Raw genomic sequence first — 144,179 nt, 5'->3', positions numbered from 1 at the left:
CTTCTGAGATATTAGAAAAATCATTTAACTTGTCTGCCCCAGACTTCATTTGCAAAATGAGGATAATATTGTTTTACACACCAGATGTTTGTTGCTTGAGCAAAAGTACTAACTTATGCACCAGAAGGACAGGAGTTCAAATAGTTTATTTGCAGGGTCTGACACCTTCATTCAAAATCATTCTTTGCATGTCTGAATGAGACAGACATTCAGTAGAGAAAATGTGGTAAATATTGAAGCCACATAATTAAAAAACATCATAAAACATGTGTGTTTAGGGGTGAGATTCAGGTATCACAGGTGGTGTTAATTCTGTCTTCCCTTGGCTTTAAAATATTGTTTTCTTAATCTAATAAGTTTGTGTGTGTATGGTACATGAGGATGCTATTTTTTTAGGGTTTTAGGTATTATTATTTAGGTTTATATGGGTGTTTGACCCCAAAAACATTTCAAAGATTCTTGTGAACTTTCACCTCCCAAACTAGAGGAGCATTTCACAAGTTTGTACATCTATTTTAAAAATTACTTGCTGTACATAGCAGCCCTGTATCTAGCTTTCAGAGTGTTGCTGTTCCTGGAGTGCTCTCCAGTTTGCTGTTTGTAGATCACTAGAACTTTTGGTAGATCATGGAGCTATCAAAGGGAAAACTTTTGTTGCCTTTTCATCAACCTCTGCTTTCTGTGTCAGCAGCAAGGTAAGGGAGACAGAAAACACACAAGATAATATGTGTGAAAGAAGTAAAAAGGATCAAATAGGTGAGACTAGGAGGTAAAAAAGATTATCTAGGGAAGTGGTATACAAGGTGCAAGTCAAAATTCATGCACTTCGTGGGGAAATGAGAGGGGAAGGCGTTTGATAATACAATGAAAGAAGATCAAGATTGCTGGAGGGAATCCTGAAGAAAAATGGGGTGTTTGTGAAGAGACAAAGCATCCATTTCTCTTTCCACAGAACACAATTTTGGAGACAGCCTCCCTTTCCATTTCCGTCTCTCCCCAAAGACAAGTTACTGACACATGAGTAATCAACTTATACCTACGGAGTACCATGACTGTCTCTGTGATTACTTTTAGCCCACAGCTGGAGATAAAGCATATTATCCTAAATCCTTGATGAAATAAATTTACATGATGGTGCTTCACTTCATCTTGTTGATGGGCTAAGAGCATGTTCCCACCTCATTAATGAAGCTCAGCTGACCTGGGACAACTGACTCAATTGTGATCATTCAGCCCTGGCCCAAAATGCCCTATGAAACCCCAAGTGAGACAAGCAGGATACTAACCATGACCAGTACAGGATGCAGTAATCACCTGGCCAGTCCTCCTCAGTGAGGGACTTGGTGCCAAAATCCTTCAGAAAAAAATGCCTCCTCTTCTTTATGGGGGAGCTCAGCATGACTGCAGCTTACCTACACTCTGTGTCCCCTGCCTTGGAGCAGACAGGTGATGGATCAGTGTAAACACCTACACCTGCCAGACAAACATACAGACCAGGATCCAGACCTCCCTGCAGTGAGGTTCAGGCCTGGAAGTAAGCGTGAGGACAAATCAGCCGCTGAAATATGTGCGATTTGGCAGGTCTGCTGATGGAGATAGTCTGACCCACATCCTGCTTGATTTTGAAGGTATTGCCTTCAATTGCACCTGAATCAAGTGTTGCAACAGATAATCCCACAGGTCTGGTACTGAGTGTTTTAAGAAAAGAAAATAAAATGTAAGGTTGAAACTAATCACCTTTTTCTTGAAGATGAAGCATTTTTATGTTTCTGATGGCTATCACTCAGGTATCACAGCAGTTAGATGGGTAGAAAGAAAGCTTTAAGTTACAAATAAAGCTATATTGTCCCTTTATGTCACTTCCAAGTTACAATTTTCACCCACTTGAATGCTTCCTCTAGAAGGAAAATGAAATTGAAGTCCTGCAAGTGAATATGCAGTGTTCCACACTTTATTTCTTTTCATGTTAGCATTTGCACAGCAGCCCTAACACTGTGATGGCATAGTGACCTGCCACTCAGTGAAGAAATTCAGCAGGAGATGTTTACTGGTAAAAGATGGTTCAAACTACAAAGAGTTTCCTGACAGCAGGCTGCACATTAGAGTTAATCCGAATTTACTTATGTTGATTTTGATTCTAATCAGAGATAGGCTGGCAGACATCGTGTACATACCTTGAAAAAATCCCCTGCTGCCCTTCCAGTGCTTGTGGATTATGACGGTCTTCTAAATGCCAAAAGAAGCATGTCACATTTTTAGTATGAGATTAAAACAGTCTAGATTTATTTTTATATCTCTTCCCTTTGTTGAAAATCTCATATTTGAGCTTTCTGAATAGATGTGCAAGGCAACTGTCACTCTTTATCTATAAATGCATTTCTGGGAAGTTGAGCTTGAGCTGGATAACAATAAAACAACAGTCATAAACCTGCAAATTACGTGCGATAAAATGCCCTTGTAGCTGATTAATAATTGCTGTGTTCACTACCAGAATCCATTGAGATGTTGTAGGCATGAACATTGCAATATAGTTTTGAGATTCATTTTAACATTCACTCTGAGAAACAGTATGCTGTTCACTTACATGCCTGAACCCACAGCAGCATCGCCCTACTAGTTACTTTCTGTTATTCATCACCAACAGTAAAGTGTATTCTGCTTACACTAAATTGTACAGGAAAACCACCAGTGACGTACATACTTTGGCTGGAAATTATTACACAGATGGTGGATAAGCCTGTGGCTGTATCTTACAAGACACCAACTTTGCTGACTTTGAGTTTTCCCAACAGGAATGCCTAGAAGATATAGATACAACTTTTACTCTTACTCTTCAAGGTAATAAGAAAGGGGTTTGTTCAATTGGTGAAAGCCAGTATCCTTAGGAATCCTTCTGTCACAATAGTATAGATTTTTATTAGTCTTAGTGCTAACTTGATATAGTGTAGGTATGACTGATCTGTTCATCTACTGCTAATGCAAGAGAATGAGTTGGGGCAAGTTTGAGATAAGTTCTTGGTACTCCATTTTCCATTTAGGCCAGGCGGTGTTGGGAGCATGCCAAGGACACAGTCTGAGGGCCTGGCAAGGAGACACTTATTCTTACTCACAGAGCAGCAACCCTTTTTGTACCAGACACATCGTTAAATTCAGTAGGAGCTCTGGTAGTGATGCTCTGTAGCCTGTCCCTGACATATTTCTTTGTGACTGCATTGACCTTGGTGGCAAAGGATTAGCATAAGAGAAGGAAGAATCACAAAAACATTTTTTCAGGAAAAAAAGGAAGCCCAGTAGTCTGAGAGAGGCTGTATTTCCCTCCTTACTGGTGAGAAAAAAGTCCGACATAGCACCTTTCCTCATGGGCTCTTCTATCACTTGGAGAAGGAAGTTATGATCAACACATTCCAGGAATTCCCTGGATTGTGTATGCCCTGTTGTGTGTCCCTCCTACAGATGTTGGGGTAGCTGAAGTCCCCTCTGAGGACCAGGACTCATGAACATTAAGCTGCTTCTATCTGTCTATAGAGGGCCTCATCCACTTAGTCTTCCTGGTTGGGTGCCCTGTAGCAGACCCCCACTATAATGTCATCTGTGTCTGCCCTCCCTTTAGTCCTAACCCATAAACTTAAAATATTCTTTAATCCCATCTTGCCTCTCCAGGACTCTGAGTTTCTCTAGCTTCTTCATTTTTCATTCCTGATAAAAAGTGCATAGGAATCTACCCAATAGGAAATTACACACCTTCTTGCATACAGCCCCTAAGCATTTTGAACCAGTTTTCAGTACTACGTTTGGGATGCTTAAAGTGATGGGTTTGCAGTGAGTATGGGAGTATCAATGATGGCACCTTAAGCATCCAGCTACATTCCTCAGCATCCCAGTGGAAACTCATAGCCTCAGTCTTTGGAGTTAAAATCAAAAGTAAGTGTTTAGTTTAAATAGTTAGAAAGACAGCCCACCCTGCAACCACTGGTTTCTTCCATGGGTTGTTGACACTCCAGTTTTTCACACTTCTTTGTTTTATTTTCCATAAAGTCTTTGCAGCAGTAGTTTACGGACAGAGCTCTGCCAAGGAGTAGCAATGACTGTAGCTGGGGCTGGCCCCTGCTCAGATTAGACCAAGAAAGGGAAGTATCTAGCTATGTTCTGGCCCATAAATAATACACGTGAGGAAATTGTGTTCTTCTCATGAACAGTCTTTGAGGAAATAAGGATTAAATTTGTTAAGTAAATTATTCACTGCAAATTAGTCACTCAGCTCCACTTGCTATTCTGAGATTTCTGCAATACCTTAGGGAGCTAGATCATACAGGGAGAGGTATGGCCATAAAAGCAGAGGCTGAAGGCATGGTTCCATTCTTGTACAAAATACAAGTCTTACTTTAAATTAAAATAAACTAGTACGCTATGGGATTGCTTAACATTAGGGAAAGCAACATAGAGCCCTAAGGTACCTCTGAGACTCTGGTTAAACTTGGACCAGGTTTATCTGGTGGGCAGTGCAAAACAAGTTGCTAATAAACAAAAAGTCTCATTTCATTTCCTTTTTGACAGGTGGCCAGTATGTTAAACCCTTTGATCTACTTTTCACTCTACATTTTAGTTTTATCAGAATGATCAAGTGTTGAAAGAATAAGTTTAAGCTTGCAGTTTAGACTGGAAGTGGTCTTTCCTTTCAAGGCAAGGCAATTGGATGGGGCCACTGAGGTGATATGACACTGTCACAGCACTTGATATTGTGTGGGAGGAAGGCACATAAAACAGCTGAATATCCAGGAACATTCATCATGGTCCATTTCTTAGAACTCAATGATGATAATGATAAGCTATAATGTATGTTGCCTTTTATAAATATATTGACAGTGGGAATAATTCTCATGGGGTTGTCTTAATTATTTTTAAGTGGATAGCCTGTTTCCCCATAGGATTTCCAGAAAGATGAGTGAAATTGCCTGAATATTTCAGGATGGAGGATTCAATCCAAGTCCCATAAAATTCACCTGAAAAATTTATATTGATTTCACTGGGGTTTGGATCAGGTTCAAAGACCAGCATGGAAATGTAATAAGTTACCTGCAGTTGTGTCCAACAGAAAACTAAGTATGAGAATTTTTAGTTTAATTTTACATAGATATTCATTTCCCTTTGAAAAATTAAAGGACATAAGCACCGATCTTATTATTAATTTTTATTTCAAAAGTGCCCACTTTGGTATGTATTGGTTAACTAAATTAAGTGAACTTAGCATTATATATATTTGATTTTCTTCATTTTGTTACTTTTTAAAACTAGTGTGGGTCAGCCTTCCAAGGGCAAGAACATAATCAGGTCAGCTTTCAAGCTGCTATAATTTTTCTGATATGTGGATGAGGAAAGGAAATAGATATGGGTGGGTACTATATCTCTTCAAATGGCCTCTTTCTTCCTGTTTAACAATAAATATTCTACAGAAAGGAAGCTCATATATTACTCTTCAGATGAGTTCCCATTTTATTAATAACGAAGATTTTAACAGTGGCCTGAGACAGGAAATCACAGTCTAATGATCAGCACAGTCTGATTTAATCCTCACATTTGGATCAGATTAAAAATAAAAACAATATACTGCAATGTGCTTCTGGGTCAATAAATAATCAGGTTTAATTACTGTAAGACATATATACAGCTTTTATAACAAAATACGGCCCTACTGAATTACTAAGGTTGATTAAATGTCCATGGTAAAACCTCCTTATCATTAGAAACTTAAATAGAATTTTCAGGTGTTGTTATAAGATACAGGAAAGAAACACATCACTCAGAGTTTGTCAATATTATTATTATTAATTAAATACTGATTAGTAATAATAATTATTCTTATGAACACTGATTGATATGTTATTAATAACAATAATAAATTCAACTCTGTTCCAAATTAGTGTAGTTCAGATTAAAATGTGAAGTGAAGCATCTTGGTTAATGGATTGAGGTTCAACACATACTCCACTGCAATCTAATAACCTAGAGAACAATCTTGCATTATATTTGGCAGAATCTCAGCACCTTAACTCCAGTTTCTCCTCCCCTTTTTACCCACTGGGTTCTTAGAAAGTCTGGAAAGGAAACTATCATCATATCATTAGCATACAATAATTATTTTTTCATCCTTCTGCCTCAGTCCATTCAGTTGCCCACCCATCACAACTCAAGAAGGCCTCTAAAACTTTTCTCAGATGTGTAAATAGAAGTCCAAATAGCAACCTGAATTAATCAGCTGATCAGCCTCTTATCCCTCCCTGGTCTATTCACATGAGAGAGGAAGAAGGGAACAATTCAGCCAAGAGACTACCTACCTATCTAGCACTGTCTCATCATGCATGCTTCAAAAAGTTAGAAGCGTTTATGGAACACAAGTCTAAGAAATAAGACCTGTGCACTTCCCATCAGCTTTCAGCCATCATTTCCTTTGGCTTTCAGTTTAGATGGTTTCTTGTTTTTTCTTTCCTTGAAATTTGAGTTCAACCAGATTTCATATTAAAAGGATGACATAGAGAAAGGAAAGTATGTGCATGGTGTTTGGATTCACAGAGACTTCTGAATTTTCGTTCAGTGCAACAGACCTCCACAGTGACCTGCTTCTTTTAAAATAGCTTGTATCCATGTGAAACTTATGAGTGAAAATTGATTATAATATATTTGCTTTAAAAAAAATCATAATTTTGAAAAAATACTATCAAAATTTTGAAAAAAAAGAAGAATTTTCCAAAGTTTTTTCTTTACACTTACTTTTGAACTTTTTTCTTGCAACTCATTTATAAATAGATTTATTTTTTTCGTTTGTAGTAATGTTAAATTAAGATTTAATTGAAGAACTGTGGGTTGTCCAAAAGTTTGGAGGCTGAAACTGAGAATTTGTCTTCAACTTTCAGCAAAGAGTTGGGAATTTTTCATGGTTTTGGGTTTTGTGGCCTATGATTGACAACAAATAAGTTTCATTTTGGATACTCAGAACTTCAGTTTGTTTGACTTTGATAAATAATATCAAGCAAAATAAGCAGAAATTAAAAACTGTCTTAACACCTCTGCTTTCCTTTAGCCTCTGGGTTATTTTTAAAGGGTATATAAGGGACTATTAATTTGTCATATTCCTCTGTGTCTTTGTTGTGAGCCTTCTGTTAGACTTGCTACTTCTCCTTGTGACTTTGTCACCAAATCAAGGATAATGGAGGACTGAAAAGTTCAGGGAGTCCAAATTCTGTGATGAATGGCAAAAAATGATAGCACCATGTAAAAGAAAAAAGATGGTTTTAGAAAACTTCTCTTCTCTACCAAATGGTGACATTCAATCTCCTTGCTTCTATTGCATTAATGTAGAGCTAAGAGAGAAAGGAAGATGTCAGGGACCAGATAGACCATGTGCCACAGCACAGATCTGCTGGGGTGTAATAGCCCTTGGTCCTCTGAACCACAGTACTCCTTCAGATTCAAGTCCCAGCACAAGTAGAAGTGAAGAGTGCGGTTAGTGGCACAAGGCTGAGTGAGAAAACATGAGATGGGAAAAGAGGCTGATTTTCTTGAGATGGTCCAAAGCCTCATTTAGGCCTGATGGTGACACAGAAGGAGATAAGTTTTAGAGCATTTCCCACCCTGAACTCTATCCTTATTTGCAACTCATCTCCTCAGCGCACCTCTCTCTTTCCTTCCCCGTCACTTCCTCCCCTTCTTCCTCTCTCCCTCCTCAGCCGAAGATTTCAGCACGCTCACCCGTGCTGCAGAGCAGCTGCGTGAAGTCACATCCTGGTAGAACAAGGAACGGCGTAAGTGGTGTACGCTTGTGCAGTACGCTTTGTTGCACTTAGTTTGGTCAGAAGCCAGGAGCAGTTGCACATCAGCTGGATAAGCCTAAATCAAAAATGTTGAAGAGAAAACCATCTAACGTGTCTGATAAGGAGAAAAGTCAAAAGCCAAAGGTAAGAATATTGAATTTTTATTGACAATTAATAATAGCAGGAATTGTAAACAATTTTTAAAGGGAGGATTTCCTTTTAAATCCTAGCTTCAGGATTTCCTGATGTGCAAGTGCCCCCATGGCATAATCTCAGAAACGTATTTGTGTATATTTACTTTATAGAAGTAGTGATCTAATTCAAAGAATCGTCATTGTGAAGCTGCTATAGCTGTGCTGAATGGTCCTTGTTCTGGACTTCGTCTGTTGTTGTATGTCTGCATCAGTCTTTTCACAGAGAGGCTCATAAAAATCCCCTCTCTCTCTTTCACCTATGATAAACGGATGATGTCCTGCAAAAGAGTGTGAGAGTCAGTAAAGAATTAGAAAAGCTATTAAATTTGTTCCTTATTTCAATAAATTTACTTCTGCATCATCATGATCAGAGGAGGAGGGGGTACTTGGCGATCTGTGTTTGGCATTTTCACTTTTCTGGGAATTATTATACTTTCAGCCTGAAATAAACACTCTGAATCAATTGCTAATATGCTACACTGGACACTTTCCACAATCTGGAGTTGCAAGAAAGAGAGAGTTTTGCAAGATGCATAAGAATGTGTCCTATACTAGAAATTTCAGTCCCTGGAGTGGGTGCAGTGACCTTTGCAAGTGTATTGTAAGCCTGAAGAGAAACAGCTACTGCTAGACCTGAGCACTTCATTTTGCACTTCTACTTCAAATTACCAGTGCTCAAAATTTAAATAAGTGATTAGAAAAGCCTTTTAGTGTATCAGTGGTCTCAGTAACTCACTCTCTCCTAGTTTACAGACCTATCTTCTCATTGTTTGGGAATACAACTCACTTCGTAATTTCTGAGTCCTACATATTGTTGCAGACACTATTTCAGCAGGAATGTCTTCTGGTTTTATCCAGAATTGGCTTTTGTGTATTGCACTTGTAGTTTTAGACTATGACTCATTAACAATTAAATTTCATGTTTTTTCCATGGATTTCAAAGAATAGAAATCTTAGCGTGTTTCGAAACATGCCCTGTGGAAGCAACGCAAATACTTACGTTGCTTAATACAGAATTGTGTAACGTAGGGTGCAGGTCCTTACCTCCCCACAGAAGTTACAGGATTTCCCAAGCGTCTTCCCTAGATCACTTCCTGGCTGCCCCTGCTCTGCACAGGCAACATCTGGTACCTCCGCACACTCGCAGGGCAGGATGCCCTTGTCGCTGTGGAGGTCCTGGGCTACCTCACCTTGCCTTTAGGTGGCTTAGATGTCCCAGTGTCTCCAATGCATCTATACGGGGCTGGCACAAGACCTACGTGAGAGCCATAAGGTCTGGAGTGTTAAGTGAAAATCAGGTTTGTTTGCTGCAAAGAGGACACCAAAAAGATCTTTTTAGGTAACTGACTCTTACCCATAGCGACCAGTTGTCTTTAACACAATTGAATGAGCTTCTGTGCATTAACTCAAGTGTTTCAGCAGGATTTTCTTCTTAATCCTCTTGCTTTTATTACTTTCTGATGTGAAGCATATCAGCATCAAGTTATGCCTTTTGATAAAGATGAAGGAATGCCATACAGGCTGATGTTAAAACCCTTCTCAAGGCAACTCGTTCTACCTGTATAAAGCTTCTAGTAGTGATGGGCAAGTCAATGGCCAATGCAGGGCTAACACGTATTTTCAGTATCTAACTGTCAGTCTCTGCGTGCAATGCATTTACTTTACTTCATTGATTACTGTGGTGCTTAAGGGAGTTCTGCAGATCCATTATGTGCTACATAGACAAAAAATTGAATCTTTCAACTCTCAGTGTCTGCTATTAAAGGGTTGATGCTTGCCCATTGTAATGAAGAAGTAAAGTTGCAAGTTTGTTTCTTTACAGAGCAGGACTTCCGCAGCATTGCGGTCATGCTAACAACTTCTTGGTATATCTGGCAGCTCTTGCATATGCATCAATATGCATATAACTACCATATGCTTTGTACATAAACTAAATAAATAAACATTCATCGCTAGGCAGAAAAAATCTACACCTGGTGTCATCCCAGAGAATACAGGGAGAGAAGTGTGAGAGAAATGTTTTCAAAAGAGGTACTGGAAGGATTCTGATCCTTTGCTAATGTTTTTCATTATAGCTGCACGTACTGCCGTGGAACTGTACATTTATACCTTGTACATCAGCTGAGGATCCTGGTAGTTGAAATAAAAAAGTCCTAAAGCTTAAAAACACCCTCCTTAAAATTGTTGAAATTCAACTAACTGAAGGGCTAAGCTCTCTATTTCAAGCTTGTCTAACCTTGTCTGTTTGTCTATCTGGGACCTTAAATAACTTTCTATCATGACAGAGCCTGTGCACCCCCCATCAGGACAGCCGCCAAGAGGCAGTTCGCTCTCCGCACTTCTTTCAGTCTTCACCTATCCCCCTTTCTTTTCTGACAGATGAGACACAGCTTCATTTATACAGCGTAGCTGTGCTGTGCTGCAGTTGTTTTTGTGGGCAGGTGAGGTCAAACAAACCAAGTCTTGCACCGAGCCCTGAGGTTTGTGGTCGTGCTGATGGCCAGAGTCAGCCCAGCTGCAGGAGCTCACTGCACGGAGCACATGTGACACCTGCATTGCTGGGGTTTTCCTTGCAGACAGGAAAGTACTACAGCAAGTGGCGGGAAGGATGCTTGTACTAGATGTGCTTCAGTTTGTGCAGTCTGTCCCATCACCCCTTAGAGACCTGGCAAGGAGGAGAACAGCTGATTTAGAGGATGGAACAACGACCTCTTAAATCACCTGGATTTTCCCCTCTTTGGCCCTTATGACATTACAAGTGCCAGTGTGTGTGGGGAGTGGCATGAAGCAGGTTTAGAAAATGGTAAGAAAAAGCATTCTAAGAAATTATACAGGATCTAGTCTTCTCTTTTACGTATGCTTCAGGAAGCACCATATCCTGGCACTATACAAATGAAACACCATTGAAGCACTTCACAGCTGCCTTGCATTCCACTTCGCACTGTTTTGCACATTTGACCAGGTGCAAATGACAATGGAAGGTGCAAATAATCTGTAAAACATTCCTGTATTGTCTTGGCCACTTCACAGGATGTAATGTACTTCTAGAGCCTATTTCTTTTTTGTCTCTTTCTCTCAAATTCCTACGGACATAGTAAACTTGAGAACTGCCTGATGATTCTTGGCTTTACTTCAAGCTGAAACAAAGATGACTTTGTGTCATTTTTTCTGGCTTGACTGAAGAAAGTCTTGTGTCATAATTCTACATGACAGTTGATCTATGTTTATGCTAAAGGTTTGAGACGTTTTTGTTTTCTTATTATGCTTCCAAATATACTCGGTGCTTGAAACTCAACTTACTTCTGGTGTGTAAGACAATGCAGGGTCAATGGCTGTGCATTTTGTTTAGGCAAAAATATGTTCAAGCTCCTGATTAAATCAATATTCACTTACTTAGGTGATAAACAATTTCTTGTTTTCAGGTTTATGAGAAAATAGTGGCAAATCCAGTGGAAAGAAATATTTTAATGTGCAACTTTGTTCCCTAGTACTATTTCATACCAATAATTTTGCTTTTTATAAGCTTTAAATGAAACCCTGCCTCCATGGAAATCAATGCACATTTTTGCCATAGACTTGAGGCCAGGTTTTCCACTTTTTATATACTCTTCACAAAAGGCCTGATTCTGACCTTGGAAATGCTTAAACGGATAAATTAGCTGTGATCCCATCGAGTTCAATGAGATTTGTCATTGAGTAAAGTTTATTGCTTGCCTAAGTGTTTGGAGCCTGAAGTGCGGATAGATGTAGAAGCAAGTTTTTTTGGTACTGGTTTTTTTTTTAGACAGTGGTTCCTGGGAACACTTATTAAAGAAAATAGAAAGTATGTACAGCAAACCCAAAGACCAAAAATAATTTAAGACTTTATTAGATCTTCTGTAGGACAAGATCTGCAGTGAAGAGATGCTCAGTATAAATGAATATTAACTATGATTTATCCTTGAGTTGGGAAAGCTGAGGGATTTAATTTTATTTCAAAAGTAAAGACTGGTAGAGTTCTGAAAATAGCAAGTTTTATATTCTTTTCTTTCCTCCTGAAATTTAGAGCACATAATAAATGAGCCACTGCTAATGTCACAGATGCTAATTTTCACAACCGTGACTGAAGTGATGTTCGCTTCCATTTGCATTTCATTCTAACAATGATGAGAGGTGATGAGTTGATGATAAGCTGTTTTCACCGTGCTGCCCGCTGTGCAAATTTATGCTTATAGGCAAAGATGACACATAGTTCTGTCATTAAAGGTCTTTACTGCATTGCCTCTTGAAGAAAGACTGTTTGTCAAAATCCATTTGAACTCTGTTAAATAAGAAGAAATGCATGACAACATCTGGGCTGTAATTTTAAGAACCTAGTTCATAGTGAAAAAAATACCTGTGTGCCTTTATCAGGGAGGGTTCAGAGAAAGAAAAAATAATACTTGTAATAACCATGTATGTGCAGAAGGGATAAAAAGGATTGCAGGTGACACTTCAGAAGGTGTTTCCTGTCTCCCTCGGGCTTAACAAAAAAAAAGAACAGAACAAGGTTAGAGTTAATCTCGTTTTATTTTTTGTGTATGAGTGGAAAGCCTTAAAAATCATATTGCTGCTCCTCTTACATCTGGTATATTTTCTTCATTTGTATTACCATCTTCTTGATCATCAGCCAATTTTGTTTTCCAAGAGCAGTTTCAGAAAGTTGTTTGCATCTTAACGTATATGTTAGCATATCTCTTCTCATAAGGTCTTGAAATTTGAAGAATTTTCTTTTCTCACGAGAAAGTAAGACTCCAGGGTCTTTGTGGAGAAAGAACAGGAGGCTGATTAGGATGACCAAACTTCAGATGTTGATGCTCAGATCAACATACAGGGTCACTGAGGGTTCATACAACTCTTGAATAGCTCATGTGCCAAAGGAAAAAAAAATGAAATCTGTGGACTGGTCCAGTCCTGGCCTTTTTGTGTGTTCCCTTGTCTACATCACCTTTTAAATTTTCACCAACTTTACTCAAAATTTGGGTAATTTCTTATTTCTTCTCTGTCCTGGTTTTCCTTCACTAGACAGGCTCAAGTTCTTAATAGCAGAATATTTTAAAACAAGTAAGAGAAAATTTCCCAAAGAGAATATTCTCCACATTTGTATTCATTTTGCTTAGAGTCATAAATCCAGTTTGGTTCTTTGTTTTCCTAAGCAAACAAGAGCATTCAAGATGTCTGTACCACCTTCTCCAGCCATTTTTAGAAACCAGGCTATTAACCACATAGTTTGTAATTGTACTCTCTGATAAGTACAGTAGTACAACTATGAAGGTGACATATATCAGCATTAGTTGCCTTCTAATATTTTAATTAGCTTTACAGAATGGTTGACATGCTTCAATATTGTGTTTCTAGGAAACACAGAATATCCCAAATGAAACATTGGCCAGCATATCTGTCATTTCTGGAAAAAAGCAGTAACTATGTATGGGCAGGACAGGTAGAGGATGTGGCCTACAGTTTTCTGTAGGTTTCAACACTCTTCTAGTAATTTGTGTCATAGCACAAATCCAGACTGAAGTTATTATAAAGCCATCAATGGCCAGTTGGTATAAGCAATTTGTGGGTGGCTACAAACACTTCAGCCAGAAGAATCAACCCTGTGGGCAGAAACCTCTGGCAATACCCACTCCAGAGAAGGCAAAAAACCCCTCTTCTGGGCCTCAGAAATCACATTATCCCTTAACCTTTATCTTCTGAAAACTTGCAACAGAGACAGCAGATTTACTTCAGTTGCTAGAAACAGATACACTCTCTTCCACAAATTAGCAATGGCAGTGTTTTTGCTAGACATTTTGCTGCTTGGCACCATGCTCCAGATTATATATGTTCTGAATGTTTAGCAAGACGTATGTCCTTTAAACCACCCTAATGGAAAAGTTTGTTTTATATATCAGATGAGGGTCTATTGTACGTGTGTTGATATTCCATGGGAAGATGAATGACGACCTATTTTTTTCCCAAGTGAAATCTCTCCTGTATATCTTCTCGATCATACCTTTCTAGCTTCTTGTATCTTATTCCACTTACAGTGCGCCAAAGAGCATGTTGTGGTGGATGCACTCGATCTCTCCTTGCCCAACAGAACCCTAAATTACACCCCTTTAACAATAGTTCTTACTTTTTCTCCTCTGCCCAGACTTGAGGCTGAAATTCCAGCGTAAGGAAAAGTTTGGAGAATTTTAACTGCTTCAGGGAAGCTCCTTCTTTGACTATTCATACTACATACTGTACTGCTACTTTTTTCTCCACACCTCTTTTTTTTGTTCCATGGATACACAGAAATCTGGATAACAGCTTCACCTGTACACAATCTTCAGGCTGCTTAGTTGCCAGTCGTAACACCTACTGCCATCTTTCTGCTAAGCTGAATGTCAGCAGCAAAGGGTCTGTCATCTCTAACTATCACCCAGCACAAGCTTTGATGTCTTCTTCTCTTTTGTAATCTTCACAAGAACAACCAAGCAACCTCACACTCCTGTCCCTGATTTCCATGGGATGCTGAATGGTTACTTCCTGGAGAACCATAGCAAATTGTAAGTTCCTTGACTTGGTCATGCTGACCTCATTCAGAAGGCATGGTACATTTGCGGTTCTTTTGGGTATGTAGAAAGGCAAGTGAGATGTGACGCTACTGGAATACTTGAGTACTTGGCTTTAGGCTTTACTGTCATGGCTTCTTCAGAGAGAGGAGAAGCACTGAAAGAGTGCTGTTCAACCGGAAAACATCGAAAAGCTATGATGCAGTTTCATGTCTTCTCTCTACTGTTATGTTTGAGATAGAGATGGAGCTTTGTCACTGACAGCCTGCAGCCGTGAGATAAAGAAATCAGCCTCACTTAGCAACAGCACAGCCAAAAGCAGATGTGTGAAGAGGAGATGACAAAGTGGCTGAGACAGCTGAACGAGCTCACGCAGGTTGACTCTCTGCTGCAAAGTAGGTGCTGAGCTTTACCACTCATGAATTGCTTTCACTCAGCACAGCTGTTCTGTTTTTATTTTATACTTCTGTCTATCTGCCTTCTTTTTAAAAATCAGATGTTAGATCAAAAAACTACTTAACAGAGCTGGAAAAGGGTCATAGTTTACTGACAGATTAGTAGCTCGGAGCCTGTGTAGAGGGTCCATGAAATGACTGATGATGGTAGAGTAGTCATTCAATTCTAGTTACAAGTACTTGACAAGGCTCTTCTATTGTTGTCTACTGGGGTGTTTCCATAATTTTCTTCCTGTCTCTATAACGGAGCTTACATTTGCTTGATTGAGGTCTCTTGATAATTGTGGTAAAATGTTTGAAAATTATGTGTTTGGGATTTTAGTTAGTATCTGAAGGAATGGGAAGAGACAACACATTCCTACCCATTCATGAAAGCTTAAAAATGTCTAGCTGGCACGATCCCCTTTGCAGCAATAGGCCAGATTTCAGTAAGATTTGGAGTATGGCCTTGAATTTGGGATTCACAAAATCACAGAATGTTAGGGATTGGAAGGGACCTCGAAAGATCATCTAGTCCAGTCTCCCTGATGGAACAGGAACACCCAGACGAGGTTACAAAGGAATGTGTGCAGGCAGATTTTAAATATCTGCAGAGCAGGAGATTCCACAACTCCCCTGGGCAGCCTGTTCCAGTCGTCTGTCACCCTCACTGAGAAGAAGTTTCTTCTCAAATTTAAGTGGAACTTCTTGTGTTCCATTTTGCACCCATTAGCCCTTGTCTTACCATTGGTTGTCACTGAGAAGAGCCTGGCTCCATCCTCATGACACTCACCCTTTACATATTAATAAACATTAATGAGGTCACCCCTTGGTCTCCTCCAAACTATAGAGCCCCAGCTCCCTCAGCCTTTCCTCATAAGGGAGATGCTCCATTTCCTTAATCATCTTTGTTGCCCTGCACTGGACTCTCTCCAGCAGTTCCCTGTCCTTCTTGAACTGAGGGGCCCAGAACTGGACACAATATTCCAGATGTAATAACCTCAAAGAACACCTCAAAGTCCTTGCTTATGTTTGTGCCTCGGTAGCATCATCTCAACTATGTGTGGTTTTCACAGAAGTTGCAAGAGCAGAGGGGGAGTGAGAAACTCAGTCTCAATTTCATCATGTGTCAGAATGAAAGCACACTTCAAGCATGTGGTGCATTTGTTTTTCATGAGATGAAACTGTAGTTTTCCACTGAGCTGTGATCGCAATAACCCCACTGCCACAGAGAAAATCAGACAGAGAGAGGGGAGTTGATGTGCCCATACTAGACTAGTACCATTTGCTGTACCCAGTACCCCCAGTGAGCTGTTGATATTGGTATAAGAGTGACTCGAGTCAGGATGCTATCTTGTGTTCAGACAACTAGGTTGTTTTGGTTTTTTTATGTTTTTTTTGTTTGCTTGTTTGGTTTTTAGTTGGTTGGATGGGATGTTTGTTTGTTTGGTTTGCTTTATTTTTGTTTTTCCTGGAATTGCAGTTATAGAACTTCTGCTACAAAGATAAAATGCCTAATTTAACACATCATAACTTCTGCACTAAGTATCTTCAGCAGTGCTAAATCACAAGGAAAGCCTGAGCTGGAAACCTTCTTTCAGGTCCCACACTGGTCCAGAACCAAAAGCTTACTGAATTAATTTTCAGTTCAGATTTCCAAGGAGCATATTTTAGATTCCCAGGTATATGTTGTGCAAGCATGTCCCTTTTTGCAGTTGCAAAACTACAGAAAAGTGGCACATGTGCTTTCTTCAACTAGACAATGAGGATAACTTTGGCCCATGGATGGCAATAAGCCAACATTGGAATTCAGCCTTGTGATAAGGGAGAATAGATGAAGGGGAAAAAAACGGTGACATTGGTCTTCATTTTAAAGGAGTCAAAATTTATCCCACTGTAATGAGTACAGTCTTTTATTTATTTATTATTTCCCAGAAAAAAATTATGTCAATAAATAGACATATAGATTTGATGAAACAGTAAAATTCACATTGGCTGATGATAGATACTGAACTGAATTTTGCTTCTCTATTGTAGTGCATCTCCATTAAGGCAATTTCAGCTAATCTCACTATGGATTCATTAATCAAGTGTAGTCAGGATGTCTGAAGGGAGATAATGAGGAGAAGAAAATTGGCCTATTGTTTGGATCTTATTCTTCAGCTAGTTAGTTTGTATATCATGTTCTGTAATATTTGTATCCCGATAAATAAGTTCTAGTCGCAATCAATTATCATAACAGATGACTAACACATCTTTATTTATTTACAAGTTCAATTTTTTTCCATAAATAGATCAATTAACTTTGTGTTCTCTTTACTTTGCATGCCTATACAGATTTCCACCCTGCAGTATCAGTTAACAGTGAAATGGAAACAAGGCAGACTCATGACATTTTAAAATTTGCTCCCTTTTAGCCAAAGCTGCAAGCATCCATGGAGACAAAATCTCTAATCCTACATGTTTTTCTCTAAGCACAAGCATCCTAAATGCATACTGCAGTATCAGCAGTCTCTTAGTGCCTTCCAAAATTTCTCCTCCAAAAAGTCTAAGAAAAGATTTGTTCATTTTTTACTCATTTAGGATTACATACTGTATATCTGCCCCACATAAAGCTGTCATTATATTACTTAAACAAAAAAAAAAAAAAGTTGAGGTTCCAAGAGCCCAGTGGGGTTGGAGACTGCTGAAGATGGGAATGTTTATAAGCTCTGTGATATTAACTGCAGCACTCAACCTCAGGTGACATAAAGCATGCAAAAAAGAACTTTCTGTCAGTTTTATTATTTCTAAAAAGGTTCCCCTTGAAAGAGAAGAGTGACCTTGCTCTGCTGAGCTGACATATGCCGCTGAATTAATGGCTGAGCTTTGCTGTAGGGAGGCTTGCAGAAACATTACAACTCCAATGGCTGAGTTTGCTGTGAACATTAATCAGAGGAACCAACATGATGTATCAAACACTCATTTAAAAGTAATAAAAACTAACTCTCTTTATCCCCTCTCCCCCAAGTTTCTTAGAATTAGCTTGTTATTGGTTATTACCTGTTGTCAAGGATAAGACTCCAGGACAGCGGTAAAACTTGTATAAAGGTTTCCTGAAGTTTGCTTACTCTTCAAAAACCCAAATGAGCTTTTGGGATGGTCAGACCTAACCATGACTTAGAGGTTATTTTTTTTTTTAATCTTGTTTCCTTCTAGAAGGTCACTTGAAGGAACACCTTCCACAGAATATGTGCCTCTCCCTGGCAAGGAATGCAGAAGCTGCCTTTTATTCTTGGTGACTCCCTAGGAGCAGGACCAGGTCCCACAACATGCATGAACAAAGTGCAAGATATGCAAGGAGGCTCTGTCTGCCACCAAAATAACCCCTGTAGAGGACCTTGTAAGGCTGTGTTACAACGGTTGAGTTGCAGAGGCTCTGACCAAAACACTGTCACACCAGGCAGGAGTACTTTCTGTCTATCTCCTGCTGCTCCGCAACGGGGCTGGCAGGCAAGCGTGCTGCAGCTGGCAGCTGTCGTTGCTTCTCAAGCTTGCCAAAAGGAACAGCAAAGCCCTCAGACATGCTGTGTCTCCCTGCACTGTTCTGCATGCCGTCTATGTATAGCCCGACGAGGTGGTAGGATCCTTATCAGTACTTCTACTCCGGTGTGGGAGCATTCATGGTAGTGGCATGTGGGAGATTCCCACTTCCTCTGGGGGAGGATGCTGGCTGCCCACTCCCTGTGTGCTGGGCAGGCACGGGGCTCCCTTTAAACTGAGCCCTTGTGGGCTGCATGCTGCTCGTCTCCTCTTTGGGCACAGGTATTTTCTTCTTTGTTTAAAGCCCATTCTGCAAAAACACCTGTGAGTAATTTCACTCCCATGAGAAATCCAGCTGAACCCTGCAAAGTCAGGACTTGGATAACACACAGCATTGTGCTGTATAAGTAAACTGGGTAAGGACTTTAACTGAAGCAAGGTGATTCACTTTTAAAATATGAACTTGTCTGTGCACTCATCTAGTTCAGAAAAGATGAAGTTTCAGGAGAAGAAAGATGTTGGTATTTAAGGGCTTAAAGATCAACACCTGCACTGCTTATATTGTATTTAACCAATCTTTACTCAGTGCTCTGCTTTACTGCAGTCACAGATCTGTGATCCGCCTGTGGAAGGAAGATTTCCAGGCTTGTCCCTCAATGTTTCTGCCCATGTGTAAATGAAGGGTAAAAAAGGATAGCGGGGAGGTAGAAATGCACATCATGCCAAGTCCTTAACTGTCATTTTCATAGCTCCTGTGAGTTTGTCACACATCCTTAACCTTCTTTTAAAGTCATTTGCTTTTCATGGTTTTGTGTGCCACTGAAAGTCACTTTTAATTAAATGTCATATAAATAATAAAGTCTTAATTACATAATTATTGCAAATACCTGTGTGCACACTCCCAGAATTGGACAGACTGCCAGGAGAGCACTTGAAGTGACTTTTCTCACTGGGAACTGAGAGTGCTCTGCAGCAACTGGGCAGGAATGAGGGTTCTCAAAATTCAGGGTCAATGTGCATTTAAAGAGGAATCAGATCTGCACCTCATCCCCTCCCCCCATACATTTTGCAACCCCCAGTTGCAAAAAAAACTTTCTTAGTGTTAAGATCAACATTTCTTAAAATGCTTCCTTATTTAGTCCCTCACAAACTCGTTCAATCAACACAGCACATTTTTTTTTTGCCAGACAAAATTGCGTTTTTGCTCAGACTTCCTACGTGGCTTGCCTTTGCCTGAGGAAGACTTATAGACCTTGCAAACCATCTTGCCCTTGTTCGACTTCATGAAGGGTAGCCTCCCCCTTGCTCTCAGCTGCATCGGCACCTGTCCTGCACAAGGTGCCCTCTGAAAGGACTCAAGAACCGAGTTTCTAGTGGAAACTCTGACGTGCAGACTGGGTTATCGGGAACCATGAACTTTGTGTCAGCATCAGTTCAGGCTTGAGAGACAGAGGCTGGTACAAGATAGCAGTACTGATAAAACAGCCACTCAGTGTTTACTCTGAAAGGCAAAGCTTGTTGACCTGGAGGAGTGTTGACTATGATTAAGTCAGTATTTTATACAGTTTTTATTTTCCAGTCATTTTCCATCATTAAAATTAGGGTATATGCTCTGACGCTTCATGGTGGCGATTTTATTCAGACACCACTTTGATCCTCTCTCTCCCCACCTCCATGCAGTTACTGAATATCAGACTATGATTACAACCAGTCTTTTATAGAGTCATTTTTAAGCCAGTTAAAAATGCCATTTCAGTAGATTGCCCTATTTGAGTTTGCAAGAACAAACTGTATCTTTTTTATTGCTTTTGACTGGCAAAGTACAAGGTTTAGGCCATGTTTTGCATGGGCTGTAAGGTTATATTAATGGCTTGATTGGTGGTCATAAGTTCTATATGCATAACTAATGTGTAAATACATAAAAACTCCTGAGGTAAAGTGGTCACAATGTCTTTTATTTTCTTTTACTTTTCTATTACTCTTTGGAGAGCTACTGAATCTTGTATGCAAATTCTCATTCTTTAAACAGAAATGAGGGGATTTTAGTTGTGGTGGGGTTTTTTGATTTTTGAGATTTTTTGTTTGTTTGCTTGCTTGTTTTTCACATAACATCCCCAAAGCTAAAATTTGCTATCTCGCTTTCTGTGAAAGTATAGGACACAGTTTATTTGGTTACCTATGCAAGCAGTAAAATAAGCTAGCAGAGTGGCAATATTCATTTCTACTTTGGTGAGTCTTCATTCCCTTCCCAGAGTAGTCTCCTCCTTCCTGAGGCAGTAGGAGCATCAGAGAGCAGATGAAATGAATCAAATCCTGAGCTCCACTTATCTCTATCGATCACAGCAGCAAGCACAGACTGTCCTCTTGGGAGCTACTGTGGCTTCTTCTGAGCAGAGAGGGAAGAACAAAAGTGTCTGTGGCAGGCGAGGAAATTGGGCAACATGCTGAGCTCTCTTTTTGTTATTCCCAATGACCGCATTTGCCCCTGTACAGCTTGCACAGTCTGGATAGTCTAAGGATGAATTGAGACTAAAAATGAAAATGCATGGAGGAATTTCAAGAGATTTACTTGTGCAAGAGGGTCAGCACAAAGCCATTGCTTCGTGCTGGACTTAAAAGCTATTTTGAATAGAACTTGAAGCAAAACATAATGCGATAGAATTTCTCACAGCAGGGAACCAGATCTCTGAGCAGTGTAAATTGTCCAAAGGAAACTATGAGATGAGTATCACTCATAATAATTATTTAGCAGGATAACTGCTGCCAGTTTTGGCTCAAAGGTTGTCTTTAGACATGGAGAAGCTCTGACTAGTTTATCATAAGAATTACCTTTTTTCTCCTATGATATGCCCAACAAGGGAAGGAAGTTTTATAACAAAAACACACAGACTGTAGAACCTCTTCTTGTTGTTTTTCTATTTGCATACCATACCATTTTCTGGGAAAAATGATAGGCTGTTTACAGAAAAATTAGATCACCAACTGCAGACTGTCCAAATTAAGATAAACAGTAATCACATAGCACTTACACCTTCAAAATTATTATCTAAAGTTATTTGATTTCATGGAATTGAAGATATAGGAAAAGATGGAAGAAGGTTTTAAAATACTGAAAAATATCCTTGATATTTTCTATCATGCTAATTTGGTATAGTGAAGGGGAAGGGATGAAAGTTAATGCATCTATATGTAGAAATTATATGATCGGTCCTTGTGTGGGAAAATAAAAATATTTCTCCCCTGCTCATGTCTCCATTAGATTTTACTGAGCAAATTCTTATTTGCTTAACACATCCATTGGTAGCTCTTGCATGATTCCAGACAGAAAAATCACTTAACTTTATAGGATGCTGAATATTGGTATCAAAAGTCAATAGCATATTTTCTTCTAGTAGCTTTGCATTTACTTTAAAAGCTTCCCTTCACCTGGAAATAAAGCCTGTCCATATCTTCACAAAGTAGGTGTTCCCTGACACTAATGCAGTGACTGACACTACTGAAAGTAATAGCCCTGTTCCCCTTGCAGCCCAGAGCTCCTAAATCTGCTTTTCGTTATCAGTATAATGGGGTTGAATATATTTTTAAAAGGTGGTAGTTATTGATTACTTAATGGAAAAAGTTAGTATGGAGAATTGCTGAAGCAGCCCTATTTAGCGCTCTCCAATGCAACAAGACCATTATCTGGAATAGTGGAAATCATCCTGTAACCCTTATTAATATTTAATAAGGATGAAGCAACATTGAAGTACACTACAAAATAGCCCGAGGCTTCTGCACATGTAGGATATAAGGTTGTTTCAAGGGTCAAAAAAGAGTAACTGATTTCCCTGTGCTCAAGCTGTTCATAGGTAAGACCAACAATAAACAATGTTTTTCCTCTTGTTCCTTTTAAAGTGTTTGCAGCACATCTGCACTTTAATATACAGTTATTCCTACTAGACATCTTGAAGTGATTGAATGCAACAGAAAGGTCAGTGTATGTTTAGAGATTGCTGTGTGAGACTATTTCATACTTTCCCAATATTGCTGTGAATCTCAGCCTCCCTGTTTCTATCCTTCCCACTCCATGCTGCAGGGAACATTTGGCTGGGTTGACGAGCCAGTGAAAGGTGTTAATCCTGTCTAATAGAACCATAATCCTTGGGGCTGTGTTCTTATATCATGCTATTGAGCTAACCCCTTGTCACAGGATATTGTTCATCTACTTAATAGCAAAGTTCTTTATGGGAATTTTAGATAAAATTAAAGTGTACAATCCAAATTGTCCTTTTCAATTTCACTGGGTAAAAACAAACAAATAAACCACAATGTTTAGCCAACAGAGATTTTCTGGGAGATTACAATCAATTACAAGGAGAGCTGTGTAATTTTTTCTTTCTTTTTTGTTTTTTCCTCCCCAGTGAGTAGTAAATGTAATTTTACTTGTCCAAAAATATTCACAAATCTGGGTCAGCTTCTTCAAATAACCTTTGGCTAGAATATTTTTCAGGTTAGATGTGCACAGAAATGCTAGTGAAAAAAATGATGTTATTTCTTTTTTTCTTAAATTGCAGCGGTTGGAACATGGACCCAAAATGTGGGTACACTTTTCCATCTGTTTGTACTCAGGCCTCTCCCACTGCTATGTCAACATAGATTTTTTTTGAAATCATTACTAAATAAGTGTGGGAAAATGGGGAAATGAAACAGCAAGGAGCTTATATTTTCAGTTGTGTTCCAGGAGATGCTGATTTTCTTCTTCTCAAATGGAGACTCTAAGACAAAGTATTTTCATATGGTATCCTGTAGCTTTTCTTTGCCTTACTTTTTTCTCTCCGTAAACTATTTTTAGTTTAAAAGTGACTGTGTATAAGAGATTAAGGGGCTAATATGGGTAGTAACCCTGTGATTAATGAGCACGGACAGAATAAGATCAGGTCGTTCCTGGATGGAGACACTGAGGGGAAGTACGTGTGTGCTCCACATAGCTTGTACCATTTTCACAGAGAATCACAGAATGTCAGGGATTGGAAGGGACCTCAAAAGATCGTCTAGTCCAATCCCCCCGCCGGAGCAGGAACACCTAGATGAGGTTACACAGGAATGTGTTCAGGCAGGTTTCGAATGTCTCCAGAGAAGGAGACTCCACAACCTCCCTGGGCAGCCTGTTCCAGTGCTCTGGCACCCTCACTGAGAAGAAGTTTCTTCTCAAATTTAAGTGGAACCTCCTGTGTTCCAGTTTGAACTCATTACCCCTTGTCTTACCATTGGTTGTCACCGAGAATAGCCTGGCTCCATCCTCGTGACACTCACCCTTTATATATTGGTAAACGTTAATAAGGTCACCCCTCGGTCTCCTCCAAGTTAAAGAGCCCCAGCTCGCTCAGCCTTTCCTCATAAGGGAGATGCTCCACTCCCTTAATCATCTTTGTTGTCCTGCACTGGACTCTCTCCAGCAGTTCCCTGTCCTTCTTGAACTGAGGGGCCCAGAACTGGACACAATATTCCTGGTGTGGTCTCACCAGAGCAGGGTAGAGGGGAAAGAGAACCTCTCTTGTTCTAAATGATGAACTCCTTCCTTAAGATCATGGTTGCAAAGGCTGAACGCCACCTTGCCACCCTGCATGGTGGCATCAGGAGCCTGACACCACTCCTGGTGAGTCTCGCAGAGGACTGACTGCTGCCAGGAAACTAACGCTTCAGGAGACAAAGCAGCAAACAGCAGCTTGGCAGCTGTGAGCAGAACAGATATGGGGGTGTACCAGCATTCAGAAATTCGCCAGCAGCTGAAAATGTCACATAGGTCTTGGCTTAAGCAGGTCTTTGGTTTTGTAGCTTTCCAGAAGACAGCACTCCCACAGTGTTACTAACCCTGCCGCCTAGGTCAGCAACTGGAGGATGGGTGCAGGAAGGGTGGTCTTCCGTGCAGTTCGGGCAGTTCTGTTCCTCTCACCATCACTGAGAAATTTCTCCTTAACTTAACTGGAAGCAGGTTAATGCTGGCATTAAGCATGTCTGCAAGACAAAGGCAGGCAATGTGACTGGCTATTAAACCAGTTCTTTTCTCCTTTTGTTGCTCAAAGGATGGTCTAAGTCAGCTACCTCTGAGGCTACCTCATGAAAGCTCTTTGCTAGGAGAGAAGAAGGGAAAGCCATTATGGTAGAGCAGGGCCAGAAGCTCAGAGGTTCTTTAGAGAGTTGTGGCATTCCCAGATGGACAGTGATGATAGCTGGAGATGCCAGGAGAAAGCATGGAAATTGCATTAGAAACCAAGGGCAAGATAAAAAGATGGCTCCTCTGATTAGAGGAGGGAAGAAAGCAAAGGAGCAAGGAACTGGTTTTGCTGACATCACATGGTCAGGATAAATGGATTAATAAATACAGGAAAACCTGTAACCGAACAGTGAAATCACTTATTAATTTATTCAGGATGTGTTTATTTTGTGGTTTGCTATTTGGTTCACCATTGTTTTCCCCCACAGGGGATTTTGAACACTCAGAAATATACTGAGATGATATAATATAGTATATAACAGTAAACCCTGCTCACAAACTCTGATACTGTGTTGAAAGACTGTCATTTAGTATGAAAGAGTGAAGAACTTCAAAAAAAAGGACTCATTCTGAATTTAGCTTTGAGTATTGGTGAAGACATAAAAACAAGCTCTTTAAGACAAGGTAGACTGGAGAAATGTCTGATTTCTGGTTATTGTTAGAGCCCTACTTAAAGGGACTTCTGACTTGTCATCAGTGCCAATTTTATGCAGTTTGCCACCACTGGCAGTGCAGTGTCAGACAATTCTGCCTGGGCATGTCTGTCAGGTATTTCTGCATGACCTCTCTTGCAAAAATCTCCTTACCATGTCAATTATCCACACACAGAAAGAGTGAAAATTAGAAGGAAGTAAAACCAATCCATTCACAGTCTCTTAATGCACAGCTCAAGTAATGCAGCCTTTCTTATGTTAAGCAAAGCTGTGGCACAGGGGAAAATTGTACCCATGTAGATTTAAAAAATCAGATATTTGAATTGCAGGATTGGGAAGAAAAACACATGGCCTGCTTGATTATTCTGTTACTTGCTCCCTCTGCAATATATGCATTTTAGACAACATGTATTGGTCCTTGCTGGTTTCTGTTGGTAGAGAACCATAGAGTCTCTACAGCTGTGAGAGTAAACTGTGAATTGTCACAGTTTACATCACCATAACCGACTCTATGGCTTGTATAATATTTATGGAAACAGCTTTTTTCCTCATGGACAGAAATCTTACCAAGAAGTAACTCATAGATATCTGTCCATGAGTAATGTGAAACTAATGTAGAAAAACTCATAATTGTATCCACCATCTAATTACTGTTTGAAGCAGTATTGGGGTTTTTTTTGTTCATTTTTCTGCTTCTGGCAGTACAGTCATAAATTTTTTTCCCTGTAGTCACCTCCTAGTTTGTTTCTGGCTGGATGTGGCAGTTCACGGTCCACTGATCTGGGAGGAATTTTTAACACAAACAGGTGACTTGACAGTTGTATTTAAATCTTAATAACAGAACAAAATGCCAGCAGTGAGTCAAGGTTGGTCTTCTCTTTCTTTACAGCGCACGAGCAGCTTTGGAAGCTTTGACCGTTTCAGGCACCACTCGATATCAAAGACAGATGATTCAGCTGAGGTCTGTATAACACAGAGTTCTACTTTCTTCAGTTCACTTTCCCATGACAGTTATGCGAAAACATTAGGAAACTACTGTGTAAATTTTACACTGGTGAGAACTTTGTTAGTGTACCTGGATCTGTCTGGGCAACTGAGTCCTTGCCAAAATGAACAAGAGAATCGCACCTAAATTTTGGTGCTTTGATGGGAAGACTAGAAACAGTTTTTCAAAAAGACAGAAGTACACTTTGGGTTGATGCATACCCAAAGTAACCAGCATGTGTATGCAAACCACAGATGTGTCATTTTTGTTTGCAAGAAGCCGCCATAAATCCCCTCAGTTCTTGTTTGGATTAAGGACAATAAACAATGGGAAACAAAATTTCATTCACAAAAAAATATTTTATTTCTGTCATTCACACATACACTGGTGTGCTGCACACCTCTTTAGGTACATGATTCCTCAGGAAAATTATTATGACTGACTTTTGTCATTCTAACTGCATTGGTGTCCTTAGTGTTTTTCTACTCCTATATTCCACTACACTGAATTTCATTGTTGTGGTGAGCTGTTTCTTACTTTTTAATTTCAAATCAGACATCTGAGTTGGAGACTATAAATGACATTGAAGATGCAGTACAAACTAAAGCAGCAAATAATGGAGGAAGTTTGGGTAAGAAGATGAGAGCCATTTCCCTTACCATGAAGAAGAAGATGGGTAAAAAGTACATCAAGGCACTCTCTGAGGAGATGGTAAATACAGCTTAAGAATCTCGTGTTTGATGATAACATATGCAAAGTAAAAGTGTTATGTGCATTTTTCCTTTTTATGTTTCAACTGTCATCAGTTATGACAATCCATAAAAACATGGTAACACATACTAAATTAAAACAGCTTTTAGTATGTACCTTTTCTTTCATGCGCATGTTAATGTACACACACATGCACATATACAATTACAGCATCACATAGTAAGAACCCAAGATAGACAGGAGTTTAACATCATTGAATTTTGTTTTGTCATCAAGGACCATTTCTATAAGCATCACAAAAAATCTCCTGAAGTGGATACAAGGGAATATCAGACGAGCCCCATCAGCAGTCTGATACTTAACCTGAGCAAAACGCTTCATAAGCAGAATTTATCTTTCAATGCAAGAATTATTTCTGAAGTCCATTTTGCAGAGATCATCCAGCATCCTAGAGCATGACAACTTACACACCTTATCTGCTTTTACCTTACCTAATCTTAGTGAACCTATCTTTTTTAAACTTAAAAACATATGATGTTTCACACACTGCAAACCCTATTTTCTCAGTATCTTGTGTCAGTGAGTTCTGAATTTTAAAACACATAAGGAAAAAGGATGTGTCATACTTAACCATCCTAAAAAATCTAGCTAGTCTGCATCCTATGCCACACTTGCCAATATCAAATAAGTAGGCAAAATAAATAAGAAACTTCGTAAGTAGAAAATAGCATTTCACAGGATACCTTTAGACAGTTTTTGGAGGTCAAAGACAAGGATTCCTATTTCATAAGTTTAGTTTGCAATTTTGCTAAAATTTGGGAGGTTGTAATCCATATGTGATAAGAAAGAAAAATCAGAATTTCAATATTTACCTCTGCACATTTGCAGCAACTGTTCACATGACAGAAATTCAATGAATTATCTGGTTGACCACACATGTAGCATGATCTTCATTCCTGCAGGAGATTCTGACAATCAATACCAGTCCACAGATTCAACTATGGGTTGTGATGCTGACTGGTGTAACAAGTACTGTTCTTGTTGAAAACCAATATAGTCTTTCATTTCAATGCTATGCCTTATAGATACCTGTATGGGTTCCTACTTCATACATGCACTGTAATCTTGATGTCATCAGTCAACTGATGAATAATTAACATTTCCCCAAATATTATGTAACATCCTAAGTACTGCAGGATGTTTTGTATGCATCAGGATTTCACACACATCGGTAACATGATGAAATTGGCTGAAGAAATTTCTTCCTCTGAAAGCTCAACACTATTTCATTTAGCTTTACACCATCCCTAACTTACCTGTGACTGAAATATGGATCTTACTGTTTGAATTCATTAAGTGTACAAGCTGTGATTCCTGAGGTGTGATTTAATGTTATGAACTCAAGGGGCCAATTTCATATGCTGTTAGTTTTTGTGTGAGAAACTTGCATCTGTCAATTCTGAAATGCACTACATTTTGAAGCCAATGTGTAGGTTGGGCAATGTAGTGAGCATGGTGGTAGAACACAGTGATGCCGTACATGTATGCAAGCTGTCTCCTGAGCAGCCTGGATGGAGTGCCAGCCTGCTGCCAGGTGCCCATGGTTTTCAGAAGTTCCAGGCAAAACACATCTGCCTCAGCTAGCACTTCATCACATGCTTTCAGAATTAAACTTTATAGCTCCTGCTCAGAGACAATCAGACAAAAAAAAAATCACCTGATATGGCTATCTGCGAATTTCCCACTACAAGCCTTCATCACTGCTGTGGTATATTGCAGTCTTCTGAGATGGAGAAACAGTTTAGCCACTTGAGCGGGAGTGGAATGAATTGATCACCACTAGCAAGTGGTGGTGCTAAACATCCTTATTATCAGGCATCAAATTCTAAAATGCTTTCTCTCTTAGAGTGGTTCTTAATAAAATGTAATGATGATTTAATCTCCAACAAATATTTAAAAGCAAAATAAATTTTATAAAATACATCTCTTGGTGGTTAACATCTGATTTTTGTGTTAAAGAATGAAGAAGGAAAAGATGACAGTGATCCTGGTGGTGGAACACACACAGAGAAGGTCTCCCTAAAAACCAGTGACTCTATGGAAAGTCTCTATAGTCTGAACAGTGGCCAGAGCTCATCTAGTAAGTACAAGATACTCACACTTCTTATTCAGTCACTGGATCAATATTGTCATTCTTTAAGTCTGAGGTATCAGCGCTGGTGATCAAAAATGTGATAGTAGCAAGCTCTTCAGTCTGGCAGACAAAAGTGTAATTCGATTAAATGGGTGTCAGCTGGGGTAGGGAAACCTCTTTCCAGAAATCTGCCCAGTGTTTTTAAGAGTGGAAATACTAACTGAAGAAAAAACCAAACCAAACCAAACCAAACCAAACCAAACCAAACAAACAAACAAACACACACACAAAATCACCATGGATTGTAGGGGATGTTGCTGGTATATAAGCCATACTTGTTTTGGGTGACTGTGGCTGCTGTGTCGCTGGCACCCACAGGGTTGCAGTCACTGGGTGCAGCCACACAAGCATCCTTTCTCAGGGGGTAGTGCTTGTGAGTCCATCCTTCACCCTGCAGACGTGAGGCACACAAAGTGAGAGATATCTCTGACATGATGGAGGATGGGAGCCTGACCTGGCACCTTCAGGTCTCCATGCAGAGAGGCACAGTCTGTTTCTCTGCAAACCCACCAAAAACCCTCCCCCAATAGGTAGTCTCAGTTGGAGGGCAGATGAATCTCTGAAGAGGAGTTTGCGTCCACTTGTCTCGCCATTGCTCCGTTGTGGACATCTGCTGGGCAGTAGGTCGCAGCTTCCATGATGACGTAGCTGTGCCATCACTGCAGGCATCACCTGAGCCCTAAGTGGGGACCTGAATTGCAGTCCAGACCATTTGTACTTGGTAGTTAATCTGGCCCTGAGATGGAGCTGTGCACTTAAGCAATCACCTCAAACAAAACCATTTTTATGATCATTTTCTATGAAGTGATTTGTGAAAATTGTATATGGGAATTTGCTTCCAACACAGTGCTGCTCTTATCTAAAAACATATTTGGATGGGATATTGCAGAGCTTGCTCAAATTTGCTTGAATTACTCTGCTGATATTTTATTGCTCAACTTGGATAAAATGACAGGCAGAAATGTTGATAAGATTAAAATTTTCCTCTGCAATGCAGGTTCCTTTGATGTTTCAGCTAGCTCTCTAATGAAATAAAATAAGTTCTACAGTACTTGTTTTCATTTCTATGAATAAACAGGGGAAGTTCAGCAGAATTAATTCCCTAAATTGCACTTTTAGAGTACATTTTATTAATCTGCAGAGGTAATATTTCAAAAAGTCTGTAAGTAAAATGTCTAGTCTATTAGTACCATGAACAGAAAAAGATTATTGCAGAGAAGATGTTAATGCAAGATTTGCTACCTATTTTCTTCAGTCTCTTGTCATATGCTTTTTATTGAATGTATTTTTCCTAGAATGTGTCAAAACCACAGAGAGTACACTCTTCCTCTAATTCTGTGCCTTTGAACACTTTACTCTTGACTGCGGTGCAGAATTGCATGTCTGGGCACTTGGTGCAGGAGATCTCTCAACTTGACTCTCTTTAAGGTGGGGTGACCAGCTGCTCAGATGGAACAAGCAACAGGGACAGCCTCCGGTTTGATGACGAAGTCCCTTACACTGGGCCCTTCTGCGGTCGAGCCAAAGTTCACACGGACTTCACACCAAGTCCTTATGACACCGACTCTCTGAAAATCAAAGTAAGACAACCATCAGGATTTCTTTGCCTGTAAGAATGCCAGAGGGGCATTTCTGACATGTGAAGAATATGTTTATGAATGCATTTTTAACTGTTAAGCATGTGTAATTCTCTAAAAGCAAGACCAATCTGGTTTTGCAATGCTTCTATAAGGACTTAGTTCAAACAATGCTGCAAAGCCAACTGCTGCTAAAGGCTTTTTAAGGCATAGACTCCAAGTAGCTACTTCATCATGGTATCTACCTGGATACCACAGCTTTCCTCAGAGTAAAATACATGTTACTTTCCACACCTGGAGTAAGAAAACCTTGAGTGTCATGGGGTGTCATGTTGCCTTTTTCAGTCACAATTAGGTTATATCAAAAGCTCAGTGGCACACATTGTCTTTAATGAAAACAGTTCGCCTTTCCATTATTAAGGTTTTCTTTAAGCATACCTTTGAACTATGAATTTTCACTGGCCCTGACAACATGGCAGGGGTGTTCATGCTGTGTGAGTGAGAAAAAGGAGCTTCAGACATGGGCCCAGCTGAACATTACCAAAAAAGTTCAGCCCTTTTCTTCTCCTTCCATGCACAGATACATTCAATATCATAATCCTTCAGACTACTAATGTCTGTAATATGGACTTCTTTCTTTTCCATCTTTGTAAAAACCTTCATAACCAGATCATATTCACACTTCAGCATCTTTTTTTCTTTTTCATAGCCTCTTCTTTTTGTCAAAATCCTCATCTGTATCTCACTTTGGGCTCCCTCTACTCCTTTCTGGCCTACATTACAGCCATTGCTCTGCCAGTCCTTGCAGTCTTCACCACTTGCCCTCCACTTCCACCCACACCTAGGGCATTTCTTTCAAAACAGTTTAACTGGCCACAAAATGCAAATGTCTGCTGGCTCATATAGGTTACTTTTTTAATCACTGGGGCATTGTATTTTAAAATTATAAACGAATACTTAGGGTTGAAATACCCTAATTTTATCTCACAAAACATCGGTACCTTGAATCTGAATACAAAGTGCGTCTGCAGCTTGGCTTAAAGTTACTGCCGAGTCCTGATCTGCTTCCACATCTGAAATTCCTGAGCCTCCATGAGTGTGTAGAATAATATGCGTGCTTATAGACCTTTAAACAAATGTTTATCTAGTTCCATTTCAGACATGCTCATAGCTCTGAGCTCCATATTCTAACAAAATCAGGTTGCTGGAACAGTCAATTTCACACCTGGGCTTGTACCAAAAGTAGGGTGACTGCTTGACTTGCAGTGTCTTGACCAGATCACAAAAAACACAAAAGCCCTGGAGTTGTTAACAAGTATTTTAAAAAACGGAGTTTGATTTTTAACTTTGTTGCAGAAAGCCAAATGAATTGTGTACCTGGGGATTTGTTAGATAAGTCTCTCAAGACTTTCAGCATTTTTATAAGTTCTGTGATACTTGCCCAGAAGAGAGGACTCAATTCTGAGGTCATGAAAGCAAGTTTTGTAAGTGGTATGACTTACAAGGGAGCCTTTTTACAAGAATTACTCAGAATGACTTTTGCTGAGCTGAGACCTTGGTTCCCACAGTGTGGCTGCAAACACCTTTACCAAAAAGCCCTCTTGAAGTAGCTGTGTTGTCACTCATTTTTGCACTCACACTTGTGAGTGAATGCACAAGTTGGGAGAGCTGAAGGGGTTAGATCTGTCTGCTAAGACACCTCCCAGTAATTTCTCAGTCAATTGTGTTAACAATAGTGGAAAAATTTGTCAGTCCTTTGGGAACAACAGACAGGAAGATATTAATGGAGTTAAATGTTCTTTATTGCCTTTGAAACATATAGCCACGTTTTTTTTTACTGTAAAATAAATGGGTAAGAATCCACCTTTCACATAGCTTAGCTGTCAGTATTTGAAGACCCTTGAGATGCTGGATGATAAGATTATCGTGAAAATGGTTTGGCACATATTTGAAAAATAACTTCAGCAGTTGGCTTTTTGCCAAAGCTATGTCCACTATCCATGGCAAAGGTTGATTGCTGATGCAACCCTACCCCTTTCAGGGACCAAGTAGAGCACAAAAACGGTGAGAGGGGCTGCTTTTGCTCACCTCTCCTTCACAAAGGTTTGGAGATAACGACTAACTCCATTTTCTGTAATTATTTTGTTGTTTTTGTTTGGTTGTTTTGTTGTTGTTGTTGTTTGTTTTTGTTTTTGTTTAATAAAACCAAAGGAGCTAAATCTCAGTAATTTTTAAAAGGTACTTTGCACTGACTAGTTAAGATTCTGTGCTGTCTGTGCTGGTGTTGGTCCATAGAGGAAAAGCTACATATAACAAACCAGATGTGGAAGCAGTGCTGTGCTTTTTTTATTGTTCTAGAAAGGAGACATTATAGATATCATCTGTAAAACCCCCATGGGCATATGGACAGGCATGCTGAACAACAAAGTAGGAAACTTCAAGTTCATTTATGTGGATATTATCTTGGAAGAGGAAGCTGCACCCAGAAAGATAAAGCCGCACAGAGGAAGCAAAAGGACCAAGCCTAAAACACTGCAAGAGCTCCTGGATTGTGTCCACCTGCAGGTCAGCCAATACCTTTCCCAGCTGTATTTGAAACATTTCATTTCTGTGTGCTTGGGTTTGGATGTCATTTACAGGCAGAAGTAGAAAGGAAGGTTTCAGCAGTTTTGTTGTCAACAAAGCAAATCAGCTTCATGTCTGCCTTTTATCTGATGTAAGTGGCTTATAGACCTGCATTTTACCACATCATTTGGTTAGGCTAAGAGACTTCACAGAAAGAGGCATGGAGGTGACTTGTCAGGTCACTGTAACCTGACTGCAATTGTGCACCTGATAGGAGGTGTGTGACTGTGGACACCTCAGGGACAGGACTGCAGTCTGACTCCAGTGCCAACATTTTGAACTTGGGTTTCTAATCTCTCATGACCTTTAGAGAGTAATAGTCTTTTTTGCACTATGCTCATGTTATGCCTCCCTCCCTCTCTGCAGCTCTGGTTCTTGACTGAGTGTCAAAGCATAATTAGGTCATGATTTACAGGTAACATTTTTAATAATGGTTATTGCTTTGGTGCTGATGCAAACAGTCCTTTTCCTGGCATCTGCGTACGTTTCATACTGCGTCAACACACAGCTCAAAGGGCACCATGTGTGAGACCACACGGCTGAGGGCTCCCTCAGTTTGTCACCCTCGCTTATGTTGAAGGGCTCCTTCTGTGCAAAGGCAGAGCACACCCTGCCTCAGAAACCCTCCTGGAGCCAGCACAGGAGGCACTCATGAGGTAGCCCACAAAAGTCCAGATGCTTGGCAGATTAAAGTATTTCGGGCATAGCTCTGCCCTGGTCCAGTTTGCTGCCAGACTCTGTTAGACAACTCAGGCACAGATGTTGGGATGGCCAGGAGGACCTCCAGGCCTCACCGCCTCTGTCCTTTCTTGATTTCCAGCTCTGGTTTACACCAAAGGTGGGTCAATCAGACTAGAGAATGGCGCCCATTTCAACCTGACAAAAGAGAAATTGTGTCTATTCCTTTACTAAACACAGTTCTTTTTCACATGAGAGGATTTGCTTGTTTCTTTTTTGTAGGAATATGCTTCAACCCTCTTGCTAAATGGATATGAAACTCTAGAGGACTTAAAGGATCTACAGGAGAGCCACCTGATAGAATTAAATGTTTCAAACCCAGAAGACAGGGCAAGATTGTTATCAGCAATTGAAAATCTACAGGATTATGACAGTAAGTGTTTAAACTTTGTTAAAAGTCACAAGAAAGTTTTAACTTAAGAAATACATTTAAAGAAATAGTGATTCTCACACTGATCTGTTAATTGATTTTTTTTTTAAATATGAAGTGTTGATTCAGATGGTTTTCTTATTTGTTCAGATAGAAAACCATACATCTCTTCTACATATGCATATGATTACTAGACTAGTAACATGTGGGTGATTTAAAATTTCTTATTTCTAGGTCCTGCACTATAGATTGGTAGCAACTATTGCTTAAGAACAACCCTATTTATGGCTGGGGATCCAACCCCCAGAGAGGTTAAGTGACTTCCCAAAAGTCATAAGGGCTGTGCAAGAACAGAGAATAAAAATTCTGTACTAGTATCTTAACCAAAACACAGCTTATTTCCAATGTCTACAGCAAAGAATTTTCTTTATGTTTTTTTAAACAATATTCTGCAGTAGAATATAGATTTTCCTTCTCTCACTTCATCCCACACTTAAATCCTTGTCCAAATCAGATTAGTTTTTAGGAAGGCTTGGTAAAAAAAGAAAAAAAAAAAAAAGGAACATATATATATATATATGTCCTAGTAGGTGGTTTGCACTCTTTTCTCAAAATGAATTTGACTCAAATTTCTGGTGAGCTTGTGAAAGCTAATCATATGGGGTGTGTATTGATCACCGTGATGTTTTCTTCACTTGTTCCTTTCACTGGGAGTAAAAAAGTTAGGATCATAGCATCATAGAATCACAGAATATCCTGAGTTGGAAGGGACTCACAAGAATTATCGAGTCCAACTCCTTTCACTGCATATGACAACCCCACAGTTCACATCATGTGTCTGAGGACATTGTCCAGTCTCTTCTTGAACACTGTCAGGCTTGGGGCCGTGACACCTCCCTGGGGAGCCTGTTCCAGTGCTCCACCACCCTCTGGGTGAAGAACCTTTTCCTCATGTCCAACCTAAATCTCCCCTGGCACATCTTCCTGCCATTCCCTTGGGTTCTGTCATTGACCACTAAAGAGAAGAGTTCGGCACCTACTTCTCCTCTTCCCCTTGTGAGGAAGCTGTAGCTGCCATGAGGTCTCCCCTCAGTCTCCTCTTCTCCAGACTGAACAAACCAAGTGACTTTAGCTGCTTCTCATATGGCTTCCTCTCCAAACCCTTCACCAACTTGTTCTCATGATATTTTAATGATATTAAATTTAATATTTTTAATATTTAATATTTTAAACCCGACTTCAAATTTTAAGTAATTTATGTCAAATTCATAGAAACTACAACTACAACTAAGTATCTATTTAATTAGACACTTTGCCAAAACAGGAAATGTTTTCCTCTTCATTAATAGTCATGCTTTCTCACCCCTGCGCTTAGCAGCCATCTTATCAAATGTGCACTCACAATTGAGAAGCATCTGAAAGAAAGAAAAGGAGACCTGGAAAAGCAATGTCTTCCTGCGGCATTTTAATATCAATTCTTGCCATTTTTTATCTGGTCAGTAGGTAGGCAGCTTTCCAGTTCTTACTCCAGCACACATACATATGGATGCACATACCTGCATGCGCATATACATAAGCCAGTATTTAAATCTCGCTGGGTTTCTAAGCATGTCTTTGGCTATCTCATCCACTCATCTTTTACTGCAGATGTTCTCTGATCTTCCTTGTGTCTTTGCTGACCTTGTTTATTACTGTACATTTGTGGGTTTTTTGGGACCCCACTTGTACGTGCAGTCTTTCCTGTTCTTAGTCAGATTCCAGGGAAGGGTAAGGTTCTTGCAAACACAATGGAGGCATTAAAAGAGTTTTCCTTGCCCACCAGGTTGGGTAGCTCTTTCTGCTCTATAGCTTTGCGAGATGACAGGCCACAAAAACACTCTTACAGGGCTGCTTGTGTAGAAGTAATGATTGAAAGAGTGAATCCAGGAAAAAAAAAAAAGTTACATTTTCAAATAATTATATTGCAGGAATGTAGCTGTAAATCACTTGAAAATATGTTTTTTTCCCCTAGTTTGCCCTTAAGCTGAGGATACGTATGTCTGTGTATACTTTTTGGTAACTAGACTTGCTGAATTTTCTGCACCTTTTATTGTCTATGATTTTCTATATCAATATTTAGCACAAAGAAAATGAATGAAAGCATTATTAAGAAAAATGAATGAAAGCATTATTAAGAAAAATTAATGAAAGCATTATTAAGAAAATTAATGAAAGCACGAAGCAAATTAATGCTAGATTGTAATTTTGCATTTTTGCAACAGTGTGAAAAACAAAACCGAAGCATAATAGCTTTTAATAGACCACGCGAGTGTCAGACTATTCTGGGGTACTGAGGATATGGTTTACTATTTATATTCCTTGTGTATCAAAAAGTAGAGTAAGCGGCCTTAGACATGTAACCTTTATAGAATATGACAACAAGTTTTTCTTTTTCTGAAGGTGTCTTAGCACTTAATATTCCACATACACCTGTGCAAGCATCAAACCTAACAAGGTCCTTACACGGTCCATACAGTGAATATTAATAAATTTACCTTAATTATCCAAATAGGGTTCTTCATAATTGGCAGCATGGGATTAAATCACTCCTCCAGGCAAAACAGTATCCCTGATGTTATCTGCACAGTAGTCTAATAGTTTAAATTCTTGTCATGGTTCTGGAAAGAGGAGCATCAAATCTTATAAAGTGGCCCATGTTTTCAAAACCAGTGGTGACATTGTAGTCTTAGATCAAGAGATAAAACAAATATTGACTTCACATCCACTATAGATAGGCATACCAAATCCTTCTAGTATTCAAATTCAATAAAATAATATTCCCGGAATTTGTGAATACTCACAAGGCCCAGAAACAAGATGTATTTATATACCATGACAGCTATAAGCATTCATTTAAGTCCAGTTGAGGTGCATAAGACTGGTTCATATTTTAAGGTAAGTCACACATAAACACTTTCTTGGTTTGGGATACTGTCTTGAATTAGGACTGAACCAGAGCCTTGCCTTGTCTGGTTGCCAAAGGTTCATAGCGTTTGTCACGTGACTGGTAGTGACAGGACAGAATTTAACAACCTTCCCTAAAAACGAAGATAATAAAGACTAAAACTGATAAAAACTATCTGTCAAGTTGTTATAGCGAAAGACAGGGAGTTAGAATGATTTGGGGGATAAGCTCAACATGAGTCTTACTTTGTCTGAATTATCTGACCTCTTCGTCCTTCTGTCAATCTGATTGGAAAATTGGGTTGAAAGAACTGGGTGCTACTGTGAAAGTGAATTCTGAATCTGAACTGAACTTTCCTAGGTCAATATTTTTTTTTCCTAAACGGGCATGACTCAGTCCAGCATAAATGATTTTTTAATTAAAATTGATTTTCTTCATTGCTTAGAAGTGAGCAGCATGATTACCCACAACTACAAGGTAATCTGTTTACTGGCCAAGAGTATTCTAGTATAACTTCAGCACTTTTCCAGGTAAAAGTTCATTCTTTTTATAAGCTTTGTGAAAAAAATACTAAGGCCATAGATCATATTTAAAGATCTAAGCCCATTGTTCTCACAGGGTGTGGAAGGCTTCCATGTCTTTGCATTACATTTGTGCTTCCATGAAGCACAAGTTTGATTAAGGAGTGGAGTCTCAGGTGTGGTCCAGAGTTGAATGCAAGGGTATCTGAGTTTTTGTGACTGTTACTATTTAGAAGAGCCAAGTGTGCTGGAATATACCCTCATTTTACTAGATTCTACTATAAATGTAGTAAAACAAGATTTAGTATTTCTTTAATGTGATATCTGATATTATGAAATGTCCAGATGTTTTTACAGGCTTTTAATTTCTTTTTCTTGCCTTGGCTTTTTCTTGACATTTATTGTTTGTTATAGTAAGTGTTTTCTTCATGCCACATACTTGTGACCACATAATTAATGTTGCAGAATAAACAGTTATTGAATTTTCTAACCAAAAGACCTGCAGAAATAGTTTCCACATTATATGCTTCTTAAAGCCATCCAAAATGTAGGATTTCTGGCAGTGAGAATTTTTTTATCTTACATTTTATTTAGACCTGAATGAATTTGAAAAGAAAAGATTTACCCATCTTACACCAAGAATTAAAAATTTTATTTAGCAAATGCTACCACATCATGTTTCTTAATCATATTTTGCTTCCTGGTACTGCACTATCTTCTTTCTGCACTTCCTGGCAGTCCAGGCCCAAATTCACCATCTTCAAGCACTACATGCAGGAATGCTATCCTAGAACTGCAAGGCCTTGTAAGCTCCTCATGACCTTCCCTCCCTTCCCAGGTGTCTTTTTAGATTTTCTAGCAGTTGATTAGATCTATATATTTGGGAAAAAAATATTGGTTTCCATGAATTCATGGCTGGTGAGGAAAAAGAAAAAAAATCTCTTTTTCATAAAGTGTTTCTTAATAGCTTTCCATTCTTCTCCCAGATGGTTTCTAGACAGGAGATGGATGTCTGTGCTTTTGTAGGATGCTATTTTTAAAGCGAAGCAGTTGCTGGATGGTTAATGAACAAAGTAATAAAAGGAGGTTGGAACTTTTTTCTTGACCGTTTCCCAGGACACAGGTTTTTGTGTGCACAAAATAGCCTTGACTCTCTTCTCATTTAGATGGTGCAGGTCAAGATGTTCATTCCTGAAGTCCAGTGGATTAAATTAGTGTGAAGCTATTCTGAGTTAAGGAAGAGTCAGATTTCATCAGATATGTGCATACAATTCATTTTGTAGAAAAAAAAAAAAGGTGCATATGTGCAATTTGGCAGACAATATTTTACACTTATGTCCCAAAACCCACTTCCTTAGCTTATTTTTCTTATTTAAGTGCCAGATTGTACTCTAAATCCCACTGCCAGTACCAGATAATGTTTGTTCGTTATTTATTGTGCTTGGACAGAAAGATAGTACATAGCTGAGGACACAACTCTCAGTTCTAAGTTGCACTCCTTAAGTGAGGACCTAGCACATCAAGAGTACCATTCTACTCTGGGCAGTCCCTTTAAGTGCTTGGGATCATACAATATCATGTCAAGGTCAAATGGTGCTCAAAGACACTTTCCTCTTCTGTACTGTGGTACAAATTATTGATCTGGACATTAGTACTTTCAGATTTCTCAAGGAAGCTCATCCTTGCATGAGTATTAGTATTTTTCACCCTTTTTCAGGCACATGTTTGCTTCCAGATTTTAGAGAAAAAAAGAAGCTTCTCATTTCCTTTTTCACCGTAGAGTCTCATGTTGGTTCAGTATCCCTCCCACAAAAGCTGTGCCACGGACTTCAGTAAGTGCAATTTTTCAGGTTGCATGTCTGTAAATATCCACAAAAGGTTTACTTCTTTGAGTGCCCGAAATATTGCATGTGTGTGCGGAACCACTTCAGGTTTCTCTGCTTCTTTTTCAAGAAATATTGCCATTTGCTGCTTCAAAATGATCCTTTCTGAATTTGACGCTTTGTGAGTTTTCATTTCTTTTTAACACTTAGGTGTTCTAACCAATATGGGCACTACAGGTTGATACATGGCCTTCGTATGTACCTCGGAGGTCCAACGTCAGCCTTGAAGATACACTTTGCTCCACTTAGTTATTATATGGTGCTGCTCTGTCTGTCACCGTTGCACCTTACAGGAAAGTGCACAAGTGACTGCCTAAAGCACGGTGCTCCTAACCCAGTTCGCCTTCTGGGCAAAACCCGTGTAGCAAACTCTCAGAGGGCACACTCATGAAGTATGGCTTGCTGATGGGTGACCTTTTTTTTTCGAAGACAAGCTCCAAGCCTCCTGCCACTCATCTGGTTTAAACCGAGATAACCACACAGGAGCCAGTATGACCTCTGTACATTCTTGAGCTGAATAGCCTTAAACTTAAGCTTAAAGTGTTTTCCTAATCAGGACTTTAAACTCATTAGAAAAAGGAAAAAAGCTGATGAAGGAAAAAGGAGATCTATCCCCGCATGTGCCATGCACATCTATGTCCTTGAATAACAAATATTCATTTCAAAGATCCAAACAGCAAGGAAGATTAGTATGCATCACACATCTATTATTAAGGCTAAATGCCTCACTTTTTTTTCAGAAGTCTGAATACAGTCCTACCGTTTAAAGTAGAATTAGAATATGTGTGTCAAAATGATGCATATCTTGGACTTTCCTGGCCATATAGACAACAGAGACTAAAAGCTATTTATCTTATTTGAAACTGCTTTACTGTAGAAAAGTGATAGGACTTCCATTTGTTAATAAGATGGTTATTTCTGATGATTCTGCAACATCTAAATGACAGTTTAACTTTATTAATTCCTGTTTCCTGTGCACTGTCTCTTTCTTCTGATGTCCGAAAGACTGACAGCAAACTTACCTTTACTAATGTGAAACTTGAACATGTATGTGTTAGAGGAAGGAATTAAGTAGAATTGAATTGAAAAGAAAAAAAAAAGTTGTCTGCTGCATATATTTATAATACTCAACATCCTGTTCAAGTGGTTCTGTAGCTACTGCATAATATTTAAGGTTGCTTTAAAGAGAGATTAAAAAATTTTTTTTAAAGTTTAAAAAATAAATTAAAAAGCCCAAAAAAGTGCCAAAGTTTGCTTTCAGTCTTCTCTTTTTAAATATGAGGGATGTGTTCAACTTCTGCTCAGAAAGAAAAATGGAAAATACAGTATTTTTACTGTCTCAAACACCTGAACATCTTTGTTTTTCGGTTTTTCATGTAAAAAAAAATCTACTGTTAGGGGAAGAGAGAGAAGTTTTACATTACTATATGTTTTCTAACTAGAAATTTCTTATTCTCCTAACTGATCTAAATTCAGATTAAAAAAAAAAAAAAATCTCAATTCCAAGCTTGTCTGTGCCTTTTTCACTGAAATTCACAAGGGAAAGCCATCGCTACAACAGAATTTAGGATCTGTTTTTAACATAGGGACTACTCAGATTATCAGAACTAGTTACAGGGCACTAATATAATGAATGAAAGTGTATTTTCTTTTTAATCCACTAGTTATTTGGTCTTCTTTCCATTGTAAAACAAACAAAGTGGATGGAGGTTCCTCTTTTGACCTTGAAAATGTAAATAGGATTAACACTTTCTAGGTCACTGCTTCCCGGGGCAGCAGATGATGTTCCAGAAGCTGATAAAAGCACCGGCAAGCAGCATTAAGCTGATGAGGGGATTACGGGGAGGGCAGGGGAGCCCTGACCGCAGTAGGGCGGGGGGATTCACCCAGACACTGGCGACCCAGACCTGGGTCATCTTGGTGCCTGTGGGATGGGTACGACGAGCTAATGACACAGTTTAGACAAGGCTTTGCTGGAGCATCTGCTGTTATTTGTGCTAAACTACTTCTGTTGCTACTAATAGCAGCAGTAATACCTTCACTGGTGTAATGCTTTTTGTAATTCCTCCCTGACTTTAATCAGAAATCAATTGGACCTTACATGACCAAATATTTTCCCTGCACAGAGAGATAACATTGGACATGACAAACTGTGCTCTGTAAGGTGAGAAGATCAAACAGTTACAGTTATCAATTAAATCTGATGAAAGTTGTACTCCTTCATGCAAGTGCAATTAATCATTAATTTATTTGGGAACAAGGTGAGATTTCTATTCCTTGGAAAGTGTTTAAAATAATCTTATTTTTTTAAAAAAATACATTAGATTATGCCTATAACCTATTCATGGAAAAATGACTGGGTCATTGTATTCTTTTCCTCAAAATCAGATCAGTTTAATAACTGAATTAGGCAACTGAAATACAGAAAATATTAAACAGAATTAATCAGCTCAAACAAATCTACAAGACTTCCATCAGGACCTAGAAATATTTCTCAATATATCAAAATGTGTTGTGAAATAAGCTCATTGAAATCTCACACAATGAAGACACGTCCTGACTCTCCTGCTGTTCCATTTAAATATTTTCAGAGTGAAACGTTACAGTTTTTAATTTCTAAGTTATTCTTTGTTACACAATACAACACAAGATTGAAAAAAGAAATAATAATCCAAATTGTAGATCTTTCCCATGTTGCCAAAGCTTATCATTTCCAACAACCATAACAAATGTAACTACAAATATTCCTTGTGGAAATTTTATTCTGGGATTTGACCCTGGAGTTAAACTAGATTAAGATTTTGACAAAGGATAAAATCCTTCATGAACTGGAACTTCCATTCTGCCTGTACCTGAGTTGAGACAGCTTAAATCTGACTAAATATTCGAAGCTAACTAATTAACCCTTGAGAAACAAGTCAAGTGAAATAAGGGAACCTTATTATAAGGGAACCTTATTATAAGGGAACCTTAAAGCAAAAAGGCTTCATTTTTTCCAAAGGGCTAAAATCTGGGGTAAAACCATCTGTTTCCCATGAGATTTGTTCCTTATACTTTGGAAAGCAAGCCCCAGTCTGAAGTAAAAATAAAGTTACAGGAGGGTGATAAGGAAAAAGAAAACTATGAAAGATTTTATATCTTATAGCTTGTTTTCTGAAGAAATTTACTGTGAGTAAACATCATGTATTTCACAGCCAGAAAATATGAATATGAACTTTAACCACAAGATATATTACGTTGATGATATACAGGTATATCCTGTCTACAAGACACCAGCTCTTTAGGCTTTTTTTGAGAGTTCTGTCGATACCCTTCCTAAGTTGTAGATTTTTGAGCTTGAATAAATTAGTCATACAGCAGCTAAACAAGGACAAGCTTTTTGCAAGATAATTTGTTTCTACTTAGTGTCGGAACAGTGTTCAAAAACCATACAACAGGAGTTAGTCATTTTAGCTTTCTCTGAGGCCCTTGTGTTTCAAAAAATAACCTTCTGGATATCAAGTTAAAATTAGGAAGTTTCCATCAGCCACCCACTCCCACTGAAAAGTTCAGTGCTTTAGAAAACCTGATTACCACATCTTTACATCGATCACCTCTGAAGACCAGCACATTGTATCTCACTACACAGTGCATAGTGCAGGTGAAATGGTGGAACTTGCATTCAGAAGATGCAAAATCTCTAATGCAACACATTATAAACAAGGTGCAGTAGGCTACATGATTGGTTGCGTGAATAGGCTCTGGAATACATGAGTGTGGGAGGGCAAAAGCTGCCACCTTTCCTGTGGTCATAGCGACCACACATGGTGACTCTTGCACCTGTGGACAGCCTAAAGGACCTCAGTCTAAAAGATGAAGCCAAAGTCTCCAGTATTCATCTCTGAGCAACATACTACAGGATCAAAGACAACCTCGACATCAACTTAGTTGATGTTATACTCTTGTAATCATATTCTGAGTTCTTTGATGCTGAGGTTTCTGTTTCTGATAGAAAAAAGATATTGATCTCATCGTGTGTATATTACCTACTCTGTTTCTACAGTTCTTCAAGATCAGTCATGTTTCTATCTCAAACTCTTCGCAGGATACTTGTTTTGACAATTTTTTTCTTTCTTTCTAGTTGAAAAACAGCAGAAAAGTGAGGGTGACCAGGAAACGCAGAGCTTAAGCCCTCACCGCGGCTTTGACAAATCACTGTTAAATGACTGTCCAAGAGATTCTGGCTGTTACATCTCATCAGAAAATTCAGATAATGGTAAAGAAGAAGGAGACCCAGAAACCCTGTCTGACATGGTGCAGTCAATAACAATCACTGAGTCAAACTGATACAGTCCTGCTGCTTTTCTGCAGATTTTCAGAAAAGACAAGCAGATTTGCAGTGTGATGGCACAGAAGGAGAACACACAATATTTTCAGCACCGAAAATCTACTTCTGTCTGATGTATGGTGCTCTAGACTCTCTAATATGTGGACACACAATAGCTAAATATTAGCTGATAAGAAGAATATCTCATGCTTTTCTTTTCAATGAATCCACAGACATTTCACTGAAAGAGTTTATACACATGTATTTATAAAGATTTGTACAGCAAATGCATTTTCCTTCATAATACTGAATTGTTTTAGCTAGTGGTACATAATATGGATATGTTCATTTCTGGAACTGTCTAAAATGTAAATGTTGTACATATTTATTTTAAAAATATAAAGATTAATCACACTGTCTCTATTTTCCGGTGTGTTTTGTTGAAATTTGTACAGAATGTTTTTTCATTGATATATCATCATAATAAAAAGGTGGATACATTCCCATCCCACTTTGAAAAGCCCCAAGCTAATTCTCATTAATATTAAAGCTGTTTCATATCATTCTTATCCAAAACAGGCTCTAAAGTAGACTAATCTCTCCTACATGTCATCCTGGAGGTACAAAAGAACTGTAATGTGAATCTGAATCAAGCTCTCTATGTTCATTCTATTTTAGAGAGCATAGCCATCTGAATGGCTCATGCACAGGCAATTCCTTTATTGTTATGTTCACACCTGTTCTCATTCTTTCCAAGCATTATACAGAGGATACAAGCTTGGAGCAAGAAGAAAATCAGTATCAATGCAATGCTTTTATGACCACTTTTTGTGAAACTCTTGCCTTTTGTGCGTGGTGTGAAGTTTCTTACTAGAGTATTTGTTTGTATACAGAACTCAGAAGCTAATATGGTTATTGTGCACTATTGTCTTTTATATGAGATTTTATTGTCATTTCCCACTATATTTTGCACTGGAATACACATTTTAACCACCTGTCTTCTTTTAGAGTACTTCATTCAATAATAAACAGAATCATGTGTTTGAGTCCTTTAAAAACTTGATTTTTAATGTGACTATTACATTTCAAAGACTGCTCTTTTCTAAGGCTAACATTGTAAATGGCAACTCCACCAAGCATCTTTATCATGCATAATAATCTGTGTATCAAATCATTAGAGAAACTTTTGGCTCACTGATTAGTCACACAATTTTAATAGTTTAAGGCATTTTGCATTTATGTTAAAAAGTTTCCACATATTGCTGATAGCTTAAAAGAAAAACATCTTCAGAAGAGACGAAACACAGGAAGTTCCACCCCCAAAAGAATATTTTTCGAAGGCTCTATAAACAAATGGAAAGCTTTTATCTTTCCCTGTCCCCTGCCACCAATTAAAATGCTTTCTGTAGTTTTCAGGACCCCTTAAATGGCAACTGCTATCAGACTCCTGATACACAGATCTACTTTGAAGGTTAGTATAAAAATGGCAGTTTTATAAAACTGTATTAACTAGGCTCAAAGATTTGGAATAAATAACCTGTTTAGAAATATAAACAGGAATGGAGATGTTTTTAACTTTTTACACTGGCAACAATCATCATAGTTTAGCAGCAATGACCCTATATTACCAGGCATGGTGAGGATGCAGAATTCCTTGATGGGACAAAGCATGTGAGAGCTTGTATCAAGAAGCTATATTTGTTTCTTAATGCTTTTCTAACCGGTAGTGTGTCATGACACACAGTACTGACTTTACTTAATATGACTTTAATAATTTCTGAAATAATATAGCTGGATTAGCTTCTATCATCTCCTACTAGAGAAGGGCTTGAATTCCTCTAAGAGGGTCTTGTCCTTTGGCTTTTGCAGCAGAGGCATTTAGCCTTCAGGTTGCTGCTATCTAGACATCTGTAAAATTGCTGAACATGTAAAAATGTGTTGAGGTGAGTTTAAATACGATTATCACTGCCAAGAAACAGCTAAGTTAGCTGGGTCAAAGACTAACAACCATAGACAGCAGAGATGTACTGTGATACAAATGTTCTGAGAATGTTTATTTCCATAGATTTGCAAATGAAAATAGCCCTCCCTAACTAGTTACATTGAGAGAGGCAAGGCTTCAAACACAGCAAAATATCCAACAACTGCTATTATTTTACAGGAATCAAACCCTGCGTAAATGGGGCTGATGGCAAGAGGATAAAGGTGTAAGGTTAACTACTTGGTAACTATGGGCATCACTTGTGGTTTAACCACTGCTGTCTCTAATCAGTAAGACTTTGTCCAAAGGGCTTCTTGTTCAGAAAATGTGTCAACTGAAAGCTTGTTCGAGACATTTGTAACCTCCTGAGGAGGCAGAACAGATTAGATCTCAAACTGAGAAACTTCCGTTCTCTCGAGCTATTCTGAGAAAAAGAATGAGGAAATTTCATACCACAAAGAAAAAAAAAAAAAAAGTGTGTTTCCTATAAGAAGCATACCCAACCTTCCTTCATCTCTCAGTGGTCTTGTTAATCACACTGATCATGGACTAAATTGTTTGTAATAGCACAAAGAGTTCTCCAACTAGCTTTAGTAATCTGAATAAAAGATAATTCTAGGAACCACTGGAGACAGTCTGGTGCAGATCTGAACTACTTTTGAGGAATCTTTGAAATGTTCCAGAGACAGGACAGAGAAGCAAGCAGCAGAGATTTCATTCGTCTCTGTCACTTGCTCAATGGTGTCATGTCCCTTCTCATTTTTATTAACCTTTCTCTACAATTAAGGAGGGCTAGATGGTTTGTAAGTCTCTTAGAATCATAAAATCACAGAATAGTTTGAGTCAGAAGGGACCTTCCAAGGTCATCTAGTCCAACCCCACTGCAACGAGCAGGAACATCTTCAATGAGATCAGGTTGCTCAGAGCCACATCCAGCCTGGCCTTGAATGTCTCCAGAGATGGGGCATCCACAGCCTCTGTGGGTTACCTGAGCCAGTGTTTCAGCACCCTCACTGTTAAAAATTTCTTCCTTATGTCTAGTCTCAATCTCCCCTTCTTTATTTTAGTCTCTTATTTGAAGATAACTGAGAGTCCACTGTTCCTTGCAGTTACAAAGTGTAACTAAATGATGCAAAACCAGCCACTAATAGCAGAGGTGAAGCTAAGGAGGCCAGCCCTGCCAATCTTTACTGGTGGGGATTTCCTCTGCCGCAGAGGGCCATGGTGCAGGTGCATCAAACTCCCCCTGGGCTGTGGTGCTGGGCTGGCTGCTGGCACAGCCACTGTCACCTGCCCATGGCACAAAGCCAGTAACTCAGGAAGAATTAGATGGCCCACAGAAAAATTCAGGTGGTAGCAGCACCCTCATTCTCGGAGAAGAACCATCTCTTGTCAAAGTTAAAGTTGCTTTTAGTGGCATTGCCTCATGCTCAGCCCCATATGAGCGCTCTACTGTCAAAGAGGGTAGCAGAGTGCCAGATCACAGCCCTGTGATCCACATGGACCAGCCTGCAGATCACTGGAGTCAGCATCCCACCCTGCTCTTCCGGTGTTGTAACAAAACTTGTAAAAGTCAGTGGGTACAAATGCATCAGTGTAGAGCAGGGGTGTCAAACTCATTTTCACCAGGCGCCACATCAGCCTCGTGGTTGCCTTCAAAGGTAATTTTAGGACTGTATAACTGTATGAATAGTCACATTTATACATTTCTAAAATTACATTCAGGTCTTTGAAGGCAACCGTGAGGCTGATGTGGCCCCGGTGAAAATGACTTTGACACCTGTGGGTAGATGCTAGCAATAAGGAGGGTTTGGCATTCCTTTTGCTGAGGTGTGAATGAGCACATGAAGCATAAGGCAGAACAAGGGCATACCTGTAGAAATTCTGAGAGGCTGGTCTCTGAGGGACTCAGCTAATTACTGGCTGCTAGCTGGACTTTGCAATGTTTGCACACCCCTCTGATCCTAGCAGTTCAGCCAATTTTCCACTCACATGACCAGCCAGTTATCCATCCCATACCTTACCAGTCCCAACACTGAGTGACCAGTCTCTACTGAGATGTGAGGAAGCCTACAGTTTGCTTGGTATGATATAAAAGGGGCCTTTATACCATAGTGCCTGCTCCCAGGTAGTGGCAATTAAAATAATTTCTGGCTTTGTCAGGGGATCTGCATCACACTGGTAGAGCTATTATAAAAAAAAGGCTGGTGCAGCAAGCACAAGACAATATTGAAAGAAAAAAACGATACCTCAGGTACTGTGAATCTGACAGGTCAGTTTCTAGATATCACTAGGTTCACAGGATGTGTACAACCTGCCCCTTTCCCTGGAAATTAGCTGTTCCAACAAGCCAAGGTCAGTACAGTTCTTTCTGCCCACAAATACACACATAGGCACACACACATGAACGCACACATACATGAACGCACACAAATCTGTAGTGTCAACAGTTAAAGGAAGAAATGCCATAGATTCTTTTGGTGCCCTATGTCACAGTAGCAGCTTGATGCCTGCCCTAAGACAGCCTCAATAGCAGTTTTGCAACTGAGTCACATGTCACCGTCGATGGCTGAGCCTTCCTTCACATCAGAGGGAAGCAGTTCCATCATGTCTAGTAACAGCACGGCAAACTCTCTGCCTCTTTTTCACAGCTTGAAGTTGAGGTTTTTAGTTACATTAGCCACTGAAGAGGTTATTTGCGTCACACCCTGATGCTTGTTGGCTGTGTATGCTGTACTACTGCTTTCGTGCAATGACGCTCTTTGGTCAGTTCCAGGAATACCTTACACAGGACCGTATAAGCACCTTCTTTGAGACCACATCTGGAATATTGTGTCCGGTTCTGGGCCCCTCAGTTCAAGAAGGACAGGGAACTGCTGGAAAGAGTCCAACACAGAGCAACAAGTGGAGCATCTCCCTTATGAGGAAAGGCTGAGGGAGCTGGGGCTCTTTAGCTTGGAGAAGAGGAGTCCGAGGGATGACCTTATTAATGTTTACCAATATATAAAGGGTGAGTGTCACAAGGATGGAGCCAGGTGCTTCTCGGTGACAACCAATGGTAAGACAAGGGGTAATGGGTGCAAACTGGAACATAGGAGGTTCCACTTAAGTATGAGAAGAAACTTCTTCACAATGAGGGTGCCAGAGCACTGGAACAGGCTGACAAGGGAGGTTGTGGAGTCTTCTACTCTGGAGACATTCAAAACCCCCCTGGACACATTCCTGTGTAACCTCATCTAGGTGTTCTTTCTCCAGCAAGGGGATTGGACTAGATGAACTTTTGAGGTCACTTCCAATCCAGAACATTCTGTGATCCTGTTATTCTGTGATTCTGTGTGCATGAGGTGCTCACTTGCGTCCCTGATCTTTCATCCATTTTACGCAACAAACAGATTTTAATAAACATAATAAACAGCATTCATGGTAATGAACCTGAATTTCTTAGGAAATACGTATTCTCTAGAAGGAGGAAACAGGTGGGAGGGCATCTATGATAGGCTAGGGGGAGCTGAGATGGTCATCTCATTTTTTGTGGCTACGCAGAATTTGGTCTGACGTGGCCTAGCAATCTCTGCTAGGCATGAGATCTGTCTGCTGACAGTAGAAACACAGAAAATCTGCCTGTGCCAGGAAGTCATGAACAAATGAGGGACAAGAGAGCTGGAGGGCAAGGTGTGCTCCTTAGCAGTTCACATACCTTGGCTGCTTAATTTAAACCTAGCCAGCATCCCAAAATGCGTGTGTTCCCTGGGCAGAGCCCACATGTCCTCACCTCCTAGGGCCCGTTCCCCACACCAAACAACTACATTAATGCCCCCCTACCCACTGGTGCTCTGATGTGGGGCTGTGGCAAACCATGGGCTTTCTCAAATGATGGTCAGAGACCTCATATTTTGCAGTCTGATTCTCCATGGCTTCTGTGTGCTCACAGTGAGTGAGGGTCAGATGCACCCTTCCTGCTGCCCCATTACTTTCCCATTATAGAAGGGGTGCAACTGAGGTTCTCCAGAATGCCTGTGTCCCTTCCTCAGTTATGGTTTCTGGACGTGTTCTCCACATATGGAAGCGCTGTTCTGTTGTGTGCCATATCTCACTCTTTTGGAGTGGAACATTCAAGGTGTAGAAATGTTGTGCAGCTCAGCATTGGGATACAGAGACAGGCCAAGAGGGTGTGGGGCTGTGGAGTAGTTTTGTCAGACTGTGGGCAAGCTGGCTGACACTTTTTCACTACCAGTCGTGTCCATATGGCCAAAGGAGGAAGTGGGAGGATTTCAACCTGAATCATTCCCAAGCCTTAGCTTTCCTGCAGGAGCTGGACTGTGTGCCATGCAGCTGCCCTGAGTGCAAACTGACATACAAGTAGTTACCTGGTGATTTGGGTTCAAGTTTGAATACAGCAGTATACAGCTTCTGCTGCTTCTACTCTTTCAGATTTTGAAACGTCCTCATCTAAGCACTGCTGACCTGCTTTGCTTGGGTGCTCAGTACTCGTGCAGGTCTCAGGCACTGCTCCTGGGGCTGGCTAGCTGAGTGAGAGCTGAAAATCGGGCCCCAGCCTCTTGCCACTTTTCTGTGACACGAAATAAGGCACTTGTAAGTTGTATCTGGGAAACACATTATATTACAAATCTCTCTGAAACGTTCACCATCATATTTGCGAGCAGTCCCTTGCTGGCTATCAAAAAAACATCCAGCAGGGAAAGCACATGTTAAAATACTATTGGAAATAACCTTACACTTCACAGAGTGCAAATGTAAAAGAAATAGAAAGAGAAAGCCACTCATGTGGGGAAAATACACTTCAGAGAAAATCGAATACAGTAAAACTGAGGAACTTGCAAATTTTCAAAGAAATCTCTCTGTGTATTACCTAACTATTTTGCCTCCTAAGTTTGTTCTCATTTCTAACATAAGAGTTGAATGACTAGCATCATTCTTTACACCAGCACATTAAAATAAAATGTAATTTACTGGAAGAGCAGTTATTTCTCTTTAAATACCTTTGTGGTAACAATATACAGTTAATAGTTATTTTATTTCCTTGCCTATCTGTTTAGCTACATGGCTATTTAAAGACAGTGATGAAGTACCAGAAGGAGCTCAATTAGTAGCGTAACTGATAGCTTTGCACCACTCAATTAATGCTATGAACATGCCTACAGGACATCTACCTGTCTTCTCAGTTCTGCTTTATTTTTAGACGAAATGTATTAACAATCTTTGCTCATCCTAACTTTGTTAAGCAAAATATGCTCTGTAACCTAGAAAAGGCTTCCATCTAGGGCTTTGGAAGGGTCGCTTTTTCATTCTGACTTCAGAGTGGAGGAAAAGCCATTGTTAGTGGAAGTGGTTGTGTGACCCATGACTGTGCCAGCTGGGGTTTCCCTTCATTAGAGAAAGAAATGGGAAAACGGGCTGGTTTGGGCTGAATTTGTAGACATATGCAGAACTTAGCTATGGGATCAAAAATACTGTATGTTGTGAAAAGCATGAAGACTGTGGCTTTATAGGCCAGGCCCTACAGGTGGTTAGTGAGGCCTATAAAATTAAAGACAATGTCCGAGTGTCTAGTAGAACAGGACCCGTGTACGAGGGAAGCTATATACACTCTGACTTATGCTTTTAATATAGCAGTGAATATGTGTTTAATACAACAGTGGTCTGCCCTGTGAGGCAAACCAAACACTTATAATTCTTGCATCAACTCAGTCTCCGCAGCACAATAATTTCAGATTTTACTCTGGAAAAAGACCTAAATCTTGCACAACTGGCAGAGAATTTAGATGTTATTTGGCAAAAATAAACAAATCTCTGTGTGATGTGATTCAACAATTTAAGATCCTAGATAACAAGATTAGCTACATACTGCATAGTACTTCACAGTTTCAAAACCGAGTACAGGGCATCATTTAATTAAAACCTATTCAACTGAAAATCCTATTTATCTGAAACAAATGTTTGTCCTATCTATAATATCAACAAACTATTCACATGAGCAACTAGCAATAAACAACAGAAAGATGCACAATGAATGTCAATTAACACAATTTGCTTTCAAATAAACTTGCAGTTTATGTATACAGCTTTAGTACTGTCCTGTGTATCCATTATAAAGGTCAATTAACCTCAATTGCAACTAGTCAGCGTGTTCTAAAACAAAATCAGCGTAAGATACCTTTTGGGTTTTTTTAAGTCAGCATCTCAGCAAGTCAGTCGCCTGGCACTGAAGAACTTGCAAACTGCAAGAAGTCTTTGCTAAAAGTTTTAAGCTAGGAAATGCCAAAACAAAAAAGAGACAGAATGAGACTGGCTGAAATTGGTGAGGTGTCACACTGTGGCTGCATAAAGCTTTAAAAAATATTCATTATTCAGCATATAATCATACGGATTCAGAACAGCAAAGAGCTTTAATAAGTGTGTGCAAGGCTGAAAATCTTCCTAAGTAAAGCTTTCGATACATACACTAATCCAAGACTACACTAACAAATCTCTTGAAATGGAAATCTTTGCTGCAAATGGCCTGTGTGCTTTAAGCACTATCAAAGATTTTCTTTTTCCCCCCTCTCCCCTTTGGCTGCAGAATGTCAGCATTTATGGTAAAAGTCAATCAGGTGCTCATTTGTTCTGCTTTATCAGGAAGAAATTGTACCACGTGGGCACTGGGAGCTCTCATCTGGAATTGCACAAGCATCACTAACTCAAAGGACTGTCAATGTTGTAGAAAGCCAAAGCAAGTGGTTAGAAGTCTGACATATTGGTCTGTGAAGGAGGAATATGCACAACACTTTAAATGAGAATATTTATAATCACACTCAGGAATATACAGGTGAACCAATGGACTTAGAAAAAGGTTTGTTTTCTCAGACTTTGCTTAACCTATCAGTGTTTGAGAGACAGTTTAACTCACTTCTTAAAAAATAACACAAAAGGCAGTGGCTGACATAATGAACCTCAGTTCTGGCCCTACCAGATGCTTCTACAGTCTTTTTGAAGCTGATGGTAGTTACAAAATTACTACAGTGGTGTCTTCTCTAGAAAAGAAAACATACGAGACTATAGAAAGATCTAGGGGGGAAAAAAGATTGCTTTCTCAGAGTGTACTAACAAAATCTCATTCACAGAAGGTTAACAGGGGCTCTGCACTTTCTGTGTCCTTTATGAACTTTGTCTTTGCTGTAGGCAGACAGCATTGAGTGTAATTTTCCCAATGCTACTGAAGCTCATGGACTATAAAAAATATGCTAAAACTTGAGAACATAATTATACTAGACATAAAAAGGTAGGAAAATGCTTCATTTTCTGGGTAAAATTCACCTGTGTCCCTAAGGCCTATGAAACCCTTGCTTCCTATTGTAGCCTAAGAACTGCAGAGTCTCTTAACAACATTAGAGTATCCTGACTCACCGCTCCTTCCTACTTCAGTGCTTAAGTGTTCCTAAAGGTGATCTTTACTTACCACTTCATTGCTATAGCAAACATCAAACTTCATTACAATGTTTAACTTACTAGGATTACATCAGTAAGAAGAGCAACTGTTCTTCATAAAAGAGTCACATCCCTGGCTGATGGGTATGTGCTTTCAAAATTCAGCTACAAACACGAACACAGTTCATGACTACTGAAGAAGCAAAAAAAATCATTTTAATTTATTCACATTGCTAGAAGAAGCCCTCTGAAAAATAAGTCAGTGTCTGAACCTTAGCATTATGGTTTCAGCATGAGACAGAGCTAAAACAGATGGTTGGCTTGGCTAGCTAATGATGAATGATTGAACTGTACGGACCAGGCTTGAAATCTTCTGCTAATCCCTAAATTTCATGTAAAAAGAGAAAATGTGCAGTTATTGATCCAGGATATGCTGACATCCTGCAGTTTCTTTAACTGAAAAAAAAAATTAAAATATTTACTATGATTTATCACTAGTTGAAAAACTTTGCAATGAAACAGTTCTGTAGCCCCGTACAAACTACTTGCTAGAGGAAAACAAGCCTCGTAAACCATAGGGTTTGATCTGAAAACGTTAAAAGAAATAGACCACCTGAGTCAGCCAGCTTGGAGTAAGGTAATACCTCCTAAAAGGCATCATGAACATCATCAGGGTCTTGTGAAACAACATTTTGATTAGCTAAGTGAAAATGAATCACAAGTGTTGGCATACAGCTATGCTATCATTTTATTCAAAGAATGATCAATCGGTAGCAGAGTGATGAAACATTAAACAGAAAGATCAATTCAAGACATTATATTCTTACAAGACTCCTAGATCCTCTACTCAAGACCTGATAGTTTCCACAAGACTTATCAGACATGGATGATAATTATAAAGATATGGTAATTGGGGGCATTAAATCAAGCATGTGAGCTAGATCTGCTGTCACAGCAAGAACTTCTTCATTGAGAACTGGCAGAGAAGGATTTTCCCCCTCGACTGGCACAGCAGGATCCTCATCTAGTCACTGGCACAGTAACAGATTCCACTTTAAATCTATCCTATCTACAGCCTGTTGAAGTAATTCAGTTAATTGTGTGCATCAGTCTTTGGTGAAATCTTTCACACTGCTAGTTCTGTCCTTGGATGAGTATGGCAACAATCAGCAGTGAAACACTCCTGCCTGCTAGATCTGGAATCACTGCTATGGAGCCAAGAGGCACTTAATCACCAAAGAACTGAGAAGTCCACAAGATCATCTAAGCTTTTAAATGCTATAAATTACTCAAGAAAGTATGTGCCATAAGCATAAATGTTCACCATGGCACAAAGTACTATATAGGGGGAAAGGCTAGCCAAAGTATGACTTGACAATTTAAAGAATTTGATAATAATGTTGGCTTATTACATTTCTTTTTTTACTATTAGAGGGAAAATAAAGAGAAAGGAAAGAGGGAGGAAGAGAGGGAGAAAAGAAAAGAAAAAATAAAAAAGAAAAAAAAGAAAAAAGAAAAAAAAGAAAAAAGAAAAAAGAAAAAAGAAAAAAGAAAAAAGAAGAAAGAAGAAAAGAAAAAAGAAAAAAGAAAAAAGAAGAAAGAAGAAAAGAAAAAAGAAGAAAAGAAAAAAGAAGAAAAGAAAGAGGAGAGGAGAGGAGAGGAGAGGAGAGGAGAGGAGAGGAGAGGAGAGGAGAGGAGAGGAGAGGAGAGGAGAGGAGAGGAGAGGAGAGGAGAGGAGAGGAGAGGAGAGGAGAGGAGAGGAAAGGAGAGGAAAGGAAAGGAGAGGAAAGGAGAGGAAAGGAGAGGAAAGGAAAGGAAAGGAAAGGAAAGGAAAGGAAAGGAAAGGAAAGGAAAGGAAAGGAAAGGAAAGGAAAGGAAAGGAAAGGAAAGGAAAGGAAAGGAAAGGAAAGGAAAGGAAGGGAAAGGAAGGGAAAGGAAAGGAAAGGAAAGGAAAGGAAAGGAAAGGAAAGGAAAGGAAAGGAAAGGAAAGGAAAGGAAAGGAAAGGAAAGGAAAGGAAAGGAAAGGAAAGGAAAGGAAAGGAAAGGAAAGGAAAGGAAAGGAAAGGAAAGGGAAAGAGAGAGACAAAGAGGGAAAGAGGGAAAGAAAGAGAGAGAAAGAAAGGAAGGAAGGAAGGAAGGAAGGAAGGAAGGAAGGAAGGAAGGAAGGAGAAAGGGATGGAGTGAGGGAGGAAGGGAGGGAAAGAATTGTAAGGAAAACAAAACTAAACATTCACACAGACAGCTGAGACACTCTTCTTCTACAGACTGTGCCAATATTGACTTCCACATAAAGTCCTATTTTTTTATAGAAAAGGTTAACCTTCCATAATTTACTTACTCATGAAATATAAGGTGAACAAAGACACTGATGCAAACGATCCAGTATATTAAAAAATGCATTGAGCCAGGAAACATTCAAAGTTCTGTTATAAATTATATTTTAAGGTCTATGATAGTAGACATAGTGGCTGTGCCAAGCCCTATTAACTGGAATAACTGGATTTAGAAGGAATCTGCTTTTGGGGTTGGTCTCTAAAAGAGAGAAGGGCTTTCTGTCCCACTCATCCTTTAAAGACTTTTTTTTTTAAAAAAAAAAGTTTATAGATAGTCTATCATGTTGTTAGGAGCTCAGTAGCAAAGTAGATATGGACAACTGGAATTACATATTTCAAAGAAGCAAGGTATAATAACAACTGTTTGATCCCTTCCTATTCTACCCTATAAAGGTTGTTGCTATCATTTTTAACAGTGGGGAAGAAAGAGGCTAAGTTGGCTTGGTTAGCTTTTGGTATGAACTGAAAATATTAGGCTGTGGTGTTCTCCTTCCCCTATTGCCCTCAGACAGCAATCAGAGAAGTAACCAAAGACAAGCAGGGAAGAACTGAGTTTATACGCTGCTGATCTGAATAATAAAGTTTTTCCGCTTCTATCTCCGTCCTAGGACACCAGACAGATGTGTTCACACCCCCTCCTTTATTTTTAACTACTATTCCACTGAGTCAGAGAATCTGTGGTAATGCTGGGAGTCTGAAAGAGCAGGAGCCTATGAAGAAATTCCCCAAACTTCCCACTTGCTGGGGAGCTGAAAGGCTTGTGGGTGAAAGGTTCTAACTTAAAGCTTGATTGCATGAAATAGTCCATGTGGGGCAGTAATACTGTGTCAGGTCTCTGCGCAGACAATTTTATCCTGCTGTAATACAGTAATTCTTTCCTCTTCATGAAGAAACTGGGGTTATGGGGGAAGGTTTTGTACAGATCAGTTCCATTTAATCAAAACGTTAATGCACATATTTTTTGGACGAGGCAAATCTTCACAAAGAGAAAATTGCTAAACTCCAGAATCAGAGAGCTTAGAAATGGGATGAGTCCCTCTCCCTATAGAACTCTACCTTAGTAGTTAGGTTTACAACTTACCAACATTTGCTTAGATGAGTGGAAAGGTTTTGATACAGAGTGGAATGGTCTTTAAAATGAACTGAACTTTTCCTTTAAATATGAGTAATGTGCCTGCTGGTGAGAAGCGAAAGGGATTAAATCAGCAAGGTGAAAAAATTTTCCTTGGGTACAAGATCTGATATAGAGATATTTTCTGGGCAGGCTGTGCTGAAAAGCCTCTAATGCTTTGGAGGGACCATTCTTGTCCTGCTTACCTGCTGTGATTGAGGTAGAACAGGGTTAGCATTGGGAGAGCAAGAGAAATTCCCTGGGAAAAGGATTTTCTCTGGTGGGTGTGTTGACCCTGGCTAATAAGAAATGGCAGAGATGTTTGATTTGAGGTTTGAGGACACCTTGCTCCAGTGTCCCCACCTTCAGTCAGACTACATGAACCCAGCGTCCCATACCTTTCTCTGCAAAGCCAAAAGAGACAGCAGACTATGCAATCAGCTGGCTTTGGGTTTCACAGTTCTTTGCTCAATATGTGAAGCTTTTGTGAGTGCCATGCAAGTTCATCAGTCAAGCATGGAACAACCCAGACACCATGTCCTCACATGTTCAGATGCTCTTTACAAGCCACAGTATTTTAACACTGTGTGAAGTAATATGCCTCGCCAAAGCTGGTTTCTCCTGCTCCTGCCAGAAGGTAAATTAGCAGTAGCAATTTTTACAACTACACTTTCTCAGTCGTTTTAAAGTCAGTTGCTAACTTATGTGGTCACTTTTAGCAAGAAAAGTGCTTGTGCAGTATCTGCCATATGTGCTCTAACTATCTGTCATTTAATCACTCTTCTTAATTTAACTGAGAAAGATAACTCCTCTCGCATCTAGTCTCTTCAGGAGGTGACTTACTTCCTGTGTAATTTCATTTTGTGCAGCATGAAAAACAACTATGCTGTTCATCTCTTCCTGTCTCCTCATTTTCAGCTCTAAGGTATAGTGTTCGGTACTGTTGCACATTATGCCAGAGGTCTATTAAGCAGCATACTGGTGCAGCGATCTAGAAAAATGTAGCAGTCAATGATGCTGACTGCATTCAGCACAAGCCTCGTAAATTGTGAGCACGTTCTCTGCATCGCTTAAAAGGTACCGAGGTAAAAGAGAGAAGCTGTGCGACCTGCATGCATGATTGATTGCCAGCACTGAAATGTTCCCTCAGAGCACGCTGCTGCTCCTTTGCCACCTTTGCTCCAAGGGGCATGTCATCAAGGGAGGCAGCATCGAGGAGAAAGAAGGGCACAGGGCATACGCCCAGATAATAGCACTGTCCATCCATATTCATTGTGACTAAAGCCTTGGAGATGTCACTGGATGCTATGTGTCAGAACAGCTCCCTGGCTGCCCCAACCTGGCTGTGGGCTGGCATCCAGCTGGGGAGTTAAGAAGCCATAACCAGTTCCTCACTCTGCTTCAACAAACGTGGACTCAGCAAAGCTGAAGCTCTGGCCCAGCACCTTTGCTGAACACAGAGCCTGAGATGTGGGTGTATTTTTACCACTTGCATTCTCCCTTAAAGTCTGAGACTGCAACATCTATGCAGAATTCATTCCCTGAGTTTTTAATTCTTCACAGGCCAAATCATGTGTCAGCAGGTATTGTCTTGCTCACTGAAAGAAGTAATCATCTTCAGCAGCCCTTCCAGTCAGAAGGTCTCCAGGGCTGACACCAAGCTCTGCAAAGTCAAAGGGGATATTTGAAAGAGACAGCTCTGGATTCAGCTTCAAAGCCTGTCAGACATTTTGAATATGTCACGTAGCACTCCTTGAACAGTATTGCTGTGCCTGTACTATAGGAGTAAATTGTAATGTAAAGAGACACAAATTTTGCTACAGGTTCCTACACAAAACAGTGGCAGCTGCTATTATGAGCATGACTCTGTGTTTCTCTACATTCTCCCTGGATCATGTACCTCCAAGGGTATCACCACTTCATCTCTCACTGGTATGAGCTGGGGGAGAATTTGGAAATAACCTCTTAGCTACCATCAGCAAGGAAGCTTTGAAATGCTGCTGCCTGTCAGGGGCGGCAAGACACCAGCTGTGAGGCCATGCTGTGCGAGCAGTTCCCATGCTGCTGGGCAGCCCTTGCCAAGTGGCCTCACCACTCAAACCTTCTGCACCAAGCACCCAAACAAGTTATCAAGAATTATGCTCAAGATAACCATTTGTGGTATGGACACAAAAACAAAATAAAAACCCTTGCCTTGATAACCATTTCTGAATAAAGATAAATACATCCTCCGCTCATTGGGTGTGACTTAAAAAAATCATGCATGCTTCCTTCTCTTTACGCTGTTATTTCTGTGACCAGCGTGCTGGTCACAGTCATTCCCTTTCCCCAGTCCTGTCACAGAATCATAGAATTGTTTTGGTTGGAAAAGACATTTAAGATCATAAAGTCCAAGCATAAACCTAACACTGCCAACTCCACCTGTAAACCATGTCCCTAAGAACCTCATCTAAATGCCTTCTAAACACCTCCAGGGACAGTGACTCCACCACTTCCCTGGGCAGCCTGTTCCAATGCCCAACAACCCTTTCCATGAATAATTTTTTCCTAATATCTCATTTAAACCTCCCCTGGTGCAACTTGAAGCCATTTCCTCTCATTCTATTGCTTGTCACTTGGGAGAAGAGACCAACACCCACCTCGCTACAACCTTCTTTGTCTAGAGCCACAGCAGACTGGGGAAACCCAATGGCCAAGCCACAAGGCTCAGCTCCTGGGAGGCCAAAAGGGCAATGGTGGATCCTCACTGAAAATGGTAGGGTGCATCTCCTCTGAAGGTGGGACCTCGGCAGCACTGATGCCACACTGCCATGTGAGGTGGACTTGCAGCAGCCAACCTGGGCTCGACATTTGGTTTTACCTGAGAAGTAACACTGAACTAGGTGGTGGTGTGAGGAGACAGTGGTGAAATTCCCACCCTTGTGCCTGCGTGGGGACAACCAACATGAAACTACCTCGCCAAGCAAAACCTCCTGGGGACTGGTGGCTCTCACAGCCTCGGTCATGGCAGCGTTTCAGGGGAGGGCTGGTCCCCATTAATGGCACACAGGGCAATTGTCCCCATGGCAGGGGCTGCCATGAGCAGCAGGCAGGACAAGTGTGAGGGGAAGGTGTGGGAGGTGACAGTCCCCCAGTGGGTGTGGGTAAGGGGAGCACAAGGCCATAGTGTGATGGCTTGTGGTGAGGAGCACTGGTGGGGTGGGATGAAGGACCTCAGAGCTTCATGGACCTCCCTAAGACATGACAGCTTGGCTGCTAGATGCTCCTCTATATTGTAAGGAAACGGGGAGGGGAGTGTCTCTCCTTTGGAAAGGGGCATAGTTGACACATCAGTACTTAATTTATTTGTTTTTGCCCTATAAAAATTGCATTAGAAAGCTCCTGCTTTCTGTGGTGTTATAAAGGATAACAAATGGACAGAGAGACCAGAGGACCAAGCTCTGGCAGATGAGGCGAGAGCCACGCTGAGAAATACCTCATGTTAAACAAGCAAGACAATTATTTTGCTCTACTTAGCATGGGCTAGGCCTCGTTTGGAGAATGGCATTCATTTTGGGGCACTGCATTTTAAAGCAGACAGAAAAATTGGAGCGAGCTCAGATGAGAGCAACAAAAATGATTAAAGAGTTAGTAAATAAGACCTCTGAGAAAAGGTTATGAGAGCAGGGCCTGCTCGGTCTGGAGGAAAGAGGACTGAGGGGAAGCATTACTGTCCACAAATATGCAAAGGGCTGTTATGGAGAGGACGTAGGCCAATTATTCTCATTAGAGAACAAGGACAGAACAAGAGGTAATGGGTTTAAGATGCAGCAGGGGGGAATTTAGATATAATATTAGGCAAATGTTATAACTATTGGAAAAGTTAGGCAACTGAACAAGTTTACAGGGAAGACTGCAGAATCGCCCTCACCAGAGAAAAAATGGCTGAGATTAGAGACTCATCTGTCAGGGCTAGGCTAAGACTGATGACAATCAGAATCCCAGTGCATGGGGATTTCCTGATCCCCTCAGGGGCAGACATCATGGGCTCTTAGTAAACAGAAAGCTATCAGTTCAGGGGAAAATGAGTGGTTTGTGTATACGCACATGCATGTGCATGTATATAAATACTGCTGAAATTAACACTATACAACAAAAGAAATGTTATCAGTAGTCACAGCCCTTGTTGTTCTCCTATGTTTTGTCCCAAAATGCCACGTTTCCACATCAGTCTTTCTCCAGCACTCTGGATGGAGCTTGATTTCCAACAAAAAGAACATACAATGGTGCAAGTTACTGTGCTACTGCCATGGATGCTACTGCGACAGCATTTTCACCCCTGTGCCCAGTTCAGATAAAACTGCACAACTAAACCCAGGTTCTTCCTACTCAATGGTTACCTTAAATGCAAGCCAGAAATCATCAAACATGTAAGCGGGAAACCACAGATGGTAATGGAAGCACTGAGTCACTCCCACTACTACCTGCAGTTTTTGAACCCTGTAGAGCCTGGTAAATGCCACTTCCTTGCTATGAAAATAGAGTGCAGAGACATGGCAGTATCTGAAGATCAAATATTCCTTTAGATTTAGATTATCACTACCACTTCTGTGAAGTCCTAAATGCTTTCAAAATCAGCCTAAGCAACCACTGTGCTTTTAGAAGTTTAATAGCTACCAATACATTTGGTGAAATTTTTCTAAAACTTGAATTTCACCTTTTGCCAGTAGAAGAACCAACCCTAACCAAAAAAGCTCATGCACTTGGTTCAGCTGAATCTTCAAAGGCTATTCTGTTAATTTTTTAAATTTTGGGCTAAATAATACAATTAATTGCAGGCAGGCATTTTATGTGCCATTTAGCCTCAAACTGGGTTTGGTGCTGAAGCTATAAATTCATTCAAAGCAGAAAAAAAAATAGCATGGAGCTATCATAAACAAAGCATTAGTCCAACTGTGAAACACTGAAAAGGGTGACAATGTAGTCAAGTGCATGCACAAACTACTTACTTGCTAAATATACTGTAGTCATCTGGAAACACTCCTCTCCTTGCTGTAGGTCAGTGCTCTGCAGAGGTTATCATCACTGACCGAGCTCTTTGTAACATTTTTTGAGGCTATCATAGAGGCAAGCAAGAAGCATGTGTTGATAAAGACCTGATTTGAAATGTTGTCCTTATGGAAGAAGGTGTCAGCACAGCTAGCTGGCTTTTTTTTTTTTTTTTTTTATTTTTTTTCACAAGTACAAGAGGATTAAAACCTTCCTGGTCAGGAAGCAAACCCTGAGGAAAAGAAGCCAAAAGTCTGACAGGGCTATGAACCTCATAGCCATAGCAATAATTTTGCAAATGACTAATAATAAGGAGTCGATAATCCAAAGGTTGATCTCTGAAGTGAAGAGCACCAAATTACTTCGGGGAGAAAATCAATTATCTCCAATGCAGATTTGTGGCTGCACAGCCTACAATATGCAAATGCACAGAAGTTACCATAGCCACAAAAACCTGAATATCAAACCTGAAAGATAAAAAGCCAAAGATTTTTACAAGAATCACTGAAAAAATATCCTCCTTATGAATGGATGCATATCTGCTTTATTGACACAGCTACAATGTTATTCTAATATTCTTCGTCACAAAGGCTGACAGCCATCTAGAGATGTCAGCATCTGTGAAAGAGATGCTGCACTGTGGTGAAAGCAAAATGGGGTGACTGGGTCTGGGAGGCAGTGCAGAAATCAAATTATCATCAAATACTGTGGGCAGATTTTTAACATATTTTCTCTTGATGAGTGCTGTGTTACTCCATAACTGGGTCACTGAAATTAATAGAACTACTTGCAAGTAAAACAGCACTCAATGTGCCTTAGAGCATCAGAGTCTGACCCACAGTACATATTCAAATGTCACCTTCTATTTTAATGTATTTCAGACTTGGGGAGTTTTAAAAATTATTATTAATTTAGAAGTAGATTCCTTACTGGGATCAGGCTCTTTTTTTTTTTTTTTTCACTAGAAGCACAAATGTCTTTAGAGATGTCTGAATATTTGGCCACTTGTTACTAAAAATCCCATTTCCATGCATGTGTAATCCCCGTTCCCTGAAGGTTTTGAAAGCCAGCAGCTTACTGCTGATGAAAAGGGGGAAGTGCAGCCTAAGGGCTGCTTGGAACTCCAGATGGATGGAAGTCTCCAAGGGGAGGCTGCGTTCCTCCAGCATCTGCTGGTGAGCCAGGAAAACGACTGTACGGGACAGACGTATTTTACATTGCATTAAGCACTGGGTTTGGGCACTTTGGTTAAAACGCACTTAACCTTTGCATTTAAGGATAATAAAATACTATTATCCCTGCTGGGGAATAACTGGCAAAAGAACTGTATTAGTTGTGCTTGGAACTAAGCGTTTCCCTAATTATAAGCACCGCCTTTACAACCACATGAGGGAAACCTCTGAAAAGGCTGGCAAAGAAATGAGACAAGAAAAGTTTCTTCAGAACAGGAGGAAGATTTAGGAGGAAGGATTTTTCTCAGCCTCAGTGTATCCCTGGTATTTTCTAAAAATGGGAACAGAATGGTGTCACTTCTGAGATGTCAAAAATTGCTGAAAGTACTTCGACTTAAGCCATGGAGAGAGAGAAATCTAACTGAGGGACATGGATAAGGACCTCCTAGCCTTGTTAAATGACCTGAGAGAAGGGACAGACACTTCTCTCAGGGTTTAAAAAAAAAAAAAAAAAGAAATGAAACAAACACAGCGAGAGATTTTTTTGTGTGGCACAGGTAAAATTCCCCAATTCTGGAAAATAAATTTTTAGACATAATGGAGAAGATGGAAAAAGGATTTGCGAATTGTCTCAGCACTTATGGTTGTGAGAGATGGACTGGGGTCAATACTTGGAGGAGGAACTCTCACCTAATACCATTTCACTGTTTCTCAAGCTTATACTGTGACACCTTTTATATCTGCCGAAAACAGGCTCTTCAGGGACACTCAATGCCAGTGAATACATGGGGCTGAATAACACCTTCAGAGACAACTTCATTTAGTGTCCCAAGCTGCTGGGATATGGCACTATGCTGGAGTTATTTAATATCCTTTTATTTATTTATTTATTTATTAAAAGTAACTCCTAAAAACGTGAATATAGACCTTATTATTACCTGTAGTACTTTGCTGAAAGCATGGAGAGTTGTAAGAAGCTGCAAACTTGTCCAGTCCAAGGTCCACTCAAGCACATATACTTCCCAGGCAACATGCCATGAAACCAAAGATTGCCTCCAAGGATGACTTAGGTCAGCCCATGAAGTTCTGGTCTTGCAGATACCCTCCCTGCTGAGGTGCTGCTGCTGAGTTCATTTTCAATTCTGAGTTAAACTGACACTGCACCAGCACCATGAGCACTAAACCCCCACTGAGGGAATGCCTCTTTTTTTATTGGGTGTGAAATACAACTGAGTAATCCTCAAAATAACATTTATGGCAAAAAAAAAAAACATTACCAGCCAGTCATGGCCAAGACAGCTAAACAAGAACTACTGTGTAAGTAGTGCCTCAATTACACTCTTCACTTTTGGAGCAGCACTGAGTTATGCACACTTGCTTGCTATAGTATATGGCATGTTCTAATATTGAAAATATGTATATGGAAAAAAATACTAACAGCAAGATGCAGAGACTATTAATACATACCAAACTCCATGCTGCTGGCAATTTCCTTGCTTAGGCTCATTAGTAACAAGAATTACCATATTAGAGAAATAAATTGGTCTGCATAACAGAGCTAGTGAAAAGAGCTGTCTCAGAAGGAGATACTATGAAATACTTACGTATATGAATTCTGCGAGGGCACTTATGGCATACATAGGCCTTAGAAAAGTTTTGTCCTAACACCTGTTTTGTACGAGCTGGCCAACACTCTACAACTTAAAACTCAATATCCTATCAGCTTCTGTTCTTATCCTTATTGTCAACCCCAAAGTCCAGTCTGAGGCATCTACAATATTTAGCCTTTAATAAGGCAGATCTCATCAAGAATTCAGTTCACCAATCTTGACAAGAACTTTTATTTTGAGTAGCATAGGGAGCATGAATATATATATATAAAGATAACATGGGAACTGGTTGCCTTAGTAACAGGATATTTCAGACACTGTGTTTAGTATTTACTTAGCACTGGAATTGTAAACTGTATTGAGAAGAAATGTGGTATTTTTATTAGTCTAACCCTGCACATATGCCCATCAACAGCAAATGCATGCTGTGTAGTTTAACTTTCCACTTCTGAGCTATCTGAAACCTCTGAGAAGAGAGCATGCAGAAATGAAACCAGGGCACCTGGTGCAATGTATTTTTGTTACAAGTATTTTGAGAAAAAGAACTGTTGTGAGAGTTTAAAGTTATTTCTTGTCTCACAATTATATCTCCAGCAGCAGAAGAGTGTAAGAGCATTTCTGTTCCATGGTTTCATACTCTGACTAAAAAAGTGACATAAAATACTTATGAAAAGCAATATTTCTACAGTGCCAATTTCCACAACTGTATTAATGTGCAATGCAAATTTAACAAGCACTGTTATATGCTGTTTTACCTGACATTGGGGGGAGGAATGAGGGAATAGATATTTAAAGGGCTCCAGTCTGGGAGAAGCAAGGCATCAGTTACAGCTGCATCAATTAAAATGAAAGCAAAATTAGATAGAACAGTTCTATTTAATTTTGGGTCCAGCCAGGATACCAAAAGGTTTATAACCCTTTTTCTGCAAGCATGCCATGGGATTTTTCATCCTCCCAGCAACACATCAGAGTTGCTTTTAGATGCTAAGCAAAAATCAACCACCTTAAGCTGCCCAGTGCCTCCTGCAAGGATGCAGGGAGGGAGGCCAAGCTGTCTGGGGACAGAGTGCCACCTACTGCGGCACCAAGCCCTGTCCTCCCCTCCGGGGCTGCACAGAGCCTGGATTCAGTTGTGTCTGAAACCATAGGTGAAACTCCCCTAAGCTTTGACAGATTTTGGCTCAAGAGCTGAAGGCTGTATCAACCCCTTCCTACTTGGCTAGCGAGAGCTCAAGGGATCACAGCATGCCGCCGTGGTGCAAGAGCAGGTCGCTCGGGACCATACAGTCCCAAACACACAGGGTTGATGCTGGAGGAGACTTCACTGCATGAACTAACCCGATGGCCTGTTTCTTGTAATAGTCTGGGCATTACATCTTTCTCCCAGGGTAACCCAGCTACTGCACCAACTAGAAATCCACTCCTTGCCTACTTTCTCTCATTATAATTTCAGATAGTGTAAAACACTTCTGTATTATAGCAACGTAATATCTGATATGGCCTCTGTCACGGTGTTATATCATACCTTTACAGGATGATGGACTCCAGTCTCATATGGTTTTTCCTCCTCTAACTACTACAATCCTCTATCCATTTTGCCATTCAGATGGAATAGAGCCTGCTCAAATAGAAAAGCAGAATGTTTTAGTCACATAAAATAACGTAAATGTAATGGTAGACAGAACATTTATTTTATATTAAAAAAAATAAGAGCTGGGAAACAGATGTGGAAATGCGTAACATGGTGAGAGCAGGTTGAACCAGAGAGCTGGGCTGGCTAAAGCACTATCCAACAAATGTAGCCTTTTTATTTCATTATGAACAATTTTCTGCTGAGTCCTGACTTTCTCAGTTTTGTTTAGCTCTAAATATTGTTGCATAGATGGGTTTGCAATGGACTTTCTGGTTAACTGCTGAAAATGAGCCAGCAAGACCAAATTATTGGATAGCACTTTATCAGACTGCATGCTCCCCCCAAGAGGGGCAGGCACGTGATTCACCGTGTTTTGTGTGTCGGGCTCTCCCAGTGCTCCATGAGCTGGAAAAGCCATCAGTGACACACAGCACAGGTGCAAGCGAGGTTGCAAAGCACCCAGCTGGATGGAGATCAGCAGCAGGAGGAGCAGAGAGGTGGATCAGTTTCCCAGCAGCAGTCATTTCCCCCAAGTTGTTCAAAATGTTTGTGTTTAAAAAGAAAACTGCTTTTTTTTCTCCATTTCGTTTGCCATCTTTGGGTATAGAATAAATCTTCATGTTTCTGTCAAAAAAGGAGGGAAAAAAAGATAGATAATATACGTTGTTTAAAAATGATATAGAAATGGTGAGGTGGTTTTCCTGACAGGCCCTCCATTAATAATCTCATTAAGATTATCGTAGCCTGCAAACTAAATTGCATTTTTCTTAGGATGGCCTTTTACAGGAAGAGCTCTGCTGCTAACTGTTTATCACACATTTGAGCTAAAATTCATCAATGTGCACTGAAAAAAATTAAAGAGTTCTTCTGAGAACTGGGGAAAGGTTTAAGCTAGTGAAGCTTTTTGACTGATGAACTTACCACAAGAAATAAATAGGCTTTGCTTGTCCTGATCAGATATTAGGGTCATGCAATTCAAAACTAAAATATATAAACCAGTCACACAGAAATAGGCTTATCCATAGCACACACAGAAATCAGAATGAAGAAACAGAACGGCAGTGAATTACTATCCCTCTGTGACTGCAGGTAACAGTCAACTCAATGTTATTTTATGGGAGATCTACTGTACAAAATCAAATAACCTAAGAGGTTTAACTATTTGTCTCCCAATCACACACCCTTCTGAACTATCCAGACACACCATATTTTCCCTATATTCAGCTAGAATGTGTAAGCCAACTTCAAAAAGCTGCCTAACTGTGCCCATACACAGTATGACATACAACTGCTGTTTTGTTTTAAATTAATGTAATAGTAACAACAATGCATACACATCTTTCAACATACAAATATTGCAGGTATTGTAGAGGTGTAGCAGTTGCCTAACTATATTCTTTTTGAGTAGCACATTGTTATATTTCTATATCTATCCTACAGTTCTTCTGTCATACCTAACTGCTAATGAAATGAAAGCACGGAAGATGGTCACCATAGCATAGAGCAGACAGAGGACAGGTGGCATGTTTTACCGTGCCTTGGATCCTTTTCAGCAAAGTGAGGATAACACGCTGATGTCGCATGACACAAACTGAATTGATGTCTCCTTGTGAGAGAGAGGGCAGCTACGGTGGGAGTAAACAGGTAAGGAAAAAAATAAAAAAGGAATAGGTTTGTTGTTCCTGCAGCTGAAGCTGTCAAGGTCCATAGGAAAGGGAAAATCTGAAAGAATCGACATGTGTCAGTTCTGCTCACTTTGGGACTGACTGACAGGAAGGAAAGAGCTATTATACTGAGATGGAAAACATTTGGGCCTTCTCCAGAACATATGAAGAGATTCACTCTCTGTCCCAACAATTCAGCAGAAATGAATATACTTCTATTACATCTTTCTGAGATCACAAAATCTGTCCCTCTCACCACTGTTTAATTGTAAATCCTTGGTACTGTGGGAGCATCTCAGCATGGTGAAAGCCCCAGCCCTCTTTATGCTTTGTACTGCAAACAGAAAAAACAAAACAAAACAAAAGCTGTCCTTGCCCGATGAGACTGTTTGCACATAGTCAGAAACATTTCTTAGAACCACATTGTAAACATACTGTTGCATTTTTATCAGTATTTTGTATTCAGTAAAAATATTCTGAAGCTTAAGGGCTCAGTGCCCACAAATATGCTGGCACGCAGATTTCACATATCTTGTAAAGTCTACTACTGTGCTGGTGTGTGCATATGAAATAGCTGATATTTCAAATAGGCAAAAGCATGCACTTGCAGCAGGACTGAGCCAAAAGCATGGCAAAGAATTATTGGCTGCAAGAAGGTATTGAAGCAGTCCAGCAGACCTGTACACAGCACAATCATTCGAGAAAGAGAGGGAAAGCTGGCATGGAACTTTTACTGTGATCACACAGAAAGACTCATTTCTGCTTCTGTGGATGGATCATTTTCAGTAGTAACGCAGACTCTTTCCAGAATGGCTCTAGCTTTACAGTATCTGCTTCCAACAAACTTCTCTCCAGGCTAAACAGACACTTGCTACTCACATGACAGTGCATGGGGGAGTGATGCTGAGAAAAGAAGACACGCCGTGGCTAACATCTTTGCTTGTCTTGTAAGAGTAATCTGACTAGTGTCGGAATGATTCCATCAGTATTGTCAGAAATAGGTTTAAAAGCCCTCCAGGTACATTGCAAGCCTTGGCACAGGCAAAGTCTAATGTGAAGTGGATGCCAATTGTCCAGAGGTTCTAGGAAGGTACAAAGCAACACTAAGGACCTTGACTGAGGCAGATGACACTGAGTTTTCTTCTTCTCAACATTTCTTTCCCTATTTCCGATGGACTAGAGTATGGAAGAGGCATTGTGTGATACGCTGTCAAGTGCTATCGGTTTCACGTATCACATTCAGAAATAAAACCAAACTGAATTTGTGTAACGGTAGATGAGCTTGCTCATATCTTAGTCATCTTTGAACTATGTATTGGATAAACTGAAGTGTGATGGATATTCATGCAATAATGAAAAATCTGGTTCCTGCAGGACAGATGTGCTATAAAGATCATTAGGAAATGCCACTATCACTTTTTCCAAACAGCAATTTTAAATGATGACACCTCTCTCCCATCATATTTTTGCTGACCCTCCTTTATACAGATTCCTTTCCTTAAAAGAATGGAAGAAGGCCGGTGTTCTCATCAGCTCTCAGGAATGGTGTTTGAGACATCTTGCTTCAAACTGTATTTGGCCTCCCAGGCTTGTTGTTTGTTCTTGACTCACCAGGTTTCTGTGTTCCTCCATTTCACACTGTGTAAAGAGGAATAACACATGCTCTTACCTATTATTTCTCCTATATACTTGGATTAGAAATAATTTGGGTCTGGAACTAGCTCTTCTATGAAAATATGCATGGCACAGTTCCTCGTAAAATACCACAACATTATTTATAAGGGATAATAGAAATAGATCTGTGCCAGTGGAAAGATTCATTGCAAAAGTCCAAAAGTTCTTACCCAGTGTACAGACTCGCTCAAGTACTTTAAGTGATACCTTCAGGAAAAGAACAAGTGTAAAAATAGATATTCTGAGACTTTAGCTGCAGTACCCCACAAAAAGAAAAGCAGGACTTCTCTAACCACATATATTGCAAAACCTCTTTTCCTTTGCCTACGGAGCTCGCTGTTAAAGCAGCTCTATTTGTGTGCATTCCTCTGTTTATCCTTTTGTTGTCATTCCTAATAGATAAAATTGACAAGCTTGACTGACGTCCATATGGATTTCATATACACAGCAACAACGTGAATGAGAAAACGGCCTCCTGGGAGACTGTTTGGACTCTTGTTCATTATCATTATCACTATCATGATTCATGCAGATGATGAGACTCCCAGTCATATCCTCCCCCTTGTGCTCTAGGTTGCACTTTGCAGCCCCTTGTTGTCACCAAAGGGTTGTACAAGCAAGCGGTCTCCCTGTCACCTCCAGAGCTTCTGCAGTATTGTCCTACCTGCTTCCACAGAGGACACTCAAGCTGAGCAGAGGGTGGATGATGTGCTCCAGACATCAGCACAGATCCAAGCAAAGACACGATTCAGCCCCACTATCCCAGGCTGCCAGTGGCTGGGGAGCATTCAGCCAATTTCACAGCTGCCATTCAGCTGTTGGTCTTGCAACACTTACCCCAGATGGCACAGAGGCAAAGCAGAAAGAGAAACTCTCAGTTATCAGACCAGTAAGTCCAGTAAGTGCCAAACCTGCTTTGCCTCTTCAATAAAAAAGCTCTGCTTTTTTTTTTTGTTTGTTTGTTTGTTTCACATCAGAGCAAGCTGTATGAGCACACAGACCAACTGAAATTCAAGTGGAGAAGTGGGAGAGAGACCTGTGAAAATCTCATTTCTCTTCCAGACTGTTTTTCCTGGACATCTACTGGGTTGTGTTATACTATTAGCACTGCAAGTGTATTCATGAAAGGGGAAATAGTAAATTCATTGTTAACCTCAAAAAGATTTCATGAGGGTTCAGTGAAATGGTTATGTCAAGGCAATTAAATAAACTGCAGTGAAAAATGAGGCAACATTTTCATGACTTATGCCTTTACAAGAATTTGGATAACAATTGCAAAAGGTTAATATGCTTTATATGACTCTGCAGGTAATCGTCAAACACTGAAAGCGGCATGGGGAAGTAGGGCTGCCTGGCAGAGACATCTGCTGGAAGGAAGCTCCTCACACTCGTGGTTCTGCTCTCTGGGGCTACAAATCCTCTGAGCAGCCCCAACCTGCTCCTGCTGCCTCTGGCTGGGAAGTGGGTTTCTGGCCAATGAAGAATTCAGCGCACGCCTCCCTGGCGATGGCCAGTCAGCCACTCACCAGGAGCCAGAAATCTTTAAGCTATACGCTGGAATTTAAATTGAAAGTTTTGCATCTAAATTGAAGGTTATACTTCTCTTCCAGCTGCCTGACATTGAACTGTCTGTCAGAGGAAGCCTGGGTTCTGGTGAAATCCTTCTCTTTTGCAACGGCACACAGCAGGATAAGAACGATGTTTTAACTACGGAAAGGAACTTTCAATGAAGTTCTCTTCATTTCTGTAATTTTGATAGTGTGATTGCACTAAGGCTAAGAACCTACTTTTACTTAAGTTAAAAACTGAAAATGAGGTTTCAGGTTTTAGAATCTAAATAAATTGCCTCCCTTCTCATGGAGATGTTGACTACAATCTCCACGTAAGCAGTGGATCCAAATCCCTTTCCTCCTTCCTCATTCACAGTGGGAAAACACAGTTTGACCACAGTGGGTTGCTGGGCTCGGATTGTATTTTGACCATGTCCTGGCCCCCTATGTTTCAATTTCAGACATTGGCTTGAAAATTATGAAGACAGTGTAGAAAGCACTCACTGAGTAAACCCTAGAAAAAGAAGCCCTGTTTTGTACAAAAGCACAAAAGAGGATGTTTGGCAAACCTTCGATGCAAGGATACAGATGATGCAAAGCATCCTACAAATGAAAAACTGCATTTGTTTCCATGCACACCAAATGCTTGAACTGTGTTTAGCACATCACAGGTCTACGGTTTGAGCAATACTCCCCAGTGTAGCAGGTTTTTTTCCTGCAGACACCAGTTCACATCTGATGGGAGACAGTTTTAAAACCAGCCTCTGCTCTTACATTGTAAGAACAACTCTCCCTCAAGCTACTTGCAGACAAAAACATGTTTACCTGCACCTATCAAAGCATCAGGGGAAAAAAGTACAGCCCCTTGAAGGAAATGAATCCCTGAAAACCATTTGAAGTGTTATAAACAGCTTACTATCAGAGCGAACTGATGCACTAAGAAGGACAAACAAGCACTTGGCCCAGCTGCTCGGAGTGAGTTAGCTGCGCACCCACCTTCCACTCAAGTCAGCGGCAGGCGAGTGTTGACAGCCGTGTGGGTGACCACCAGGGGCCGATGCATGCTGAACAGACAGCACAGCCTGGGCATCCAAACCTGCAGGGACCAGAAGCTGCTCAGTCCTGGCAGCCATGTCACCACCTCGCTTACCCTCATTCTGCTACACTCAGTAGCTTTGTCACAGTAATGGGCTTTTTAAAAGCAGTTTTATGCATCTGAACTTGCAGTTCCCACCCTCAGGTGAGAATGTTAAACACGGCAGTATGTGCCTTGCCTGCCAGTACAGAGAAGTGGCTAAAGCACATTGTTTCAGGAAAAAAGGGCCCACCTTCCAATGTCTGCCCTGAACCATGTTTATATGTATTCCCCATGAGACAGTCTATGGGGCAGGGGCTACTCATAGCTTTCCCCACCTAGTCAAACAAGGCTGTCCCTCTAGATCAACAAATATTTAATTATTCTGTGCAAAATCAAGCTATTTGCTCCAGAAACACTGAATCTCCCATTCTGACCCTGAACAACCCACTCCTGGGTGTAGCATCCCCTCAGATAAGGAAACAAAATGGAATCAGGTCTCACTCTCCTGGACAAGAGCTCTGTGAGGGTAGGTAAAAGAAGCTGGCACAGAAGATAATCTGGTAATGCCCAAAAATACAAGGGCAAGCTGACTAGGATTAATTCTGCTAGTGTTGTAGATGCAAGAGAAGTCAGGCATCCCTGTGCAGGGTCCAGGAGTATCCATGAGCAGGTGCTGATAGAATCATAGAATCATAGAATGTCCTGAGTTGAAAGGGACCGACAAGGATCATCGAGTCCAACTCCTGTCACTGCATATGACAACCCCACAGTTCATACCATGTGTCTGAGGGCATTGTCCATCTTTTCTTGAACACTGTCAGGCTTGGGGCTGTGACACCTCCCTGGGAAGCCTGTTTCAGTGCTCCACCACCCTCTAGGGGAAGAACCTTCTCCTAATGTCCAACCTAAACCTCCCCTGCCACATCTTCCTGCCATTCCCTCGGGTTCTGTCACTGGTCACCAGAGATAAGAGATCAGCACCTGCTCCTCCTCCTCCCCTTGTGAGGAAGCTGTAGCCAACATGAGATCTCCCCTCAGTCTTCTCCAGGCTAAACAAACCCGGTGACTTTAGCCACTCCTCATACGACTTCCTCTCCAAACCCTTCACCAGCTTTGTAGCCCTCTTCTGGACAATCTCCAGTAGCTTCATATCTTTTTTATCCTGTGGCACCCAGAGCTGCACACAGTGCTCCAGGTGAGGCCGCACCAGTGCAGAGCAAAGCGGGACAACCACCTCCCTCACCCGGCTGGCAATGCTGTGCTGGATGCACTCAGGACACGGGTGGCCCTCGTGGCTGCCAGGGACACTGTTGGCTCATATTCAACTTGCTGTTGACTCGAACCCCCAGATTCCTCTCCACAGAGCTGCTTTCCAGCCTCTTGTTGTCCAATCTGTATGTACAGCCACGGTTGCCATGTCCCAGATGCAAAATCTGGCACTTGCTCTTGTTGAATTTCATACGGTTGGTGATTGCCCAGTTTTCTGATTTGTCCAGATCCCTCTGAAGGGCCTCTCTGCCCCCAAGTGTATCAACAGGTCCCCCCAGCTTTTTGTCATCAGCAAACTTACTAAGCATTCCCTCAAGTCCTGACTCTAAGTCATTTATAAAGACACTGAAGAGCACTGGCCCTGAGATGGATCCTTGCAGAACCCGCTAGTGACTGGTCACCAGCCCACTCATGGAGATGATGTGGGAAAAAATAAGGCACTTCTGGACTTCATCTGAGCTCAGATGCTGAAGATCAAATGTTGCCTTCAAGGGACTAGAAGTATGTAAGGTGGATCCAGCCTTCAAACTACATAAAAGCCAAAAAACAGCTACAGGGAAGGAGGTGGCTTCTGAAGAAGTTTCTGGCATGATATACCTTTGCTGCAGCGCAGGAAGCCTGCTGAGATGCTCTCCTTGATTTGACTCCCAGGCAGGTGGCCTGTAGTGTATAACTCTGCAGGGAACAGTCAGGTCTCCAGGGAGCCAGAGTCAGGTGGGCAGGCTTTGACTGATATGCTGAATTAATTAAGCAGCTTTGTTTGGAAGAAATAGAATGGAAGCTATATAGGGAAGGGCATTTGAATTCTGTTCTTCAGCAGGCATGTTGTCAAGTGATCCCAATGTCTTTCAGAGTTTTAATGTCAAGGACAAAAAGCTGAGCCCGGCCTATGCTTTAGAAAAGGAAGAAATCTCTGAAATAAGGTTTCGTATCAGTATTTTTTAGAAAACATCCTTACATACCTGTGTTCTGCAGTGTGACATTTCAGATGGTCCCGATGTCTTAAAGCATCAGGTTGCTGTTAAGTATCAAATTTATGGGCAAAATCCAGTTTAATTGTATTCCGTTTACACTAAACCTTCTTTTTTCTACTCACTACCCATTGATAGTTGCATATAGTACAAAGTCCCTGTGCTTGATTTGCACAAGTGAGGAAAAAATGTAAGCAACTACAAGTTTTCCTCTACTTATTTAAGAAGGAGCACAAGTACAATGGTCCCGCACCACAAGATATAATTAAAGTCTCCAAATCTTATGTATGGAAAAAAATTAGCCATATACCTAATTGGAAGAGTTATAAGAAGTCAGAATGGCTCAACCTTCTATTCCCTTACCAAGGAGTTTCCACCTTCTCATGTAAATAATGAGGCACATCACTGTAACTATGTAAACCACAAATGGAGGATGCATATACTTTTTATTATTAAGTGATGCTGCTTTTTTGGCATATAGAAGAAGCTTACAAGAAGCAAGCTCCTGGGAGCTGCTTTTGGGTTATGTGTCTTCCCATCACTTAAGAGAAACAGAGGTGCTAGAGATGGCAACTGTAACAGAACTTAGCCTAACGTTTTTCCACTATGCTCTGTTACCAGCTATTCATTTATTAATATCTTCTGTTAAGAAACATGTAACTTAGACTGCATTAAGGAAGAACCAGATTCTCACAATTCATTTCTGCCTGAAACAGAAACCTGATCTGCAAGAACCTGAAAATCGGTTACTCCTTTTGAGAGCAGAGCTTAGCAGAGTGACAGCTGACAAGAAGCAAAACCACATCATACTTCATGTTGTATTTCTCGGATTAATTACCGATTCTGCTCCTCCAGAATGAATTTGAGGGCCAGGTTTCACCTGTGTTGTCCTTACTTGGCTAAATGTCAGGTGAGCAAGAGAGAAACCTCCCCTCACCATCGATATGAAGAGGTAAAAGCTGCCATGGCTGTCTCGCTGTTGAACCGTTGAGTTCAAATAACACTGTTACGGTACAAAAATGGATTGGAGCACTTTAGGGAGAGGCGATGAAATGTTTTTCGAAGGGAAAGTGCGGACCCATCGCTTTACTGTCACTTTCTGCACAGGGGGATGATAAGGCAGCTCCCCATTTAGCCTTAGTAAAGGGCTCCAAAACATGAATGTCAGTAATTTTATATATAAATATATAAAATAAAATATTACAGTTATTTTTAGAGGCCCAACAGTTTTAACGCGTGTGGTGTCTCGGCAGTGCCAGATCTGCGGTCTCTGACGCCTCACGCCGGCAGGAGCCTGCGGGCACGTCCCTGCCCGGCACCACGCCATGCTGCCTCCCCGGGAGGGGGAGGGAGAGCGGGACAGGCGGGTAGCTGGGCCTCCTTACCGCCCCAGACACTCAGCCGCCCCCACAGCCTCCAGCGCAGCTCACACAGCCGCGGCAGCCACGGCCGGCGGCTGCCCCGCCGCTACCAAGCGAACTACGGCTCCCAGCAAGCACCGCGTCCCGGCCGGCACTCATTTGCGCATGCGCCGGGAGCACTAGCGCGCATCCTCCCTCGCCACCCGTTACTCCCCTTCTCTGTGGCCGAACGACCTTCCTCCCAGCCCATTGGCTGGTCTCCCTCCCGCCGGAAATACCCCTTCCCCCTGTGCCTCCTGGGAGTTGTGGTTTTCCCGCCCCCTAGAGCCGAGTGGTGTCACCGGGGTGGCTGGGGTGTGCGTACTACCAGTCCCGGCGTGCCGCGCGGCGCGGCCCGGAAGGCGCAGTCAGCATTCGGCGTTGGCGGGCGCAGCGAGAGAGAGCCGGCGGGCAGCGATGACCGGACAGATGGCGGTGCTGGGTGAGTGGGGTCCCAGGGGCCCGCAGCGCGCCTCGGGCTGCTGAGGGAACGGTGCCCCGGGGGCAGGTGGCGGTGATGGGGCCGGCGGAGCGCTGCGTAGGCCCCGCCACGCCTGTGGCGGCCTCCGCCTGGCAGGGCCCAGGCGCGTCTCGTCAGGCTGCCCCAGGCGGCGCGCTGACCGCGGCTGCGTGTTTTTGCTGGGGCTGTCGCCAGCGGTATCGCCCCGGGCTGGCTTTTCGGGCTGGCACGGCGTCCTGTGGCGTGTTCGGTGTGTTCCTCCGTTTGGAAACCGAGGTGCTCAGAGTCTCCTCCCGAGGTTCCCGGCTAAAAGGAAGCCTTTCTCACTGGTCTGTTGGAAAGCACAGCTGGGACAGCCCTTTCCTTCTCGGAAAAGAGTTTATCGGCTCATTGGAATTTAACCTGTTAACATTTCTTCTTGAAATTTTGTTTGTTGGTCCTTCCCCTCCCCCCGAGGCGTTGCTTTATATTTGATTTTTGAGTTTCTTGCTTTGTCTGTTGATTATATGTAAAATTGAAAAAAAAAAAAAATCACTTAAACTAGTTTACCTCTTGATTTCAAGGCGTAGAAAAGGTATGGGAAGACGCTTTTTGGGAGCTATGACTGAAATAGGAGGAGTTAGCATGGTTTTGCAGCTCCCTAGTTTTAGACTTCCAGTGAAGCTAGAGGAGATGTTTGAATTGAGAGTTTGTCATTTCACTGTGATTTTGTGCAGCCTTATTAACTAGATGTCCCTTAGAGGTCATTCGTAGGTAATTCTCAAAAAAAGTATTAATTAGCCTATATTTTTAAAGTACCTCACAGAGAGAAAAATAATTATTACAAGGTGGTGATATTTTTGCCTTTACCATACCTCTTGGGCTGTTTTTTAACCAGTTTAATATTTAGTGCTGAAGTTTTTTGACTTTTACCGCTTTTTGTAGAATTAAGGGAGTTGAACTTGCTGGTGTCCTTTGAAAAAATGGAAAACTAAGTAGGTAGCTGAACAAGTTTCAGAGTGTAAAATAAAACTGCATGAGTTGTAATGTACAACACTGTCTAATTTGCATTGACTTCTAAGTTTGAAGCAGTAGATAAACTAACTCTCTTTTTTTTAAATCTGTGTTTCAGGTTCGGCTATTCTGGTTCTCTTGTTAGCTGGCTATCTAGCACAGCAATACTTACCAATGCCTACACCAAAAATAATTGGGGTTGACCTTGGCACGACTTACTGCTCTGTTGGTGTCTTTCTTCCTGGAACAGGGGAGGTGAAGGTTATTTCAGATGAAAATGGGCACAACAGCATACCAAGTATAGTTTCTTTCACAGACAGAGATGTGTATGTAGGATATGATGGCCTAGAACTGGCTGATTCAAATCCTCAGAATACCATATATGATGCAAAAAGATTCATTGGGAAAATCTTCACTTCAGAAGAACTGAAAAGTGAAAGTAGCAGGTATCCCTTTAAGGTAAGTAGCCACTTTTCTTCTGTTCTCTCGAAGCAGTAATCTATATGAAGCTTGAAATATGTAGTGGGTGACCATATTTTCTGACTTTGGGTCATTTGGCTAAATCTGATATGCCTGAAAACCGTAAGAGGTATCCAGAGAGGGGAGGAAGAAATGGTTGTAGAAGTCATGTACCTCTGTGTGAGAGCTGATAGTGATTTTCCAGAGGACTCTGTCCTCTACTGCAAAATGTGTTTCTGGGTAAGCTTCCAGCCCCTTCTCTTAAAGTACAAATTTCAATTTGCAGTTGTAACTGTGCTTTGCTAAAACTTCACTTCTCCCCTGATATTCTAAAGAAAAAAAAAGAAGTATAAAAGTTATGTCTTCTCTGTCGTAGCACATTATTTCCCCTAGCACTTTTCTAGTGCTTTCTTTTCCAGCAGCAGATATTGATAGCTGCTTTTTGGAAAAAAAAAAAATAATGCATTAATTCAACATGGTGCAGTATTTGCTGAAAAGAGACAAATTTTCAGGTACTGCAAACAGCCTTTGAAAAAGTTGTTCTAGTACCAACCTGTTTGGTTCTTTTCAGAAAGAATAACCTTTGGGAAGCTTTATCAGTAAAGTGAACCTAACGTTTAAAAAGCATTACTTTTGTCTTTGAATGTGCTGTTGACGTTGCTTACACAGTTGCTCCAACTGCTTAAGTTGCATTTTTTGCATAATACTCATAATCAAGGAATAAAAGCGATTCAGGAAGTGACAAGAGCACATTCTTATTTTTCCAGAATAAACAGACATATGTGAATAAAAAATTTGGTGGGAGCAGGGTGGGAGAGAGTAAGAAAAAGACTTCTCACCTGTGGGTTGTGTTGCTTTTTCCTCCTAGATTTTTGACAACAATGGATCAGCTGAATTTTCTGTGACAACTAATAAAACCTTTCACATCACTCCAGAGCATATTGGCTCTCAGCTGCTACTGAAATTGAAGAGAATGGCAGAAGGCAACCTTGGTGTGCCCATTTCAAAGGCGGTCATCTCTGTGCCAGCAGAGTTTGATGAAAGACAACGGAATTCTACCATTAAGGCAGCTAACCTTGCAGGTGATGTGTCTTTATTGCAGCATTTTTCTATGAAACCTTCAGGTGTATTTCACTAAAAATAAAGTCTTCAGGGAGGAATTAGAAACAGTGGCTCACTAATAGACAACATTAGAGTGGATTTTTTTTTCACAGACCACTAACAATTTTGAGGAACAGCAGAGAACTCTTGGGTACCAACAGGTGCAGCTGACTAATGCAGACTCAGAGAGCTTGAAGAAGTAAGTTTTACTTCAGGGAAAATAGTCTTTTTGGTAATCTCCAAACAAAGAAACTGTAAATTATTGTCCAAGGGTGCTCTGTAAACAGAAATAGAACATGTGAAATAAGTCTCCTTAGCAAGGTTTCTCTGGAAGAAATGCGTTTGGACAAATGATGGTTCGTGACTTCACCCTGACTCTGAAGTAGTACTACTTTAGGCCTAAGTAAGGAAAATGGTACTATTTCTGTTAGATCTGACATTTTAACTTAAGGTAAGTTTGGTTGGTTTTTGTTTGGTTGGTTGGTTGGTTTTTGGTTTTTTGTTTGTTTGGTTGGTTGGTTTTTGTTTGGTTGGTTGGTTTTTGTTTGGTTGGTTGGTTTTTGTTTGGTTGGTTGGTTTTTGTTTGTTTTTTTAAAAAAGTAAATGTCATGATGATATGAGAACTGCAGTTTTCTGAAGTGTACCTGACTGTTGCTTGGTATCTTTGCTCTTTGTAGGGCTAGAAATTTTGCGAGTAATCAATGAACCCACAGCTGCAGCTATGGCTTATGGACTCCACAAAGCTGATGTGTTTAATGTTCTGGTGGTGGATTTGGGTGGAGGAACTTTGGATGTGTCTCTGTTGAACAAGCTGGGAGGGATGTTCCTCACACGAGCCATGGCAGGTGAGAAAAATGCTTTACTTTCTCAAGGAGCTGGGGCGGGAAAGGAAAGGTGCATCTGAAGTCAGCATTAGAGAGGCTTTTAAAAACACACCAGCCCTGTCATGAACCGTTCTCTGACTCTGTTCTCAGCTGTCATTCATGCAAATAAGATTTATGACTACTTTGAACAATTAAGATAAATTCACAGGTTTTGGCTCACTCAAAGGAGTAAGTTGTGGCTGTTAACTTCTGTGCTCACTAGTAAAAGTGCTGGTGCATGTTACAGTTGCTTTGACTGGACTTTTGGGGATGTTACAAATCTCTCTGTTGCCTTTGTCCAAGCTGGAAATACTTGCCAAGTCATTGACCAATGTTTTAAAGTATCCTTGCCTTGTGTTTGGCTTCAGCTCAGTTGGGCAGGGTTTGGGAATGCACATGCTGTTAACCTAGAGGTAAACTTTGTGATATGTATATGTCAAAGTGATTTGTCACTTGGCAAAGACTTCTGGCAACAATGTTAGTGAAACTGTTGTGAATACACCACTGCTTTTCAGGTGACATGGGTTCAGACAGGTCCAAGATGCAGTGCTGCTTGAGTGCTGTTTAAGTGAAGTTTTGATGTGAGCTGCCACTGTGAGAGTGTAACAGCAAGAACCACCTATCATAGGTTTTTCAGTGGACAACAATGATGTCTGTTTTCCCAGCTCTGTGAGCTCTTGCACTATGCTTATGGCCCAAGTATTATTGTTCTGGCCCTTGAGCACCATCTCCCAGTAAGCTTTGAAGGTGATGAATCTGATGCCTTCTCTTCTGATGTTTCAGGTAACAACAAACTTGGAGGACAGGATTTTAATCAGAGGCTGATGCTGTATTTATATGATCAGCTCCATCAAAAGTATGGTTCTCTGCCAACAAGGAAAGAAGAAATACATCACCTCAGACAGGCTGTGGAAGCAGTTAAATTAAATCTGACTGTTCATGAGGCAGCTACACTAAGAGTGTTGTTGACGGTGCCAGCAAGGGAGCTTACAAAAGGACTTCCAGAAAGTGAGGTGAGAACAAACACTCTGCTAAAAGGCAAACCTTCACAAAAAACAAAAGATCTGCAAAATCTTGCAGGCTCTTCAAAACTAGAGGACAACTCTGCCCAAGTGGTGTTTGAAACAGAAATCTCTAGGAAGCTATTTGAGACATTAAATGAGGACCTTTTTGAGAAGATTCTTGTGCCCATTGAACAGGTGTTGAAGGAAGGCCACCTACACAAAGCAGAAGTGGATGAAATTGTACTAGTCGGAGGCTCTACCCGGATTCCTCGGATACGCAAAGTCATTCGGGATTTCTTTGGAAAGGAACCTAACACCTCTGTAGATCCTGATCTAGCAGTTGTAACAGGCGTAGCTATCCAAGCAGGAATCGTTGGTGGGTCCTGGCCTCTCCAAGTCAGTGCTATAGAAATTCCTAATAAGCATTTACAGAAGACTAATTTTAACTGAGACAAAAGTCTTCCCTATTGCATTCCATCTCTCCAAAAGCATACTCTAGTGGTGCATACTTAAGCTGACTGGCAGTGGAGCCTAATCTTAGCTGTATTCTATTCATTTTTTATCTATTCCAGTTCAGCGCTACTGGACGCCTGTGTTAAAAACTAAATGTTACTTTAAAGGTACGAGTGGTTTTTGAAGTTCTGTTCTGTATTCTAGTTTGGATGTTGGATGAGAATGATGACACACCCATGTCTTCTTGCTAAATTTTATTAGCAAACTCTGAAAAGGTGTATGTTTAAAATTTAAAGGGAGCGTGACCAAAGGTTAGAGATATTGTGGCATGGTACTGTAGGAATTCCCGGGTTCGATATATTTACTTTGAAAGAATGTGAAGCAGTGTTAATGCACATAGCACTAGCAGTATTGAGCTTAAATTTATTTATTAAATTCAGTCACTTGAGCATTTAAGCACCTTTCTAAAATGCATGTTGCAGTGTTTTTCTAAAAGACATGCATTCATTTTATTGTTCTGCTGTTCATAACAGCAAAATGGTATTACTGAAGCTGTATGGCAAACTGTCTCATGTTTCAGTCAAACCATATTAAGAAACCTAGCTCTTGATAATGTGGACCTATTTAACATGTCTCTGAGGGCTTATTTCCTGCTCTGGTTTTGCTAGTTCACATACAGGTGCTGCTGTCCTACCATTGATGTTCTCCACAGAAAACAAGGGCATTTGCCAACTATTTATACCTCCCCTGTCTTATTTGAAAGCTGCAGTAATTTTATGTATCTTAAAGCCACACTTGTATATCTTCCCTTGAATTTGACCAACATAAATGTCATCGCTGTGCATCTACAAGTGTGTGAGGTCTTTCCCCTGGAGTACCCCAAGCTATACTGTTTTCAGAGAGAAAGTGTGGGACAGAGGGAACTGCATGGATAATATCCAGTTCCTGTAGTCCTAGCAAATGATAATTCACCCAGCTATTTCCTACTTTTTAGCTCGTATCTCTGGTTTAAGTTTTATTATATCCCCACTCTAAACCGAACATAAATGAGAGATTGTAGCCCTTTTGAGAAGGACACAGTGTGTGTAGCTCAGGATTTGAGGTAGCATTTCTTAGGGCTTTATCTTAGGCAAATGGTTTGCTACCCAGCTATCTGGCAAATGCATACGGAGAAAAAACATTAAGTATCTGGAAAAAAAAAAAAAAGATGAGAGTTCTGCTCTCTTTGGAGGGTTCAATCAATAAAGCCAGTTGAATTCTTTCATCTGTGTAGAACTTTGTACAATGAAAAGACTTCATTCAGCTAAGACTGGTTTCAACATCCATCAACCCAGTCTTAGGTAAGCTCTAGTAACAGGTGGTTCTAAGCTTTTCTTATATGCTCCAGAATAATGTTGTTTGTATTAAGCTTGCCAAGATAAAGTGTGGGCTTAGATTTATTGTTTAACCTATGACTATATACAATAGGCTTCTTTTTCTCCTGGCAGTAGGCCTGATATATGGCATTGCCATAAATCAGTTGTGCTGATTCAGCTGTTTGCATAGCTGTTGTCTAAACTTATCTTTGAAGTAATCTAATTAAAAACCTCTTAAATTGAATCATAGTGGCACACAGCCATTCCATCAGCGTTGTTTAACTTCACAGAGGATTCCCAAAATGCTGCTAAGATCTGTTTAATTTCCCCAAGTTGAAACAAAAGTGATTTTTTTTTTTTAATTTGAGGGTTTTTTTACTTTGTACCTTTTACTTTGATCCTGTCTAAGTCTGTGTGGAACTTCTAGTAACTAAAACTCCTGCATTGAAGGAAGTGCCTCTTCAGCAAAACCATGGATAAATGCCAATACACAGTACAGTTCTCATACACAGTTGCTAATTGGGGCCTTTGCTTTGCAGCTATAAATGTATGTGCTTAATTTAACATATATTCCAGTGTCTTTGGAGTCATTGTGGCCTTTCCTTCTGCCCTGCTGTAAATTCATCTCAAAGCCTACTGGAGTTACAGTAGGTCTTTAGTCTTCATTTTTTAATGCACTGTGTAAAATGAGCAGACCTGTAGAAGAATAGAACCACATCACAGTGAGGTTAAGCTATGAAAAGCTTTTTGCAATTTTGGGACAACTTAGGTAGTAGTGTGGGAATAACTTTAAACTGTTAAACTCTCAATGCAATAAATGAAGTACTTTTTTCTTTCATATATGTCTTCACACTGGAGGAATTAAATCTCCTTCAGTGTTAGCCTGGGTAAGGGAAGGGTGAGTTGTTTACTTGTTAAAAAAAATCACAAAAGGGTATTTATTCAGATTTCTATACAGATTTTTTTTTTTTTGAGTAAAGAAGTTACTTTACATTGGATATCTCACAATGCATCCTTATTTATTAAATAACTTTTCTGAATTCTGCTATCAAATTATTTATTTTGTTTCTTTTGATTTTAATACTGTATTTTGGCACAAACCATTGAATTTTAAAGATGAGTCCACTGTACTAAGTGGATATGTCCAGGTACACACATACACTGTTTACCAAAAGTGTCTCTAAACAAATTTATATTTGAAGGCTGAAATCTTTCTACAAGCAATCCTTAAAATCTGAGAATGGTTCCTGTGGTGTTAGGTGTGTAACAAATTTATACAGCTAAAGCTTGTTTTGTGAGTTGAAATTCTGAAAGAATAATATGTCTTACCAACTGTGTGTTCCTGAATTGTTTCCAAGTGCAGATGATTAAATGCATTTTATAAATAACCTTTTAGAACGTTTTTAATAAAAGCAGTTTCTGTCTGTTGGACATGCCTTGTTTCAGTCTCTCTGGGAAATACTGTGACAGCACTATTTCCCCATCTTCCTCAAATTCCTTTGGAGGTTAGAGGATGAGGTTCTAATCCCTCGATTTGCTGAGTGGTTACTATACCCTGGAGTGACAGATGTTTGGCAAGTGGCAGAGAGGAGTGTTTAGGAACTCGTATGGGAGGGGGAAACATCCTTTCTCTCTTCAAGCTGCAGTTTTGGGTGGAAGAAGAGAACTGAGAAGTGCAGGTTGGTACAAGGAAAAGGTGGGGATGACTGGGAGGAAGGAGGAAGCACTAACAGGGTGGGGAAACCCTGGTCAAAGAGGGTGGCAATGGATTCCTTGCTCCTGCTCCTGAGTGAGCAGCCCCACAGGAGGAGGCTGGGACCTGATCCTCAAATGCTCTGGAGGCATGGAATTGCTGTGTGGAGGAGAAGGTGCAGGAGAGGCGAGGGGTGTGCAGGGCTATGGCGTGGCTTTGGGCTGTCAAGGGAGTTGGCTGGTGACACTTGGTTTGGTGGGCTGTGATGGGTACTGCAAAATCTGAATTAATGTTTAACTTGAGGGAGCCAAGTGGTTCCTCTTTGTTTTTTAGAGTGAGTCTCTGATATCAGGCATGTGAGGAGAGTAGAGGTTGCAGCCCCTTGGTGATTCTGCAAAATTGCCTTTTCCTGCCTACCCTAAGCCTGTTACATCACTTACTTTCATAAGCTATTGGTGCATGAAAACATAGCAGGAGCATATCATGCTGCTTCTGCCTCTGCTGCACCTCCTTTCTCAAAATATATACTTGTATGTGAGGACTACAGCTTGCTGAAAGAGAAGGAATGGCTATTTGGCTTTTGCCCACAGTAATCTACCATTTTCTTTTCTCTCAGACTTTGCAATTATTCAGTCTGCAGCTTTTCCCAGTTGTGGTCTGATGGCAAGCTGAAGCTGTAAGGCTATGTCACCCCACCAGTAAGCCCACAAACCCCTCCTCCCCTCAAATAAAATAAATAAATACAGTCAAATTTACTATGCACTGATGCCTGTCCCCAGAATATTTTCTCTGGATCTTGCAAAAGGTGTTGGTCTATGAGGTACTGAAGTTTACCTCCCTTCACCTTACACCTGAAACTCGTTAATCGGTTTAGGAATGGCACTTTGCTTCAATCCTTTCCAGTTCCTTCTGTGATACTTGCAGGTAAGGGTGGGTTTGAGGGGAGCACAAAACTGGGTAAGGGATGAGGACAAGGTTGGGGTAAGCAGTTCCCCAGAAGAGCCTGCCTGGGACACTTTGAATGTTGTGCAGAAGGTAAATGTTGGCATGAGAAGGTTCTGCTCTGTTGGGAAGGCACTGCTGGCCTTGCCTGGGGGAAAGGTGAAGAAAACAGTTGAAAAGCAGGAAGCTGTTCTCCTGAGAAACTTTGTCACAGCAACCTCTCCAGGCCTTTCAGAAGGCAATTAGTTACTTGAGAAGGGTTGTTCCTAACCTAAAATCGTAATATACTCCTAATAGTTTTGTGGAAGTGGCAGTATATTTAGTTGTCCTCTGTAGCCAATTAAACTAGATAGTACTCTGTTCAGAATGTGGGAAGACAGGCTTTCTCTTTTAACCTTCAGGAAAGGACAGAGAAGTCATTCACCTTCACTGCAGTAGAATCATATCTTGGAGGAACTCCCTTTAGAGTCTCCAGCACTTGCCATCACCTTTCTAAAACAGCAAATATGGTTTGCCTGGTATCAGACAAGAAATCAGGATCCTACTTGATATTAATCAGGTGCCAATAGTAAAGCAATATAACAGGGCTGTAGCCTGAAATTATGTTCATGTACTTTAGGCTTTTCGGTTTTGTTGTCGTTTTTTAAGCAGTTTATGGGGAATTTCTCTTAGTTTTTGAAGATAATATTGTATTGATTGAGTTATTGAATGTGAAGAGTTTCAAGAACTGTAATAAAAAAGAAAATTAATATTTATGTGGCCTACAGAATCACAGGCATGTTTAAATGGTGCTTTCAGCAAATGTACATAACCTGCCCTGCTGCTGTAATTAATACTGAGGTTTGCATAAAAACCTACTAGCAGAGATAGCTCCACTTGACTCCATTTTTTCTGGGATGCTCAATTAGATACGAGATGTGGTTTTCAGTAATTTGAAATCCTTTTGCATTTATTCAGAAATCACAACATCAAAAGGAAAATTAAATAATGTGATGAGTTTATTGCCTCAAGAATTATCTAAGTATACATGTAAATATTCATGTCGTAAAAATCAGTGAAATCTACCTGTATGTTCACACAATAAACAGTTTTGGTTTTTTATGAATTTGCAATTACAATAAAAATGTATTAACTGAATGGGCATAATGTCAGAGCAACTTAATTATTAAGTACTATTTTTAATTTAAAATAGTGTGCGAACAGCAATATTTATTTTTCAATCAGTCTTTACTAGTGCAACAGTTAAAATATGCCATGGAAATTACTGCTTCAATATGTTGTTCCAGTGCCAATACAATCAAAATAAGTGATCTATATAAAATCAGTGTTGTGGTTTAACCCCAGGCAGCAACTACGCACCATTCAGCTGCTCGCCTACTCCCGTCCCAGTGAGATGGGGGAGAGAATCGGAAAGGTAAAAGTGAGAAAACTCATGGGTTGAGATAAAGATAGTTGAACAAGTAAAAGATGTGTGCAAGCAAAGCAAAACAAGGAATTAATTGACCACTTCCCACGGGCAGGCAGGTGTCCAGCCATCTCCAGGAGAACAGGGCTCCATCACACGTAACAGTGATTTGGGAAGACAAACGCCACCACTCCAAACATCCCCACGTTCCTTCTTTTTCCCACAGCTTTATATGCTGAGCTGGATGCTATATGGTGTGGAAGATCCTTTTGGCCAGTTGGGGACGGCTGTCCCAGCTGCGTCCGCTCCCCGCTTTTTGCGCGCCCCCAGCCCACTCACTGGCAGGGCGGTGAGGAGCAGAAAGGGCCTTGGTGCTGTGTGAGCACTGCTCAGCAGTGACTGGAACATCCCTGTGTTAGCAACACTGTTTCCAGCACAAATCCAAAACATAGCTCCATACTAGCTACTATGATGAAATTCAACCCCAGCCAAAAGCAGCACAATCAGAAAGTTATTTTGAGAAACCTGATCAACATATACAGATAGTTGTATTGATAACTACAGTAGTTGTAGTTAACAGCAATGCTGTGAGGAGCAATTGAGTAAGCCAGTTATTTTATACATTCCATATATATGTGTAATGCTAGATGTGCCTCAAGTGTTTACTGGAGTAAGGAATTCTCGTCTTGATTGAGAATTAATGCATTAGTTTTCTTTATCTTCTTATCCCAGCTTCTGCAACCATTTCAGAAAAGGCACCATTTCGCTGTAACAGATTATGTGGTGTATCATATTCTAGAATCCTTCCTGCATCCAGAACAAGCACTCTACAATGCAAAAGCAGAAAGATTAAAGGAGAAGAAAAATCAGCTCTTCAGCCACATTTTCTAGTCCTAATACAGATATCTCTGGATAATGGGAACTCTTATTCAGAATAAATTCTTTGGTTTCTAAAGCTCAGGACTCCTGTATTTTAAAAAAGCCTTTTGAAAATGGCATTTTTGCTTAATTGCTAAAAATGTTATAGTCCATTTACTCTAGAGAATTAAGTGGTCTTAATAATAGCTTATACCTTAATAGGAAAAATATTAAATTATTTCTGTAATTAGAAGGGGGAAACAGAACACAGGTTATCAATATTTAAAATTGATGCTCAAGTCTTTTGTGATATCTTGGATTGTACAGATATGAAGATACTAAGGTAAAAGAGCACTGGAGCATAAAATCTAGTAAAACTGAAAAATCCAAAAACCGATGCATTTAAAGGAAGCCATTTAGTTTTAATATGGCTTACCAAAACTTACTTACCTCTCTGAATCCATAACTGTATGTAACCTGTGGGCTATCGTTAATATTGTGCAGTTGTAAAACTCTCTTTTGATGGTGGCCTGCACCAAGTTGTCTGTTTCCATGTCAACAGAAGCTGTTGCCTCATCTAGGACCAGGATTTTTGTCTTTCGTAGCAAAACACGGGCCAGACAGACCAACTGTCTCTGCCCAACACTGTTAAAAGTATATTTGAGAAGGTCAGGTCAAGCACATTGAGGAAGATGAGAACAATATAAAACTGAGATTACTGCAGAGCCTATCTGCTCTATCTTTCTCAACAACACATGATACTTCTGAAAAGACTACTGAAATATGTTCACCTTGTTTGGAAGTTTTGATTTCTTCTTGCTCAGCATGCCAATAGTAGTGAAGGTGTGACTCTTAAATACCTGTGGCTGAACTTTGTAGCATAAACCTAGTCTTGCCTTCAGTTTCTGTATTCAGATTATAGAGGCGACTTTGAATATACCAGACTGAATGCTAAACCACTTTTTAATAATGTTGAGTGTCAAAGCTTGGATACACCTATATGTTAGCAGTGCTGTATGTCTTCTAGGAACTGCTTCCTGAAAATGATCTGTCAAAAAAAATCAAGTTGATATTCGGTACACTCCATTTAAGACGTGCCCCTTTGCTGCTGAAAGCTTCAGTATTTATTGCCTAGATCTCAGAGTCCTTTTATTTCAAGCATCACCCTCTTTACATAACTACAGGTTAATGTTTTACAAAGGGAAAATGAGTTGCTCTGGCTCAGCAAATAAAGCAAAGGAATAAGCTCTCTGCAGTTTTACCTTCTTTTGAGGTTTGGTGTTTTGGGGTTGGTTTGTTTGTTTGTGGGGATTCTGTTTGTTTTTTGTTTGTTTGGGGTTTCGTTTTGTTTTAATTGAAATAAAAGAGCAATTTTCTATCCAAATCTAATTAGGTGGTACATGAATTGCTCCCCCCCACCCCTTTCAACCTACTCATATACTTGAGCTGAAAACAACTTACTTCCTTGGCTTCCAACACAACACAGGTCAGAGGACTTTATACAGTTGCAAACATTTCACAACTTCAAAAAAACTTGTACCATTAATATCAGAACAATTCTACTTAGAATGAGAGGAGAAGTGTCATTTTTATATTGATATTTTCCGAAGTAAATTCTCTGGAAGGAACACATAGTTTTACAGTACAAGAACATTACTGCAATAGCACTTTCTTGTTTATGTACCTGAGATTTTCGCCACCTTCTGCAACCTCATGAAGGAGCTTCTCTGGGAGTGACTGGACAAAATCCTTTAAGTCACACAGTTCCAGTGCCTCCCACAGTTCAAGATCAGAATGTTTTCCAAGTGGATCCAAATTTGACTGCAGTGTCCCAGAAAACAAGACGGGGTCCTAAATAACAACAGAACATGAGTCCATAATTCCAACACAAACCTAAAGCAGTCTGCCATAAATCCTTACATTAACATAGGGAACCTTGACAAATGATTTTGTAAATGAAATGTTGCGAGGGCAATTGTAACATTTTGAAGCTGGTGGATGAGAATGCAAAAATTACATGGGGTCTCAGTGTGCTCAGTTCTTCACTAAGGTGAAATGGAAAGAGTAGAGATTTTTTATGCATTCTCTGTGCTACTGGTTCTACAGCTGATTAAAAGACCTTCCCAGCACCTGGTGACTGCAACAACATAGGAATTATTACTACTGTCAAGTTTGTGAAGCTCTGTGGATATTACATTCACGAGCACTGCTAAAAATGAGAAGGCTATGACTGTTCATCAAATACTCTCAGTTTCCTATGGGAAAGGTGACGTTCAGCAATAAGAATGAAAGCAATTATTGCGTAAATGAGCATCACTAGCTTCTCTGCACTGAATACAGCAGGGAGTGTCTGGAAAAGTACACATAGACTAGTACATGCCAGGATGCATATGAGTCACATCCAGCAATTAGGACTGTAGAAATACATTCAGTAGTTGAGTCTAAACACTTTTTTTGGATGCACACAAAAGGCTTTTTCTTAAAAGGGCAAATTTAACAAGTCAGTACTTGAGAATATATTTAGAGGCAGCAAACAGACATCTTGACTAAGTGCAGTTACAGTCGTTGTGACCCAACAGGTAGACTGCAATAGGCCAACATCATTCACTAGCAAGTTACACATAAGTGGAACAGTGATAATTTTGAGGCAGCTAGTAGACCAAAAATGACTGTTAAAATGAGATCTTGTACATATTCTTTGTTTAAACGTAATGTCATTTGTGTTCGAATTTCATTACATTATTTTGTAAATCTGTACTTTAATATGATTGTTAGAAACTGTCTGTATGAGATATAGTTGATTAATCTGAAAAAGTGTGTGCCCGCTGAAAGCCTGGTATCTTGCCGTGCCCTTTTTTCTCTCCCAGACTTTTATCTTCATCCAGTTCCATTCTCCCAATCTATGCAGTTCAACACTCCAGACTCCACCTACTCTCCACAAGCTTTGTGCAGTCTCCATTTTTCCACCCTTCCAGTTCTAGTTTCCTTGTCTGAGCTCAGCTTGTGAGTTCACTGAGCTTTCCTGTCCCTCTCTCAATTTAGCTGCCTTGATGTGGATCCAAAATACTCCATTCACAGTAAATTAGATCTGCAACTGCAGTTGAGAAAATACTGTGCCATTTACGACTGTCAGACATTGTGCAGATTTGTAGAGTATTAGTGGCTTAAAACAAGAAAAATGTTACAACTGAGCATGTATGAATTGTTGTGTTTTCAAGTCCTACAGCAGAATCAAATTTGGTTGAGGATTGTCATTTCTGACCCAAAAGTTATATCATAAACTGTAAATTTATCATTTGCTTGAGCAAACATATTTCTGAAAGGAAAAGCAGCCAGGGATTTGAAGAAATATATGCATACTTTTTTTTTCTATTCCATTCATTCTTGGAACAACCCAAGCTTTTTGATTTAAATATTAGCCTTGTCTCCATGCACACTCCATGGTAGAGACACACAGGAAATATTATCAGTGTTGAAGTGCTAGAAAAGCTAGGAAAAAAAAAATAGACCTTCTTTTGGAAAAATCTCAGATAAAGTCATTATAATAAGTGATGTTAACATCATCCATGCACAAAAATGGTTCTATGAATGGCATTCAGAGAACATGCAAAAATTCTTCAGGTGACCACTAAATCTGTTTTCTAGGTGTTACTTTATTCTAGAGCATTTCAACATAAATCAGTTTACCAGCATGAACACAATCCTAATGATACGTGAACTAATCTTGAGTTTTCTATCCTGTTCTGAAGTAAGCAGGGACATCTTTATATGACAGACCGTAACAAATTAATTTAAATACATATTTATGATTCATGTATACCTCACTTTATTCCCTAAATTCTTCAGACATATTTGGAGTTATTTAAAAACATTTTCTTCCTTTGGGTGAGACTTGAAAACACCGTATGTAGCTATACACATACAGATTCTGGAGGATAGTTATTCTAGCTAAGACTGTTAAACTAAACCTGGCAAAATAAAATGTAATATCATACTTGTAGTCTCCCTGTTTTGAGGCTTTTTCCTTATAATTGCCAACATGCAGTTGTGACATTTTTCAGGATAGCATTTTTCCAGCAGTACTGAAGATTACTGTCTAATCAGAGAGCTAAGATTCTCAAAAAATCCATTATAAAACCTGAAAAGCCATAAGAGAGCCTGGTTTAAAAAAATCAGTAAAATTCTCTTGAAGCTTTGTGCCTCTGTCTCTTGGCAGCCTGTCAACTTTAGGGTTATAATTTCTAAAAAAAAAAAAAATAAAAAATGAAGTGTCTTATGTTAGTCAAAAAAAAACCAAAAACAAACAGTTATCTCTAAAACACATCTTACCTGTGGAATAATGTTAAGATTTCCACGTAGGTCATGGAGTCCAATAGTTGATATATCAATTCCATCAATAACTATTTTGCCTTCAGTTCCCTCTAGAACTCTAAACAGGCAATTTGTGAGTGTTGATTTACCAGCTCCTGTTCTTCCAACAATTCCAACCTGAAACGAAAAGTCTTCTGATAAAGATTGAAACTTTTCATGCGACATATTCTATATGAAAAATGATTAGTGAATACAGTTTCAACTTTCAGTTCAAAACTTCTATTTTTTTAACCAACATGCAATCCTATAGGCAGATAAAACCTTAAAACTCACTTTTGGAACATATGATTTACAATCAGAGCTCTCCCTCAGAAGCTGTACAGCTTATGGCTTGTTCAGTGGGAATCCTTTCCAGTTCCCTTCCCTTTTGTCCAGCACCCCTCAGCTCAAACGAATGACTCTAAACTAGGTCTCGCTTGGTTGATCCCAAACCTAATGTTGATTAGCACTAATCTGGCAGAGTATTTATCTACATAAATATTCAACACAGTGAACAAGAGGTTTAATTTCAAATTTAGATCTTCCTTAAAACTGCCAAATTCATAAAACATGTCCTGACAAACATGATCTCAGCTTCTTACAGGCATAAGTATTTCTACATAGTAGGAGAAAATAATTTTCTCTTTTCTTTCATGTGTTATCCATTTAACATCTTCCCTGTTCAATATCATCTTGCTGTATCTAGTATTGGAGTCTTCTCATATAAAATCTTTCTGAAGTGGAAAGGTGGGAAACAAAATTTTATACCTCCGATGTATTTCATATTATATACAGTACCTTCTCTTTACTCTGTGTCTGAAAAGAGACACCATTCAGGGCTAAACCAAGGTTCTTCCTGTACTGAGCCTTGTAGTTAACAAACTCTATTATTCCTCTGTCAGGCCACCCCACTGGTGGTCTTTTTGACATTATCCATGGTTTCTGGAATTAAAAACATTGGCATTTTGGTATACAACAGTAAAAACCAGTTCATAAAAACATTAGGAAAATTATATGTATCTTTAAAAATCCTAGCAGGTTTAGGATAATTCCAATGCAATATAAGGAAAGGAGAACCTACTTTTATGAACACTGTGCAGAAGCATTCCAACTAGTTTTCTAGGGGTTTTGGTTTTAGGTTGTGGGGTTTTTTTTAACATCTTATACACTCATTTAAAAAAGTAAACTCAGCTTAACTGAGTAGTTGCTAATAGTCTGGTATCTGTTCCACCAGCTGACAGGAACTGAATTTAATCTGATGTCTAATCTTCCAGATATTCAGAGTGCATATTTTATAATCAACATTTTGTTTTAAGGAGTAGGAGAGAACAGAAAGATGTGAACAAAGGTTACGAAACATCAATTTGGAGGAAGGGTAAAAGAGAATGAAGAAGTAGAAGAGAGTCTTGCCTCTGACACAGACCAAGGCTCTTAGACCTCCATACTTGATATGGGCACTACTTTCAGAAAAGCACAATAACCAAGGCAAATTGGTTCAGAACAAATGTCTCTCCAGACATGAGGTGAATAACAGCTAGAGGTTTGACAGGCCTCTCTTCCCCTCTTCTCTTAAAATGCTCCTCTTGGTTGCACATAGCATAGAGAGTTCACCTGAGCTGTAGTTGCATTAGTCTTACTACAAAATCTATGGCTAAGAAGGATGCCAAGAAATTTACTGGTCAAAATAGGAATAAAAATGCTATGATGATAAATATAATGAAGAAGGTACATATTATTCTCCATGTTAAAAAAAAAAAAAAAGTCTTTAATAACAAATTATGAAAATTATAACCTGGTATTACTACTCACCAATATTAAACTCAACCTATGTTAGTAATTTTCTACAGACATATATTAGATATTCAAGAAGAATGCTCACCTCTTTATCCAGGTTTGCATATTCACAAACTCTTTCAATGGAAACGGCATTAGTCTCGATTTCACATGCTTTACGCACCCAAAAATTTAGACTCTGAATTATCTGGGGAAAGAGTTGCATTGTAGAACATAAAAATTTGACTCTACTAGAATACAGCATGCTGATTTCAAAACTTACCTTGAATTTAATAATCTCATAAGCTGGATGTTTAATCACAGAAGCCAAAAAGTGCATAGAAAATGATTGCACGCCAAATGAACTATCATTTAGAAAATCACTGATCTCAGCGTTCCTCTGAGCACTTCTTGTGTGCTTTCAGAATGCCCAATGGCTATTGCAATTTTCACTAATGTAATAGCTCCAGAAATCTGAAATGACTTCAGGATCAACAGAAAATGCACAGTAGTTGTATGGTATCTTGAAAGGAAAAACATATATGGCTCACATTATGGGTGCATCATTGCACTAAACCTAGATAAAGTAAACTAGGATTACAGAACAGAGAATTTGTAATGGAGACATGCAATTGTCCTATTATGTCTGTTAAATTTGTTGCCTTCAAGCATTGTGAATGCTTCTACAGACAGAATTGGTAACACTTCTATGGCACCAACTCTGTTGTTAACTATTCCCACTTCTATAGAAAAAAGTGAACCAGTTCATAGGGACAACCATTTTGAGATGCTGTATGTAACTAAATAATGGTGCCAATTTGACATCAGATGAAGGTGAAAAACTGCACTACCTGCAACTGTCCTCACCAAGTATATGATAATGTAAAGGAGGTTGTTCTATCTGAATAATAGAAAATGCAACTCTTGTGAGCTGGAGGTGATGTGGATATGCCATGACAGGTAATCGTCTATATATTTTTTTGTATTTCTATTCATTAGTATTTGTCAGCTGTGTTTCTGAAGCACCAACCACAGTGAGAATCTGGACACCACTAGACTTCTAAGCATCTCAAGGTTAAAGAAACTTGGATGCTTAGTTTGTACATACATAATAATTAAGATTTATTTTAACTAGCAATTTATCAATACAGTTTACCTGACTTCAAGACATGTTTCAAATGTGTCTCTCACAGATTACTTACAATGCTAAATGATTTTACAAAGCTTTTAAGTAAGCATTTCTACATAGCATTCTGTAAGTATACAAGAACAAGAAATCAAATACAAAGTATAGTTGTACATGACTAGGCTTCTTATTTGGCTTAATAAAACACTTAATAAACTAAAAAATAAACCTAGTTTCATTGATTTGATTTTTAAATATGTTGTCATAATTATTATTTCATCTAAATTCAGAATTGGAAAATAATTAATGTGAAGCTTCCTGGAATTAATGGAATCCAAAGGACAACTCTGTTCTGCCCATGAGATTTAGGTTCATTGATGCTACTACGTATATTCACCTAATCAATGTCATTGTATGTATTCTTCCCTTTTCCAAATATTACACCATTACTTACATTTAGAGCATATGATATTGATAAACCCACTGTAGAAGAACTCACTGTATTTCCAGCCAGTACTACAAACAGTGCAGCAAAGAACACCATTAAATTTCCCAGAAATTCAAGCCTGACAGATAGCCACCTGTAATAAATCAAGGCAAAGATAAAAGTGAGTTACCTACAAAATTTTTTAGAGTGAACATATTGCTTATGTCTCTCTGAGATCATTATATTAGTCTCTCTGAGACTATATTATGTCTCTCTGAGTTCATTATATTATATTTACCCACTTTACAAAAGAGGTAAGTGATTTCATTCCCATTTTACATATAGACTGGGGAGGGAATATGATATATCTAGAACTAGTAGCACCACTAAAAACAAAATGCAGGTCTCTCAACTCCTGACTAGCGCTCCATTCATTCCTCATCCTGCTTTTCTACTCTTATCTGGAAATTATTCACGTATGTGACTGCAAACAGAACTGAAAATCTCCTTGATAATCTCTGCCTGTAACTGAACTGAATCACAAAGGAAAGAGAGGAAATTGACTTATTTCCTTAAACCTAGGATTGCAATCTCAAGATCTACCTGGTGCCTGTAGGTTGCAGACATCTAGGTACTTCCACATGAACTACTGAAATATAAATTAGATTTGTTCATAAACTTGTAAGAGAAAGTTAAAATGTAGTACAGTCCAAGCTCATGACCTATTTGTAACTTTTTTATTTTCTGTTATTTTATTTTTTTTTAATATTTTTCTCCCAAACAGCATATACATATTTTCTATAAACCTGCTATTTTGTGGTACATAAAGAAGAAATCATCCTAGTGCTTAGACATAATCTATGCATTCATTACAAAGAGCAGTGGATAAATTGCTCTTGTCCTTCTGTTTTTCAGTGGGTTTTACTCTGGTTAAGGCTAAACACTTTGGTGTGGGACTCTACACAAGGTCTCAGCCACAGATGCAGAACTGCTGTAAAGTACCTGTTTGAGATGACGTTGTTGTAGAAGTAAATTAAGTTCTCATACACAACATCATGGTTTTTTCTAATGAATCTCTCCTGGTGGCCAAATGCTCGAATGGTTGATCGCCCTGCAAGAGTCTCACTGAAGTGGGAGATGACAGGAGAATGCGATGCTCCTGCTAGCCGGCGAATTTGTCGTGAACTTGCTACATAGTATCGCTAATAAAGCAGTACAAAGAAAACAGACATTTTAAGTTGCTACAGTTTCTTTTACATTGTTTAAAATATTTTCCATATTTATTTCCATTTAAGCAATCTGTTAAGTAATTTCTGCAAATTTTGAATATGAAAAACTTGGAGGTGTCTATACAGAAAAAGAGCTATTCACAAACAGTATAGAAAAAAAACAATCTGTTTCTTGGGACACACCAACATTGTAATGCTGGCATAACTGCGATATATAAATTCCTGGCAAGGTTAAAAATAAGAGCACACTATTTCCAAATTCTGAAAAAAATGTGCTATACCATAAGAAGTGTCTAACAACCAACTAGAATTCCTATGTAAACTTTCAAATTAGAACATCCTGCTTCTTTCTCAGATGAAAGTCAGCCTTGATTCAATGTAATGATGTCTGATTTAAATTCCCTAGCAGAGACTGAATCCAGGCACTCTTTTTCTTCCTCTATACTCTTATTTTAAGAATCTTTTAAGGTCTTTAATCACAGACCATACTATGAGCATCAAGAAACAGGAATGCAGCCATTAGTCTTTCTGAAACATTACTTTTTGGTTTCTCAGTAGCATAACTGACACTTTGAACAAAAAATAGCACACGTAGTTTAGATGTCATTCTATTTTACATCTGTTGTTTCAGGGTTAACCTTTAACTTTTAATTTTCACTATGATATACATCCCATTTTTTCCAGGTAACTTCATCACATTTCTTGCTGGGATCTATATCAACATTGTATCTTCATAAGTAAAAGGAAATTATAAAGAGAAAAACATCAAGTCATCATAAGTTCCCAAGCATTACAGGATATATTCAGAAGTGTTCTAATTTCCTTTTAAGAAGCCTGAAGATTTTTTATGAAAGCAATTTCAGATGTGTTCTGTATGTATATGTTTGTATTGTTTGTTCTTCTCACAATAAGAAATAATTTAAGCCTGTGGCATTGAATATCTTGGACATTTCATCCGCATACATCTCAAAATCCTTGTAAAAGCTTAATGCACTTACTTGGACAGTTAAACACAAGTATCCCAGGGGAACAACTACCACTATGAATAGTGGTGAGGCAGATGTGATAACTAGAATGGTTCCAATAACTTCTAGTGTACAATTTAGCCAAGTTCGTAAGTAGTAATGGAAACGTATGTCCACTATAAATAAGTCCTGTAACAATGCACAGAAGAATCAAGATTTTGTGAGTAAATTCCACTAAAATCTTCAAGAAAGCATCTTTTAAAAATTGAATCAAACTAAAATAGCTTCAATAAAAATTAGTAACCTACCAAAATGTATTCATATACCACTATTTGTCTAAAAGTGAAGTAGACATAATAGCTTTTAGACTACTCATGGTGTGTCAGAGAACAGGCTCAGAGTGTGCAAAGTCAAAAAGAGACAGCCTTTGCTATTTTGCTACTCAATACTATCTAACTTACATAAAGCACATCGGAGTGAAAAGTAGGCCAGGAATTCAAATCCTACCTTTTTTTATACTCCTGTTAATAATTATAGGGGTGTCCAGAAAGATTACGAAACTCTTACTGTGAATGGTAAAGCTTTGTCAAACCCAAATATAATATTTGAGTTTCAAATATCAATTTTCAAATTTTCAGATTTTCAATTGCAAATTTCAGATATAATATATTGCTACAAAAGCAATATACACTCAATAGGGGTGTGAGTGAAACCTAAATCAACTGATTTTTATATTGTGTTACACAACGACTTTTGGGTCTATTCTAGAGGACACAGCCATCAACAGTCACCGTATTTGAAGTAATTGGTAATGCATTGCAATAATCAAGTTATGAATAGAGTGGGAAGTATTAAAGTCAAAGTAAACAACACTTGTTTGTGTATTAGAGGTTCCAGTTAAAACCAAAACACTACAAAAATAGAAAATAATATTCACTTTAAGTCTACATACCTCTGAGAATGTGAATTTAATGCACCAATTTCTTTCGACAATAACATTTAATTCTGATATGCAATATACTAATGAAGAAAAATATAGTTTTGTCTGTGATTTTTTTGGTTTGGTTTGCTTTGGTTTTTTTTTAATGGATTAGATGCAGGTCTGGTAAAGTCATTGCACTGCAGGAATGGTCTTTAAGGAATGGCCTCCCAATGATCTTGGATAGGGTCTATGCAACTTCTATTAATAACATGTTTTGATGATTTTGCAATAAAATAGCTTGAGACAGATCTTTAAGTTTTTATACACTGAAACAGCTTTCTATTGCTAGATAGTACATTCACTTTGATATCTTTAATTTTTCAACAGTACTAAATGGACTTTAGACTCAAGCTTCTTTTTTATCAAATGGAAAATACACAAGAGTTTTCCTTTTACCTTTGTGAATCTATTGATGATCTGACCAACTGGATTGGTTTCAAAATGCTGTAGAGGAAGGTGTAATACATTGTCTAACAGCTGATGATGCAATGCCCGAGAAGCAGATAGGGATCCCCTAGTGAGAACATAAGCACCACAGCAAACGAGAAGACCTTGTGAATGAAGAAATTAAAAGACATTATGAATGGTTAGGGAGGGAAAGGAGATGGAGCTTGTTTCTATCACTGTTTTCTACCACAGTGAGCAATCCAACACTCACACTTCATATCTTAGTTTTACAAATGTACATATTTGTATTTTGTTGATACATTTTACTACTTCATAACTATGTTTTTCCTGCAGTTAATCTCTCATGCAGGTACACCACTACACATCAACACTGATTTCCTTCCTCACTGAGATGCCAACATAACTTCATTAGGTTACGTGTGGACATTTCAAGAATTTACAGAAGTATCACAAAATCGGTATTTTCTTCTACATGTCTGTATATCTCTTCTCCTCTCCCCAGGTTAAACTACTGTACCATGTTGGATACAATTCTGTTTAAAAGCAGCCAGCATTATTTCTTCACGATTACACATTCAGGCAGATTAAACTTGGGAAATGGTGAGAAAACAGTCATAAAAGCTCATCCTTGCCTTGTGTGAATCCCAGAAGCCCATAGATACAAAGATTATAGTTTTGTGATTGTTTCCATTCTGTGAAATCACTAACTTCTGCTGTTTCTGCAGTCCAGATGCTAAGCCATAGATTTTGTCCAATGGCTAGTGCATTTTGTCCTAAATAAGCAGCTATCGTTAGCCACATCCATCGCCACTTGAACGCTTGGAGGTATTTCAAAACAACTGACATTTTCATCTAAATATACATACATAAAATAAAAAGAACACATAAAAAAAGGAGTTATTCTCAAAATCATTATCATTGTTGAAAGGAAATACACATTATACAATGGGAATTGGATGCATTAAATTCAGCATAAATCCAAATAGTTTCTTAATTAAATCTGATAACTTAGGTGTATAAAATTGTACTGTAAAAAGGTTTCCTCTCCCACTACATTCTGCTCTTTAAAGATACATATCATAGGCAATCTTGCTTGTGATACTTCTTAGTGTCAGACTTAAGGAATCTTATATATGTAGATTATACAAAACAAACGAACAAAGCCAAAACAAAACCCCAGCCAACTAAACAAGAGTGGAATGCCTGGGCAGTTCGTATGAAACAAATCTTAGGCTATTCATCAATGCAACTAGAAACTTTAAAACTGCCACTCTGGGCTACTGGAGCCAAGGAAATTAGTGTCAGCAGGAGAAAGTTCTCCTCCTTGGTGTACATGAGGACTAACGTGGCCAAACTCAGTGAGGCCACTTGAAAGGCAGAACTGGTAGAAGCAGGATAATTTTGGGTGCCTATATCTATCATCTTGCTAGAAACTCATACCTTCTTCCCCTTCTACCCTCTCCATTCTTATTTTAATTAAACACTAGCTTCCCAGGAAGTGTTGACCTTCTCCACACTCTGACTTGTTCTTTACCCTCTCCTTAGCAACTTGCAGATTTTTTTTTTTAATGGAGACTGCAGAAAGTGTGTTTCTAACATAAAACAATACTGCAGAAGCATTAACCATGCAAAATGTCTAGTCTCTGCTCCAGCACACAGATATTTAAACTTCCTGAAGGTAAGACAGACAGATTTTTTTTTAATGGAGGTAAAAGTTTCTTTAATCTCTATCTTTCTGAAGCATGCCAAACAGGCTGGACCTAGATGTAATATGAAAATACAACCAGTAGCAGATCACCAAAATAAAAAATCTCAGACTACATACTTAAAATTTGGTAAAAACTTGGAAATTTTATCTCAAATTCAGTAATGACCTGTGAGGCAAACTTAAAAAGAAACAGAAAACTGCAATTGCAAAATAATACATTTTTATAAAAACAAATGTCAAAGCCTTTTCTATTAGCAATACTTACACCACCAGTGGCAACTTTTTCTTTATTGTTAGTGAGTATTTTCCATTGACCAGAGGAAGAACTGCAAACAAGAAACACTTTCAGATCTTCTTGTGAATCATCATACAAAGAATATATCAGTTCATTCCTAAGCAAAAATGCATACTATAAAATCTTGTACATTTTCCTGTGGAGACACAAACTATCCTCAGCTGTTCTGTTTTTGTTGTTAGAATAACATTATGGTTAGAAAACACCACTTAATAAGGCCTTTTCATTTCTTGCGTAATTATGTGTGGATAAAACTGAGCTTGCCCTGCATAGGTGTCAACTAGAGATATAAGACCGCCCGTTTCTGAGGCGTATAAGTGTGGTGCAACACGGGTCACAGCCCTTGTCTGAGCCTGGAATTAGGGCTTACTATTTGACACATCCTGTTCTACTACTTCTCAACCAGGGTGGTTAAGCTTAAGTGTTCTGCATTGTCTGACCTTTCTAGGTTGAGTGTCTTCTATTTCATCTTTGCACTGTCTTCTAGCACTGCAAATACAACACTACAGTGCTTTAGAAATTGATCTAGGGGGTCATTCAACTATTTGAAAGCCCAGAAGTTTCCATAAAGGTGGAAAAAGACAAATCAATGTTACAGGGGAAAAACAAAGAGCACAAACAACTTGTTAATACATCAAGAAGTCAACTTGCTGCCAGGGAATTGTGGGTGCATCCACATCAGCGACTTCAGTTGGTCTTCTTAAAGTCCCCTTACTTCCTGATCAACGTACTTTGGTTGACACAGTGAAGCTGCCCATGAACTGAACTTCTTGAATTCACGCAGTGCATTAACTGGATTTCTTTTGTATAAAGTGAAATGAGAAGATGAGTTCCAGATACACGCTCTCCTGCCGACTGCTAACAGGCATTCAGGCTTAACCCATGTTTACACAGTGAAGCACAGTGGCACAGCCTTCAGCATTTAGGGTTGTTCTAGCAACGCATCAGTTAAGCAATGGCTATTTTTTTTTTTTTTAAATACTTACTTTTTATGTTTCAGTGGTTCTCTTTGTTGAAGACTCCTGCCCAGTTGGTCCTCTTCTTTTGAAGGACTCGCTATAATAGAAAAAAAAATAAAAAAATATTTTCAGTATTATACCATGAGTAGACAGGTAGAGTACAAGAATCTACAACTAAAAAATGGGGACAAAATGATGAGTGGGAATATTTTAAATTACAAGATCCTTAAGCCAACCTAGTCTTGGGATTCCAACTACACAAGACAGACACATTCATGACCAAATGCTAGAACCGTGACAGCAAGTAAATCTCTCCTGTGAGCCTAGAGTCTCTCTGGAATTGCATTCTTGCTTAGTGAAACTATTAGTATCCCTGCAAGTATTAACATGTGCTTATCTCAAAGTATTCTTGCATCATGGCTGGAAAATCAAAATTGCTCTTTTGTGTTAATGAAAGGAGTCAACATCTTTTTTGTTCCATGAAGGGATTTTTTCTTCTTTTTCATGTTTGATGTTATTTTTGTCAACAGATCCTTTAAGATGAAGATATGTTTCCTACATTCATCCATCCTGCTGAATGTACCTTTACTGTATAATTTGTATCACAACACATTGCATGGTGATTCTTCTCCTCATTACTCTCTTTATTACCCTTCATGAAAAATATGTTTCCTTACTTGGCTACCTCACACTTTCATCCCAACAAAGACAGCCGACTGCTGCCTTTTGCAAATTTGCTGTTCTCTCCTTCCACTCTTCCTCATCAAACCCCAGCAAATATTTGGAAGTACTGGCCCCAGTACATGGCCCAAGTTAATAAGTGCACCAGACTGCACTGTACTTTCTACAAGCTCAATTCAGAGTTGCTAAGCTAACTGGAAACCAGGATTATAAACGTCTGCAGTCAGTTATCTATTATAGAATTCTTCTGTGTCATATGGAGAGATTCCTTCTCTCAGAATTAAATAACCACAATTAATGTCCTCCCGAAGTAGATTATGAAAATAGGTCAGACTGCATTGTCAATGTTATAAAGAACATACATTGAACAACCCAGGTACAGAAGTAACTCAAATCACGTGAATTATTTGTAAGTATGCTTTAAGGTACTATGGAGTATTTGTTTGTTTATGCTATCTGCTTTTTGGCTGGAAGTATTTCATAAGAGTACTAGAAGTTTACTTTTTTTTTTTTCTCTCCTACAAATGGACCGTATTCTCCTATTCCTGCTGTGCTCCATGATTACATCACCAAGGTGATGGAAATGGGAAGCAACCAATATAAAACAGGATATAAACATTGACACTGCAAGATTAATTTGAAATGCCCATATATTACTTGTTGGGTGATAAATCCTTAGCAGAATCAGGGAACTTTACCAGGTAATTAATACAGTAGGTCAAAGCAGAAAACATCTGCATAAGGCAGCTTTGCCATCCATTCATTACTTAAAAGAGTAAGCCATTTGATCTCAAGACATTAAAGCCTGATTTTTTTTTTTCAGTTTATACCCTATTAATTCTATACCAAAATGTAGACAGAAATGCTTTACATTTTCCAGTAATTTTTCTATTCAGTTCCAGGAAGAGGAGGAATATTTTGAGAAGCTTGAGTGAAAAGAAAAATACTAAGCAAATACAGCATACAAATTTTCTCACCTTTCATTGGCGTTGTCTCTTCACTTACATGCTCTGCACTGAAGACTCGAGTAAGCTCCACAAAATTAGCTCTCTTTGAAATGAGTTCTTGGTACGTCCCCATTTGACTTATTCTGCCCTCTTCCATTATTATTATAAGATCAGCATGAGGCAGGACTGTTAAGTTATGGGTCACCAATATACGAGTCTAAAACACAATGTTTTCCATTTTACCATATAAATACAAAGCTTAAATTAAATGTAGACATTATATTATGATAGCTGGAATGATATAATGGAACTTTTCTGGGATTTTGCTCATTTGTCTACTTTATTATTATTGTTATTTATTGCCTACCTTACTACATCACTCTTTTAATTGCTGATTGTAATGTCAAACTCTATGCTCATACCTACTTGCTATTAGTTGTACTTACCTGTTTCTTAATGTGCATCTTTTGGTCAGGAATGGTATAGATGAGGTTGTAAAGAGAAGAGGTAGATACTGTAGCTTTTAATATCCTACATGTAGTTTGATAGTATAATTTTTAAACCTGCTTACAAGTCTAACATTACTAGAGTTCTTTCTTCTGCCAGATAGTTATAGCCCATGGAGCAGGTAAATGAAGAAAAGAGAGAAGGGAGAGAGGGAAAGACATTTGTTTCACAGTAAGTAACATATTAATAATAGTATTTCATAACAATACATGAGTTTTGCAGGCATCAGACAGTGGGAATAATCTACAAATCTATAACACTGATGTTTTTTACAAGCTTTCTTACCTTCACACATGAGCAGTTTTTAAACAGGAGAACCTATTCCTTTTGATTCCACTTTCCCCTAGGAATTTCTTCATTCAAAAGAAGTCTTTCTTTCTATAACCTATACTGGATACAACCTTTTTACTGCAGTAAGGCATCAAGAGGGACCACAAAGGGCTCCACCCTGCCTTCTATATACTGATCACAGCACTCCTCAAAAAACACTGGTAAAGAAGAAATGAGCAAATATTATATGCATCTTTCACATTCCCAGGTCAGGCCAGCTCTCAATCTTTTTTACAGTTTATCCTTTGTGTACCCAATACGCTTCAAATTGGCACAATCAGCTGTGCTTTTTATTCAGCCTCTTCATTCATAATAATTTTAACCAACACACTAGGTGAGCTTTTGTAGAATGACTGGAACTTCCACTCTGTTGCATTGTACAAAGCAGTTCATCTCCAAATTGAAAGTAAACCACCATATTTTACCTTCCTTCTTAGGAGACCCAAAGGTCCAATTATCTTCTCAAAAAGATATTTCCCAACATGTACATCTACAGCAGACAGGGGGTCGTCCAGAAGATACAAGTCAGCATTGCTGTACAAAGCTCTAGCGAGACTCACTCTCTGCTTCTGCCCCCCACTTATATTGACACCCTAAGAAAAGAAAGCAAAAATAATCCACATTTAAATATGAAATACTAAACACCAGCATAGCACAGTCAGTCTCAGCATTATTTTTTTTTCAGATAATCAAAGTAAATTTTATACTAGATATGAAAATAGGAAGGTAACATTTGAATTTTCAAGCAATTGGAACAAAGTTTGGGCTCTGTTGATTAATTTCCCACTCCAAAATGGGCAAATGCAAGGTACTTCAGAAAATTAAGAAATACATTTTATTTACAATTATGCAGGCATTTTTACAGTATAGAAAAAAAACCTGGAGAACCAGAGAGGGCTGACTTAAACTTCTGTACAGAAAAGAGCCCATCTAAAAATTAATAAGCATTCAGATCTTCAACAGAAGTTAAATTCAAAGTAAGTAAGATAAGGAGGTAGGCTAGATGTACTTGGCAGAGGACTGACAAGTCATCAATGTAAATTATCAAATAGATAATATATAAACACATAAAAGCCATAACTTATTGCATAATTTCTGACACCTCCAATTCTCACCCTTTCTCCAATTTCTGTTTGGTCTCCATTCGGTAACTGTTCCAAATCTGGCAGTAAAGCACAAGATTCTAAAACAAGTTCATAATACGGCCTATTTAGATTTGTACCAAAGAGAATGTTTTCCTGTAAAGTGTCATTTTGAATCCAAGCTTGCTGAGAAACGTATGCCACTGAACCCTAAAAAGAATTGTAAACAATTTTTTTACTTGAGCTTTCTGAACATAAAAAATAGCATTTAAAAATACATTTGAAATTCCAGCTTGACATCAAAGTAACCAGTAATTACTTCAAACACTTGAGCATTATTGAACTGTACAAATTTTGACTAAGTCAGGTAAAAAACCCAATCTGTTGAATATTCCAGTATAATAACTTGCCTGTAATTATTATTATAAATAATTATTACTTTGAATAAAACTGACAGACCTGGGACATATATTGAGGAAAGTATTTCAGGGAAATAGCTCAGTACAACTAGGCATCCATTGTAAGATTTATACCTAGCAAAATGGGTCTGTATTAGGTATATATCAAAATACAATTTGATTGTTTGTCTTTTTACATAACATATTGTGAAGTGTGTCAGACATTAGAAATTAGGCACAGGAATGATAACTGGAAATGCTCCTAGATCTTTTCTTACATTAAGCTACATGCCTTGTGAAAACACAGTAATTTTACAACAAATAGATAGTATGGATACACTTGTTGGGTATATGCCTTCCTTATTAGATTCTACACAGCTGATATTTTTCCCATTAATTACTACTCTCAGATTTGGAACACCTCAACCTTGGAGTCCTCCTCCATCCCCCAACACTGACAGGATACTGTCCTACATTTCCACAGGAGTGGATTCTTTTTCAACACTTATTTTCAAGGCCAAGACATCTGTTTACCATTGCCACAAACACTTGCAAACGAGCTTATCCATTGATCTTTACTGGCTCAAGCACTGTAGTCTCTTATCAGAGAGACTTCCTCCATATCTTCCTCCAAACAAAAAAAGCTTCCCTAAACTCTATTCTGTGAAGGGGATTTTCAGTGGTCTATGTAACTACAAGACAAGTTAGGATACAGGGTATCTTATCACTAGGAGAGACAGCACCTTAATTTAATCTCTGCTGAAAGTTCATTTTTTTCCTCTATTTCTGTATCCTGTATCTTCTCTATACAAAAGCCATTGCAAGAAAGATGATCATCTTCTAGACCAGTCTATAACTGCTCCAAGTGAGTCATGTTTGTCCAGCTGTTCAAAACCAGCAACCATTACATGTTTAGGGTCGATATATGACTTAAACACTGATGATTTTTGCACTGAATTATACAGATTATATCAAAATAGTTTTGCAATCACTTAGGTTAAAAACAAAGAAAAACTGTTACACTCTTAACAAAGTGTCACTGTGTTCCTTTTCTTTGAAGATTTAAGAAGCTGGAGCTACTCTTGCCAGTATTTCTACAACCATAAATAGTTGAGGAGGAAAAACTTCACTTTCAAAAGCAGATCTGCTTAATTTAGGTATTGAGGAGTGGGCAGGGCAGGGGGACACAGACAGACAATCTTACTCTTCTCTGAACTGTTCCTTCAAGTTTCTCCATTTCTCCAAGAACAGCAGAAAGAAAAGATGACTTTCCCGATCCAACCTGTCCCACAACAGCAACTAAAGAGCCTTCAGGAATGCTGACACTCAAGCTGGAAATATTGATAAAGACAAATTATTTATCCTCTTTGTAAGTACTCCATCATGTATGGGTTCAGTCACTGTAAGAAAGAAATACTTTATTTTACCCTGAAAATGATAAGAAATCAGAACTTCAGTTTGTGCATCTTTTTACTATGTACCATTCAGAAACTTGCAATAATGACTTCAAGTAAAAATGTATACATCTGGAAGTTAAGAGGTTGTGCTTTGATCCGGTCACAAACAAATCAAATGGGAAACAGTCTAACCAATAACTGGTCTTATCATATTCTTCTCAGGCCTGTGGTTCATGTTCTGTCTTAATCTGACAATCAACTGCTAGACTTCTCGTGTAACACCTACTGTAGCCAATGTGTGATCCCTCTTAAGGAAAAAAATAGCCTTTTGGGTAAACAAAAGATGACCTTCGTAATCTGCATATTTTGCTGTCAAAATAAATACAACATGTACGCAAACTTAAAGGCATATAAGGAGAGCCACTTGCTGTACCCATACTCTATGCTATCTGGATCTAAGTGTGTTCTTGATTTCTAAAATAAGCATAGTACCTTCAGACTGGAGCTTGGAGCACAAATGAGGTAGAGAAAACTGTACTCAGAGACCATACTAGACTTTAATGAAGTTTGTATATGATGCTGAAGGCAGCTCATACCTGGACACAATATTTCAGGCTGTGGTGGCTGAGATGTGGATGTTCAATGCCACGTTATGGGAATTGATACCCCCAGCCCTGAGAGGAACAGGGTAGGCAGTGTGGTGAGAGGGTTAGACGAAGTGGGCCGTAACCTCTTAAATTGTCTTTGTAAAATTTAACAGCTTTATAGAGCTTATCAAATAGGTTCTTCATTCCATTCCAAGGCTTGGTCATTGCATTTCCTTACTAACCCTCCAATGTATTCACTGCATATCAGTTTAAGCATAGCTGAATCTACATCTGAGAAATACCTTGTAAATGAATGACAAACAAAAAGAAGGGTGTTTTCAAGCAAGGGAGACCACTGTGAGAAAAGCAAATTTTTCATTTGTTCTTTCCAAAGGAAGCCACAGCCCAATTTTAAGATCAATATCCAACGCAAGGCTGCATAAACTACTTTTGCTTACTTGTCAGCAATTTAAAATGCTACAACAAAATGGCATATTGCCAGTTAATGCTCCCCAAAATGCAATTAATGAAAAACTGATGTTGCAGTTAAATCTCCCTTGTGCAAACTGAGGCAAGAAGTGGTAAGAAAGAAGAAATGGAGAAGGAATGGAGAAGGAATGGAGAAGGAATGGAGAAGGAATGAAGAAGGAATGGAGAAGGAATGGAGAAGGAATGGAGAAGGAATGGAGAAGGAATGGAGAAGGAATGGAGAGGGAATGAAGAGCATGGGTTTCCCATAGCACTTACACAGCGCTATGTTGGGGAACATGCACTTTATGTGGTTCCTCTTGGAGTATCAGGGAAACTAGGTCAGATTTGGCTTTCCAGAGCACACTGATCACATGGGACACCCTGGAAACAATAATTTATCTTCTTTTTGGTGTGTAACATCATGAACCAATCTGAATTGGAATACATTAAACATGAACAAATCTCTATAGGCATCGCATTCTGCCAAAGGAGCTCATAAAAATAAGTAAGAAATATCTTACTTTTTTAAGACTGGCAGGCCATCTTTTTCCCAGCGGAAAGAAGCACCAATAAACTCAACAGCATGATCTGCTGAAGTAAAGAAAAAGAGCAATGAGTTGCTAATACACCCCCTTAGCTGAGTTCCTTAATGACCATCCATATAATCTCATTACCAATTACAAATTAATAACTACTGCTTACTTCCATTGTAGTTTGTATTGACATCCTCAGGGTTAAGATCGTCAGCACACAGAAAATCCTCCAAACGGCTCACAGAAACCTTAGTCTGCAAGATTAACATATATATACAATATTTATAACATGCCTGTGCTCCCTAAATGTTTAGATAATACTTTTAAAGTTCTAGATAATATGAAAAGACATATTCTTATGTCTTATTTGAAGACAGACAAAAAAGGTGTTTAGATATTTTTAAATTATTTTCCTTAAAGTACTAAACAATCTAAAGTCATAAATAAGTATATTTTTTTTCCTGAGAATCTAGTGACTGGTAGTTATAAAGTAACAGAGCATGCCAGATATGAATGTCTGGTTCCTCTGACTCAACTAGTTTGCTTTCATAAACTTGCGGTGAAAATACTTTAGCTTTTTTTTTTGTTTTAAGAAATAGTTCACAGTAACTCTCTCTTCATATAATGATGACAACATTTTACCGTGTGTGTGTCATGAGATGTCCACTGTGTTGTGAAGAAGTGAGATGCTAACCATAAATGAAATCAAATCGGGATGATTATCTGCTCACAGTGGCCCCCTTCCTTACAAAAAGCTGAGCTGTGTTCAAGCTTTGACACAGTACATTCACAAGCAGCTCATATAATATACCAATAACAGAGTCTTAAAAGCTAGAAGTTCCCAACTCATATGGTAACCATTAGGACTGAAGGCTGCTGATACGGTATTCTCAGCAGCTCTACTCCTTTTTTTTTCTACTTCCTTCAGTGATGACTGGACAAAAACAGTATTGTAGAGTCCACAAAGGGTCTCCTCTACTTGGTACCAAGGGCTCCAAAATAGAACAATGACTGATTTAAAGACATGAAGCCAAAACTGTTCATACTTTATCTTTGATGGACTGTGAAGAAGAGAAGTTGAGCGAGCAGGAGAAGCTGAGTCTAGTCCACCAAAGGAAGAAAAGTGACAAACAGAAAGCTTGGTCACAATTAGATGCAATACATCCTTTAAACAGCCTTCATGCTTCTCAATCCATAAAATTATTGTGCAGTTTCATCTCAATAAAATGTAACTTAAAATAATTAAATTACTTAGTCATTCCTAGAAGTAGATGAAACACGAAAGAGTATAAACATCAGCCTTTTATAACAATTGTTCATAATGTATTTACCTGGGCTACAGCAGAGATCACGGATGGTAAATCAAACAAAGGCAGTCGCAAAATATTAAATAAAGAAATAGATGTAAAAACCTTAGTGGCTGTTAAAACATTCTCTTTGTCCAGATGAAAGAAGACTCCAAATGTAGCCAGTGATACCTTATAAATAAATAAATAATAATTTAAAAAAAATAAAAAGAGAAAAAAAATATCCAAAAGCAAAATTGCATTATAGCTAAAATTTATACACAGATACTATTTTCATTTGGTTTTCAAAAGCGTAGGATCCCATTTCTGTTCTTGTATAAATGGGAACTTTGCAACTGCTGCAGATGGAAATTACTGCATATCTGCAATACTGATTGCAGAAATACTATAATTTTAGAAAACAAAACACATGGCTCCTGTGTTTGACCCGACACATGAAACTATATCAAATAACTTTACCATCTTAGGAATTGATTCCTTCATTTTGAAAACACTCAAACATTATGTTTCAAGAAAATCACTTAAAAAAAAAAAATTCTTCTTGCTATTCCTGTGATATTGGAGACAAAATATAATTATTTACTGCAGGTATTTTTATTTTGACCATTTGGATTTTTTTTCAAAAATCTAGTGAGTAGTCATCAGATAGTAAGCTGGAGTCTTACACAATGGATACTCAAGCCTTCAAAATTACCCAGAAAAGCCTATATTTAAGAATCTGTCCTATGGGTCTTTTCTGACTTCTGTTGAGTTCAGAAGTCTTAAACTAGGAGTCCTAAACTAAACTGGTCATATAGAAGAAGGACTCCTAAGAAAGTCCGAAATAAGAAGTGTGATTCTTCACTGCATTTAATTCAAAATTTGATTTTTCTTGCTCACTGCTTCAAATAATTCAGTTATTATGAAGATTACAGACTGAAGGATGGCCTTAATCCTCCCCTTCACTATTCCCAAGGAGAATTCCTCTTCAACTCCTACATATCTTGAGTTAAGCACTAGAAGGTATCAGTTTATGTAACCGAAGTTAATGGTGGTCATTTATCCCTAATGAAGGTTTCAGTCTGACTCACAGAATAATTTAGGTTGGAAAACACCTTTAGGATCATTGAGTTCAGCCATAAACCTAACACTGCCAAGTCCATCATCAAACCATGTCACTGAGCACCACATCTATATGCCTTTTAAACACCTCCAGGGATGGTGACTCAACCACTTCCCTTGGCAACCTGTTCCAATGTCTGACAACCCTTTCCATGAAGAAATTTTTCCTAATATCCAATCTAAACCTCCCGTAGCACAACTTGAGGCCATTTCCTCTTGTCCTGTCACTTGTTATCTGGGAAAAGAGACCAACACCCTCCATGCTACAACCTCCTTTCAGGTAGTTGTAAACAGCAATAAGGTCTCCCCTCAGCCTCCTTTTCTCCAGGCTAAACAGCCCCAGTTCTCTCAGCCACTCCTCATCAGACTTGTGCACCAGAACCTTCACCAGCCTTGTTGTCCTTCTCTGAACTCTCTCTAGTACCTCAATGTCTTTCTTGTGAGGGGCTCAAAACTGAACACACAATTCGAGGTGAGGCCTCATCAGCACTAAGTACAGGGGGGCAATCACTTCCCTGCTCCTGCTGGTCACAGTATTCCTGATACAAGCCAGGATGCTGTTGGTCTTCTCGGCCACCTGGGCACACTGCTGGCTCATGTTCAGCCAGCTGTCAATTATCAGTCTCAGGTCCTTTTCTGCCAGGTAGCTTTCCAGCCACTCTTCCCCAAGCCTGTAGCGCTGCCTGGGGTTGTTGTGACCCAAGTGCAGTACCCAGCTGAACCTCATACAATTGGCTTCAGACCATCAATCCAGCTGGTCCTGCCCTCCAGCGGATCAACACTCACATCCAACTTGTTGTCATCTAGAAACTTAGGGAGGGTGCACTCAATCCCCTCATCCAGATCATTGATAAAGAGATTAAACAATACTGAGCCCTGGGGAACACCACTCGTGACTGTCCGCCAACTGGATTTGACTCCATTCACCAAAATACTTTGGGCCTGGCCATCCAGCCAGCTCTTCATCCAGCAAATAGTACGCCTATCCAGGCCATGAACTGTCAGCTTCTCCAGGAGAATGCTGTGGGAAACAGTGTCAAAGGCTTTACTAAAGTTTAGGTACACAACATCCACAGCCTTTCCTTCATCCATTAAGCAGGTCACTTTGTCACAGAAGGAGATCAAGTTGGTTCAAGCAGGACCTGCCTTTCATAAACCTGTGCTGACTGGGCCTGGTTGCCTGTTTGTCCTGTATGCATACTCAAGATAATCTGCTCCATAACTTTCCCTGGCACCAAGGTCACACTGACAGGCCTGTAATTCCCCAGATCCTGCTTCTGGCCCTTCTTGTACATGGGCATCACATTTGTCAACCTCTAGCCAACTGGGACCTTCCTGGTTAGTCAGGACTGCTGATAAATGATTGAAAGTGGCTTAATGAGTACCTCTGCCAGCTCCATCAGAACCCTTGGGTGTATCCCATCCAGCTCCATAGACTTGCCTGTGTCTAAGTGGTGTAGTAGGTCGCTAACCAGTTCCCCTTGGATTATTGGGGCTTCATTTTGCACCTTGTCACTGTCTTCTGGCTCAAGGGGGTGGGTACCTGCAGCACAACTGCTCTTACTATTAAAGACTTAGACAAAGAAGGCATTGATTAACTCAGCCTTTATCACTATGTTTCCCCCCACATCCAATAAAGAATGGAGATTCTCCTTAGCCCTCTTTTTGTTGCTCACGTATTTATAGAAACAGATTAAGTTCTAGTTGAGCTTTGGCTCTTCTAATTTTCTCCCTGCATGATCTCACAACATCCTTGTGGTCCTCCTGAGCTTCCTGCTCCTTCTTCCAAAGATCATAAGCTCTCTTTTTATCACCTGAGTTCCAGACAAAGCTCTCTGTTCAGCCATGCTGGTCTTCTTCCCCACCAGCTCATCTTTTGGCACATGTGGATTCTCTGCTCCTGAGCATTTAAGACATCCTTCTTGAAGAATGTCCAGCCTTCCTAGACTCCTTTGCCCCTCAAGACTGCTTCCCAAACGACTCTGCCAACCAGTCTCCTAAACAGGCCATAGTTTGCCCTCCAGCAGCCCAAGGTGGCAGTTCTGCTAACTTTCTCCTGACTTCTCCAAGAACTGAAAACTCTATCATTTCATGATTGCGATGCCCAAGACGGCCTCCAACCATCACATCACCCACAAAGTTCTTTTCTGTTTGAAAACAACAGGTCCAGTGGGACACCTTTCCCAGTTAGCTCACTCACCAGCTGTGTCAGGAAGTTATCTTCCACACACTCCAGGAACCTTCTAGACTATTTCTGCTGTATTGGATTTCCAGCAGACATCTGATAAGTTGAAGTCCCCCATGAGAACAATGGCTAGTGATTGTGAGACTTCTCCCAGCTGTTTAAAGAATATTTCATCTGTCACTTCATCCTAGTTGAGTGGTCTATAACAGACTCCCATCATGGTATCTGCCTTGTTGGCCCTTCCTCTGATTCTTACCCATAAACACTTGAGCCTTTCATCACCATCATCAAGCTCTAGACAGTCAAAACACTCTCCAGCATACAGGGTTACCCAGCTTCCTCTCATTCCTTGCCTATCGCTTCTGAAGAACAGATAGTCATCCAATGCAGCACTCCAGTTGTGGTAGTCATCTCACCATGTTTCTGCAATGGCAACTATATCACTGTTTTCTAGCTGCACAATGTCTTTCAACTCCTGCTTGTTGCCCATGCTGTGTGCTGTGTGCACTTCAGCTGGGCCACCTTTTTTGGTGGAGAAGCCCCAGTTCCTGTGTGACCGGTCTCAGGTACTTCCATGGTTTCTAGCACATCAATAACCTTTGCATCTTTACTGTAGCATGGATCTCCATCCCCTACCTCCACTGAGATGGCAGACCAAAGGATCTTGCTAGCACCCCATCCCTCAAGCACTGGCATGCTGACCTCCAGACTTACCTTTAGTGAGCCTGGTTTTATCCCTTTTCCCTTTCAAATCCAGTGTAAAACTCTTTCAATGAGTCCTGCTAATGCCTGCACAAAGATCCTTTTACCCCTTTGAGAGAGATGTATTCTGCCTGTTGCCAGCAGACCTGGTGTCCTGTAGAACAACCCATGATCAAAAAAACCTCAAATTTCTTCCGGTGACACCAAGCTCAGAGACAGGTACTGATATGCTGGGTTTTCCTGTATCTTCCCTCATTGTTCCTTCCAACTGGAAGGACAGGGGAGAACACTACTTGTACTCCTGATCCCTCAACCAGTTGACCCAAGACTCTGAAGTCTTCATTTATTTTCCAGTGGACTTTAACAGTGGGATTTAAAGATCCAAAGATCTCAATAAATCTTAATAGAATTCCACCAAAACAAGGCTAGGATGAATTTGTGGGTTTTGGGGTTTTTTTTCCTTGTCTCTGTGGTTGTTTTTGTTTGTTTGTTTGTTGGGGTGGGTTTGTTTGTTTTGTTTTGCTTTGGTTTTGTAGGTTTTTTTGGTTGGTTGGTTCGTTGGTTGGTTTTTTGTTTGTTTTCTTTGGTTTTGTTTGGGTTTTGGTTTTCATGTATATAGAGGTTGAGTGTTCAAGAAGGGATAGCTAAAATTTACAGATAAAAAATGTATTCCCTTAAAACTTAAAAAAGGAAGAGTATTATGAAGGTAGTTGATTACTATGCAAAAGATACAGTATGACTAAAACAGTGAAATGAGATTCAGGAGCTTTGGATTTGGTTTCTGACTTCCTAATAGAGGTCTTTAAAAGCTTTGTCAGGCCATAATCTCTCCCATTCTTCTCTAGTCATATACATACTATTAGAACCTGAAAATTCAAATATATTGTGTTGATAAATTAAATGTTTTGAGATGCTGTCAGGCAATATTTGCAAGCCATTCAGCTACTAAAGCAACAGAGACCATGAGAAACAGTCCTGCATTAATTAATATTTTTATAAAACAAACCATAAAAGGAATACACGTCAATGTTAGCATGGAGTAAGTTGTCAGATGCCCAGATGACTTCAAAACATCCACTTCACATTCTCTAATGCTCATGACCTTCCTCTGATAAGCAGGTTCCCATGCATAAAGTTTGAGGATCTAGGCAATCAAACAAACATATTTTAATAAAATAAAAAACCAATGACCATGCTTCAGAAAATAAGCTTATGCTCCAAATGTCATTTTCAAGTATTTAGCAATGCCAAACTATAAAAATCTGAATGTTTTACAAACAAAAGCAAGACCTGAGATAAATGTAACTTAGGTTGTTCTTATGGAAGGTATGCTCTAGTCACTCTTATTTCTTCAGATTTCAACTTGTCCCCTTTGTGTCATAAATGATGAGCTGATTTATTTCAAAACAGGACAAATAACATAAAAATGAGACAACTTTTAAAAGTGCTTTTCTTCTACACTAAAATTTCACTCTGCTTAAGCTTTTCAAACATCTATTAACATACTTTCCACTCTCATTAAAAATGTGACAGTAAAATTCACAGAATCACAGAATGGTTGGGGTTGGAAGGGACCTCTGGAGATCACCTAGTCCAACCCACCTGCTAAAGCAGGTTCACCCAGAGCAGATCACACAGGAATGCATCCAGGCGGGTTTTCAATGTCTCCAGAGAAGGAAACTCCACAACCTCTCCGGGCAGCCTGTTCCAGTGCTCTGGCACCCTCAAAGTAAAGAAGGTTGTCCTCAGATTCAGATGGAACCTCCTGTGTTTCAGGCTGTGCCTGTTGCCCCTCATTCTATTGTTGGGCACCACTGAAAGGAGTCTGATCCCATCCTCTTGACATACACCCTTGGGATATTTATAAACATTGATAAGATCCCCTCTCAGCCTTCTCTTCTCCAGCCTGAACAGACTCAGTTCTTCCAGTCTCTCCTCATAAGAAAGATGCTCCAGGCCCCCGATCATCTTCGTAGTTAGACCCCCTCCAGTAATTCCTTGTCTTTCTTAAACTGGGGAGCCCAGAACTGGATACAATACTCCAGATGTGGCCTCATGAGGGGAGATGCACTAATGCATCATGGATAGGAAGTTTTTCAAACCAAATTATACCAGTAAGTATTTTCCAAAACCACTTCAAATATATTATGTTAAAACACATTTTCTCCTTAAACTTTTATCATTATCAGCTGAAATGTTACTCACAAAACCTTTGTTTTTTTAAATAACTTACTTTCTGTCTTTACAATCTAACAAAAACCAAAACCAAAACAAAAACCTTATTAGTTGTGCTATTACCTTTATTCCATGTAGCATTTCACTTAGTAGCTTGACTCGTTGATCTGAATACCTCATTTGGCTTTTCTGGGTAAAAGACAGAAATTTTTTTCAATATCCAATAAGCAAAACTTCTGGAAAGTAAAATACACAGTGTACTGTAAACAATAAACAACTTCTATGTTTTTTTTTACCTTGGTGAAAAACACACTAGCACTGCAGTTATACCACTTTCAGCTGTATATGTAGTAAAAAAAAATCACTACACTAAAAGATTAAATATATTAAAATTGAATTTTTCCCCTAAAATAACCTAAGGAGTATATTTCAATTTTTGTTCATTTTTCTGCACACTGAATTAAGATCTTAACAGGCTCTAGTTCCCAGGGTGTTCAGCAGTCATAATAAGGTTTTAATCTTCAAAATCACTAAGCAGGTAAATAGAGACTCAATAACAATATCATATAATACTATATATATGCACATAATTGAATATATACATAATACTATATGGATATAAAACACTATATACACGTATATGTATATATACAGGAGTCAGGAAGAAATTTTCCTCTGTTAGCGGTTAATACATTGTTACTGAAAGAATCAATCAAAGAAACACAGAAATTCTTCTCAATCATACGCTACACTGAGGCTCTTCTGCATCTCGCATTTCTAAGACAGTAATTAACAGCCTTTTTAATGTTTTGAGTCTTATTCGTATACAATAATTTCCAAACTTTTAGAATTATTTTATTGTCCTTTGTATTTCTCCTCTGTCTTTCATATCACAGTAGGGACCTAAGTGCCTATGCAGATGCTGCACCTCACCTGCAAAAGAGGTGAGAGGATATTTGAGGTTTTTTCCAATGTTTCTAAACTGTCACAGCCTTACAAAGGAATTTACGGAGTCTCAAAGTCTTCACTACATGTGGCACCATTAAGGCAGAATCAGACAGAGAGAAATAATTGTCTTGATAGCAACGCAAAATTTAAGGTTGTAGTATTTTTTTTTTCAGTGTAGCTCACAGAAATTGTCATAGTAACAGGCAATACAGTGCCAAAAGAACTGTAGCATCAGAGAAGCAGAAAAGAAGTCAGAACACATGCAGTACCGCTATGGGAATTCCAATTGTCTCAGGAGAATGTGCTAAATTTGAGTAAGCAGCTTAACCTGAACAATAATAGAGGAAGAAAGCCATAATCCTACAAAATCCCTTATTTAATGGCATTAACTCACACGATATGTAAAAACAGAGCCATTTCCTAAATTGAGCCATACAGTAATTTTTACTAATATAAAGGTATTGTTTGAGTATAATGAAAATTTAGATATTCAACCTAAATACTAGGTTAGCTAAAAAACATATGGCTTTCTTACTGCAGTTATGTTTTTCCTCCGTCAATGACAAACAGCTGTGGCTTGGTGTTGTTCATGTGTTTCGGGTTTCATTTAGATGTACCAATAGTATTCTTATACATGCATAATTGACCCCCCAGTTGTATTATGACAATTTAATCTATTCTTACAATGCTTATTTAAATATCTCACCTGCAGTCTTGTTACTTTGGCTGCAATTAGTGCATTTATAGGTATAACCAAAAGAAGCACCACAACACCTGCTAGGACTGAGAGACCAAGTTCTTGCCAGAGAAAGACGACAGCCATGACGATCTGAAATGGTGCTGACCACAACAGGTTGATGTTTACAGTTAGGTCCATGAGTTGCTGAGCATCTGCTAACATCAGGTTCACAATTTCCCCAGTTGTATAGTTTCGTCGTGAGGAGTTTGCTAAAGTTAAGGCCTGCAACCACAAAATGTCATATTGTCACAAAATGCAACCACAGATGTCATATATCAACAATTTTGCTGGGTTTAGCTGCCCAGGAGAAGATAAAAGGAGGATTATTAGAGGAAGGCCGAAACAGACTTGCAACACTTTATAGTAAACAAACAGGACAACATGGTGCAAAGAGGGTTCAGAAAGCCTCAGCCTTGGTCTAGCTTAGAACATTCCTGTGCAGGCACCAGCAACAGCCAGCTTCACAGCAAACACACGTATAATCTCACTGTGGCAGGCTGATACCACAAGTCCCGGGTGTCTCTGGATTGACACCCAAACACACGCCCAAACAGACGTACACAGACACACTCTCTCTGTGTTAGTGCCTCACATTTATCATTGTCACCTGCAACTCCTGCATGTACCAAGACAGAGCTGCAGCAACTTGCTCCACCATCCATCCAACATGCAAAGCACAGCCTGCCCCAGCATTGCTATTCGAGTCCACTCAGAGAGAGGAAGATGCTCTATTTCTACCCTGTCTCTTTGCCTTGTAGCTGTGAAAACCTGCCAGAAGATGTGTCCACCCTACCTGGAGCCTCTGTTCCTCTGTTCATGATCTGACATACTGACACACCTTGATATGTAACTTGAGAGAATGAATTCCTTTATTTTTGCAACTTGCAAGTGAAATTTTGTGTACTGGTTCAGAAAATACCTGAGAACTCAATGTCAAAAGATTGATGTGACTCTCTTGGGAAAAGAGACTGTATTTTAAATTAACAAAGACAGTAATTTATTTCAGATTTGGATTATTTTGTGGCTTCCTTAACTTGTTCAATAGTTAAATACTGCAGTAAAAAGACCAATGTGTCATGTTCATAACAAAGTAAACTAAAGGTTTACTGGAGGCTGGCTAAGAAACTGGCTTCATCTCATTTGCTACATATTAACAGTATAATAAACATTTTTAAGTTTTGCAGGTCAGAAAGCTACTTTTACATCTACTATAACAGCACCTGCTTTTCTCATAGTTAATCATGCTGCCACTTCAATAGATCTTATTAAAGGTAGGATAAGATATAGATAGATTTCCACAGTAGTTAGGCATCTTTTAAACATCTGAAACACACCAAACCTAGTGTGTATTCAACTCAATAGAAAATCTATTTCACTAAAATCAGGAGGGAAATTTCAGCCTCCAAAGGAGACAATGTGGCAAACTTCAGCTTGTCATATTCACTACTACTATACAGTAAAAAAAGCGATCACATGTACCCTTACTTTTTATCGAACATGCAACCTAAAACGTTTCCACAGTTCATTCAGTAAGTCTGGGAAATTAACCCATGATCAAAAATAGGAAGAGTTCAGTTTCTACATATATCTCCAATATTATGTGTGTACAGGTGGCTGACAAAAGTATGTAATTTCAATATTAGAGTCTTATAATAGAAATGCTGCTGACATTCCAAATTATTATAAATAAACAACCATCAAAATATAAAGTCAATCTGTTAGCCTGTCACCAGTGTATAACATCTTAGGTTTTGATCATGCTGGTAAGCATGCTGTCTTTTAACACTGTGTTTATTTCAGTTTTTGTTTTGAAAGAAAAGTAGAAGAATACATCATTACCTTTTTGTATATCAGGCCAACAACTGCAGTCTTGATTTTGACTGCAGTGAGCATGTTGTTACGCTGGTATAACTGATGGAGAAGACTTTGTGAGACAGCTACAAAAAACAGGGCAAAAGCATAGCCATATCCACTCCCATAAGGACTGGGATGATTTTCATTGACCATAATAATTGCTCTGAAAATGAAGTAAAAGAAATTTTAAATTCTGTGCATTAAGTCAACAACCAATAATAAAAAGTTCAATTAACTGATATGCTGGTAACTTGTTTAATTAAGTCAATTTTGGATCCAGATGTGGTAGAAGGTTACAAAGGAATGTGATGTTAAAAATAAGGCAGGTCTGATCTGTGTTTTTGAACTTGTTAGCTTAGAAACAATTCTCAAATACTATTCTAGACATGAATGTGCTATTGCTGACATCACTGAAAAGGGAGTACAAACAAAGAATGGCATTAAAAAAAAAAAAAAAAATCTTTGTACTTAGAAAGGTTTCAACTACCAACCATGAAAGTAAGAGAGAAAACAAATCTAGAGGAATATTTGTACTTTTGTGTTAGTAAAAAGTTATCTTAAATAACCGACAACCATAATGTCTTCAAATAGATTTTACGGTTAACAATTTTGTTCAGGATTACAGTGAATCAGGGTACAGATTGGGGATTAACAATAATTCTGTTCATTAACTCTTTTATTTCTAAACACACAGGTATTTGATAAAATCTGAACACTTCTGTGGTAAGCACAATTTCTAAAAACCACTTCCACCAACCTCATGGTACCAACAACATGATAACAACAGAGTCATTGTAGTTTTCCATTAAATGCTGAAGCTGGAGGTATCATTTTACATTTAGGTGTTTGTTTTGTTTTTTAAATAGTGATGCAAAAATATTGTCAAAAAAGAGGGGAAGTTAAATATCTTGGTACTTCATTTTTCTTAACATTTTGGAATTGAACCTCTACTGATTTTTTTACAGGCCTTTGGCTGAGAAATTCCTGATGTCTTTGAGCTTTCCCTGATTAGATCATCTTCAGATAATCACTGGAGCAGGGTGGGGAGAACAAATAAGACACACATCTACGCTGTTGCTTAGTTTGGTTTTGATCTTAGTAACCCTTTAGCTTTATTATTACTCTCTGAACATAAAGTGAAACACATTAAAAACTTACTTCATTATTTGTGGACTCATGAAAGCCAGAATGTCAGCTGTAGCTTTCAGAAATGCAACTTTAATCAACAAAAACTTAAATGTTTGCCATAATGACAAAACCAAAGATGGTCCATGAAAACTTGTTTTCTTAAATAGCACTCTTTGGATGTAAGAAGCCTGCAAGATTACAAAAATATGTACAGAACTAAGATAATTTTTTATAATTTAACTTCATCCACATTTACAAACAGAAAACATGTAATATTAGACTGTCCATCTAAAGTCATCACTGTACTTATGATTTCTGCAGTAAGAAGAAAAGCTTTGGAGTAAGAAACAAAGTCTGGTTTTATTTTTCCTGGCTAGTAGTCTTTCCAGAAAGGATAAATACAATTTCTATGGTTGACCCAATCATCCACTAATATAATCAGAAAATAATTGAATCCTCAAATGATTATCACAGGTCAAAAAACCTGTATAACAGAGGTAAGCTTCAACATAAATACGTTTTCATTTATGGAAGACTTACAGCCATTTTATATTTAAGGTTGAATAACTCTTCTATTCTTTCAGATTATTTTCAGTTGTCAGGGAGCTATTTTTTTCAGTTTGAATTTAGCTCAAACAAGTGCAATTATTCTTACAAAGGCTCAAAAAAAAAAAGAAAAAAAAAGCCCTCTTAATTATGACAGTGAGGAAGGACAGGATTTTTTTTACAGATTACTTGAATAATAAAAACTATCTGAATTCAAAATTATGCTTACTAAAAAATACTTTTTAAAATACCTTGATAGAAAGGGTCTTGGTGTATATACCAGCAATGAAAGAAAGGGCAAATCTACAAATAGGTAAGAAAAATACTGAAGAGATGCAGTAAGGTCAGACTCTGCAGGAGCCCTCTTCTCAGTAAGCCAATAAAAACCAAAAGCGACACTCTTACTGGACTTACAAATCAGGTCCTCTGTCCTGTGAACTTCCTAACACTACAGAGCTCCTAGTGCACTTTAACTGCAACAATAAAATAATAACTGTGACTGAAACTGTCAAGGATTTACATGAAAGTCATATAGCAAAACTCAAGCAAAAAAAACCCCAAATATCTGCAAAACTCAATATTGTTAAAATTAAAGAAAACTGAAGCCTGTTTTCGTGTTCTGTAAACCAGAGTGTCTACTGATAAGCATGCTGATAACAGACTTCTCTACCTACCTAAAATACAGATGCAAAGATAAGATACAGGGAAACAGACAAGTTATTAGTTGGAAACTTTTGACAAAGATGACAATCACCAAAGTCCCAGTAGATTCAGTGTCAGTCACAGTAGATTCTGTGCCACTTGAAGTGTTAAAATGTAACCAGATGTCTTTTTCAGAGGTAAGTTTGAACTTAAACAATTTAGAAAAAATCTTATAGCCATATTAGAGATCACCAATCACAACACTGAGTGGCCTTTGTCATCTACAAAGCATAGGCTGTTGAATAAACAAGATCTTAGAAATCTTCTCCAGCTTCTAGACTCCTTAAATTCAGGAAAGGATATTGCCTCATCAAAATTATAGCTACCATCAATCCTGTGGTAGACTTGTGGATTTCTTTTCTCCATTGCTTTTCAAAGTTAGGACACACAGTGTACGGTGAATCACTTTCATTCAGTTCAAACAGGTCAGATCTCTCCAGCGGCTTCTTGTAGCCTATAGATATTAGTCTGAAAGAAAGCAATAAATGTAGACAGAATGAAATACAGCAGACGAAACAAGCAGAACTAACTCAAAAAGTTAATGATATAATTTAGTGGATACACATAAACTCTATAATCAAAATAATATATGTAATCCTATAAAGGCTCCAGACTAAAGACTGGAACACAGTCACCTTAAATACACTGAAATTCACCTGAAGAAGGGCCCAAGCAGATTGTTACATCCCAACAGCAAATTCTGAGGAACCTTTGTACCTCAGAATCTGTCTATATTTCTCATCCCATATTTCTTTATAGGAAAATAAACAAACAAACATGTAGCATCACTACCCACTTACTATTGTGATCTGGAATTAAATATGTTTTCTATCACAAGACTGCTATCCCAAAATCATTTTGGTTGGAAAAGACCCTTAAGATCATCGAGTTCAACCGTTAACTTAACGCTACCGAGTCTACCTCTAAACCATGTCCCTAAGTGCTACGTCTACGTGTCTTTTAAACACCTCCAGGGATGGTGACTCATTATGCTGGGGCTCATCTTTAACCAAGGTAACAACATTAAACTGCTGAGTTTCAGCACAAGTACAATCGAAGTTTCCTCACCGCAGATCTTCAGCTATTAAAAATTTGTTTCAACAAGTGCTTTTACCCACCTAAGTGTCAACAAAAACTGAAACTGATCTTAAAAATGGCAAAAATAGGGCTGATGTATACACTGAATCTAAAGGAACCATGAAAGAAAAACATACGATTTGGAATTTTCTGATCAGCATGTCAGATTTATGACAACTCAAAGCAAACCATGCCACACCATTTCTGAGGCGAGGAAAATACAAAAAGATTAACGTTGACAATGTTCTCTAACATCTAGGAATCAACAAGAGACACACGCAGAGACACTGGAGCGTGTGTCCTCTCAGTGGCAGCTCTCATACTTTCTAGCTGGTGGGCATTTCCTGCCCTGAAGGCTGCAGTATCAGTGCAGTGTCCGTCATCTCCAGCGTGCACATCCAGTGTCTCACTCCTTTGCCAGTGAGTGCCAGCACCGGGCTTTGGGCCAACATGTGCGCCATGGTGCTGAGCACAGGCCAGAAGATACGACTCTAAAACACTTTCTTGGCGCTTGTAAAATTCTGGTGGGGTTGGACCTCACTATCCCCAAGGGCTACACAAACATCTACAGAAGCTGTAATGTTAACACAAAGTGAAATTTGCCTTACGCTTGATAAATTAAGGCAAAAATAATACAGCTTTTCACCAAGAGTGCCAGCTTTTGAGATGGATGAGGAAAGCAGATCAATTGGTACTTGAGTGGGAACTGTTGTTTAAGAATTCTACATAACTCATTTCAATGCTAAAACTCACTGCTGCCAGAGGATAAACAGATCTAACAATGCCCCCCACACCACAATCTCCAGATTTCCTGAATTCCAAAGAAATTATTATTAGATATTATTACATACATATCTACATTATTATAATATTATGGGTTTATTATGTAACAACTAATTTGAGACTTCTTCATTTAGATTGCAAGCACTTAAGGCGAGTATATAATAGCCATAATTCATTGTGTTTGCTGGTGATGAGAAAGGGGAACATATCTAACATTGACAATACTTGTTTAATTGCATCCAGTTATTTCATAGCTAAATAAGCTCTCACTTAATAGAACTGTTTGGTTTTTATTTTGTTGGGTTTTGTATTGTTTTGTTTGTTTGTGGAGTTTTTGTTTATTCATTGTTTTGGTTTGGGTTTTTGTTTGTTTGTTTTCCTATCTTCTGTTAAACACTGTGAAACTGGTTAAAAATACAAAGGATAGTCTAGCTTCAACATTTAGGTGAATGCTGTGATGTGATGAACACATAAACATCATACGGAAGTACTGCGCTTAGTACACTGTATAACTTTCTAGAAAAACTTAAAATTAGTATTTATGGTGTAGAATGTAAAGACTGGTAAAAACAAAGCTACTTTAAAACTGATGGTGGACTCCTAACTTCAACGGGGCCTGAGTTTAACTGAATACTTTGAATCCTTGAAACAATCTGACTGTTTTGTCTCAGCTTATTAACAATAAATACCATTTTCAGTTTTTCCTTCCTTAAAATTAATAATACTGAATAACACAAAAACCAGTTATAATACTCCTAAAATGTTTTTTCTCACTTTTAGGATTTTGAAGTGTATGTGTCTGACTCAAATGATTTTTAAAGAAGAAAAAATAAAAATGTTAAAAATTACTAACAGTCACAAGACATAATGCATGAAATTGTTAGATAAAACATCCAAAATATTAAGTGACAGGAAGCTGTCTGACGATATAGTTGAGCTTCCAGTTCCTGTTTTTCAAGTAGACAGTCTCCCAAGAAGTGAAGGGACTTTATTGGTGTTTATGAGCAAGTGATTTACAGTAATAACATGCGGCCTGCCATAAAAAAGGAAGGAAAAGGAGCATGAAAAGTACCTTTAAGTACCTTAAATGTACTACTGAATATTTGTTCCTGGAAATATATCAAATTGTTGTATCACAATATGGAGTATAAAGGAAACCTGTCTATCGCTGAACTTTACACAGATAATAAATAAAAAAGGATAGCTTAATTCGGCCTTTTATGTCCTGTTGTCTAAAAATATTGTCTATTGTGACAAGAATGTTGTGCTTAGTTGTCAAAATATTAATGTTTTAAATAGTGCCACAAGATAAGGTAAAAATGACTGTTACTACACGTAAACAACACTTTTTGTATAAACAAACAAAATATTTGAATATGAACTCTAAAAGTCGTAAGCTTTGATTTTTGTACAAAACAACAATCTCAGGGTCGAGCCAGAATGATGGTGTGGAATGTAAATGCTCTGTAATTCTGAGAGCATCAATGAACATCAACAAGCAGACTATTAAATTCTCACCTGCTAAACCAGGAATATGTTAATTTACTGAAGAAAAAAACATTTTCTTCAGGGCTACGTTTCTGTTTAATAAAGAAAAAAAGGAAAAAGTATTAATGTTACTTGAAAGACTGAAGAAAAAAGTTGTGTTTTTTCTTTTTCTTTTACTAAACATGTAGTTTTCAGGAGCTATTTAATTTGGAGCTATAATAGCTTTTATACCTACAGTTCTTTCTATTGTTTTCTCTCAGGAACACACTCTAACACAAGGTATAAGTAATGAAAGAGATCTACAGTCTCATGACTTACTAGAACAACTTAACTCACTGTAAGAGCATATTAACCACCATCTCAGCTCGATTTTACACTGTTTACACATACCCTAGAGTATGATCACACCAACAGTAAAGCACGTGAGTTTCACTTCATGATCCTCATGGCTCCCTTCCAACTTGAGATATTCTCTGATTCTATGATTCTGTGTCCAATACACGCAAACCTTTCTTAAATCTTTGCTGGTTAAAATCTTGACTTTTTTTCCGCTTATTTGAAAACTTAGCTATTGGAAGTTATCAACTTCAAAGCAAACTTCTTTCAGACATGACATCAAGTACTACTATCATGTACTGTACATATAAAGGAGGAGAAGGATATGAGGTTTGTGCACTGCTGCCAATTTCCTAAGTCACTGGAGATAAGTGCAATAGAGGCAAACAGATATGAACTCTCCCATACTTCTTGAGGGATGTGTATCCACACCCAAGAACGACTTCAGCACACCTAGACAGGAAATTCTGCCCTTTAGTAAGTACCGGCTTAAAATCATTTCTAACATAAAGATGCAGTTACAGATCTTTTCAGCAGGTGGTGTAAAAAACCCACCTATATCAAAAACATATGTTGAGGGAGCTCTGATATCCTGTATGTTTTCCACAATTTTTCTTGTACTTCCAATGAAAAGCAAATTATTAAATGATCAGCCAAGAAACAAATAAACAAGTATGTATGCTCTCCTTCTCTAATAAAGATATCTTCTTGTGCCTCTGCTTGCTCTTCACTATCAGATATAAGCGTTCACCATGGTCCATTACGATTTCTGGATTTTACATCCAAACAGCATCGTTTGTCTAACTATCCATTTTACTACTGAAGAATACAGCCGAAGTCATGGACACAAACACTCCTCGCTCAAATCTTATTCCTACCCGTGCCACAGCTCCTATTCCCTTCATTATTATAAGAAATACTGGAATGCAACGCTGGCCTAAAGATTTACTCCCTCCTTCGAAATTCAAAGGATACATCCCAGTCGCCATTAGCGGTAATTATTTTATTTTGACGCAGCTCTATCATGAAACCTACGTGAAACTCCATTAAAGCTGCCACTGCCAGTGTCCCCGGGAGGGAGCCGGCGGCTGGCTCTCTCCCCGGTCATCAGGCAGGCTCCCGGGGGGAAGGTCGCCCACCCTCCTCCCCGCTCGCCCCCTCCGCGCTCCGTCACCTTCTTGCCGCTGGGATTCAGGCGCTCGTAGCAGCCGCTCTGCCTCCCAGGGGAGGCGGCCATGGCTCCTGCCCGAAGCGGATCCTGCCACCCCGGGCAGCCGGCGGCGGAGGAGGGAGGCGGGAGGCGGCCGGCGGGGGAGGCGCGGTGAGGGCGGCTGCGCGGCCTTTCCCCGCAGCTTGGAAACAGAGGGGACTGTGGCTTCCCAGCCCCGCGGGGCCCGAGGAGGGAGGCAGCCGGTAGCTCTGCAGCCACGGCCGAGCCCTACCTTCTAGTGCATTTAAGGCATTTTGTGCCCTAAAACGCGACCTGCAGCTGACGAGGGAAGGGTCTGCCTGTGATTTTTGTCTCGTTGGTGTTATTTCGTGTGTTGTGCCAGTGAGCAAAGTGAACTGGAGAGGGAACTGCATGCGGTGGTATGGGCAAATGGGTGGTATGAAAGCAAATGCCCTCTTGTCGACCAAAGGACTCCAGCTGGGGCTGGCAAGTGAAACTTGGGCATTTCTGTAGAACCAGCACTGGGAGCTCTGGCAGATTGTGTATCAGATCAGCAAATTTTGACCTTTGTTACTTCCTAATACTCTGTAGTTTTCCTTTTTGGAGGCTTCATACAACTTGTTCACTAGTATTTAAGTTTAGGTAGGAAAGAAGCTGTAATAGTGATTTCCCATTGCTGTATTTTTTTCCTGAACATACAGTTTTCCCAAAAGTTAATAAAAATCAGTATCTGTTTTACTCTATAATTAATACGGCACCGCCCCTTTGACTCTTGTTACTTACCGCCTTAAATGAGAACGCATTACTGAATGCAGCGATACTGATTTGTCAAAAGTTTGGGAGGTTGTAATGGAAATAACCATGCACCACATTCCATATAATAAAATACAGAGAAACAAGTCTAAACACAAGACGTATGTGATAGCAGGGGAAGCAAGGCCTTGTGGCCAGCCAGCAGCATGGGAAGTGAAAGACCAGGACAAAATAAAAATAATTTAGAATCGGAACTAACATAGAAAACATTAATTTCATAAAAAATTATAAAAGCGACTGAAACAGATGGGGCTTTACAAAATATTTGGGCAAGGCCAAACTCAAGTGATATTTTTTGTTGTTGTTTCCAGTACTTAATTTCTTAAACATGGTGACAATGTAATTAAAATATCATTGGGGCCCTTACTAAAGTGATGTCTGAAGTTAACAGATGTACAAAGAAATTTAGTTATGGCTAAAGTAATTTTAGCACATTCCCACATGCCCAGCTTTTCTTCTTCTAACACACTGATGAGTTTTCAGTAAGTGGATATTGAGAGGTGTTAAAACCCATACGTCTCTCAGGAAGCAAAAAAGAAAAAAGAAAAAAAAATAAAGATGGGAAGAGAGAAGGTAAGAAAAATTACTTCCTTAGAAGAACTGTATTTTTTTTTTTATCAGTCATATGCAACATGATCCTCCTTGACATTCCTTTTGTAGAGTACAGTTGCACAGAACATATTATCTATCCACTAGGGAAGCCTGATAAAGGCACATTAGCATAGACCTGACTAGGCTTCTCTTTCTGTAGGCTGACTGGTTTGGGCATCCATCTGTTTTCTCTTTTGTCTGATGAACTTCACTGCTAACTCAAGCTATTGTTAGTTAACATATTCTTCCTCTACTTGATTATATTTAAATGTCTTTAACATAGGAAACAGAGTAAAAGAATACGGTGTATTTTAATTTTTAACTTTTTTATTGTGGCAACTTTTGTGATCAGTGACTTCCTGGTATAATGTCAGCATATAATGTCAGCAGTATCTCTGAAGAGAAGTTAGATTACATCTACATAGCTTAGTCCTAAAGCTCCTGGGGGTGGGGGGAAAGGGGAAAGTTAAAGAGGCAAGTGTTTGTGTGGAAGGCTAGAGGGAAAAAGGGAAAGGGACTGGGCAGACTTGGCAAGTTTCTTAAAACATAAGGCATAAATCATATTTAAGGCACAAACCTTTGTTATGTAAGTTCTTTCTATAGAAGGTTGAATTAACTTGCTAGTGACACTGCAAGAGTGCCATACTGTGGCGTTATAGGAATGTCTCTTAGGCTCAAGAAGTAATCCTTTTGGGAAGTAAAAAGCTGTGTCTTGATAAAGTGATTGTATTAGCTATGATTTATCTTATCAGACAAAATAGAAATCACTGCAAGCTAAACATTCTTCCATTTCTATAACTTATTTAGGCTTGTAAAACACACTGCCTTTAGACCAGTAAACTTGGATATTCTTTCTCAATATCAGTGTAAGGACGAAAAGTATTCCTTTCAAGCAACCCAATCTTATAAACAAGAAAACTGAGTTGGATAAAACAAAAATCCATTTTTACTGTCAGGTTTGCTTTGAAGCCTATACCTAGTCTGGAGACTTAACATTAAGTAGTGTTAAATAGCTTAAAACTAAGTTTTTTGCTTTCTCATCTAATAGGATCTTAAAAGTGTTTCACCTGTGCTTGGTATTGTATAAGACAATACCTCTATATCTGTCTATAGGTTGTTTGTGGCAGTTGTTAAAGACAGAAAATAGGTCATTTCACTATCTTGATTTATCACGATATGAGATTTATTTTTTAGAAGTTTATTGTTCCTCTGCTAAACAAGGGAAAAACTCTTCTTAAGAGGTAGTACTAACTCCACTGACTCATGTTTTTGTGCCATCAGATATTAATTTTTTCAACCATTTGTTACAATTAACATTTAGACTCACAAATAAGCAAATAAAACACCAGAGAGTAATTTGAAAGATGCATATATATGCATGTAGTTCTAGTCAGTACATACTGCAGCCATAAAGTACATACATTCAGGTATTCATAGATATGTAAGTCTCAGGTGCAAATGTCCATATTTTACCTCAAATTTACTACTGGAAATAAACAGTTCCAATAACCAGACAAGGTGATCCTAATTGAAAGTAACAGCAGAGCTAAATCAGAAAAAAGTTATAGGTGTTGATACTTCAGTGACCAGCACACCTCTGATGTGACACTTAGAATTTCTAGCCCACTTCAGTTCTTCAATGGCTCCATAAAATTCTTACACCATTCATAAAAATACCTTCCATAAGTGGTGGAAGTGATATATAGGCTTCATGAGTGGCTGAAATTATGTGTTTTCATGAAGTCTCCATATTGGTGAAATAACAGCCTTCCATGATTCTTAGAGGTGTGGAACCAATTCATTTTTTTTCCTTTATTAGCAAAACTTTATCTTCTTAAATGTTTTCTGTACCTTAAATAGTACTTCCCTCTTTAAATAGGTTGAGATTAAATAAAGTATCAGTACACTTTATGCATAACATATTTCAAAAATAATGTGAATCTTGAACATTCCTTTTTAATAAAGTGCAAAGATGAAAGACTGAATTTCTCTCAAATAAAAATATCAAATATAATTTCAAATTAAAAAAAAAAAAAAAAAGAATACAGTTATCCAGTATTAATGTGTCTTTTTCTTGGCTTTGTGCTTCTTGTATTTTTGGTCACGTTCTCTTTGTCTCATTTTGTCATCCTCAATACTAGTGTCACTGTCACAGCTTTGCTGTTCTCTCTTTCTTTTAGAGGTGCTTTCATCCTCCTGGTGCACTTCACAGTCACTTGAATGTGGCAGGGCCAATTCAAAAGTACTCTGTGCAGACTTAAAATTTGCAGCTTGATTCTGATAAGGAGAAAAGGATAAATTTGAAGGCAGTGGTGGAGTCATCTGATAGTAAGGAAATTGTTGACCCATTGGACTCTGCACTGTGTACTGCTGTGCTAAAAAATAGTTCATCTAGAGAAACAGAAACTTAAGTTGTTAACATTGTAAAGAGGTATTCCGAGGAGTTTAATTTTGCATGCATTACAGCTTCTACAATGAAAATACTGATAAGTTATAAAAAACCAACATATAACGTTTGAGAATAAAGATTCTGTATTTTATTATATCAACTAGTATGGTTGGAAAAGGTAGACAGTCTTTCATAGCAACGTTGGAACAGAGACGTAATCTAATTTAATATTAAACTGCCAGTTAGTCTTTGCGTAAGGTAATCAAACATGGCATTCCTTTCATGTCTTCATCTATGTATGTTATAAACATTTGTAACTGTGATGCCTATTGTTAATGTAAAGACATGCACATATGCCATTTTTTTAACCTGGTTTAACTAATTTTAATGTGGAACATAGCGTTCCAACAAGGTATAGCGAATCCCTAGATCAAAGCACTTGGAATGATGCAGGAAGTGCCCAGCTTCTTGCTACAGCCCCTGTAGTATCCCAAGAGTCCCTCTCATATAAAATGCAAAGCCCAAATAAAGAAATAGAATTACAAAGGTCAGAAAAGAGCGGCCTTTTACTGACCGGCAGTAACTGGAAAAATTATGGGTAGCATGTCTGAGTCCGTTACATGTACAGACAGACTCGAAGTGAGTAACCTGCCTGGCTCATGTAAATAACAGTGAAGTAGATGTGTGAGGGGGCACCTGTGAGGAACTCGCTTCCTGCTGAAGCTGCAACAAACTAGCATTGGAGAAACAGTGAAATATCATCCCTCCCAGTAAGCAGAAAATGGGATGCTGTTGGTCATATGTGCTGGTCAGCTGAGTTTGCTCTCAGTGTTTACGTACAGCATTGCAACTAGGAGTGAGTTTATTGGTGAGTAGAATGGGGGAGATGGTACACTCCCAAGCCTTCCAACCAGAGCGGAGGGGATGGGAAAGTTTGTGCAAGCACCAGCTCTTCTGAAGGTGCAGCCTGGTAAGAGGGGAGGCAATTGGCCACCACAGCTGTGTAAGGAGGAACAGACCCTCTCCATTTTGCTGCTCAGATTGGAACTAGCAAGAGAAATCTACCCAGACTTCATCCTTGCTACAGTTACCAAGGGCTGGCCATCCTCCAGTCAGACTGGGTGGCTGCAGTGCTGTCCAGAGATGGTACCTCACACTAAATGCTGGGTTTCTTCAGTCCTACAGATCCATTCTCATCAGATTCAGAAGCTCCATGATGTGTTTGGTGAGTAGGGTTTGGCCCACAGGCTGCCATCTGAAGAGACCAGATCACTTGCCTTGTAGAATATCTCAAGACTGAAGAGATTAGGACAAGAAGAATTGCTCTGTGTGCCAGGGTCTGTGGGAGGGGAAGTGGCACACGGGTTCTGTCTACTGCTGTGAAATTAAATTGTGAATGTGAGAACTGCAAGGACATTAAGAACTTCAGGCCAGGAACCCTCAAAGTGTTGTTGCCCTAACTTGCACAGTGGCGATTTGTTGGGGGAGTTTTAGGACATCTGAAAGCTCTGCTGGGCATTTCTGAATTGAGAAGAAGAGATAAGAGGTTCCCTGAATTAATTAGCCATATATGAAGAAGGTATTGCTTACATGATTGTAATTTTACTAGGTTAGGTTGTCTCACAAAGGGGACTTGTTTTGGAACACAGCACAGGAAAGCACTCTGTCTGTAGACTGATATTTCTAGCCTCCCTAAGCTATATACCTTTAAGACATTCCTGCACAAAGAAAACAGTTTGGTTTAGTAGTACCCTTTAGTGCTAAAATAAACACACCTAACACAGTCAAAGTTAGCAGCCTACACCACATTTTGAAACATTAAATAAGCACTGTTGTTTGCAGAAATGCAGAATACCTTCAGCTTCATTAAAAAGCTCCCAAATTTTAACTTTTAACACAAACTCACCATCTTTTGGAAGCCTGAGTACTCATAAGGTAAACTACTGTTCATTGGAAAAGGAGTAACAGGAAATGGAGGATTTCCATAAGGCTCCTGACACCTAGGAAAAACAAGCAAATGTACAAACACTAGACATCCACCACAAAATGCTTACCAGAGTGCTAAGTCTTAACTCTTGGGCTATAATGAGTATATCCAAAAGGACAACTGAGATATTAACTGAACTTGCATGAAAAACATTATAAGGAAAATACACCCAAAGGCTCAATTAATGAGTAATCCTCACATGTACTTAAGTGGAGATACAAAAGTGTTCTGGATTTCACCATGGGAGTTCAGCTTCCACAGAGTTCTGTCACATTTGTAAATAAAATGTTATAACATTGAAAATATTTAATCTGGGGTATTCAGACTTCCATTACAACAGATTTATATCTGTGCATTCATATGTCCATGAAAGCTGCTTGTATATATACACACAAAAAATACAGATATAAACTCAGTGGGGTTTAAAAAGATAATCTCTGTTGTCATATTTTTTTTTTCCTTTAACAAATGCAAATATTTTTAGCACAAGCACCACATTTCAGTATTCTCTGATGGTCTTGTATCTTGCAGAAACAAAGAAAGAATGGAAAATTCAAGCTAACTGAACTTCTGGCAAGCTAAGCAACCAAACATTAATTAGAGCCTGTTGCAAGTCATCAATAGGGATGCAACTATAGCATGCAACAGCTGTTCTAATGAAAAGCCTAAAGATTGCTCAGTTGCATCAATTGACTTAATAAGATTTTTTAAAAATTATAATCATGCAGTTCATTCACAGGTTATCTTTGTTACCTATATGAAGGTGAATATAAGTCAATATAGTTCTCAAAACCATGTGTAGGGCTGTTTAGTTCTGAGTGAGAACTCCCTGTAAATAAGACAAAAGCATAATGACTATTCAGTTACAACTATTCAATTAAAAACTTAAAACCACAGAAAGTGTTCTGTGTCATTTGCAGTGTGCTAGTGTATCTAAGCTAGTATATAAAGATATGGCGCCTTTTTATGGCAGATAATCTATACCATCCTTGCTGCTTGAAAATGTTTATTTATCATTTATTCACTTACAGAAGCATAAATCAGAGCTGTTAAAGTAATCAAGAACAGAATAATACCCATTCAGTTACAGACATAGGAGATGCTTCTGATTTTAGGAACCTCAGCCATTTTACTTAAACCCAGCAACTGCTCTGTACAGCCTCTGAGTAAGGACTGGCACAGTGCACAGTGGGAACATGAGTCCTTAATGTTTGGGTTGCCAGGGCTGCCTGATCATTAGCTTTCTAGGTGGTTTATTTTCATAAACATAAAATGAAGAATGTGACCTTGATTTGACTATATTCCTCAAACTATAATACAATCTCTTCCATTTAAGAGCTCTGGTAACTCTGTGGCTTTAGTATAAAAGCTATCAAACAGGTTGATAGTTGCTGCACTTGCCAAATCAACTTTTCCTGCCAGACTGTAAGTTAAAGTCACAACCTGACTCATAAATGTAATCTGGCATGAAAACCTGTGTTGCTATGTTTTCCATATGGTGTGGTCTGAGCTGACTTGCAAGCTATGCTGTTCTGAACCAACCTATTGTATTCTCTTAGTAAACAAAAAAATACAAAGACTGAATCCTTCCCTATGCAAAAGTCACAAGAAGTTTTTGTTTCTTAAAAAGAATGGACTGTAATTTGTTCAACTGTAAATCATCATCTTCATAAAAGACTATAGGATTCAAAAATAGTCACTAAAATGTAAAAAAATTACAAAGATTTGTTGAGACTACTAAACATACCAAACCGATACTGCACTTTAATTGGTCTTCCATACAAGCGGATTCCATTCAGCAAAGCTATTGCATAAGGCACTGACACTTTGTGCTTAAAGCAGACAAATCCAAAAGACTTAGGTTTTCCTTCTTTGTCCTTACAAATCGTCACTTTGGTTAATGGTCCAGCCTGAAAGAAATTTGTATTATTTTCTCACAGAAATTAACAGAGATTGACACTTCATTCTGTTTTGAATATTTAATAATGATGTATATTTTGTCATAGTCAGTATAAGAATCTCTACCTAATTTTGAAAATCTCTCTCCATATTCCCCAAGCTCAAATTCTGACCCTTCTACAAACAAAAATCAGCTCCACAGCTCCACAAATGTTAAATGGGAACCAAGCATCGGTCCACAGCTAATGTTTAGTCTTTAATAATGGGGGGGGAGGTATTATTTTTAAAATATAATAATGATTGCTGCTGCAAGGGGAAGACTAATTTACTGACTCCATAGCAGAAGTCCTTTTATGCATGTATAGCTGTTAGTACAACTACTACAGAGATTTTTTTGGACAGCATAATAACTAACCTGACTGATAATACCAGCTATGCAGAAGTGACCTACTCCATTAATATGCTTCTCTTTTACTCTTCCTTGAATTTCTAAAATGGGCAGCATCAACACTGTGGGAAAGCAAACCCAAGTAGAGAGAAGTGCTTCTGGAACCACCACAAGTTCTCTGTACTGCCTGACCCTCATCACAACTGCATGGGAAGGAATCAAGAGACTCTATCATCTCATCAGAGATAACATATTGTTTCTGCCCTCCTACCAGAGACCTCACAATAGCCCCCAAACCCCACCAACAAAACAAAACTCCAAACCCTTTGGCTGAAATATCTTCCATTGAAAAGAAGTTCCATCTCTGCCTACACACACCATTTTAATCCTTGCATAGTACTTCTAGAACCAAATTAAAGCAGTGATATTCCATAAATACTGGTTCAATTTTCAAAGAAACTGTCATTTTCATAACAGATATCAAAGATGATTAATTTTCTCTACAGAAGACTGAGTCACTGCATTAATCACTGAATTAACAGTTTCTCATCAAAACAAACAATGCATCTGTACCTCTGATTTAGCCAAGTAAAAAGAAATGGCCAACAACAGTCTCCTGCCACAGCTCAGGAGTATTAAGGATGCAACAAGTTAACTTTAGGAGGATATAATATCCAGATGAGCAATGAACTGACAGAAGTTACAAAAAATCCACTAGTAAAAATAAAATTTAAAAAAATCACCAACTGTCTAAATTACTATAGTAGATGGAAAATTCATTGTTCTAAAGCAAAAAATAGCACTCATTGGTAGAAGTGGCTTCCACTACTACTGCTGACACCAGATGTACTTTTCAGTAAAAGTCACTCGAAAGTCATCTATAGCTTCAGGCAAACACAATTTAACTCATACCAGCTTTACAGCAATTAAACTGCATAAACAGTTAAACATTCAAAATAAACACACAGCATAGGCTCAGATGAAAGAAATAAGGCACAGAAAGTAATTTATTATTCTGCATTTTCGACAATTACTGTCAAACAACAAACATGTAATTTATCTGCTTTGAGCATTTAGTGATGATGTGGAACCATCTCCCTTTGTATACCCTCCATGTTGTCAGACTGAAGACATTAAGGATTGTCATGTGATAATAATGTTGCACGCTTTTGCCACCTGTGTATAAACTACTCAAATGAGACGCTTTTGCTGAAAAATGAAACGCTCCCCCCTATGCATCCAACCCTAGTGAAAGTAGGGAAGTCATACAGACAAACAAAAAGGATCAAAAATAATGTACCATTTTTTATTATTGGTGCAGAGGGTAATCAGGCCATACAGAAATGGATACTACCTAGGTTGTCCTGTGCAGTGAATCTTCAAAATATTGATCTTGTCTTTCCAAATATCTTGAAGTTTGGTGGAGTTATTTGGTTTGGTTGGGATTTTTTGTCGTCATTTGCTTTTTTTTTTTAAATAATGGATTTCAGTAAGATTCTGACATGCTTATTTTTGCTTGAGTTGATTCTTTTTATGTTGTTGTTCTGCACTACACTGCATTTTTAATAAAAATGACATCTCTCCAGTCTTCTGGTTATTATTTGCCTAATGAAGAGGATGTGGTTCTTCAAGAACTAGAAGCAACAAACTCAAGTCCTTTGCAGATCAGTCTTTTAAGTATGTAGTCTTCCTGTTCATAAATAAAAATATTAATAGTTTAGAAGTAATAATAAATACTTGCTCCCAATTTGATGGGGAAAAAGCTACAGGTCAGGAGTGCATCTTTAGGACTATACCACAGCAGGAATGTTGAACTGTGTACTTCCCAGGAAAGGACTTCTGTACCAGAATTTGTGTGGTATTACTAATGTCCCCTGGTAAGGCAAGCTTTCTTAACATTTAAAGTTAAAAAACAGACTACTGTTTAGTAATGGAAACAGGCAGGAATACTGGATAGAAAATGGGAAGAAAAAAAAAAAAAAAAGAAAAACCAACTGTTTCTTTGATAGTTCTATGGAAAAGTTAAAAGCTGAAAGTTAGGAAGAGAGGGGAAGAGATATAACTCCAAAGGGTTAGAATATACCAAAACAGAAAAGCTTTTCAATGCAAATAGGATAACATGCTTAGATCTTGCCTAGTTAACAAGACAGCTTTATCAGTGGAATAAAACTGATGAATAGAAATAGTTCTGATTACCAAATGAAAGAGCAAGAGAACAGATGATTCTGCCCACCTCTTTTTTCGCACTCTTTATTTTGCAAACACACCAGAAGGAAGCAATGTTCATTCTAAGACTGGGGGCAATTAGTGAATTGCAAGAAGCAGGTTTATCACCAAGCTGTTGGCTGAACCTGTTCAGTCAGAGTCTGGATGTAGATCACACCAGAAGGAAAAATCAAAACAAAACTCCAAACCAAATACACCATAAACAAATTCAGGAAAAGCCCATAATGAGCAACTATTGTCATATTGAAATTTGATGCTTGTTTTAATGATATAATGCTTCCTCCTCTCCATATCTTGGCCACTCTTTTCCTTACTACTTTCAAATTAATAAACCCAGCTTTGCCAGAGACGCTGTCAATACAAGACCAAAACTGAAGCCATGTCTGCATCTTAACATTTTCTGTCTTCGCTGTTTTCCTTCCTCCTTGGCATGGTTTATTTCCAAAGAGAGAATTAAGCTTGGGCTTGAAACAGCCCAAGCACCTTATTTTTTTCCCACCACCTCCATGAAAACCTCACTGATGGAATTTTTAATGTCTTCTCAAGCATTAAACCATTTTGATACAAAGATCTTTAGGTGGAAGCCCAGAGCCAGATCATTACTACCGCCTCTCGCACTTTATTAACAGTTTCAACCCCGCACAACACATTTTCAGGTTTTACCCTAATTTTTCTTAATCAAGTTATTGATCAAAAATATTTTATTCACAATATAATTTGTAAAAGTGTAAAAAAGACTTTTTTTTTTTTTTAACCTTGAAGATTTTAAAAACATCTTTAAACTATTTAACTTCCTCACTAACTTGGGGCCCACCTGCAGCCCCAAAACCTTGCACGGCCAGGAGGAGCTAAGCCGAGGACGGAGAGACGGGCGCACGGAGTCGCAGCGGCGGCCGCCAACAGGCGGAACAGGGCAAGGGCTCCCCCCCCGCCGCCGAGCGCCCTGCGGGCAGCAGCCCTGGCCCAGACCGCCGCCTTCCCGCTTTTCGGCCGCTCCCGCAGCCTGAGGCGTCGCCTCGCCCCTGCCCGGCCCCAGGGACAACACGGCCGCTGCGCCCGCTGGGGCCGCCGAGGCCTCCGCCCTGCGGGCCCGTCCCGCCCCTGGGGACCCGCCCTCCACCTGCAGGAAGAGCTCGTAGAGGATCTCCTCCCGCACTCGGCTCTCCAGGTTCCCCACGAACAGCGTCCGGTCCGCCTCCTCGGACCGCCCCGGCGAGGACATGGCGAGGCCGCTGCCGGTTCTCACCGAGAGACGGGGTGGAGGGAGAGGCGCCCCCGCTGCCGTAAAGTGCCGCACGGCGGGGCGCGTTGCTAGGCAGCGGGCTCGGTGTCCTAGCAACGCGGGCGCGCGGGCTGCCGGCCGTCGTGTGTGAGGGGAGGAGCGTCGCGAAGAAACGAGGGCATGACCATGAGCCAGCAGTGTGCCTTTGGCATCCTGGGGTGTATTAGAAGGGGGATGGTTAGCAGGTCGAGAGAGGTTCACCTCCCTGTCTACTCTGCCCTGGTGAGACCGCATCTGGAATATTGTGTCCAGTTCTGGGCCCCTCAGTTCAAGAAGGACAGGGAACTGCTGGAGAGGGTCCAGCGCAGGGCAACAAAGATGATTAAGGGAGTGGAACAGGCTGCCCAGGGAGGTTGTGGAGTCTCCTTCTCTGGAGACATTCAAAACCCGCCTGCACACCTTCCTGTGTAACCTCATCTAAGTGTTCCTGCTCTGGCAGGGAGATAGGACCAGATGATCTTTTGAGGTCACTTCCAATCCCTAACATTCTGTAATTCTACAAATCCCACACCAGGCAGCACAGGCCTTTCCGGAGGCCCTATCACAGCTGTTGCAAGGCATGGGGTTTATTTAACAGTGTTTTTGAGCGACACTAAGCGTCCAGTGAGGTGGTGCCAGGCAGGGCTGGCACTCGGTAGTGCCGTTATGCTGTGGGGAACTTTGTCGTTTTAAGACGCTCATTTCATCTTGAAATAAATAACTTACGTTTTTTCTATGGATAAACAACATTAAATCCAATTCCTTGTATTCCTTAAACACGTGTTCATTAGAGCATAAGCAAAACAGCGTTGGGTGCGCAGGGGATTCGCTCCACCCAACACGCACGCCTTTAAACAATAAGAAGTGTGCTTAAATACAGTAAGGTATTACATATTCATAATGACCCCAGGAATGCCTATACATATTCATAACCTTTCCCTGCTTCTGATTAAAATGAGTCTCAGATAACCATTTCCATAGACCCTCCCCTGTTGCGCCTGCGCAGTGCCACTTGATGAATTTGAGGAGGGCTCTTTGGATGAAGGCTCCTTCAGCTTCCTCACAGTGAACTTTTTACCTTTGGCCCATTATGTTGAATTGACTGGGACTCAAGCTGCCAAGTCAATTTAAACCAGACTGGTGCCCCCTTTTGCTGTAAATCTTAGTTATCTTGTCTCCTCAAGTTTACAGCTAGGTGCACTAAAACTTCTTGGCATTCGATGGGGTTCTGTTCTTCTTAACATAAAGCTCTAAACTAAGCATTTATTGTGTGGCTAAGCCTTAAAGTGTTAGTTCGTTAGTAGGCACCCATTATATGTTTAATTAACCCTTAAAATGTTCGTTCCCTCTGTCAATATAACTTCATAAGCAAGTTTCATAACTTTTTACATAGAACTTAACCACCTTTTGCTTTTTCCAGGTTCAGAGCCCGTGCCTCATTCGGTTATATCTGTAAACATTAAACATCTTAGCACAAATCACAACTGTATTTCTCACCATCTTCTCCTTTTTGGCTTTTCCCTGCTGACCGGAAGAAAACGTTTATTATTGTCAGGCCCACGTGTGTGTGCCCCCGCAATGTTTGCTCCTCGGCCGTGAGGAGCCGACGTGGAGCCGTGAGGGTCTGGAAGGAACCGGCGTCACCTCAGGGGAGCGGCGCCCCCGTGCGGAGCTGCGGGTGCTGCAGCCGCCGGGGTGGGGCCGGGGGTCCAGGGCGTCAAAAACCTTCAAAGCCCCCGGGCTGTTTTCAGTCATCGGTATGATAAAGCGTTGTGATACTTACTAATGAAATACATATGTAAAGTGTCAGGTGGTGTACGTTTCTCGATATTTAAAAAGAAAGGGAATGTGGTTGCTGTCTTAAGTTACGCCTGCCTTATAACCCACTGTTCCGTGGCTACAGTTTTCAAGCACATGCACACATTTAACATTTGATATGTATTTTTTAAGTGTTATTTTGCAAAGGAGCACATTTTCAGAAGTCATCCTGATGACAGCAATGTTAAAAAATTATTAAAGAATTTTTTTTCTCACCCCTCCAAGCCTACTACTTTGCCTCAGTGCCCATTATTTTTTAATGTAGGCTTAGTTACTGACTTGCCAAGTCTATTTAAAAAGGGATTATCAATTTATGGGAATTACACACTTCAGTGTAAAATACACAGTGAGCCATAGTCATCTTCCAGCCAGTCAGGGTTTTTCCTTTTGTAATCTTTAGACAGCCTTTTTTCATAGTTAAACACACTGCATTGCAAAAGCCAGGTGTGATTTCATCTTGTCTGATAGGGAACAGCGCTGTTAAGCTAGTGGCTAGAGAGGAATTTTTCTGGAGAAGTGGCTTGGTTCATAAGAGAAATGAGAGTTGTTATGAGTATGTTATTAGAATGGGATTTCCCAAGATTGCGAAATCCTTGGGGGTATGCATAAGATTAGAAGGGGAAATACATTTACACATGACCACAGATCAGGATATCAAGGCTTGCGTAAGAATTTGATCTTAATCTTGAAAACCACGCTGTAATGTTTTTCGCTGTTATGTTATCAGAAACTTTTTGGGGTAAACAGAAGTGTAAAAGTGCCATGCTGTTACCTGTAAATTGTAATCTCGTACTGTAATAAAATGAAGTTTTTATATATATGTTTTTTTCAACTTGAGTACTTGTCCAATCTTGAGAGTTTTTCAATAGCTAGTGGACTGTGTGCTCTCCCCAAAGCACCAGGGTTCATTCAGGAGGTACAGCTCCTGTGGCCCTGAGCACGATGGGACGCGGAGTGCTGAAGAGACAGTGCCGATAACCTCTGCTGCTTTACATAAGGCACTTTTGGGGCAGGTAACTCTGAATTCCAGTGAGAGAAGTGTATCCTTGTGAGAAAAGCAGTGGATATAACAATATGCAGCAAAGCAGGGTAGGCAGTAGCTGAACTTTGAGAGCCTTGCGTCTGTTTGCGACAGTGTAATTGGAATTCAGGGTCGCCTTAGAGGATTTACCTGACAGTGAGATGTCGGTAGAAACTGCACTGTAAACAGTAACAGTTGTTAAGATTTATGAAATTCGAAGTGGCATAAGTGCCACTGTTGGTGAACAAAGTCCCCTTGTCATATGACAGAGAGGTGGGTCTGTCAAGCATGAGTTCAACATCCTGATTAATATCACAAAACTTTCTGGGTGTTGATTTAGTAAAGAAGTCCTTTCCTGAGACTGATTTCAGAGGGCTTTAAATCTGTTTCATGAGTCATTGTATCGACATGGGTAGTACAGTACTTTACTTACATGTGAGCTGGGCTTATTGGTTTTCAGTTTGGGAGGCAACTTAGAATTTCCTTTCTTTTCCCCATTCATGTGTAAAAGAGCAAATGTTTATTTATTCACAACTAATGGCATTAGGTATAAAGGCATATATATAAGGTTTTCTTCTAGAATCAGGTGATTTGCTCTGGAATGAGCATGGCAGGTATTTTACTAGGGCTTATTAGCAGTTTGTTTTCGGTGGTGGTGAGCTCTCTGTGCTTTAACTGGTATATGAAAGTGTACCGTACGTGGAGTGCATGCTGAGGCTGCCTATCTGGTGGTTGCTTGGTTGCACTAAGCTGCTATTGTAACAATAATCTATGTTAAAATGTAGAGAGGGGAAGGAGCCAAAGTGATGCCCTACTGTTACTTGTTTTAAGTAATAGGTAATGTCAGTAGGGCTGGACTTTTATAATAGTAGTTGTGAAAAGCATCAAAGATTTGAGATGAAGAGGCAATGCAAAGGAATAACAAGAGCTGCCCTAGTGTCGAGGGTTTTGATTGTGGGGTGACAATAAAACTGTGGCAGATGTATTGTTAACCCCCTCTCCCCCCACAGCCTCTCCCTCTCCCCCCTTCCCACTAAGGACAAGCAATTGGGAGGAAAAGAAGGACAGAGAGAAGACAGTTGGAAAGATTAAAAATGTTTTACTAATGCTACTAAAAAAAATAGAGAAAATAATACAAAATACACAAAACTAACCTTGAAAGTCCCAGCAACGGCAGAGCCAGCACCCAGAGTCCTGGACTGTACTCTGAAGCCAGCCGGAGCTGGTTCAGTCTGTCACTAGGCCTCAGTTCGCAGGGACAACTAGCAAGGTCCTCTCCTAATGTCGGCCATAAGGAAATGGGACGAGATCCTCATGATCTCCCACTTTTATATGAAGTATTCACATGAATGGAATGTTATACACAGTTGGTCAGTTTCTTGGTCACCCGTTTCTCATTGCCCCTCTCGCGAGAGGTGCATCCACGCTTATCAATAACTTCACATTCCATTGCTATGTTTACCAAAATATGTATCTGGTTTTCCAGGAAAATGCAGCTAATATGAAAGCTTTAGCTGACAAGCAAATTCACTAAAAGAGAAACTTGTTTTTAACAAAACCAGGACACTTAGTGAACTTTACTGAGAATAGGGGGCAAATTCACTAAAAGAGAAACTTGTTTTTAACAAAACCAGGACACTTAGTGAACTTTACTGAGAATAGGGGGCAAATTCGAGAAATGGAAGTAAAAAATAAAAAGTCACTGGTTAAACTGAGTAAATTTTCATACGAGCGGACATACTGTATCTTTGTCTCCTTGTGGCTGCATTCAAAGAGGAAAAGACTCTGAAGAGATTTCCTAATGGCTACCTGTTGCAGGAGCTTCTGTAGGACATCTTTGTTGAGCTGCTCAGAATCATAGAACTAGAGACTGACTGCTGAAAAGTAAGTAATGAAGCACACTCCCCTGCCCACTCCCTCCTTAACTGTTGTGGATGGAAAAGAAGGACACCTAGACCTTATGTTTATAAACACTATGAAGGATATACTATGCCAAAAAAAAAAAAAAAAAAAAAAAAAAGCCCTGTTCTGGGATGCGTCTCTCTCATTTTGAGTGGTTATGGTTCATTTTTCTTTCTCCTGTAGTGGAAATAATTGGGGGCCAGATATAAGAAAACATCCACACATCTCGCTTGAGTAATGAAGAGTTTATCTGCCTCTTTGCCTCGCTGTGAACTCCAAGAAACCGAAGTTCTCTTGCGTTTACCTAGTGAATTGGTTTGCAAATAGATTAGCTTCACAAAAGTAAATGTTCCTTCATCTGTTTTGTAGCAGAGGACACAGAGGGAATGAAGTTAGGTTACATACCTAAAACACCCAGCACCTTGGTGTTTGGGTAAGATTTGTGGGGCTCTAAGCTCCATCTCTCTCCTATCTAAGCAATTTCACAGACCTCTGGATTTAGAGAATGACACCTTGAAAAAAGCTCAGAACATAATTTTGTGCAAAATTAATCCATGGACGTACAGTTCTCAGAATTATTTTCCAATTCTTTCAGGAAAATCCTCCTGTCACCAGAATGACTTTTTGTTCTGTTTATTTTGCCCATCTTAGTACATCTAACTGCAGTTGAGTGACACGCTTGAAAAAAGACACACAGTGGGTTTCTAAGTACATGTAGTTATTCTGCTTCCTAAATTCCATGTGTGTGACAGAGTTGTCAGTAATATATAGTGTTGATTGCTTATGTGGAAATCTGCTGATAGCCAAAGAGAGAGGGAAATAGATTAAAAACTAGTCCCAACCCTTAAAGACCAGAAACCACCCTACCTACTGAAGTCATTCAATAGGAGGAGTCATGAATTGCAGAAGCTGGAATATAGCTTTGCTTTCTGCTTCCTACTCC

At 39.4% G+C, this 144,179-nt stretch overlaps 4 protein-coding genes across 4 annotated transcripts; 2 read left to right on the top strand and 2 right to left on the bottom strand.

Moving 5' to 3' along the window:
• The first annotated feature begins 7,829 nt into the window (after window positions 1–7,829).
• Window positions 7,830–44,292, top strand: SAMSN1 (SAM domain, SH3 domain and nuclear localization signals 1). The gene is made up of 8 exons (XM_080361846.1): window positions 7,830–7,949; window positions 26,095–26,166; window positions 26,746–26,901; window positions 28,921–29,041; window positions 30,524–30,675; window positions 33,031–33,237; window positions 34,258–34,408; window positions 43,874–44,292. The coding sequence occupies exons 1-8, from the start codon at window positions 7,893–7,895 to the stop codon at window positions 44,077–44,079; spliced, it is 1,122 nt and encodes a 373-aa protein (XP_080217972.1). The 5' UTR covers window positions 7,830–7,892; the 3' UTR covers window positions 44,080–44,292.
• A 32,047-nt stretch (window positions 44,293–76,339) lies between these two features.
• HSPA13 (heat shock protein family A (Hsp70) member 13) lies at window positions 76,340–84,077 on the top strand. The gene is made up of 5 exons (XM_080357638.1): window positions 76,340–76,400; window positions 77,530–77,870; window positions 78,739–78,952; window positions 79,649–79,816; window positions 80,618–84,077. The coding sequence occupies exons 1-5, from the start codon at window positions 76,376–76,378 to the stop codon at window positions 81,286–81,288; spliced, it is 1,419 nt and encodes a 472-aa protein (XP_080213764.1). The 5' UTR covers window positions 76,340–76,375; the 3' UTR covers window positions 81,289–84,077.
• A 2,277-nt stretch (window positions 84,078–86,354) lies between these two features.
• LOC308041276 (multidrug resistance-associated protein 1-like) lies at window positions 86,355–127,007 on the bottom strand (the record flags this gene model as incomplete). Its single annotated transcript, XM_080345848.1, has 28 exons — window positions 86,355–87,513; window positions 87,995–88,189; window positions 89,229–89,395; window positions 91,874–92,032; window positions 92,693–92,836; window positions 93,774–93,875; window positions 95,248–95,374; window positions 96,223–96,422; window positions 97,448–97,603; window positions 98,793–98,947; window positions 99,437–99,656; window positions 100,778–100,838; window positions 101,794–101,863; window positions 103,425–103,611; window positions 104,657–104,824; window positions 105,347–105,523; window positions 106,916–107,042; window positions 108,688–108,754; window positions 108,869–108,953; window positions 110,031–110,177; window positions 115,001–115,138; window positions 116,293–116,358; window positions 117,824–118,078; window positions 119,696–119,873; window positions 120,869–121,026; window positions 122,413–122,554; window positions 125,465–125,526; window positions 126,945–127,007. 28 exons carry the CDS (start codon window positions 127,005–127,007, stop codon window positions 87,402–87,404), a joined length of 3,888 nt encoding a protein of 1,295 aa, XP_080201974.1. The 3' UTR covers window positions 86,355–87,401.
• Window positions 127,008–130,236: 3,229 nt separating this feature from the next.
• RBM11 (RNA binding motif protein 11) lies at window positions 130,237–138,456 on the bottom strand (the record flags this gene model as incomplete). Its single annotated transcript, XM_080350776.1, has 5 exons — window positions 130,237–130,736; window positions 132,641–132,734; window positions 133,475–133,550; window positions 134,469–134,631; window positions 138,355–138,456. 5 exons carry the CDS (start codon window positions 138,454–138,456, stop codon window positions 130,404–130,406), a joined length of 768 nt encoding a protein of 255 aa, XP_080206902.1. The 3' UTR covers window positions 130,237–130,403.
• Between the last annotated feature and the right edge of the window lie 5,723 nt (window positions 138,457–144,179).

This window comes from Nesoenas mayeri (assembly GCF_963082525.1).
Source record: "Nesoenas mayeri genome assembly, chromosome: 1".
NCBI classification, from domain to species: Eukaryota; Metazoa; Chordata; class Aves; order Columbiformes; family Columbidae; genus Nesoenas; species Nesoenas mayeri.
The sequence above is the reverse complement of the archived record's forward strand: the minus strand, read 5'-3'. Positions and strand labels throughout refer to the sequence as shown.

Excerpts from the sequence above, each read along its gene's own strand:
- HSPA13 (XM_080357638.1), top strand. The coding sequence starts at position 76,376 with ATGACCGGACAGATGGCGGTGCTGG. Across the intron at positions 77,871-78,738 it reads GTAGCAGGTATCCCTTTAAG|ATTTTTGACAACAATGGATC; the intron begins GTAAGTAGCCAC and ends TTTTCCTCCTAG. Across the intron at positions 78,953-79,648 it reads TAAGGCAGCTAACCTTGCAG|GGCTAGAAATTTTGCGAGTA; the intron begins GTGATGTGTCTT and ends TGCTCTTTGTAG.
- SAMSN1 (XM_080361846.1), top strand. The coding sequence starts at position 7,893 with ATGTTGAAGAGAAAACCATCTAACGTGTCTGATAAGGAGAAAAGTCAA. Across the intron at positions 26,167-26,745 it reads AGACAGATGATTCAGCTGAG|ACATCTGAGTTGGAGACTAT; the intron begins GTCTGTATAACA and ends ATTTCAAATCAG. Across the intron at positions 34,409-43,873 it reads AAATCTACAGGATTATGACA|TTGAAAAACAGCAGAAAAGT; the intron begins GTAAGTGTTTAA and ends CTTTCTTTCTAG.